Source organism: Saccoglossus kowalevskii, chromosome 5 (assembly GCF_978046115.1).
Source record: "Saccoglossus kowalevskii chromosome 5, keSacKowa6.1, whole genome shotgun sequence".
Classification (NCBI taxonomy): Eukaryota; Metazoa; Hemichordata; class Enteropneusta; family Harrimaniidae; genus Saccoglossus; species Saccoglossus kowalevskii.
The window spans coordinates 6,108,114-6,252,292 of record NC_140645.1 but is presented as its reverse complement, the minus strand read 5'-3'; the positions used below and the strand labels follow the sequence as shown (position 1 = coordinate 6,252,292).

At 38.5% G+C, this 144,179-nt stretch overlaps 3 protein-coding genes across 4 annotated transcripts; 2 read left to right on the top strand and 1 right to left on the bottom strand.

Annotated features, from left to right (window-relative positions):
* The first annotated feature begins 43,246 nt into the window (after positions 1-43,246).
* On the top strand, positions 43,247-53,344 carry LOC146745460 (uncharacterized). Its single transcript, XM_085499083.1, has 2 exons — positions 43,247-43,372; positions 50,900-53,344. Exon 2 carries the CDS (start codon positions 50,924-50,926, stop codon positions 51,740-51,742), a length of 819 nt encoding a protein of 272 aa, XP_085355209.1. The 5' UTR covers positions 43,247-43,372; positions 50,900-50,923; the 3' UTR covers positions 51,743-53,344.
* Positions 53,345-57,842: 4,498 nt separating this feature from the next.
* On the bottom strand, positions 57,843-101,862 carry LOC102808208 (upstream stimulatory factor 2-like). Of its 2 annotated transcripts, none has more exons than XM_085499080.1 (8): positions 101,703-101,862; positions 84,408-84,454; positions 84,163-84,263; positions 79,426-79,569; positions 71,225-71,372; positions 70,365-70,452; positions 68,151-68,316; positions 57,843-58,674 (listed from the first exon to the last, which is right to left on the bottom strand). In XM_085499080.1, the coding sequence occupies exons 1-8, from the start codon at positions 101,732-101,734 to the stop codon at positions 58,453-58,455; spliced, it is 948 nt and encodes a 315-aa protein (XP_085355206.1). In that variant the 5' UTR covers positions 101,735-101,862; the 3' UTR covers positions 57,843-58,452. The 2 variants fall into 2 exon arrangements, with proteins under 2 accessions (XP_085355206.1, XP_085355207.1); XM_085499081.1 differs by having other exon boundaries at positions 71,315-71,372.
* Positions 101,863-102,371: 509 nt separating this feature from the next.
* Positions 102,372-139,829, top strand: LOC100374434 (signal recognition particle receptor subunit alpha-like). Its single transcript, XM_085499079.1, has 14 exons — positions 102,372-102,577; positions 103,976-104,059; positions 111,050-111,250; positions 114,683-114,788; positions 114,938-115,067; positions 117,719-117,884; positions 118,008-118,117; positions 118,257-118,372; positions 134,898-134,984; positions 135,235-135,407; positions 136,196-136,409; positions 136,619-136,704; positions 137,390-137,566; positions 138,315-139,829. The coding sequence occupies exons 1-14, from the start codon at positions 102,461-102,463 to the stop codon at positions 138,441-138,443; spliced, it is 1,896 nt and encodes a 631-aa protein (XP_085355205.1). The 5' UTR covers positions 102,372-102,460; the 3' UTR covers positions 138,444-139,829.
* The last annotated feature ends 4,350 nt before the right edge of the window (positions 139,830-144,179 follow it).

The window sequence follows — 144,179 nt, the reverse complement described above, 5'->3', positions numbered from 1 at the left end:
CAGTACTTTGCCACGACTTTTCAGCACTTTGCCACAACTTGTCAGTACTTTGCCACACTTTTCAGTACTTTGCCACGACTTTGCCACAACTTTCCACTACTTTGTAACACTTTTCAGTACTTTGCCACGACTTTGCCACAACTTTTCTGTACTTTGCCACACTTTTCGGCACTTTGCCACAACTTTTCTGTACTTTGCCACACTTTTCAGTACTTTGCCACGACTTTTCAGCCTTTTGCCACTACTTTTCAGCATTTGCCACACTTTTCAGCACTTTGCCACAACTTTTCAGTTCTTTACCACACTTTTCAGTACTTTGCCACGACTTTGCCACAACTTTTCAGTACTTTGCCACGACTTTTCAGCACTTTGCCACAACTTTTCAGTACTTTGCCACACTTTTCAGTACTTTGCCACGACTTTGCCACAACTTTCCAGTACTTTGCCACACTTTTCAGTACTTTGCCACGACTTTGCCACAACTTTCCAGTACTTTGCCACACTTTTCAGTACTTTGCCACTACTTTTCAGCACCTTGCCACACTTTTCAGTACTTTGCCACGACTTTTCAGCACTTTGCCACAACTTTTCAGTACCTTGCCACACTTTTCAGTACTTTGCCACAACTTTTCAGTACTTTGCCACACTTTTCAGTACTTTGCCACAACTTTTCAGTACTTTGCCACACTTTTCATTACTTTGCCACAACGTTTCAGCACTTTGCCACAACTTTCCAGTACTTTGCCACACTTTTCAGTACTTTGCCACGACTTTTAGCACTTTGCCACAACTTTTCAGTACTTTGCCACACTTTTCAGTACTTTGCCACGACTTTGCCACAACTTTCCAGTACTTTGCCACACTTTTCAGTACTTTGCCACGACTTTGCCACAACTTTTCTGTACTTTGCCACACTTTTCGGCACTTTGCCACTACTTTTCAGCACTTTGCCACAACTTTTCAGTACTTTGCCACACTTTTCAGTACTTTGCCACGACTTTTCAGCACTTTGCCACTACTTTTCAGCATTTGCCACAACTTTTCAGTACTTTGCCACTCTTTTCAGTACTTTGCCACGACTATGCCACACTTTTTAATACTTTGCCACTGCTTTTCAGTACTTTGCCACTACTTTTCAGCACTTTGCCACAACTTTTCAGTACTTTGCCACGACTTTTCAGCCTTTTGCCACTACTTTTCAAAATTTGCCACACTTTTCAGCACTTTGCCACAACTTTTCAGTACTTTGCCACGACTTTGCCACAACTTTTCAGTACTTTGCCACGACTTTTCAGCACTTTGCCACAACTTTTCAGTACTTTGCCACACTTTTCAGTACTTTGCCACGACTTTGCCACAACTTTCCAGTACTTTGCCACACTTTTCAGTACTTTGCCACGACTTTGCCACAACTTTCCAGTACTTTGCCACACTTTTCAGTACTTTGCCACTACATTTCAGCACCTTGCCACACTTTTCAGTACTTTGCCACGACTTTTCAGCACTTTGCCACAACTTTTCAGTACCTTGCCACACTTTTCAGTACTTTGCCACAACTTTTCAGTACTTTGCCACACTTTTCAGTACTTTGCCACGACTTTGAAACAACTTTTCAGTACTTTGCCACACTTTTCAGCACTTTGCCACAACGTTTCAGCACTTTGCCACAACTTTCCAGTACTTTGCCACACTTTTCAGTACTTTGCCACGACTTTTAGCACTTTGCCACAACTTTTCAGTACTTTGCCACACTTTTCAGTACTTTGCCACGACTTTGCCTCAACTTTCCAGTACTTTGCCACACTTTTCAGTACTTTGCCACGACTTTGCCACAACTTTTCTGTACTTTGCCACACTTTTCGGCACTTTGCCACTGCTTTTCAGTAGTTTGCCACTACTTTTCAGCACTTTGCCACAACTTTTCAGTACTTTGCCACACTTTTCAGTACTTTGCCACGACTTTTCAGCACTTTGCCACTACTTTTCAACATTTGCCACACTTTTCAGCACTTTGCCACAACTTTTCAGTACTTTGCCACTCTTTTCAGTACTTTGCCACGACTATGCCACACTTTATAGTACTTTGCCACTGCTTTTCAGTACTTTGCCAAAGCCGGACTTGTCAACCAATCACGTCGCCCGCCCCTTACTTTTGGAACACTGTCCCATTATCATTTCATTCTGGACTCTGACGTCTTCCGTCTAACACCTCGTTTGGACTCTGATCATTTTACGTAAGAACCTTTAATTTTTATCCACCAATTTCTACCCAAATTTTGTCCCCATATTTCAATCGCTTACGCTTTATCATGCTCCGCCGCTACACCCGACGCCAACCACACACCATGACTCCACACGTACCGACGTCCCCTTCGAGTTCTAACGCCTCGAACTCGTCTATTTCCCCACCTAATAGCCCCCTTGCCTCGCCCGGCCGTTGTTCATCGCCCAACCTTTCGATCGATTCGACTGACATGGCCACTCTCCAAATTCTAAACGACTTACAATTATCCCCCTTACTAAATCAACCTCCCTCGCCCGTCCTCTCTTGTCCACCATCCAAATTACTCACCCGTCCCAAACCTAATTTTACCGCTCCTCCAAATCTGGTCGCGCCACATTTCTCCCCAACTTTCGATCACGGCTACCCAAAACGTAACACTCCCTCGCCCAAACCCTCTACTTCGGCCTCCTACTTTGAACATAACAGCGCTCCCCGCGCCACCATAAATACTCCCTCCTCGCCCCAACCTTCTACTTCGGCCGCCTATTTCGATTCCCACAGCGTTGCCCGCGCTACCTCACCCCTACCATCCACCTCGGCTTTTCGTTTCGACCCTAAACACGTAGACCTCCTCCACATTTTCCATATGGTTTCCCAACCTAACTTTTCCCCGCCTGAATACCTAATTTCCGACCCCAAAGCCAAATTCGATGCGACCTCACTCCGTTCCCATCTCCAACGTTTTTGGATCGCTAAAATTCAATCCGACCGCCTCGAATCCGCGATCCAAATGGAGGACTTTCCCTCTAATTTTTACCCCAACACCCCGCTCTAGTTTCACGACCAAGAGCCCGCCTTCATACAGGAATGGCAAAACCATTCTCTGTCTTTCGCCCACGAGCTTAGAGAGATCTCATTCGCTTTTGCCAAAAAAATAGAAAAACAACGTTTCTCTGACGCCATTCTTTGCATCAGGCAGTTTTTCGATATCAACCCTGACCTCACACATTTCGGCGTCATCATCAAAATCGCCCATGAGGCTTACTCCCACGTCTCTAAGCTCGACTCCGACGGTATACTCGACCCGACAAACCCCCTCTGCCCGTCCGATTGGTATCCCACCACCGAACCAAGGCAGAGTTACACAAACTCGACTCACACACACAAACGACAGTCAATAATCGACGGGGCTCACCCACCCAGCCCAACCATTCGATCCGCCCCAACCAAAACGACAAACACTTAGAATTAAAACGTATTGTGTCCGTAACACCCTACCGCCACCACCTCCTGAGATACTTAGCGCAATATCTCACCGCTAGAGGGCACAATACCGCAACCGTATTTCGACCACCATTTTTTTTACCTAGCTCGACATCATGACTTCCATTCCCTCATCGCCCCCTCCATTTTCGTGACTCCACCTTGCGACTCCCCTACCTCGGTCCCCTTATTTTCGATTTTTACACCCTCCCCGGCGATAGTTTTGTACGCGCCCCGTTTGGCAACCACTAAAACACTACCCCCACTTCCAAATCTCATGACCGTCCCCACTTAGGCACCACTTTCGATCTTGGACATCAACACAAAACCGCCAAACCTTTACTTCCACCAAGGAAACAACCGACCCCATTGATGTCCATACCTACCTCCCAACCTAAAAATCTCCCTTGTCGCTCAAAATTCCGACCCCCACAAAGTTTAAACAGTGCCACTCTAAATTATCCCATCGCCACCAACCGTATAGGAGATAGTAGAAAAACTGTCTTTTTCAAGACACCAAAAACCGCCTCTCCGGAGGCACCCTGTCAAACTGTCTTTTTCAAGACAAACCAAAACAACACCAAGCAACACGCACAACGCATTCACCATATACACCCACCCCCCTACTAAAAAGAGAAGAGAGAAATCTCGACTCTTTTTCCCCCGAGGTCCTGATGAGTTGCGGAAACGAAACCGGTCGGCCTCACCTTTCATACTGACCTAAAAAGCCCCCGGTCGTTTGATTGTAACCCCACACTTTTTGAGTATTTTTCTAGGTTTTAACTCAAATCGTGCCGCCCTAAAAACCGACATCGCACACACAATTGAAAACTTAATACGGTGTTTTCTCCTAACCTGTGGTTAGTAATTTTTGCCGTATAAATAATCAAACAAATAAATTGTCCCCAACCACATATATTCTCGGACTTTTTCGACTCACACAATCAAATTGTCCCCTCGTTTATCTCTACCTTTTTGAATTTCGAACTCTAAACTACAACCAAAACCAGCGCTGCCCGCGCTAAAAAACTCCCGCTAAAATCACCTCCCACCCTCTAACTTACCCCTCACCTTTTCGACTCACGCTAAATAAATTGTCCCCCCTCTTATTTCGAACCGTCTCCAATTTTCGAACCTACACCGCAACCAAAACCAGCGCTCCCCGCGCTAATAAACTCCCGCTAAATTACCGTTGTTACAACTCCGACGTTCGCTCAGTAATTACCCCCTCTATTTTTATCCAAACATTTTTTTAATTTCGATCCTAAAACCTAAATCAGCGCTCCCCGCGCTAATAAACTCCCGTTTATATTACATCCCACCCTCACTAAATTCACGTAGTTACACCATTCGACTCACGCAAATTGTCCCTCTATTTTAGATCCTACCTTTTTTATTTTCCGAACTCCAACTACAACCAAAACTAGCGCTCCCCGCGCTAACAAAACTCCCGCCAAACTTTTCTCTCTCCAGTCCCCCTACCAATCCCGGTACTTATACCTTTCGACTCCAATCAATTATTGTCTCCCAAAGTGGCTCGCTCCGTTCGTCCTACGCCACTTTATCATTTCTTTTTTGGACGGTTCGCGCCCGCTCTCGAACCAGTCTCTCGTTTACCCCACACTTTCGATCTCTAAATTTACCGCTTTTTCGACCGTTTTTTCCTCTGACTTCAATTTTGCCAACCCCCTTTCGATCACGCAACGTCCGTTCAACAAGATCCTCGCGGTTTTCTCAGTTTATTTACTCCCGCCAAATTTCTAGACCTGCGTTCAAAAACACCGCCGCTCAACAGCTGTCCCGCCCTCATAAAAACGATCCTCTATTTGCCGTTTAGTTTAGTTTTTGTTCTATCTCCCCTTACGGTTGACACCTCGCTGGGTATTTACACTTCCCATCCTCGCCGCCCCTTTGAACATCCGCTACCAATCACACTGTACAAATAGTTATCGCCTAGGTGTCTACTCCCCAGTAACACCACCGACGCCCTCTACGCCGCGGTATATGATAAGCGTCCCAAATTGTAAAAGGGACTGACTAACCGTCTCGCACCTCGCTATAGCCAGTCCCTGTTATTTACGTTGATCTACATCACAATTTCCGCTTACGAAAACTCTTAACAGACTTTTCCAGGAGAACTCCCGTTATAGTCAACGCGCCCTCCCCCTAAAACCTAATAGTTCCATTAGTTCGATCAAGTGACCACTCGCATTTATTCCAGCCCGATAAATCGCGAGCCACTTTTCCTAGGCTCTCCCCCTACGCTGCGTGTATAGGCGAGTTCTCTACTTTAAATTATAAATGTCCTAACCGTCCCCCTCTGAGTACTCCCGCCTGGCATTCAGTAACATTCTCTTTTGGCTGTGTATTTGAATCCGCAGTGTAGTTAACCCCTCCCCCAACGGGTTGGTTGACATTTGTGCTCTTAACAAAGCCGGACTTGTCAACCAATCACGTCGCCCGCCCCTTACTTTTGGAACACTGTCCCATTATCATTTCATTCTGGACTCTGACGTCTTCCGTCTAACACCTCGTTTGGACTCTGATCATTTTACGTAAGAACCTTTAATTTTTATCCACCAATTTCTACCCAAATTTTGTCCCCATATTTCAATCGCTTACGCTTTATCATGCTCCGCCGCTACACCCGACGCCAACCACACACCATGACTCCACACGTACCGACGTCCCCTTCGAGTTCTAACGCCTCGAACTCGTCGATTTCCCCACCTAATAGCCCCCTTGCCTCGCCCGGCCGTTGTTCATCGCCCAACCTTTCGATCGATTCGACTGACATGGCCACTCTCCAAATTCTAAACGACTTACAATTATCCCCCTTACTAAATCAACCTCCCTCGCCCGTCCTCTCTTGTCCACCATCCAAATTACTCACCCGTCCCAAACCTAATTTTACCGCTCCTCCAAATCTGGTCGCGCCACATTTCTCCCCAACTTTCGATCACGGCTACCCAAAACGTAACACTCCCTCGCCCAAACCCTCTACTTCGGCCTCCTACTTTGAACATAACAGCGCTCCCCGCGCCACCATAAATACTCCCTCCTCGCCCCAACCTTCTACTTCGGCCGCCTATTTCGATTCCCACAGCGTTGCCCGCGCTACCTCACCCCTACCATCCACCTCGGCTTTTCGTTTCGACCCTAAACACGTAGACCTCCTCCACATTTTCCATATGGTTTCCCAACCTAACTTTTCCCCGCCTGAATACCTAATTTCCGACCCCAAAGCCAAATTCGATGCGACCTCACTCCGTTCCCATCTCCAACGTTTTTGGATCGCTAAAATTCAATCCGACCGCCTCGAATCCGCGATCCAAATGGAGGACTTTCCCTCTAATTTTTACCCCAACACCCCGCTCTAGTTTCACGACCAAGAGCCCGCCTTCATACAGGAATGGCAAAACCATTCTCTGTCTTTCGCCCACGAGCTTAGAGAGATCTCATTCGCTTTTGCCAAAAAAATAGAAAAACAACGTTTCTCTGACGCCATTCTTTGCATCAGGCAGTTTTTCGATATCAACCCTGACCTCACACATTTCGGCGTCATCATCAAAATCGCCCATGAGGCTTACTCCCACGTCTCTAAGCTCGACTCCGACGGTATACTCGACCCGACAAACCCCCTCTGCCCGTCCGATTGGTATCCCACCACCGAACCAAGGCAGAGTTACACAAACTCGACTCACACACACAAACGACAGTCAATAATCGACGGGGCTCACCCACCCAGCCCAACCATTCGATCCGCCCCAACCAAAACGACAAACACTTAGAATTAAAACGTATTGTGTCCGTAACACCCTACCGCCACCACCTCCTGAGATACTTAGCGCAATATCTCACCGCTAGAGGGCACAATACCGCAACCGTATTTCGACCACCATTTTTTTACCTAGCTCGACATCATGACTTCCATTCCCTCATCGCCCCCTCCATTTTCGTGACTCCACCTTGCGACTCCCCTACCTCGGTCCCCTTATTTTCGATTTTTACACCCTCCCCGGCGATAGTTTTGTACGCGCCCCGTTTGGCAACCACTAAAACACTACCCCCACTTCCAAATCTCATGACCGTCCCCACTTAGGCACCACTTTCGATCTTGGACATCAACACAAAACCGCCAAACCTTTACTTCCACCAAGGAAACAACCGACCCCATTGATGTCCATACCTACCTCCCAACCTAAAATTCTCCCTTGTCGCTCAAAATTCCGACCCCCACAAAGTTTAAACAGTGCCACTCTAAATTATTCCATCGCCACCAACCGTATAGGAGATAGTAGAAAAACTGTCTTTTTCAAGACACCAAAAACCGCCTCTCCGGAGGCACCCTGTCAAACTGTCTTTTTCAAGACAAACCAAAACAACACCAAGCAACACGCACAACGCATTCACCATATACACCCTCCCCCCTACTAAAAAGAGAAGAGAGAAATCTCAACTCTTTTTCCCCCGAGGTCCTGATGAGTTGCGGAAACGAAACCGGTCGGCCTCACCTTTCATACTGACCTAAAAAGCCCCCGGTCGTTTGATTGTAACCCCACACTTTTTGAGTATTTTTCTAGGTTTTAACTCAAATCGTGCCGCCCTAAAAACCGACATCGCACACACAATTGAAAACTTAATACGGTGTTTTCTCCTAACCTGTGGTTAGTAATTTTTGCCGTATAAATAATCAAACAAATAAATTGTCCCCAACCACATATATTCTCGGACTTTTTCGACTCACACAATCAAATTGTCCCCTCGTTTAGCTCTACCTTTTTGAATTTCGAACTCTAAACTACAACCAAAACCAGCGCTGCCCGCGCTAAAAAACTCCCGCTAAAATCACCTCCCACCCTCTAACTTACCCCTCACCTTTTCGACTCACGCTAAATAAATTGTCCCCCCTCTTATTTCGAACCGTCTCCAATTTTCGAACCTACACCGCAACCAAAACCAGCGCTCCCCGCGCTAATAAACTCCCGCTAAATTACCGTTGTTACAACTCCGACGTTCGCTCAGTAATTACCCCCTCTATTTTTATCCAAACATTTTTTTAATTTCGATCCTAAAACCTAAATCAGCGCTCCCCGCGCTAATAAACTCCCGTTTATATTACATCCCACCCTCACTAAATTCACGTAGTTACACCATTCGACTCACGCAAATTGTCCCTCTATTTTAGATCCTACCTTTTTTATTTTCCGAACTCCAACTACAACCAAAACTAGCGCTCCCCGCGCCAACAAAACTCCCGCCAAACTTTTCTCTCTCCAGTCCCCCTACCAATCCCGGTACTTATACCTTTCGACTCCAATCAATTATTGTCCCCCAAAGTGGCTCGCTCCGTTCGTCCTACGCCACTTTATCATTTCTTTTTTGGACGGTTCGCGCCCGCTCTCGAACCAGTCTCTCGTTTACCCCACACTTTCGATCTCTAAATTTACCGCTTTTTCGACCGTTTTTTCCTCTGACTTCAATTTTGCCAACCCCCTTTCGATCACGCAACGTCCGTTCAACAAGATCCTCGCGGTTTTCTCAGTTTATTTACTCCCGCCAAATTTCTAGACCTGCGTTCAAAAACACCGCCGCTCAACAGCTGTCCCGCCCTCATAAAAACGATCCTCTATTTGCCGTTTAGTTTAGTTTTTGTTCTATCTCCCCTTACGGTTGACACCTCGCTGGGTATTTACACTTCCCATCCTCGCCGCCCCTTTGAACATCCGCTACCAATCACACTGTACAAATAGTTATCGCCTAGGTGTCTACTCCCCAGTAACACCACCGACGCCCTCTACGCCGCGGTATATGATAAGCGTCCCAAATTGTAACAGGGACTGACTAACCGTCTCGCACCTCGCTATAGCCAGTCCCTGTTATTTACGTTGATCTACATCACAATTTCCGCTTACGAAAACTCTTAACAGACTTTTCCAGGAGAACTCCCGTTATAGTCAACGCGCCCTCCCCCTAAAACCTAATAGTTCCATTAGTTCGATCAAGTGACCACTCGCATTTATTCCAGCCCGATAAATCGCGAGCCACTTTTCCTAGGCCCTCCCCCTACGCTGCGTGTATAGGCGAGTTCTCTACTTTAAATTATAAATGCCCTAACCCTAACCCTAACCCTAACCCTAACCCTAACCCTAAACCCTAACCCTAACCCTAACCCTGTTTATTTTCTCCTCCCCGCACTTCATTCTGCCACTCCAAAATACTGACCCTACATTCCATCCTACTGGATCAATACGCACCCAAACCTTGCAGTATCTTAGAAATGCACTTCCCCTATGCATCCATCCAGCCTTCACCAACTTCACTCAACTTCTTAATAATTCCCATCCACCCCTTCAACACATTAACAGCTACGCCCTCTCCACAGCCCTCAACATTTAGAGATCGAGTTCTCTCTATCCTTTCCTAATATCTCTCCCCTACCCTACCCAAACCATTCCTTCCCCACCACCATCAACAGCATCCACACTCCTTACACAAATTCCTCTACCCAACCTACTCACCATGAGAATAAATACCTCTAAAACCATAGTCGTTGAATTTCAACTCTCTAATGACCCTTAATCTCCACTACAATCGCACTCCAGCCCTAACCCTAACCATCCCCTAACCCTAATCTGACTTTCCCTCTCCACACTTTACATAACTGCCGCATCCCCGCCCTCACACCATCATTTTAACATGAACAATATATACGTCACGGCCCGAAAAAAAGAAGATCCACCTCAAGTTTGGGATTTCTCTCATCTTTTAAATAAATACCTAACCCTAACCCTAACCCTAACCCTAACCCCACTCCCTCCTTCACTATCTCACCCATTATTATGATTCCGGACACCACTAAACGCAAAGCCCTTGAACGCTCCCTTATCCTTAAACTCAACACAACCTACCCATCAGGCATTAACTACCACCCAATACACAATCATAACCCCACCCCCTCAAAAAATATAGAAAAATACTTTGAACAACCTCTTTCGCCCCCATCCTCCCTAGATTTGGACAAATTTTTAGAAGATTTTTTGGATGACTCCCCCATGGATATATCCCCAATTAACTCTCCCTCACAACCCTCCCCCCAGACCCCTGCATCCCCTCCACCCTCCACCCCCTCAAATATATGCAAATCACCTAACAAAAAACTAACAAAAAACATTTCCCCTCACTCCTTCCACCACCATCGTCAGAACACAATAGCACTATCCCAGCTCTCCCAATCCCCGACTTAAGATCGATTTTTACCAGTCCTTCGCCCAGTCTAATTAATTCATTACCCCATCACAAACTCTTCCCCACCCCACCACCTTCCAATAGAAGATCTGCAACAAAAGAGCATCACAAGAAAACATTGAAGAAGCCAACAGCACCAAAAATGAGCAGTAAACCAAGTGGAATTCCCTCCCTGTTGGATATAAACATTTCAAAACCCAAGAAATTTTAATAAAAAATTTCAACTTTTATTTTAATATATATATTTATTATATATTTCTAGTATATATATTACATTAAGTGTTATCAACCACTTTTATTTAACCCCTTACCGTTTTTATGTAATGATGGGTATATCATAATATAAGTGGGTCAGATCGCAGCTTATGGTCAGAAGAATCACAGCATAGTGTGGAAAGATCATAGCATAGGGTAGGGATAACACAACAAAAGTGGGGCAGATCACAGCATATTGTCTGATAATCACTGAATAGTGTGGGAAGATCATAACATAGGGAAGGTATATCATTATATAGGTGGGGCAGATCACAGCAAATGGTCTGAAGATCACAACATAGTGTGGGAAGATCATAGCATATGGAGGTGATATCATTACATAGGTGGGGCAGATCAGAGCTTGTGGTCTTAAGATCACTGCATAGTGTGGTAGATCATAGCATAGGATGGGGATATCATTACGTAAGTGAGCATATCAAATCATGTCATCTGAGGATCACTACATGGTGTGAGAAGGTCATAGCATATGGTGGGGAAGATCACAGCATAGTATGTGAAGATCATAGCATAGGATGGGGATATCATTACCTAAGTGGGCATATCAAATCATGTCGTCTGAGGATCACTAAATGGTGTGAGAAGGTCATAGCATATGGTGGGGAAGATCACAGCATAGTGTGGGAAGATCATAACATAGGGAAGGTATATCATTATATAGGTGGGGCAGATCACAGCAAATGATCTGAAGATCACAGCATAGTGTTGGAAGATCATAGCATATGGAGTTGATATCATTACATAGGTGGGGCAGATCAGAGCTTGTGGTCTTAAGATCACTGCATAGTGTGGGCAGATCACAGCATATGGTCTGAAAATCACTGCATAGTGTGGAAGATCATAGCATATGGAGGGGATATCATTACATAGGTGAGGCAGATCACATCATGTGGTCTTAAGATCACTGCATAGTGTGGTAGATCATAGCATAGGGTAAAGATATCATTAGATAGGCGGGGCAGATCACAGCATAGTGTGGGAAGATCATAGCATAGGATGGGGATATCATTACGTAAGTGAGCATATCAAATCATGTTGTCTGAGGATCACTACATGGTGTGAGAAGGTCATAGCATATGTTGGGGAAGATCACAGCATAGTGTGGGAAGATCATTGCATAGGTAATATCATTACATAGGTGGGGCAGATCACAGCATATGATCGGAGGATCACAGCATTGTGTAGGAAGATCATAGCATAGGATGAAGATATCATTGCATACGTGAGTCATATCACAGCATATGGTCTGAAGATCACTGCATAGTGTGGGAAGATCATAGCATATGGTCGGGATATCACTACGGCAGATCACAGCTCATGGGCATAAGATCACATCATAGTGTTCGAAGATCATAGCATAAGGGAATATCTTTACATAGGTGGGGCAGATCACAGCATATGGTCTGAAAATCACTGCATAGTGTGGAAGATCATAGCATATGGAGGGGATATCATTACATAGGTGAGGCAGATCACAGCATGTGGTCTTAAGATCACTGCATAGTGTGGTAGTTCATAGCATAGGGTGGGGAAATCTTAGCATAGGGTGGAGATATCATTACATAGGTGGGGCAGATCACAGCATATGGTCGGAGGATCACAGCATAGTGTGGGAATATCACAGCATATGGTGAGGATATCATTAGATAGGCGCGGTAGGTCACAGCATAGTGTGGGAAGATCATAGCATAGGGTGGGGATAACACAACATAAGTGGGGCAGATCACAGCATATGGTCTGAAGATCACAGCATAGTGTGAGAAGATCATAGCATGTGGAGGTGATATCATTACATATGTGGGGCAGATCAGAGCTTGTGGTCTTAAGATCACTGCATTGTGTGGTAGATCATAGCATAGGGTAAGGATATCATTAGATAGGCTGGGGAGATCACAGCATAGTGTAGGAAGATCATAGCATAGGATGGGGATATCATTACATAAGTGGGCATATCAAATCATGTCGTCTGAGGATCACTACATGGTGTGAGAAGGTCATAGCATATGGTGGGGGAAGATCACAGCATAGTGTGGGAAGATCATAGCATAGGGAATATCATTACATAGGTGGGGCAGATCACAGCATATGATCGGAGGATCACAGCATTGTGTAGGAAGATCATAGCATAGGGTGAGGATATCATTGCATACGTGGCTCAGATAACAGCATATGGTCTGAAGATCACTGCATAGTGTGGGCAGATCACAGCATATGGTCTGAAAATCACTGCATAGTGTGGAAGATCATAGCATATGGAGGGGATATCATTACATAGGTGAGGCAGATCACAGCATGTGGTCTTAAGATCACTGCATAGTGTGGTAGTTCTTAGCATAGGGTGGGGAAATCTTAGCATAGGGTGGAGATATCATAACATATGTGGGACAGATAACAGCATTTGATCAGAAATTCACTGCATAGTGTGGGAAGATCATAGCATATTGTTGGCATATCATTACATAGGTGGGGCAGATCACAGCATATGATCGGAGGATCACAGCATTGTGTAGGAAGATCATAGCATAGGGTGAGGATATCATTGCATACGTGGGTCAGATAACAGCATATGGTCTGAAGATCACTGCATAGTGTGGGCAGATCACAGCATATGGTCTGAAAATCACTGCATAGTGTGGAAGATCATAGCATATGGAGGGGATATCATTACATAGGTGAGGCAGATCACAGCATGTGGTCTTAAGATCACTGCATAGTGTGGTAGTTCATAGCATAGGGTGGGGAAATCTTAGCATAGGGTGGAGATATCATAACATATGTGGGACAGATAACAGCATTTGATCAGAAATTCACTGCATAGTGTGGGAAGATCATAGCATATTGTTGGCATATCATTACATAGGTGGGGCAGATCACAGCATATGGTCGGAGGATCACAGCATAGTGTGGGAATATCACAGCATATGGTGAGGATATCATTAGATAGGCGCGGTAGGTCACAGCATAGTGTGGGAAGATCATAGCATAGGGTGGGGATAACACAACATAAGTGGGGCAGATCACAGCATAGTGTGAGAAGATCATAGCATGTGGAGGTGATATCATTACATAGGTGGGGCAGATCAGAGCTTGTGGTCTTAAGATCACTGCATAGTGTGGTAGATCATAGCATAGGGTAAGGATATCATTAGATAGGCGGGGAGATCACAGCATAGTGTGGGAAGATCATAGCATAGGATGGGAATATCATTACGTAAGTGGGCATATCAAATCATGTCGTCTGAGGATCACTACATGGTGTGAGAAGGTCATAGCATATTGTGGGGGAAGATCACAGCATAGTGTGGGAAGATCATAGCATAGGGAATATCATTACATAGGTGGGGCAGATCACAGCATATGATCGGAGGATCACAGCATTGTGTAGGAAGATCATAGCATAGGGTGAGGATATCATTGCATACGTGGCTCAGATAACAGCATATGGTCTGAAGATCACTGCATAGTGTGGGAAGATCATAGCATCGGGTCGGGATATCATTGCGGCAGATCACAGCATATGGACATAAGATCACATCATAGTGTTAGAAGATCGTAGCATAAGGGGATATTATTACATAGATGGGGCAGAAGACAGCATATGGTCTGAAAATCACTGCATAGTGTGGAAGATCTTAGCATATGGAGGGGATATCATTACATAGGTGAGGCAGATCACAGCATGTGGTCTGAAGATCACAGCATAGTGTGAGAAGATCATAGCATGTGGAGGTAATATCATTACATAGGTGGGGCAGATCACAGCATATGATCGGAGGATCACAGCATTGTGCAGGAAGATCATAGCATAGGGTGAGGATATCATTGCATACGTGGCTCAGATAACAGCATATGGTCTGAAGATCACTGCATAGTGTGGGCAGATCACAGCATATGGTCTGAAGATCACAGCATAATGTGAGAAGATCATAGCATGTGGAGGTGATATCATTACATAGGTGGGGCAGATCAGAGCTTGTGGTCTTAAGATCACTGCATAATGTGGTAGATCATAGCATAGGGTACGGATATCATTAGATAGGCGGGGGAGATCACAGCATAGTCTGGGAAGATCATAGCATAGGGTGGGGATATCATTACGTAAGTGGGCATATCAAATCATGTCGTCTGAGGATCACTACATGGTGTGAGAAGGTCATAGCATATTGTGGGGGAAGATCACAGCATAGTGTGGGAAGATCATAGCATAGGGAATATCATTACATAGGTGGGGCAGATCACAGCATATGATCGGAGGATCACAGCATTGTGTAGGAAGATCATAGCATAGGGTGAGGATATCATTGCATACGTGGCTCAGATAACAGCATATGGTCTAAAGATAACTGCATAGTGTGGGAAGATCATAGCATAAGGGAATATCTTTACATAGGTGGGACAGATCACAGCATATGGTCTGAAAATCACAGCATAGTGTGGAAGATCATAGCATATGGAGGGGATATCATTATATAGGTGGGGCAGATCACAGCATATGGTCTGAAAATCACAGCATAGTGTGGAAGATCATAGCATATGGAGGGGATATCATTACATAGGTGAGGCAGATCACAGCATGTGGTCTTAAGATCACTGCATAGTGTGGTAGATCATAGAATAGGGTGGGAAAATCTTAGCATAGGGTGGAGATATCATAACATATGTGGGACAGATAACAGCATTTGATCAGAAATTCACTGCATTGTGTGGGAAGATCATAGCATATTGTTGGCATATCATTACATAGGTGGGGCAGATCACAGCATATGGTCTGAAAATCACTGCATAGTGTTATAAGATCATAGCATACTAAGTTACTAAAATGCAACTATTTTCTACTATGAATGATTGACATCACAGTAGGAAAAATGCCGGAACGTTGATTTATATCTTTTCCATGTGTGCGTTGAAACAACAAAAATAATTTCAACAGGTTGTTTAGTCAGGGAGTCTCCCATGAAAGTACTAACCACGTCCGATTGTGCTTTACTTTAAACATTTGTCGAGCACCTAACCCCACAGCTGCATGGATTAATTGAATTATGCCGAAATTGCGGCTATTTCATGTTTTTGGATATTTGAAATCGATATCGCTTGCACAAGTATCTTCTAGATTGACCTATGACCTCTACATTCTTGGAGTAACACTACAGTAATTTAACAGCAGTTTACGAAATATTTATTCACATTTTCGAATGTTCAACTACGGGACTTGTTAATATGATATCACAGACAACAATCCCGAATGAAACTCCGAACTTTGCAATCACTTTTCACAACTTTGTAAGCAGTTTGTTGTCGATTTTTCGGTTGACTGTTGTGATAATCTGCTTGGATATGAGGCATTATCGGCTAAATGTTAAACTACTGGACTTGTTAATATGATATCACAGCCAACAATCCCGAATGAAACTACCAACTTTGCAACTTAGATATGAAGCATTATTGGAACAAATTAATTAATGTTTTCAAAATTTAACTGCGGGGTTGTCATGATAATGACTTGGGCGAAATATACAAGCAACTCCGCCAACATTTCCTTCGTTTTTTCAAACTTTGCACGCTGTTTTCTAACATTTTACAGTCACCTCATGTGAACATATAAAGGCTGCTTTCAACTGGCTTTTATTAAATTTTACGACTTTACAACTGCGAAGTGTTATATGCCAACAACTTAGGTCAGATAACAAATGCATCTACCAACTTTGCAATAACTTTGCACAAGTTTACAATCACTTTGAACAACTTTGCACGGTGCGTTAACACCATAAAACCCACTACGTGCTGACAGAATCAACAACTTGTTCGTGAAAATTAGAACGAAATTGGAAGCTTCCCATTAATTAAAAAAGTTACAAAAATGCCACGATTTTCTACTATAAATGATTTACATCACAGTAAGAAATGCCGGAACGTTGCTTTATATCTTTTCCATAAGTGTGTTGTAACAACAAAAATTCAACAGGTCGTTTAATCAGGGAGTCTCCCATGCAAGTACTAACCAGGCCCGAATGTGCTTTACTATAAACATTTGTCGAGCACCTAACCCCACAGCTGCATGTATTACTTGAAATTATGCCTCAATTTGCGGCTATTTCATGTTTTTCGATGTTTGAAATCGATATCACTTGCAAAAGTATCTTCTAGATTGACTTATGACTTCTACATACTTGGAATAACACTACGGTAATTTAACAGCATTTTACGAAACATTTATTCCCATTTTCGAATGTTAAACTACTGGACTTGTTAATATGATATCACAGCCAACAATCCCGAATGAAACTACCAACTTTGCAATTTAGATATTAAGCATTATCGGAACAAATTAATTAATGTTTTCAAAATTTAACTGCGGGGTTGTCATGATAATGACTTGGGCGAAATATACAAGCAACTCTGCCAACATTTCCTTCGTTTTTTCAAACTTTGCACGCTGTTTTCTAACATTTTACAGTCACCTCATGTGAACATATAAAGGCTGCTTTCAACTGGCTGTTATTAAATTTCACGACTTTACAACTGCGCGTTTTTATATGCCAACAACTTAGGTCATATATACAAATGCATCTACCAACTTTGCAATAACTTTGCACAACTTTGTAATCACTTTGAACAACTTTACATAGTTCGTTAATGGTGTACAACTCACTGCGTTCCGACAGCATCAACAACTTGTTCGTGAAAATTAGTAGGAATTTGAAAACTCTCCATTCATTAAAAAAGTTACAAAAATGCCACGATTTTCTATTGAAAATGTTGACATCACAGTAGAAAAATGCAGGAACGTTGCCTTAATTCAACAGCTCGTTTACTCAGGGAGTCTCCCATGCATGTACTAACCACGACCGACTGTGCTTTACTTTAAACAATTATCGGTCACCTAACACTACAGCTGAATGGATTATTTGAAATTAAGTCGAATTAATGATTATTTCATGTTTTTGGATGTTTTAAAATCGATATCGCTTGCAGAGGTACTTTCTAAAATTGACCTATGTCCTCTATATACTTGGAGTAACACTACGGTAATTTAACATTACTTTACGAAATATTAATTCACTTTTTTGAACTTTTAACAATGGGACTTGTTAATATGATATCACAGGTAACAATCGCGATTGAAACTACAAATTTTGCAATCGCTTTTCACAACTTTGTAAGCAATTTGTTTTCAATTTTCGGTTGAGTGTTGTGATAATCTGCTTATATATGAGGCATTTTCAGAACATTTACTTAATATTTTCTAAATTTAACTGCGGGTTTTCATGATAATTACATAGGTTAAATACACAAAATACCCCGCCAATTTTTTTTTTTCGTTTTTCCGGCTTTGCATGCTGTTTTCTAACATTTTACAGTTAGCTAACATGAACATCTATTGGCTGCTTTCAACTGGCTTTTATTAAATTTGTCGACTTTACACCTGCGCGTTTCTAAATGCCAACAACTTAGGTCATATATACAAATACATCTACCAACTTTGCAATAACTTTAAACAAATTTGCACGGTGCGCTAACAGCTGAACACCACTACGTGCCGATACCATCAACAACATGTTCTTGAAAATTGTTGAATTCAAACTTGTATAGTATCTGTAAGTATCTGTAATTTCTGTGGCCTTATTTCGGTTTATTCGAAAATAACACCTCTCTATTTGCACAGTGGTCACGTGAATACACGGTTCAATTTTTTTTTGGAATATTTATTTCATATTATTTGAAAAATAAGATATCTAAAAATATGTAACTTGTTGGGATTTAAAGAATATGTTACTTCAGAAATGTGCTATGCAATTGCTATAGCAATAACCTCTACTACATTCTTAATGCAATGGATATTTACGAGATATACTAGATTATGTAAACAAAATATAGTCTCAAATACAACTGTTATGCACACTATGGAAGTATTTATAAGCTTGATTTTCTTAGAAAATAGTTGATCTCTATTTTTCCACATCAAAATATTATCACATTTGCACTTTGCCACAACTTTTCAGTACTTTGCCACACTTTTCAGTACTTTGCCACGACTTTGCCACAACTTTCCAGTACTTTGCCACACTTTTCAGTACTTTGCCACGACTTTGCCACAACTTTTCTGTACTTTGCCACACTTTTCGGCACTTTGCCACTGCTTTTCAGTAGTTTGCCACTACTTTTCAGCACTTTGCCACAACTTTTCAGTACTTTGCCACACTTTTCAGTACTTTGCCACGACTTTTCAGCACTTTGCAACTACTTTTCAGCATTTGCCACACTTTTCAGCACTTTGCCACAACTTTTCAGTACTTTGCCACTCTTTTCAGTACTTTGCCACGACTATGCCACACTTTTTAATACTTTGCCACTGCTTTTAAGTACTTTGCCACTACTTTTCAGCACTTTGCCACAACTTTTCAGTACTTTGCCACGACTTTTCAGCCTTTTGCCACTACTTTTCAAAATTTGCCACACTTTTCAGCACTTTGCCACAACTTTTCAGTACTTTGCCACGACTTTGCCACAACTTTTCAGTACTTTGCCACGACTTTTCAGCACTTTGCCACAACTTTTCAGTACTTTGCCACACTTTTCAGTACTTTGCCACGACTTTGCCGCAACTTTCCAGTACTTTGCCACACTTTTCAGTACTTTGCCACGACTTTGCCACAACTTTCCAGTACTTTGCCACACTTTTCAGTACTTTGCCACTACATTTCAGCACCTTGCCACACTTTTCAGTACTTTGCCACGACTTTTCAGCACTTTGCCACAACTTTTCAGTACTTTGCCACACTTTTCAGTACTTTGCCACAACTTTTCAGTACTTTGCCACACTTTTCAGTACTTTGCCACGACTTTGAAACAACTTTTCAGTACTTTGCCACACTTTTCAGCACTTTGCCACAACGTTTCAGCACTTTGCCACAACCTTCCAGTACTTTGCCACACTTTTCAGTACTTTGCCACGACTTTTAGTACTTTGCCACAACTTTTCAGTACTTTGCCACACTTTTCAGTACTTTGCCACGACTTTGCCTCAACTTTCCAGTACTTTGCCACACTTTTCAGTACTTTGCCACGACTTTGCCACAACTTTTCTGTACTTTGCCACACTTTTCGGCACTTTGCCACTGCTTTTCAGTAGTTTGCCACTACTTTTCAGCACTTTGCCACAACTTTTCAGTACTTTGCCACACTTTTCAGTACTTTGCCACAACTTTTCAGCACTTTGCCACTACTTTTCAACATTTGCCACACTTTTCAGCACTTTGCCACAACTTTTCAGTACTTTGCCACTCTTTTCAGTACTTTGCCACGACTATGCCACACTTTTAGTACTTTGCCACTGCTTTTCAGTACTTTGCCACTACTTTTCAGCACTTTGCCACAACTTTTCAGTACTTTGCCACGACTTTTCAGCACTTTGCCACAACTTTTCAATACTTTGCCACACTTTTCAGTACTTTGCCACGACTTTTCAGCCTTTTGCCACTACTTTTCAGCATTTGCCACACTTTTCAGCACTTTGCCACAACTTTTCAGTTTTTTGCCACACTTTTCAGTACTTTGCCACGACTTTGCCACAACTTTTCAGTACTTTGCCACTGCTTTTCAGTAGTTTGCCACTACTTTTCAGCACTTTGCCACAACTTTTCAGTACTTTGCCACACTTTTCAGTACTTTGCCACGACTTTTCAGCCTTTTGCCACTACTTTTCAAAATTTGCCACACTTTTCAGCACTTTGCCACAACTTTTCAGTACTTTGCCACGACTTTGCCACAACTTTTCAGTACTTTGCCACGACTTTTCAGCACTTTGCCACAACTTTTCAGTACTTTGCCACACTTTTCAGTACTTTGCCACGACTTTGCCACAACTTTCCAGTACTTTGCCACACTTTTCAGTACTTTGCCACGACTTTGCCACAACTTTCCAGTACTTTGCCACACTTTTCAGTACTTTGCCACTACATTTCAGCACCTTGCCACACTTTTCAGTACTTTGCCACGACTTTTCAGCACTTTGCCACAACTTTTCAGTACCTTGCCACACTTTTCAGTACTTTGCCACAACTTTTCAGTACTTTGCCACACTTTTCAGTACTTTGCCACGACTTTGAAACAACTTTTCAGTACTTTGCCACACTTTTCAGCACTTTGCCACAACGTTTCAGCACTTTGCCACAACTTTCCAGTACTTTGCCACACTTTTCAGTACTTTGCCACGACTTTTAGCACTTTGCCACAACTTTTCAGTACTTTGCCACACTTTTCAGTACTTTGCCACGACTTTGCCTCAACTTTCCAGTACTTTGCCACACTTTTCAGTACTTTGCCACAACTTTGCCACAACTTTTCTGTACTTTGCCACACTTTTCGGCACTTTGCCACTGCTTTTCAGTAGTTTGCCACTACTTTTCAGCACTTTGCCACAACTTTTCAGTACTTTGCCACACTTTTCAGTACTTTGCCACGACTTTTCAGCACTTTGCCACTAATTTTCAACATTTGCCACACTTTTCAGCACTTTGCCACAACTTTTCAGTACTTTGCCACTCTTTTCAGTACTTTGCCACGTCTATGCCACACTTTTTAGTACTTTGCCACTGCTTTTCAGTACTTTGCCACTACTTTTCAGCACTTTGCCACAACTTTTCAGTACTTTGCCACGACTTTTCAGCACTTTGCCACAACTTTTCAATACTTTGCCACACTTTTCCGTACTTTGCCACGACTTTTCAGCCTTTTGCCACTACTCTTCAGCATTTGCCACACTTTTCAGCACTTTGCCACAACTTTTCAGTTTTTTGCCACACTTTTCAGTACTTTGCCACGACTTTGCCACAACTTTTCAGTACTTTGCCACGACTTTTCAGCACTTTGCCACAACTTTTCAGTACTTTGCCACACTTTTCAGTACTTTGCCAAGACTTTGCCACAACTGTTCAGTACTTTGCCACACTTTTCAGTACTTTGCCACTGCTTTTCAGTACTTTGACACTAATTTTCAGCACTTTGCCACAACTTTACTACTGCCACTACTTTTCAGCACTTTGCCACAACTTTCCAGTATTTGCCACAACTTTTCAGTACTTTGCCACACTTTTCAGTACTTTGCCACGACTTTTCAGTACTTTGCCACACTTTTCAGCACTTTGCCACAACTTTTCAGTACTTTGCTATTACTTTTCAGTACTTTGCCACACTTTTCATTACTTTGCCACTGCTTTTAAGTACTTTGCCACTACTTTTCAGCACTTTGCCACAACTTTTCAGTACTTTGCCACGACTTTTCAGCACTTTGCCACAAATTTTCAGTACTCTGCCACACTTTTCAGTACTTTGCCACGACTTTGCCACGACTTTTCAGTACTTTGCAACTGCTCTTCAGTACTTTGCCACTACTTTTAAGCACTTTGCCACAACTTTTCAGTACTTTGCCACAATTTTCAGCACTTTGCCACTACTTTTCAGCACTTTGCCACAACTTTCCAGTACTTTGCCACACTTTTCAGTACTTTGCCATGACTTTTCAGCACTTTGCCACAACTTTTCAGTACTTTGCCACACTTTTCAGTACTTTGCCACGACTTTGCCACAACTTTTCAGTACTTTGCCACGACTTTTCAGCACTTTGCCACAACTTTTCAGTACTTTGCCACACTTTTCAGTACTTTGCCACGACTTTGCCACAACTTTTCAGTACTTTGCCACACTTTTCAGCACTTTGCCACAACGTTTCATCACTTTGCCACAACTTTCCAGTACTTTGCCACACTTTTCAGTACTTTGCCACGAATTTTCAGTACTTTGCCACAACTTTTCAGTAATTTGTCACACTTTTCAGTACTTTGCCACGACTTTGCCACAACTTTTCAGTACTTTGCCACGACTTTTCAGCACTTTGCCACAACTTGTCAGTACTTTGCCACACTTTTCAGTACTTTGCCACGACTTTGCCACAACTTTCCACTACTTTGTAACACTTTTCAGTACTTTGCCACGACTTTGCCACAACTTTTCTGTACTTTGCCACACTTTTCGGCACTTTGCCACAACTTTTCAGTACTTTGCCACAATTTTCAGCACTTTGCCACTACTTTTCAGCACTTTGCCACAACTTTCCAGTACTTTGCCACACTTTTCAGTACTTTGCCATGACTTTTCAGCACTTTGCCACAACTTTTCAGTACTTTGCCACACTTTTCAGTACTTTGCCACGACTTTGCCACAACTTTTCAGTACTTTGCCACGACTTTTCAGCACTTTGCCACAACGTTTCAGTACTTTGCCACACTTTTCAGTACTTTGCCACGACTTTGCCACAACTTTTCAGTACTTTGCCACACTTTTCAGCACTTTGCCACAACGTTTCATCACTTTGCCACAACTTTCCAGTACTTTGCCACACTTTTCAGTACTTTGCCACGAATTTTCAGTACTTTGCCACAACTTTTCAGTAATTTGTCACACTTTTCAGTACTTTGCCACGACTTTGCCACAACTTTTCAGTACTTTGCCACGACTTTTCAGCACTTTGCCACAACTTGTCAGTACTTTGCCACACTTTTCAGTACTTTGCCACGACTTTGCCACAACTTTCCACTACTTTGTAACACTTTTCAGTACTTTGCCACGACTTTGCCACAACTTTTCTGTACTTTGCCACACTTTTCGGCACTTTGCCACAACTTTTCAGTACTTTGCCACACTTTTCAGTACTTTGCCACGACTTTTCAGCCTTTTGCCACTACTTTTCAGCATTTGCCACACTTTTCAGCACTTTGCCACAACTTTTCAGTTCTTTACCACACTTTTCAGTACTTTGCCACGACTTTGCCACAACTTTTCAGTACTTTGCCACGACTTTTCAGCACTTTGCCACAACTTTTCAGTACTTTGCCACACTTTTCAGTACTTTGCCACGACTTTGCCACTACTTTCCAGTACTTTGCCACACTTTTCAGTACTTTGCCACGACTTTGCCACAACTTTCCAGTACTTTGCCACACTTTTCAGTACTTTGCCACTACTTTTCAGCACCTTGCCACACTTTTCAGTACTTTGCCACGACTTTTCAGCACTTTGCCACAACTTTTCAGTACCTTGCCACACTTTTCAGTACTTTGCCACAACTTTTCAGTACTTTGCCACACTTTTCAGTACTTTGCCACAACTTTTCAGTACTTTGCCACACTTTTCATTACTTTGCCACAACGTTTCAGCACTTTGCCACAACTTTCCAGTACTTTGCCACACTTTTCAGTACTTTGCCACGACTTTTAGCACTTTGCCACAACTTTTCAGTACTTTGCCACACTTTTCAGTACTTTGCCACGACTTTGCCACAACTTTCCAGTACTTTGCCACACTTTTCAGTACTTTGCCACGACTTTGCCACAACTTTTCTGTACTTTGCCACACTTTTCGGCACTTTGCCACTACTTTTCAGCACTTTGCCACAACTTTTCAGTACTTTGCCACACTTTTCAGTACTTTGCCACGACTTTTCAGCACTTTGCCACTACTTTTCAGCATTTGCCACAACTTTTCAGTACTTTGCCACTCTTTTCAGTACTTTGCCACGACTATGCCACACTTTTTAATACTTTGCCACTGCTTTTCAGTACTTTGCCACTACTTTTCAGCACTTTGCCACAACTTTTCAGTACTTTGCCACGACTTTTCAGCCTTTTGCCACTACTTTTCAAAATTTGCCACACTTTTCAGCACTTTGCCACAACTTTTCAGTACTTTGCCACGACTTTGCCACAACTTTTCAGTACTTTGCCACGACTTTTCAGCACTTTGCCACAACTTTTCAGTACTTTGCCACACTTTTCAGTACTTTGCCACGACTTTGCCACAACTTTCCAGTACTTTGCCACACTTTTCAGTACTTTGCCACGACTTTGCCACAACTTTCCAGTACTTTGCCACACTTTTCAGTACTTTGCCACTACATTTCAGCACCTTGCCACACTTTTCAGTACTTTGCCACGACTTTTCAGCACTTTGCCACAACTTTTCAGTACCTTGCCACACTTTTCAGTACTTTGCCACAACTTTTCAGTACTTTGCCACACTTTTCAGTACTTTGCCACGACTTTGAAACAACTTTTCAGTACTTTGCCACACTTTTCAGCACTTTGCCACAACGTTTCAGCACTTTGCCACAACTTTCCAGTACTTTGCCACACTTTTCAGTACTTTGCCACGACTTTTAGCACTTTGCCACAACTTTTCAGTACTTTGCCACACTTTTCAGTACTTTGCCACGACTTTGCCTCAACTTTCCAGTACTTTGCCACACTTTTCAGTACTTTGCCACGACTTTGCCACAACTTTTCTGTACTTTGCCACACTTTTCGGCACTTTGCCACTGCTTTTCAGTAGTTTGCCACTACTTTTCAGCACTTTGCCACAACTTTTCAGTACTTTGCCACACTTTTCAGTACTTTGCCACGACTTTTCAGCACTTTGCCACTACTTTTCAACATTTGCCACACTTTTCAGCACTTTGCCACAACTTTTCAGTACTTTGCCACTCTTTTCAGTACTTTGCCACGACTATGCCACACTTTATAGTACTTTGCCACTGCTTTTCAGTACTTTGCCAAAGCCGGACTTGTCAACCAATCACGTCGCCCGCCCCTTACTTTTGGAACACTGTCCCATTATCATTTCATTCTGGACTCTGACGTCTTCCGTCTAACACCTCGTTTGGACTCTGATCATTTTACGTAAGAACCTTTAATTTTTATCCACCAATTTCTACCCAAATTTTGTCCCCATATTTCAATCGCTTACGCTTTATCATGCTCCGCCGCTACACCCGACGCCAACCACACACCATGACTCCACACGTACCGACGTCCCCTTCGAGTTCTAACGCCTCGAACTCGTCTATTTCCCCACCTAATAGCCCCCTTGCCTCGCCCGGCCGTTGTTCATCGCCCAACCTTTCGATCGATTCGACTGACATGGCCACTCTCCAAATTCTAAACGACTTACAATTATCCCCCTTACTAAATCAACCTCCCTCGCCCGTCCTCTCTTGTCCACCATCCAAATTACTCACCCGTCCCAAACCTAATTTTACCGCTCCTCCAAATCTGGTCGCGCCACATTTCTCCCCAACTTTCGATCACGGCTACCCAAAACGTAACACTCCCTCGCCCAAACCCTCTACTTCGGCCTCCTACTTTGAACATAACAGCGCTCCCCGCGCCACCATAAATACTCCCTCCTCGCCCCAACCTTCTACTTCGGCCGCCTATTTCGATTCCCACAGCGTTGCCCGCGCTACCTCACCCCTACCATCCACCTCGGCTTTTCGTTTCGACCCTAAACACGTAGACCTCCTCCACATTTTCCATATGGTTTCCCAACCTAACTTTTCCCCGCCTGAATACCTAATTTCCGACCCCAAAGCCAAATTCGATGCGACCTCACTCCGTTCCCATCTCCAACGTTTTTGGATCGCTAAAATTCAATCCGACCGCCTCGAATCCGCGATCCAAATGGAGGACTTTCCCTCTAATTTTTACCCCAACACCCCGCTCTAGTTTCACGACCAAGAGCCCGCCTTCATACAGGAATGGCAAAACCATTCTCTGTCTTTCGCCCACGAGCTTAGAGAGATCTCATTCGCTTTTGCCAAAAAAATAGAAAAACAACGTTTCTCTGACGCCATTCTTTGCATCAGGCAGTTTTTCGATATCAACCCTGACCTCACACATTTCGGCGTCATCATCAAAATCGCCCATGAGGCTTACTCCCACGTCTCTAAGCTCGACTCCGACGGTATACTCGACCCGACAAACCCCCTCTGCCCGTCCGATTGGTATCCCACCACCGAACCAAGGCAGAGTTACACAAACTCGACTCACACACACAAACGACAGTCAATAATCGACGGGGCTCACCCACCCAGCCCAACCATTCGATCCGCCCCAACCAAAACGACAAACACTTAGAATTAAAACGTATTGTGTCCGTAACACCCTACCGCCACCACCTCCTGAGATACTTAGCGCAATATCTCACCGCTAGAGGGCACAATACCGCAACCGTATTTCGACCACCATTTTTTTTACCTAGCTCGACATCATGACTTCCATTCCCTCATCGCCCCCTCCATTTTCGTGACTCCACCTTGCGACTCCCCTACCTCGGTCCCCTTATTTTCGATTTTTACACCCTCCCCGGCGATAGTTTTGTACGCGCCCCGTTTGGCAACCACTAAAACACTACCCCCACTTCCAAATCTCATGACCGTCCCCACTTAGGCACCACTTTCGATCTTGGACATCAACACAAAACCGCCAAACCTTTACTTCCACCAAGGAAACAACCGACCCCATTGATGTCCATACCTACCTCCCAACCTAAAAATCTCCCTTGTCGCTCAAAATTCCGACCCCCACAAAGTTTAAACAGTGCCACTCTAAATTATCCCATCGCCACCAACCGTATAGGAGATAGTAGAAAAACTGTCTTTTTCAAGACACCAAAAACCGCCTCTCCGGAGGCACCCTGTCAAACTGTCTTTTTCAAGACAAACCAAAACAACACCAAGCAACACGCACAACGCATTCACCATATACACCCACCCCCCTACTAAAAAGAGAAGAGAGAAATCTCGACTCTTTTTCCCCCGAGGTCCTGATGAGTTGCGGAAACGAAACCGGTCGGCCTCACCTTTCATACTGACCTAAAAAGCCCCCGGTCGTTTGATTGTAACCCCACACTTTTTGAGTATTTTTCTAGGTTTTAACTCAAATCGTGCCGCCCTAAAAACCGACATCGCACACACAATTGAAAACTTAATACGGTGTTTTCTCCTAACCTGTGGTTAGTAATTTTTGCCGTATAAATAATCAAACAAATAAATTGTCCCCAACCACATATATTCTCGGACTTTTTCGACTCACACAATCAAATTGTCCCCTCGTTTATCTCTACCTTTTTGAATTTCGAACTCTAAACTACAACCAAAACCAGCGCTGCCCGCGCTAAAAAACTCCCGCTAAAATCACCTCCCACCCTCTAACTTACCCCTCACCTTTTCGACTCACGCTAAATAAATTGTCCCCCCTCTTATTTCGAACCGTCTCCAATTTTCGAACCTACACCGCAACCAAAACCAGCGCTCCCCGCGCTAATAAACTCCCGCTAAATTACCGTTGTTACAACTCCGACGTTCGCTCAGTAATTACCCCCTCTATTTTTATCCAAACATTTTTTTAATTTCGATCCTAAAACCTAAATCAGCGCTCCCCGCGCTAATAAACTCCCGTTTATATTACATCCCACCCTCACTAAATTCACGTAGTTACACCATTCGACTCACGCAAATTGTCCCTCTATTTTAGATCCTACCTTTTTTATTTTCCGAACTCCAACTACAACCAAAACTAGCGCTCCCCGCGCTAACAAAACTCCCGCCAAACTTTTCTCTCTCCAGTCCCCCTACCAATCCCGGTACTTATACCTTTCGACTCCAATCAATTATTGTCTCCCAAAGTGGCTCGCTCCGTTCGTCCTACGCCACTTTATCATTTCTTTTTTGGACGGTTCGCGCCCGCTCTCGAACCAGTCTCTCGTTTACCCCACACTTTCGATCTCTAAATTTACCGCTTTTTCGACCGTTTTTTCCTCTGACTTCAATTTTGCCAACCCCCTTTCGATCACGCAACGTCCGTTCAACAAGATCCTCGCGGTTTTCTCAGTTTATTTACTCCCGCCAAATTTCTAGACCTGCGTTCAAAAACACCGCCGCTCAACAGCTGTCCCGCCCTCATAAAAACGATCCTCTATTTGCCGTTTAGTTTAGTTTTTGTTCTATCTCCCCTTACGGTTGACACCTCGCTGGGTATTTACACTTCCCATCCTCGCCGCCCCTTTGAACATCCGCTACCAATCACACTGTACAAATAGTTATCGCCTAGGTGTCTACTCCCCAGTAACACCACCGACGCCCTCTACGCCGCGGTATATGATAAGCGTCCCAAATTGTAAAAGGGACTGACTAACCGTCTCGCACCTCGCTATAGCCAGTCCCTGTTATTTACGTTGATCTACATCACAATTTCCGCTTACGAAAACTCTTAACAGACTTTTCCAGGAGAACTCCCGTTATAGTCAACGCGCCCTCCCCCTAAAACCTAATAGTTCCATTAGTTCGATCAAGTGACCACTCGCATTTATTCCAGCCCGATAAATCGCGAGCCACTTTTCCTAGGCTCTCCCCCTACGCTGCGTGTATAGGCGAGTTCTCTACTTTAAATTATAAATGTCCTAACCGTCCCCCTCTGAGTACTCCCGCCTGGCATTCAGTAACATTCTCTTTTGGCTGTGTATTTGAATCCGCAGTGTAGTTAACCCCTCCCCCAACGGGTTGGTTGACATTTGTGCTCTTAACAAAGCCGGACTTGTCAACCAATCACGTCGCCCGCCCCTTACTTTTGGAACACTGTCCCATTATCATTTCATTCTGGACTCTGACGTCTTCCGTCTAACACCTCGTTTGGACTCTGATCATTTTACGTAAGAACCTTTAATTTTTATCCACCAATTTCTACCCAAATTTTGTCCCCATATTTCAATCGCTTACGCTTTATCATGCTCCGCCGCTACACCCGACGCCAACCACACACCATGACTCCACACGTACCGACGTCCCCTTCGAGTTCTAACGCCTCGAACTCGTCGATTTCCCCACCTAATAGCCCCCTTGCCTCGCCCGGCCGTTGTTCATCGCCCAACCTTTCGATCGATTCGACTGACATGGCCACTCTCCAAATTCTAAACGACTTACAATTATCCCCCTTACTAAATCAACCTCCCTCGCCCGTCCTCTCTTGTCCACCATCCAAATTACTCACCCGTCCCAAACCTAATTTTACCGCTCCTCCAAATCTGGTCGCGCCACATTTCTCCCCAACTTTCGATCACGGCTACCCAAAACGTAACACTCCCTCGCCCAAACCCTCTACTTCGGCCTCCTACTTTGAACATAACAGCGCTCCCCGCGCCACCATAAATACTCCCTCCTCGCCCCAACCTTCTACTTCGGCCGCCTATTTCGATTCCCACAGCGTTGCCCGCGCTACCTCACCCCTACCATCCACCTCGGCTTTTCGTTTCGACCCTAAACACGTAGACCTCCTCCACATTTTCCATATGGTTTCCCAACCTAACTTTTCCCCGCCTGAATACCTAATTTCCGACCCCAAAGCCAAATTCGATGCGACCTCACTCCGTTCCCATCTCCAACGTTTTTGGATCGCTAAAATTCAATCCGACCGCCTCGAATCCGCGATCCAAATGGAGGACTTTCCCTCTAATTTTTACCCCAACACCCCGCTCTAGTTTCACGACCAAGAGCCCGCCTTCATACAGGAATGGCAAAACCATTCTCTGTCTTTCGCCCACGAGCTTAGAGAGATCTCATTCGCTTTTGCCAAAAAAATAGAAAAACAACGTTTCTCTGACGCCATTCTTTGCATCAGGCAGTTTTTCGATATCAACCCTGACCTCACACATTTCGGCGTCATCATCAAAATCGCCCATGAGGCTTACTCCCACGTCTCTAAGCTCGACTCCGACGGTATACTCGACCCGACAAACCCCCTCTGCCCGTCCGATTGGTATCCCACCACCGAACCAAGGCAGAGTTACACAAACTCGACTCACACACACAAACGACAGTCAATAATCGACGGGGCTCACCCACCCAGCCCAACCATTCGATCCGCCCCAACCAAAACGACAAACACTTAGAATTAAAACGTATTGTGTCCGTAACACCCTACCGCCACCACCTCCTGAGATACTTAGCGCAATATCTCACCGCTAGAGGGCACAATACCGCAACCGTATTTCGACCACCATTTTTTTACCTAGCTCGACATCATGACTTCCATTCCCTCATCGCCCCCTCCATTTTCGTGACTCCACCTTGCGACTCCCCTACCTCGGTCCCCTTATTTTCGATTTTTACACCCTCCCCGGCGATAGTTTTGTACGCGCCCCGTTTGGCAACCACTAAAACACTACCCCCACTTCCAAATCTCATGACCGTCCCCACTTAGGCACCACTTTCGATCTTGGACATCAACACAAAACCGCCAAACCTTTACTTCCACCAAGGAAACAACCGACCCCATTGATGTCCATACCTACCTCCCAACCTAAAATTCTCCCTTGTCGCTCAAAATTCCGACCCCCACAAAGTTTAAACAGTGCCACTCTAAATTATTCCATCGCCACCAACCGTATAGGAGATAGTAGAAAAACTGTCTTTTTCAAGACACCAAAAACCGCCTCTCCGGAGGCACCCTGTCAAACTGTCTTTTTCAAGACAAACCAAAACAACACCAAGCAACACGCACAACGCATTCACCATATACACCCTCCCCCCTACTAAAAAGAGAAGAGAGAAATCTCAACTCTTTTTCCCCCGAGGTCCTGATGAGTTGCGGAAACGAAACCGGTCGGCCTCACCTTTCATACTGACCTAAAAAGCCCCCGGTCGTTTGATTGTAACCCCACACTTTTTGAGTATTTTTCTAGGTTTTAACTCAAATCGTGCCGCCCTAAAAACCGACATCGCACACACAATTGAAAACTTAATACGGTGTTTTCTCCTAACCTGTGGTTAGTAATTTTTGCCGTATAAATAATCAAACAAATAAATTGTCCCCAACCACATATATTCTCGGACTTTTTCGACTCACACAATCAAATTGTCCCCTCGTTTAGCTCTACCTTTTTGAATTTCGAACTCTAAACTACAACCAAAACCAGCGCTGCCCGCGCTAAAAAACTCCCGCTAAAATCACCTCCCACCCTCTAACTTACCCCTCACCTTTTCGACTCACGCTAAATAAATTGTCCCCCCTCTTATTTCGAACCGTCTCCAATTTTCGAACCTACACCGCAACCAAAACCAGCGCTCCCCGCGCTAATAAACTCCCGCTAAATTACCGTTGTTACAACTCCGACGTTCGCTCAGTAATTACCCCCTCTATTTTTATCCAAACATTTTTTTAATTTCGATCCTAAAACCTAAATCAGCGCTCCCCGCGCTAATAAACTCCCGTTTATATTACATCCCACCCTCACTAAATTCACGTAGTTACACCATTCGACTCACGCAAATTGTCCCTCTATTTTAGATCCTACCTTTTTTATTTTCCGAACTCCAACTACAACCAAAACTAGCGCTCCCCGCGCCAACAAAACTCCCGCCAAACTTTTCTCTCTCCAGTCCCCCTACCAATCCCGGTACTTATACCTTTCGACTCCAATCAATTATTGTCCCCCAAAGTGGCTCGCTCCGTTCGTCCTACGCCACTTTATCATTTCTTTTTTGGACGGTTCGCGCCCGCTCTCGAACCAGTCTCTCGTTTACCCCACACTTTCGATCTCTAAATTTACCGCTTTTTCGACCGTTTTTTCCTCTGACTTCAATTTTGCCAACCCCCTTTCGATCACGCAACGTCCGTTCAACAAGATCCTCGCGGTTTTCTCAGTTTATTTACTCCCGCCAAATTTCTAGACCTGCGTTCAAAAACACCGCCGCTCAACAGCTGTCCCGCCCTCATAAAAACGATCCTCTATTTGCCGTTTAGTTTAGTTTTTGTTCTATCTCCCCTTACGGTTGACACCTCGCTGGGTATTTACACTTCCCATCCTCGCCGCCCCTTTGAACATCCGCTACCAATCACACTGTACAAATAGTTATCGCCTAGGTGTCTACTCCCCAGTAACACCACCGACGCCCTCTACGCCGCGGTATATGATAAGCGTCCCAAATTGTAACAGGGACTGACTAACCGTCTCGCACCTCGCTATAGCCAGTCCCTGTTATTTACGTTGATCTACATCACAATTTCCGCTTACGAAAACTCTTAACAGACTTTTCCAGGAGAACTCCCGTTATAGTCAACGCGCCCTCCCCCTAAAACCTAATAGTTCCATTAGTTCGATCAAGTGACCACTCGCATTTATTCCAGCCCGATAAATCGCGAGCCACTTTTCCTAGGCCCTCCCCCTACGCTGCGTGTATAGGCGAGTTCTCTACTTTAAATTATAAATGCCCTAACCCTAACCCTAACCCTAACCCTAACCCTAACCCTAAACCCTAACCCTAACCCTAACCCTGTTTATTTTCTCCTCCCCGCACTTCATTCTGCCACTCCAAAATACTGACCCTACATTCCATCCTACTGGATCAATACGCACCCAAACCTTGCAGTATCTTAGAAATGCACTTCCCCTATGCATCCATCCAGCCTTCACCAACTTCACTCAACTTCTTAATAATTCCCATCCACCCCTTCAACACATTAACAGCTACGCCCTCTCCACAGCCCTCAACATTTAGAGATCGAGTTCTCTCTATCCTTTCCTAATATCTCTCCCCTACCCTACCCAAACCATTCCTTCCCCACCACCATCAACAGCATCCACACTCCTTACACAAATTCCTCTACCCAACCTACTCACCATGAGAATAAATACCTCTAAAACCATAGTCGTTGAATTTCAACTCTCTAATGACCCTTAATCTCCACTACAATCGCACTCCAGCCCTAACCCTAACCATCCCCTAACCCTAATCTGACTTTCCCTCTCCACACTTTACATAACTGCCGCATCCCCGCCCTCACACCATCATTTTAACATGAACAATATATACGTCACGGCCCGAAAAAAAGAAGATCCACCTCAAGTTTGGGATTTCTCTCATCTTTTAAATAAATACCTAACCCTAACCCTAACCCTAACCCTAACCCCACTCCCTCCTTCACTATCTCACCCATTATTATGATTCCGGACACCACTAAACGCAAAGCCCTTGAACGCTCCCTTATCCTTAAACTCAACACAACCTACCCATCAGGCATTAACTACCACCCAATACACAATCATAACCCCACCCCCTCAAAAAATATAGAAAAATACTTTGAACAACCTCTTTCGCCCCCATCCTCCCTAGATTTGGACAAATTTTTAGAAGATTTTTTGGATGACTCCCCCATGGATATATCCCCAATTAACTCTCCCTCACAACCCTCCCCCCAGACCCCTGCATCCCCTCCACCCTCCACCCCCTCAAATATATGCAAATCACCTAACAAAAAACTAACAAAAAACATTTCCCCTCACTCCTTCCACCACCATCGTCAGAACACAATAGCACTATCCCAGCTCTCCCAATCCCCGACTTAAGATCGATTTTTACCAGTCCTTCGCCCAGTCTAATTAATTCATTACCCCATCACAAACTCTTCCCCACCCCACCACCTTCCAATAGAAGATCTGCAACAAAAGAGCATCACAAGAAAACATTGAAGAAGCCAACAGCACCAAAAATGAGCAGTAAACCAAGTGGAATTCCCTCCCTGTTGGATATAAACATTTCAAAACCCAAGAAATTTTAATAAAAAATTTCAACTTTTATTTTAATATATATATTTATTATATATTTCTAGTATATATATTACATTAAGTGTTATCAACCACTTTTATTTAACCCCTTACCGTTTTTATGTAATGATGGGTATATCATAATATAAGTGGGTCAGATCGCAGCTTATGGTCAGAAGAATCACAGCATAGTGTGGAAAGATCATAGCATAGGGTAGGGATAACACAACAAAAGTGGGGCAGATCACAGCATATTGTCTGATAATCACTGAATAGTGTGGGAAGATCATAACATAGGGAAGGTATATCATTATATAGGTGGGGCAGATCACAGCAAATGGTCTGAAGATCACAACATAGTGTGGGAAGATCATAGCATATGGAGGTGATATCATTACATAGGTGGGGCAGATCAGAGCTTGTGGTCTTAAGATCACTGCATAGTGTGGTAGATCATAGCATAGGATGGGGATATCATTACGTAAGTGAGCATATCAAATCATGTCATCTGAGGATCACTACATGGTGTGAGAAGGTCATAGCATATGGTGGGGAAGATCACAGCATAGTATGTGAAGATCATAACATAGGGAAGGTATATCATTATATAGGTGGGGCAGATCACAGCAAATGGTCTGAAGATCACAACATAGTGTGGGAAGATCATAGCATATGGAGGTGATATCATTACATAGGTGGGGCAGATCAGAGCTTGTGGTCTTAAGATCACTGCATAGTGTGGTAGATCATAGCATAGGATGGGGATATCATTACGTAAGTGAGCATATCAAATCATGTCATCTGAGGATCACTAAATGGTGTGAGAAGGTCATAGCATATGGTGGGGAAGATCACAGCATAGTGTGGGAAGATCATAACATAGGGAAGGTATATCATTATATAGGTGGGGCAGATCACAGCAAATGATCTGAAGATCACAGCATAGTGTTGGAAGATCATAGCATATGGAGTTGATATCATTACATAGGTGGGGCAGATCAGAGCTTGTGGTCTTAAGATCACTGCATAGTGTGGGCAGATCACAGCATATGGTCTGAAAATCACTGCATAGTGTGGAAGATCATAGCATATGGAGGGGATATCATTACATAGGTGAGGCAGATCACATCATGTGGTCTTAAGATCACTGCATAGTGTGGTAGATCATAGCATAGGGTAAAGATATCATTAGATAGGCGGGGCAGATCACAGCATAGTGTGGGAAGATCATAGCATAGGATGGGGATATCATTACGTAAGTGAGCATATCAAATCATGTCGTCTGAGGATCACTACATGGTGTGAGAAGGTCATAGCATATGTTGGGGAAGATCACAGCATAGTGTGGGAAGATCATTGCATAGGTAATATCATTACATAGGTGGGGCAGATCACAGCATATGATCGGAGGATCACAGCATTGTGTAGGAAGATCATAGCATAGGATGAAGATATCATTGCATACGTGAGTCATATCACAGCATATGGTCTGAAGATCACTGCATAGTGTGGGAAGATCATAGCATATGGTCGGGATATCACTACGGCAGATCACAGCTCATGGGCATAAGATCACATCATAGTGTTCGAAGATCATAGCATAAGGGAATATCTTTACATAGGTGGGGCAGATCACAGCATATGGTCTGAAAATCACTGCATAGTGTGGAAGATCATAGCATATGGAGGGGATATCATTACATAGGTGAGGCAGATCACAGCATGTGGTCTTAAGATCACTGCATAGTGTGGTAGTTCATAGCATAGGGTGGGGAAATCTTAGCATAGGGTGGAGATATCATAACATATGTGGGACAGATAACATCATTTGATCAGAAAATCACTGCATAGTGTGGGAAAATCATAGCATATTGTTGGCATATCATTACATAGGTGGGGCAGATCACAGCATATGGTCGGAGGATCACAGCATAGTGTGGGAATATCACAGCATATGGTGAGGATATCATTAGATAGGCGCGGTAGGTCACAGCATAGTGTGGGAAGATCATAGCATAGGGTGGGGATAACACAACATAAGTGGGGCAGATCACAGCATATGGTCTGAAGATCACAGCATAGTGTGAGAAGATCATAGCATGTGGAGGTGATATCATTACATAGGTGGGGCAGATCAGAGCTTGTGGTCTTAAGATCACTGCATTGTGTGGTAGATCATAGCATAGGGTAAGGATATCATTAGATAGGCTGGGGAGATCACAGCATAGTGTAGGAAGATCATAGCATAGGATGGGGATATCATTACATAAGTGGGCATATCAAATCATGTCGTCTGAGGATCACTACATGGTGTGAGAAGGTCATAGCATATGGTGGGGGAAGATCACAGCATAGTGTGGGAAGATCATAGCATAGGGAATATCATTACATAGGTGGGGCAGATCACAGCATATGATCGGAGGATCACAGCATTGTGTAGGAAGATCATAGCATAGGGTGAGGATATCATTGCATACGTGGCTCAGATAACAGCATATGGTCTGAAGATCACTGCATAGTGTGGGCAGATCACAGCATATGGTCTGAAAATCACTGCATAGTGTGGAAGATCATAGCATATGGAGGGGATATCATTACATAGGTGAGGCAGATCACAGCATGTGGTCTTAAGATCACTGCATAGTGTGGTAGTTCTTAGCATAGGGTGGGGAAATCTTAGCATAGGGTGGAGATATCATAACATATGTGGGACAGATAACAGCATTTGATCAGAAATTCACTGCATAGTGTGGGAAGATCATAGCATATTGTTGGCATATCATTACATAGGTGGGGCAGATCACAGCATATGATCGGAGGATCACAGCATTGTGTAGGAAGATCATAGCATAGGGTGAGGATATCATTGCATACGTGGGTCAGATAACAGCATATGGTCTGAAGATCACTGCATAGTGTGGGCAGATCACAGCATATGGTCTGAAAATCACTGCATAGTGTGGAAGATCATAGCATATGGAGGGGATATCATTACATAGGTGAGGCAGATCACAGCATGTGGTCTTAAGATCACTGCATAGTGTGGTAGTTCATAGCATAGGGTGGGGAAATCTTAGCATAGGGTGGAGATATCATAACATATGTGGGACAGATAACAGCATTTGATCAGAAATTCACTGCATAGTGTGGGAAGATCATAGCATATTGTTGGCATATCATTACATAGGTGGGGCAGATCACAGCATATGGTCGGAGGATCACAGCATAGTGTGGGAATATCACAGCATATGGTGAGGATATCATTAGATAGGCGCGGTAGGTCACAGCATAGTGTGGGAAGATCATAGCATAGGGTGGGGATAACACAACATAAGTGGGGCAGATCACAGCATAGTGTGAGAAGATCATAGCATGTGGAGGTGATATCATTACATAGGTGGGGCAGATCAGAGCTTGTGGTCTTAAGATCACTGCATAGTGTGGTAGATCATAGCATAGGGTAAGGATATCATTAGATAGGCGGGGAGATCACAGCATAGTGTGGGAAGATCATAGCATAGGATGGGAATATCATTACGTAAGTGGGCATATCAAATCATGTCGTCTGAGGATCACTACATGGTGTGAGAAGGTCATAGCATATTGTGGGGGAAGATCACAGCATAGTGTGGGAAGATCATAGCATAGGGAATATCATTACATAGGTGGGGCAGATCACAGCATATGATCGGAGGATCACAGCATTGTGTAGGAAGATCATAGCATAGGGTGAGGATATCATTGCATACGTGGCTCAGATAACAGCATATGGTCTGAAGATCACTGCATAGTGTGGGAAGATCATAGCATCGGGTCGGGATATCATTGCGGCAGATCACAGCATATGGACATAAGATCACATCATAGTGTTAGAAGATCGTAGCATAAGGGGATATTATTACATAGATGGGGCAGAAGACAGCATATGGTCTGAAAATCACTGCATAGTGTGGAAGATCTTAGCATATGGAGGGGATATCATTACATAGGTGAGGCAGATCACAGCATGTGGTCTGAAGATCACAGCATAGTGTGAGAAGATCATAGCATGTGGAGGTAATATCATTACATAGGTGGGGCAGATCACAGCATATGATCGGAGGATCACAGCATTGTGCAGGAAGATCATAGCATAGGGTGAGGATATCATTGCATACGTGGCTCAGATAACAGCATATGGTCTGAAGATCACTGCATAGTGTGGGCAGATCACAGCATATGGTCTGAAGATCACAGCATAATGTGAGAAGATCATAGCATGTGGAGGTGATATCATTACATAGGTGGGGCAGATCAGAGCTTGTGGTCTTAAGATCACTGCATAATGTGGTAGATCATAGCATAGGGTACGGATATCATTAGATAGGCGGGGGAGATCACAGCATAGTCTGGGAAGATCATAGCATAGGGTGGGGATATCATTACGTAAGTGGGCATATCAAATCATGTCGTCTGAGGATCACTACATGGTGTGAGAAGGTCATAGCATATTGTGGGGGAAGATCACAGCATAGTGTGGGAAGATCATAGCATAGGGAATATCATTACATAGGTGGGGCAGATCACAGCATATGATCGGAGGATCACAGCATTGTGTAGGAAGATCATAGCATAGGGTGAGGATATCATTGCATACGTGGCTCAGATAACAGCATATGGTCTAAAGATAACTGCATAGTGTGGGAAGATCATAGCATAAGGGAATATCTTTACATAGGTGGGACAGATCACAGCATATGGTCTGAAAATCACAGCATAGTGTGGAAGATCATAGCATATGGAGGGGATATCATTATATAGGTGGGGCAGATCACAGCATATGGTCTGAAAATCACAGCATAGTGTGGAAGATCATAGCATATGGAGGGGATATCATTACATAGGTGAGGCAGATCACAGCATGTGGTCTTAAGATCACTGCATAGTGTGGTAGATCATAGAATAGGGTGGGAAAATCTTAGCATAGGGTGGAGATATCATAACATATGTGGGACAGATAACAGCATTTGATCAGAAATTCACTGCATTGTGTGGGAAGATCATAGCATATTGTTGGCATATCATTACATAGGTGGGGCAGATCACAGCATATGGTCTGAAAATCACTGCATAGTGTTATAAGATCATAGCATACTAAGTTACTAAAATGCAACTATTTTCTACTATGAATGATTGACATCACAGTAGGAAAAATGCCGGAACGTTGATTTATATCTTTTCCATGTGTGCGTTGAAACAACAAAAATAATTTCAACAGGTTGTTTAGTCAGGGAGTCTCCCATGAAAGTACTAACCACGTCCGATTGTGCTTTACTTTAAACATTTGTCGAGCACCTAACCCCACAGCTGCATGGATTAATTGAATTATGCCGAAATTGCGGCTATTTCATGTTTTTGGATATTTGAAATCGATATCGCTTGCACAAGTATCTTCTAGATTGACCTATGACCTCTACATTCTTGGAGTAACACTACAGTAATTTAACAGCAGTTTACGAAATATTTATTCACATTTTCGAATGTTCAACTACGGGACTTGTTAATATGATATCACAGACAACAATCCCGAATGAAACTCCGAACTTTGCAATCACTTTTCACAACTTTGTAAGCAGTTTGTTGTCGATTTTTCGGTTGACTGTTGTGATAATCTGCTTGGATATGAGGCATTATCGGCTAAATGTTAAACTACTGGACTTGTTAATATGATATCACAGCCAACAATCCCGAATGAAACTACCAACTTTGCAACTTAGATATGAAGCATTATCGGAACAAATTAATTAATGTTTTCAAAATTTAACTGCGGGGTTGTCATGATAATGACTTGGGCGAAATATACAAGCAACTCCGCCAACATTTCCTTCGTTTTTTCAAACTTTGCACGCTGTTTTCTAACATTTTACAGTCACCTCATGTGAACATATAAAGGCTGCTTTCAACTGGCTTTTATTAAATTTTACGACTTTACAACTGCGAAGTGTTATATGCCAACAACTTAGGTCAGATAACAAATGCATCTACCAACTTTGCAATAACTTTGCACAAGTTTACAATCACTTTGAACAACTTTGCACGGTGCGTTAACACCATAAAACCCACTACGTGCTGACAGAATCAACAACTTGTTCGTGAAAATTAGAACGAAATTGGAAGCTTCCCATTAATTAAAAAAGTTACAAAAATGCCACGATTTTCTACTATAAATGATTTACATCACAGTAAGAAATGCCGGAACGTTGCTTTATATCTTTTCCATAAGTGTGTTGTAACAACAAAAATTCAACAGGTCGTTTAATCAGGGAGTCTCCCATGCAAGTACTAACCAGGCCCGAATGTGCTTTACTATAAACATTTGTCGAGCACCTAACCCCACAGCTGCATGTATTACTTGAAATTATGCCTCAATTTGCGGCTATTTCATGTTTTTCGATGTTTGAAATCGATATCACTTGCAAAAGTATCTTCTAGATTGACTTATGACTTCTACATACTTGGAATAACACTACGGTAATTTAACAGCATTTTACGAAACATTTATTCCCATTTTCGAATGTTAAACTACTGGACTTGTTAATATGATATCACAGCCAACAATCCCGAATGAAACTACCAACTTTGCAATTTAGATATTAAGCATTATCGGAACAAATTAATTAATGTTTTCAAAATTTAACTGCGGGGTTGTCATGATAATGACTTGGGCGAAATATACAAGCAACTCTGCCAACATTTCCTTCGTTTTTTCAAACTTTGCACGCTGTTTTCTAACATTTTACAGTCACCTCATGTGAACATATAAAGGCTGCTTTCAACTGGCTGTTATTAAATTTCACGACTTTACAACTGCGCGTTTTTATATGCCAACAACTTAGGTCATATATACAAATGCATCTACCAACTTTGCAATAACTTTGCACAACTTTGTAATCACTTTGAACAACTTTACATAGTTCGTTAATGGTGTACAACTCACTGCGTTCCGACAGCATCAACAACTTGTTCGTGAAAATTAGTAGGAATTTGAAAACTCTCCATTCATTAAAAAAGTTACAAAAATGCCACGATTTTCTATTGAAAATGTTGACATCACAGTAGAAAAATGCAGGAACGTTGCCTTAATTCAACAGCTCGTTTACTCAGGGAGTCTCCCATGCATGTACTAACCACGACCGACTGTGCTTTACTTTAAACAATTATCGGTCACCTAACACTACAGCTGAATGGATTATTTGAAATTAAGTCGAATTAATGATTATTTCATGTTTTTGGATGTTTTAAAATCGATATCGCTTGCAGAGGTACCTTCTAAAATTGACCTATGTCCTCTATATACTTGGAGTAACACTACGGTAATTTAACATTACTTTACGAAATATTAATTCACTTTTTTGAACTTTTAACAATGGGACTTGTTAATATGATATCACAGGTAACAATCGCGATTGAAACTACAAATTTTGCAATCGCTTTTCACAACTTTGTAAGCAATTTGTTTTCGATTTTCGGTTGAGTGTTGTGATAATCTGCTTATATATGAGGCATTTTCAGAACATTTACTTAATATTTTCTAAATTTAACTGCGGGTTTTCATGATAATTACATAGGTTAAATACACAAAATACCCCGCCAATTTTTTTTTTTCGTTTTTCCGGCTTTGCATGCTGTTTTCTAACATTTTACAGTTAGCTAACATGAACATCTATTGGCTGCTTTCAACTGGCTTTTATTAAATTTGTCGACTTTACACCTGCGCGTTTCTAAATGCCAACAACTTAGGTCATATATACAAATACATCTACCAACTTTGCAATAACTTTAAACAAATTTGCACGGTGCGCTAACAGCTGAACACCACTACGTGCCGATACCATCAACAACATGTTCTTGAAAATTGTTGAATTCAAACTTGTATAGTATCTGTAAGTATCTGTAATTTCTGTGGCCTTATTTCGGTTTATTCGAAAATAACACCTCTCTATTTGCACAGTGGTCACGTGAATACACGGTTCAATTTTTTTTTGGAATATTTATTTCATATTATTTGAAAAATAAGATATCTAAAAATATGTAACTTGTTGGGATTTAAAGAATATGTTACTTCAGAAATGTGCTATGCAATTGCTATAGCAATAACCTCTACTACATTCTTAATGCAATGGATATTTACGAGATATACTAGATTATGTAAACAAAATATAGTCTCAAATACAACTGTTATGCACACTATGGAAGTATTTATAAGCTTGATTTTCTTAGAAAATAGTTGATCTCTATTTTTCCACATCAAAATATTATCACATTTGCACCAATTGCTATATATCAACATTGGCGTGAATTATGCCGTTTTAACGAGAGTGTGAATTGTGTGTGAATAGTTCGTGAATCGTACACGCATCGAACTGTACGCTGTCATCACACTCGGGTGTTTGAAATGTCGACTGATTTGTGAGTTGGTACAATATAATGACATTTGATAATTGACAAGCGTTCTCCAATTACGTTAGCTGTTTTGTAACCCTTCTTCCAGAAATTTACCCAAACACTAACATTGTCGTCTATAAAGTTCTAATTAGTGGTTTGAGTTCAATCTCCCAGGCAGAGTTCTATTCCACGAATATATACTTTCGGTGATCTAACCGCAAGGAACTCTGGGAAGGAGAATGGTTTGAGTCCTGTCATGTATGTTGGCTGGTTCCCGCCTCAAGTGTCATGGCGTACCAAGCCACTCGCAAAGGACGCCGGGAACCAGCGAATCATGTATTGTTCCTCATAGAAAAACAAACATGTTAGGTTCTCGCCGATAGAGGGCGATAACAACATGGCGTCTTCTCCGGCAATGTATAGGCGGTAGCCCTCAGATCATGAAGATTAATGTATATCTGCAAATTATATTTCGTTTGAACACCTGTGTGGAAATCGAACCAATACTAACAAGTGAGTAGGCTTTTTGTTGTCACTACATCATTTCGCTGAACATAGACTCCGAACGAACATCCAACCCAACCACGATCCAGTACAGTACTAGTATTGCTCACTGTTTTGCAGAGCAGAGGTGCATTACTTGGGGTTTGCAACGACTCGGCTGAAGCGAGCAGACACTCCCAGCAGACAGTGGAAGCTAGCAGATACACTGTAATTAGTGACTTAATTAGTGTCTGCTAGCAAATAGATAGGGCAGTTCTACCACAATTATGATTAAAATTTTCTGCCAATTATTAAAAGTCACCTATCACAAATTGTAGTCAATACATGTATGTTTCATACCACATAAGTGGATAAGGTGCACACTCAATAATTTCAATATAATATTGGGAATAGTGTTTATATACACGCACATAGAAATGCACTTTCAGGGGGAGTGAGTACATGTGTTAGAATTTCTCTGTTCAAATGAATATTAGCCATTTACATTAATATATTGATGTCAAACTATGATTATGTGATGCAAAATGATGTGATAAACCTTGATTCAAAGCATTATTATGCCTGATTGTGGCTCCAAGTGTGTCTGCTAGCTTCCACTGTCTGCTGGGTGTGTCTGCTAGCTTCCACTGTCTGCTGGGTGTGTCTGCTAGCTTCCACTGTCTGCTGGGTGTGTCTGCTAGCTTCAGCCGAGTTTTGCAACGCGCATAGTACTGTATGGTGACATCCTACCAAGATCCCATTCAAGTCTCATCTCATAGATAGCGAGACTGATGCTACGACCTTCTGACATGACATACAATGTATATCAATGTTCAAGGTTTACAATAAAACATGTCTCACCACTATCATAGTATACCAGGGGTACAGAATGTACAGAAATAATAGTAATCCGTCATATGGTGATCAGCTACATGTATGTTGATCCACCTGGGCATGCGCATTCGCATTTTTCTGAGTTGGAATGCTTATGCGAGAACGAGATTGTAACGGGATCTTAGTATCATGTCAGCGTAGTAGCAAACCCCACGTAATGTACCTCTGGTTAAAGTAATTTATGAATCAAACAGTCACGACTTAACAACCGTGCATAACCATTCAAGAAATGTCATACTAAATGTGAATTACAAATTGTAGTGATAATTAATTAATAATCATAATATCATGTAATTATAATAAGAATTAATTTATTAGGTTTATCTGGCCACAGGGAGCCCAGGAACTGCAATAAACTTTACACCCACCCCTTCCGTGCCTAGAAATAGGCAAGGGAAGTTGGCCATATATACCCTGTACTGAGTCAAACTTATTTGTCATCCTAATTCCACATGGGGCATGCAACCCTGGCTGCCATATACAGACTTTTTGGTTTTTTTGTATGGAATTTATTTTCACTGATTTTTGACAAGTTGTATGTAGAATATAGGAAAAAAGATATATTTGCTAGATTTTATTTTCAATGAACCATTCCTTTAATAGCAAAAATAGTGAAAATTAATTTCAAGCGAAAATAAAGTATTTTACAGTAGGTGCCAACAATCCACACCAGGTTCCCATTTACTCTTGTTTAGAGAGTAGCAAGGATACACCATTATGGCGTAGCCAAGGCTTTAACTGACAACTCTGTGGTTGACAGCTCAATGTGATAACCATTGCTCTATGGTGCCTCCCTCTATAACATTAAGGCCTAAATCAGCAATGTGTGACAGAGTTTATGTAGTTTTAAATAGATGTTTCAAAATTAACAGTGGTTCCTAAAGGGAGATGGTCATCTTGCAGAACATGTTCAAATTCCAAGTAAACAAATAATGTATTTTACATGTTATTTGCTTGGAATTTATTTTCACTGAAGGAATGATTCAGTGAAAATAAAATCCAGCGAATACACTTTTTTCCTACATTCAACTTGCAAAAATCAGTGAAAATAAATTCCATACAAAAAAACCAAAAAGTCTTTTCAGCGAAAATTATTCCAACTAAAATAAAGTATTTCACAGTACATTGCTTTGGGTCCCATATCAAACAGGATGAGGTGCAATGACCACTGCCCTTTAAGACATATCAAACAGGATGAGGTGCAATGACCACTGCCCTCTAATACATATCAAACAGGACAAGGTGCAATGACCACTGCCCTTTAAGACATATCAAACAGGATGAGGTGCAATGACCACTGCCCTCTAAGACATATCAAACAGGATGAGGTGCAACGACCACTGCCCTTTAAGACATATCAAACAGGACAAGGTGCAATGACCACTGCCCTTTAAGACATATCAAACAGGATGAGGTGCAATGACCACTGCCCTCTAAGACATATCAAACAGGACAAGGTGCAACGACCACTGCCCTCTAAGACATATCAAACAGGACAAGGTGCAATGACCACTGCCCTTTAAGACATATCAAACAGGATGAGGTGCAATGACCACTGCCCTCTAAGACATATCAAACAGGACAAGGTGCAACGACCACTGCCCTTTAAGACATATCAAACAGGACGAGGTGCAATGACCACTGCCCTCTAAGACATATCAAACAGGAAAGGTGCAACGACCACTGCCCTCTAAGACATATCAAACAGGACAAGGTGCAATGACCACTGCCCTTTAAGACATATCAAACAGGACAAGGTGCAACGACCACTGCCCTTTAAGACATATCAAACAGGACGAGGTGCAATGACCACTGCCCTCTAAGACATATCAAACAGGACAAGGTGCAACGACCACTGCCCTCTAAGACATATCAAACAGGACAAGGTGCAATGACCACTGCCCTTTAAGACATATCAAACAGGATGAGGTGCAATGACCACTGCCCTCTAAGACATATCAAACAGGACAAGGTGCAACGACCACTGCCCTTTAAGACATATCAAACAGGATGAGGTGCAACGTCCACTGCTCTTTAAGACATATCAAACAGGACGGGGTGCAACGACCACTGCCCTTTAAGACATATCAAACAGGATGAGGTGCAACGTCCACTGCTCTTTAAGACTTATCAAACAGGATGAGGTGCAACGTCCACTGCTCTTTAAGATATACTGAACAGGACGAGGTGCAACGACCACTGCCCTCTAAGACATATCAAACAGGATGAGGTGCAACGACCACTGCCCTCTAAGACATATCAAACAGGATGAGGTGCAACGTCCACTGCTCTTTAAGACATATCAAACAGGACGGGGTGCAACGACCACTGCCCTTTAAGACATATCAAACAGGATGAGGTGCAACGTCCACTGCTCTTTAAGACTTATCAAACAGGATGAGGTGCAACGTCCACTGCTCTTTAAGACATATCAAACAGGATGAGGTGCAACGTCCACTGCTCTTTAAGACATATCAAACAGGATGAGGTGCAACGACCACTGCCCTCTAAGACATATCAAACAGGATGAGGTGCAACGTCCACTGCTCTTTAAGACATATCAAACAGGATGAGGTGCAACGTCCACTGCTCTTTAAGACATATCAAACAGGAGGAGGTGCAATTACCACTGCCCTTTAAGATATACTGAACAGGACGAGGTGCAACGACCACTGCCCTCTAAGACATATTGAAGAGGAGGAGGTGCAATGACCACTGTTCTTTAAGACATATCAAACAGGACGAGGTGCAATGACCACTGCCCTCTAAGACATTGAAGAGGAGGAGGTGCAATGACCACTGCCCTTTAAGATATACTGAACAGGACGAGGTGCAACGACCACTGCCCTCTAAGACATATTGAAGAGGAGGAGGTGCAATGACCACTGCCCTTTAAGACATATCAAACAGGACGAGGTGCAACGACCACTGCCCTCTAAGACATATTGAACAGGACGAGGTGAAACGACCACTGCTCTTTAAGACATATTGAGCAGGACGAGGTACAATGACCACTGCCCTTTATGACATCGAACAGGACGAGGTGCAATGACCACTGCCCTTTAAAGGGGAACTAAATAGACCCTAATTTGGTATTTGTATTTATCAAGTTATGAATATTGATTATAAATTTGAAAAATAAAAAATAAAAAAATGATTATCTTCAGAATTATGATGATTTAAATATGAGAAACCATAAACCTGCAAAGGACTTCCGTTTGCGCCATCTTGCCATAAAAAACACCCTCATGAGGTATAAACAGGAAAGGTAACAACACATGATGATGAAATAGTATCTGATTAAATATAAACAACTTAGGGAGCCATAGTTGGCTGGACTGGTGAATTGACTTTTAGTGTTTTGACTTTTACGTTAATGTTATTTACAAGCGTAACAAACATTATGGATGTGCGATTGATCGAGACAGGCATTTTGTTTTGTTTTTTGTCTGTCTAATAAATGCTGTTTCCAGTACTGCACTGTGCGGCGTGCAAATTATTCAAAGTCTGAATGCTGGAGTATGCAATCTTGAGTTTGTAGGTGGAAACATTTTCGTCCATGTATTCACGGGTCTGCACTGGCAAATCATGAGACAATTGTCACAGGAACACCAAGCAGATTGTTCACAGACTTCCGTGTAATTTGAAATAAAACTATCATTCGAACAAGGGGCATCGTCGACGACATACTCTCATCACTTACACTGGACTGATCGGAATCTTCACAGTATACCGTACTCCCCTAATCATAGGCATGAACACGTAAGGGAAAAGTAAGGGATGAGCTTGTACTCGAGGACCAACTCAGAAAAGATGATTTTGTTTTGGGGATAAACACTGTAACCATCTTACCAACAACGAAAAATTATCCAAAAAAATTATTTGTTCATCTAGCCGGGCTCGGGAAAATAATATTTTTGGAAAAAAAATGCGTCATTGATTTCCAAGACACTTACAATGAAGAAACAAACGTGTTCATAAAAAACACACACATTTTATTACAATACGATTTATTGAATTTATGGTGAAATAATGGGTAGGGTCTGTGGGGAAACAGCCGAAGGCATTTATCATTATCTTCGTTTTGGTATGTTTTCGATCGTACGCAAACTCTCAACGCGAAGCAATTTTCCACCATGCGGTTTTTTAGCACGATTTGACCTGAAACAACTTCTTTTGACCTAACAGGTCATGTCTTTCATTAACTAATCAAAATGATGTCTCGTAATGATGAAATTTTTCGATTATTGACGATTCCCTAAAAACTGGCGATTCGCAATTTCCCAAAAGTAAACGACGGTTAATAGTAACCGTGGGTAAACTTAGTGTAGAGGAAGAATTTAAACGCCGTTCACGTTCACCAACAAGTCACATCGTTCAAACCATAGGCCTTTCATGATAGTCTCAACGTAAACCATGCCCAATAACCAGGTACACGACTTAACGATCACATTTTTGGCTTTTCTACTATTATATGGATTACTCCAGTATTGCAACATCGGGGTTCATCCTGGGTAAATGACAGAATAGAAAGGATGCGAACCATGTTGTGTACGTTCGCCATGCACTTTGAAATTAATGCGAGTTGTCTCATAAAAGCACGAACCAAACTACCATGCCAATCACGATTATTATGAATTGAAACACACTTTTTACACACATATTTTAAAGAGTATCGTCGACACCTAGTAAAAACACTCAGGGCTTATAATCGTGAATGCCCTCAACTCGATAAATACCTAGTAAAAATAGAGGAATGGGCTTCATACTCGGGAGGGGCTTACGATCGGGGAAGTAAGGTACTTTAACGCAATTGGGCTTCCACTCTCAGAATACTGTGGTTCAAACGCATAATGCTCTAACCCAAGTTCTAAAAAGCACATTGTGCATATTAAAGTTGAGTTTATACTAGTAGTACACAGTGCTTGGCAGGATGAACGGCTATGTACAATGGCGTATACGAATGCGATCAGATACTAAAACGTCATTGCTTTGAAAAGTACCCGGATGTTAAATATGTTCGTTCGTTATTTATTCCCCTCCATGAATGGCCTCCATGGTGTTTAATTGCAAGCACTTCAAATGCCTATCCAAGCTACAGTTGTAATCAAAACAAAATTAAACCACTGCAATATTATTTCGAATACAGTTTAGTATATACACAACTATAAATTAAGGCCGCATTTAGGTTCACTTTAAGACATATTGAACAGGACAAGGTGCAATGACCACTGCTCTTTAAGACATATAGAAAAGGACGAGGTGCAATGACCACTGCCCTCTAAGACATAGCTAGCCTTAGGCAAGACTTTTTTTATTCCTTGTTTTTCGAGTTTTTATAAGGCAATTTTTTTAAGGAGGGCGAAAAAAAAAAAATTAATTCTTTTTTTCATTAGATATGTGTAATTCTCAAAGAATTGTAAGTGAGATCATTGATCAGAGAGAAGAAATGAAATAACATTTTATTCCATGTATAACCTTGTTTCTCATCTGCGCGAGACTTCGGTACTTTGATCATGCTACTCCCACAAAAATGCAACTTCGATTTGTTATGCGGTGGGCAGTAAAAAATGAAGATCAAAATAATATTTTTTTAGCAATTTTTTGTGCTTACAAGTCGGCGAGCGTGAGAAATTACGCTAAAATAAAATTGTATTTTTATTTCATTTTCGGCTCCTGTTCATGAAACAAGGGATAATAAAAGTCTGGCCTTAGCTAGCCTTCATTTTCTATTCAGTATTCTCTAAACCTACACTCTCATTCTGGTAGAAGGCTATCCCTGGCTAACTGCTTAAGACTGCTTTTTAACTGTTCTGAAGGCATTCTGAATGCCTTTCAAATGAAAAATAAGCCTTCTTTTTTGATAAAGGCATGCTTATTTACAAAGTCTTTAATGCAGTGACAATTTTGAAGCATGTACGTATTGCGTTCTATGATGCTATATGCTAGAACTATGACATGCATGGAATGGGATTGCTTTCACACATTCACAAATCACAAAAAGAGTTTGCTTCTCACAAGATCTTCATTGCATATCACATTTTGATGCAATACATTACACCTTAAAGTAATTATATCCAAAACAAACACCTTAGATTATAAAAAGTATTCAGCTCAAAGTTGTATTGATGGCAAAATTGTGTGAAAACATTTACAATTTTTGAATAACTTCAAAATTCAAGTTCTAAAGTTACGTTGTTCAGGAGTTATACTGATCAAAACCTGACACACTACATCATTTATCGATTAAGTTATTGTTTGTCTTCATTACAATAAATCCCATCATGTTTTGCTGTTCGAAATTTGCTTCAAGAGTGCACTAAAAATAACTAACCTAAGAATACATAATGACAAAGACAAAGTATACCTTTGTTCCACTATTATCAAAATAATTCAGTTATGAATTTTAATTATGCAAATAAACATACAGCATAGATGTTGATTACCATTATGTGCCATAATTCCACATTTCCTACTTCTCTAGGGTCTATGGTTGTATCATAGAATCTATAGGACAGGAAATACAGGTAAACTCATAGAGTAGGCCGATATATTTAGAAAGTAGAAAGCCAAAATACAACACTTTTCTAGATTCAAACTGGACTTGTCTGCACTCCCTCGTATTCACCTGCCATAATGTTTTGTTCTTGTATTTTTTTTCAGATCATTGTGAACATATAACTGAAAATGGAATTGAGTAACGATGTGTACGGATGTGAACAATGTACTAAAAGTTTCAAGCTTAAAGGTGACATAACAAGACACATGAAAACTCATGCTGGTCAGAAACCATTTAAATGTGAACTTTGTGAGAAATGTTTTGTGAGTAAGAGTGCAGTGCTAAGTCATACAAGAACACATACGGGTGAGAAACCATATCAATGTGAAAGATGCAAGATTTGTTTTTCTCAGAAAGGTCACTTGTCAAGTCACATGAGAACTCACACTGGTGAAAAACCCTATAGATGTCATAATTGTGAAAAATGTTTTGGTGAAAAGTACCGTCTGAGAAATCACATGCGGACACATACTGGTGAAAAACCTTATGAATGTGAACACTGTGATAAAAGTTTTGCAAGAAAAAGCAACCTCAGTGATCACCTGCATACCCATACTAGGGAAAGGCCATGGTACCAATGTGAAGAATGTGGTAAAGGTTTCACTGTAAAAAGACTTTTAAAAGAACACATAAAGACACATATTGGTGAGAGTCCATTTCTTTGTGAACAATGTGGAAAAATCTTCAGCCGACATTATCACCTGAGAAATCACATAAAGACACACACTGGTGAGAAATTGTATCCATGTGATCAATGCAATAAAAGTTTTACACAAGATGTGTACTTAAAAAGTCACATGAAAGCACATACTGGGGAGAAATCAAACTATTGTGTCGGCAGTCCAAGTACCAATGAGTCATCACAGTTACTTGGCTTTATTAGAGAAAATCCTTGGAATCATTGCGAACTATGCCATTGTGAACAATGCAATGAGCAATTTTCCTAATGTCTGTGTCAAATGTTATTAGTGCACTTGGCAGAAAAAAAATGTCAACCAGGCAACGAGCAAATTTCCTGATGACTGTGTCAAATTTTTACAATGTACCTGGCAGAAAAAAGATGTCAACCATGCAATGAGCAGTTTTCCTAATGACTGTGTCAAATTTTGACAATGTACCTGGCAGAAAAAAGATGTCAACCATGCAATGAGCAGTTTTCCTAATGACTGTGTCAAATTTTGACAATGTACCTGGCAGAAAAAAGATGTCAACCATGCAATGAGCAGTTTTCCTAATGACTGTGTCAAATTTTGACAATGTACCTGGCAGAAAAAAGATGTCAACAATGCAATGAGCAGTTTTCCTAATGACTGTGTCAAATTTTGACAATGTACCTGGCAGAAAAAAGATGTCAACCATGCAATGAGCAGTTTTCCTAATGACTGTGTCAAATTTTGACAATGTACCTGGCAGAAAAAAGATGTCAACCATGCAATGAGCAGTTTTCCTAATGACTATGTCAAGTTTTGACAATGTACCTGGCAGAAAAAAGATGTCAACCATGCAATGAGCAGTTTTCCTAATGACTGTGTCAAATTTTGACAATGTACCTGGCAGAAAAAAGATGTCAACCATGCAATGAGCAGTTTTCCTAATGTCTGTGTCAAATTTTGACAATGTACCTGGCAGAAAAAAGATGTCAACCATGCAATGAGCGATTTTTTTGATGACTGTGTCAAATGTTAACAGTGCACCTGGCAGAGGAAAAGATGTCAACAATGCAATGAGCGATTTTCCTAATGTCTCTGTCAATGTACCTGGCAGAGACAATACACCATATTGGCAATGATACCTGAGTTGAACACATTAGATGCATTGAATATACCAGAAGATTAGATCATAGAACAAAGAGAGATAACTGTGTATACTTTCTTAATGTAATACTATGGAGGACAGACAATGAGATTACTTCACAGAGAGATGAGGACACTTTGGAGTAGCATATTTTGCTGATACTTGCATGTTTTAATAATAAAATTTATACAAGATGAAAAAAATTGTTCAACTACTTATGTTTGCTTGCCCATAGTCTGCTTCTTAAGTCCCAATATTAGAGAGGGAACCATATTTTAGTACTAAACAGGTCCTATTGATACACAGAATTTGTTGACAGTTCCAATTCATTTTCTCATCAGAAATTGTGAATCAGACAATTCTAATTCTTGGTTTGTATATGAATGTCTTAGATGTGAATGAATTCAAGAAAAACATTTCTGGTCAATTGATTTTCTAAAATCAATGTCAATTACCAACTATTGTTTGTATTCTAAAATTGTTATTTGTTATTATTATGGTGACAAAACACCTAAAAACAAGTCTTCAAGTCAATGACACCCCCCCCCCCCCGCCACACACACATAAACTTTCAATATCTGCACTTTTAAGTATGGTCAAAAGGTGTTATTTTTAGTATTTTACCAACAAAAAACTACAAATTTGTGTCAAGTTGCATTCAAAACATTTAGTTTTCAATACAGTGGTGTACAACAAACAGATGCATGCCAATTTTTTTGGATCTGTACAAATAAAGTATGATTTCTGGGTTGAAATGTTTCATTTTCACCTTATTATTTTTTATTGAAACTGACATGTTTTGACCTAAAACGACTCATCAATACCCTTTATTAGTCCCTGTTCGGATGAAGTCCGAAAACGGGGACTTATAATTCGGTCTCCGTTCGTCCGTGTGTCTGTGCGTCCGTCCGGAGTCATATCTCAGAATCCCTTGGACCGATTCCGTTCATTCTTTGCATGTGCCTAGTACTTTATGTGGGACATATGCACATGCAGTGGTTTAGCGATTTGATTCAAAATGGCCGACTGGCAGCCATCTTGTTTTTTGAAAATGTTGTATTTTGGACATGCTTTGTCAGTTTTCATTCAAACTTGGTACATAGATTATACATGTTAGGATACATGTCCATGATGATTTATTTCACAATTGGATCAAAGATGGCCGACTGGCAGCCATCTTGTTTTTTGAAAATGTAATATTTTGGACATGCTTTGTCAGTTTTCATTCAAATATAGTACATAGATCATACATGTTAGGATACATGTCCCGACCGTCCGTGAGTTCCCGAGTCTGTCCGTCCGTCCGTGTGTCAGTCTGTCCGTGCGTCAGTCTGTCCGTCATATTTTAGAATCCTGTGGACCGATTCCGTTCATTCTTTGCATGTGCCTAGTACCTTATGTGAGACATATGCACATGCAGTAGTTTAGCGATTCGATTCAAAATGGCCGACTGGCAGCCATCTTGTTTTTTGAAAATGTTGTATTTTGGACATGCTTTGTCAGTTGTCATTCAAACTTGGTACATAGATTATACATGTTAGGATACATGTCCATGACGATTTATTTCACAATTGGATCAAAGATGGTCGACTGGCAGGCATCTTGTTTTTGTTTTTTTATTCGGTATCTTGGACGTGCTCTGTCAGTTTTCATTCAAATTTGGCACATACGTGTACTTTATACATGTTAGGATGCATGTCCATGACAATTTGTTTCAAAATCTGGTCAAGGATGGCCGATTGACAGCCATCTGACCTTACTACTATATTTCCACAATTTATGTACCATTTTCATTCGTATTTGGCACATCATACATATCAGTGTGTTTCATAATCAGATCAAAGATGGCCGAATAACGGCTGTTTTTATTTTGACCATATTACTATGACACGAAACACGTGTTTGATGTAAATAAACAATCTGTTGTATACGCCACTTGGAACTCAAGTTTCAAGGACACACTCGCGACAACCTCTCCGCTTTAATATGACGAGCACAAAGAGAACTTAACGGGGACTGTGTCATTTTCAATGACTTGTATATCAATATACAATAAAACTAAATAAAAAAATAGTCAATAAAACTAAATAAGAGACATGTGAACATAGAACACTTTTCTGGTGTATTGGAAACTGAAATTGATTGGCTGCTGAGTTGGAATGACAATTTTTGGTTTCAAATACCCCAGGATAGTGTTCTATGTTCTTAGTGTAATTAGGTGTTCATATTTAAGGGATTTTTCCACACAATAACGACGAATTCGGCTGAATTGTTTTTTGTCCAGATTTGTAGTAATCTGAAAAACATGTTTCACAACTTGTCTCTTATTTAGTTTTATATTCCATTCAAGAAGGCGGGCCCCATACAGTAAATATCGTATTTATTTTATTATCGCGTGTGCGCCAGCTGACTGTGAGCTCCACTATTTGTGATGCATACACGGATAGCAATCAGATTCATCAAAAATTATTTTTACCCAAAATGACAATGAAAGTTATATAATAGGCTATCTACGTTAGAAAAGAAGTTGTCAGGTTAGAGTTTGAAGGCAGACTGTAGAATATGCGTTGTATGAAGCCTTTGACGTGTTATGTGTACTGTAATAAATGCAACAGTTACGAACCTGCAAGTTTGAATAGCAGGACATTACTTAGAAGTTCCATAGCTTTAGTTTTGATTGAGTTTTCAGCATTTTAGGGCATCTTCAAGGCAACAAATCTCGTGCAACATTCTATTTTAGGATTATATATATGGACCATTAAAAAATCAATATTCGATGTGTAGTATTTTTCATTAAGATTAGATTAGACGACCACACCACACTCCCAAGTGGTTTCCGGGATAGTCATTAGTGCCCTCCCGTTTTTATTCATACAATTGTGCTATAACATAAGTCCCTGTTTCCAGACTGCGTCCTAACGAGTAAATAAGTAATACCGGTAATCATATTTTGATAGAGATTGGACCTTCAATTTCTGGAATGTTCTCCATTGTCCAATTCCTTACAAGAACAAATACTCGGCTAAGGCTCAATTTGATCTTTCATTTCAAAAAGAAATTAGAAGCTTGTACGATTATGATAAATGCATACAATAGGGTAGAGGTGTAAGCGAGAATATGTAATCTTCATTTATGGTGGAGATTTGTGCTCCAGAAATGTCTCCTAGTTGTAATGTATTGATTAATTCCATTAAAACTTTATATACAGTTAATAAACAATACATACATGTATACCGGTATGTTGATAGACACAATTTCACAATCAAAGTCTGGTTAAAAATGTTGGTAATGCAAAATACATTTATATATTATGAGGTCATTGTGGAGTTGGAGGTTGATGTGACGGCGTACTGTCTATTATTCATCTTTTCCTCCCAATGATACATCATGGGAATACCAAAATCCAAAAAGTTTAAAAGAGAAAACTGGTGGCAGCCATGTTTGTTTTTATTATTAGAGAACGCTTGCGCGCATAATCATTCCACATTTGGAATAGGGTAGGATAAAAATACCGCAAATTTATGTCATGTAGTAACGGTGACAGATGTATAATAATGATAGATATATTGATATACAAGTCATTGAAAATGACACAGTCCCTGTTAAGTTCTCTTTGTGCTCGTCATATTAAAGCGGAGAGGTTGTCGCGAGCATGTCCTTGAAACTTGAGTTCCAAGTGGCGTATACAACAGATTGTTTATTTACATCAAAACCGTGTTCCGTGTAGTACCGGTAGTAATATGGCCAAATATAAAAACAGCCGTTATTTGGCCATCTTTGATCTGATTATGAAACACACTGATATGTATGATGTATGTGCCAAATACGAATAAAAATGGTACATAAATTGTGGAAATATAGTAGTAAGGCCAAAAAGTCAGATGGCTGTCAATCGGCCATCTTTGACCAGATTTTGAAACAAATTGTCATGGACATGCATCCTAACATGTATAAAGTACATGTATGTGCCAAATTTGAATGAAAACTGACAGAGCACGTCCAAGATACCGCATAAAAAAACAAAAACAAGATGCCTGCCAGTCGACCATCTTTGATCCAATTGCGAAATAAATCGTCGAGGACATGTATCCTAACATGTATAATCTATGTACCAAGTTTGAATGACAACTGACAAACCATGTCCAAAATACAACATTTTCAAAAAACAAGATGGCTGCCAGTCGGCCATTTTGAATTGAATCGCTAAACTACTGCATGTGCATATGTCCCAAATAGGGTACTAGGCACATGCAAAGAATGAACGGAATCGGTCCAAGGGATTCTGAGATACGACTCCGGACGGACGCACAGACGGAGACTGAATTATAGGTCCCCGTTTTCGGACTTCGTTCGAACGGGGACTAATTAGAGAATTTAAGTTAACACAAAATTTGAGAGAGCTCCACCCAAGGTACCTATATAAAGTATCAAAGTAATTAGGCTACCCATATAAGTCACAAATGGCCCTTTTCACTAATAATATTCACTAAATTAGACAATCAAAGTTATTGTCACAAAATAACAAATCTAAGATGTTGACTGACTAATGGCGAAGGCCAATCAGTAATAGCTCAACTTTGTCAATAACCGAGACAAAAAAAAACAAAAACAAATAAATTTGACATATTTTATTACAATTTACACCACACAGGTGTATGTATGGCCAGGTCCTCCATACTTCACTACATGATAACATACAAGAGAAAACGCTTTAATTTATCATAACAACAAAAAGAAAAGTAAAACACAAATAATCCCCATATTTATCAAAACTATTTACATAATTGCAAGGGAAAAATACCCAGCAATATAAACAATGGCATACTGTCACAAGGTTGCCATGAAAATTTACAATTGTGTTACTGCTGTATCAATCAGCTCCCTGTATGATTACCTCAAACCACTGATAGCGACCAAATAATTCCATTAGAGCACAGCTTTATAAATCCATTATATTTCAGTCAACGAGGTACACCAAATGATGCCATTTTCTAAAGTTATTTCATCGCCAGCTGATTCATTTACAAACCATTCATAATAGCTATGTGTGCAGGTTTTCAGCAAGTGATTCTATAATACTTCATGTTATAGTGATTAGGCTGGTTGAATAAATATGTAAAAAAGCAAATTCTGTCAGTGTATGGGTTTATGAAAATATTTCTCATGGCATAAACACAAAAAATGATCTCAACTTTTTTTTTTTTCAACAGTGACAGCTAGTTGAAGCAATTCATGTAATATAAATACAGAGTATTTTTCACTTTTGTCAGAATTTATTTTAAATTTACATCATATTATGTCACAAAATGTTTTCATAATGTTTTATGGAAACTGCTGTTCTAATCTCAAAAGGTTTTTCCTGAAAGGGCCTGCAAATTGCAGATGTAACAGTAATAAACAAAATTTTAACATTAAGTAATGTGACAAAATCATGTACACATGCCACTTCCTGTAACACAGACCATAATTGCATTGAGTTGAGTTTGCAATGTGACTAGAGCTGATCCAGTACAGCAACTTGTATTTAATAAATATATCATATTGGTCAACTGAATATTACTTGCTCTCTTCAAAGATTCATTGCTACTTCACCAAAAATACAGTGTGTCTTATCGTCTCATTTAAGCTTAACATCACATATGCCAGGAGATTAGCAAACAGAAACACAGACTAAAACAAAACATGGAAAACCATATTTGTTTGTCGTATATCAACACTGACAAACTAGATTTTAAAAAAAAAGTTATAAAAACCAATAAAGAGATCATGGCAGGTAAATTTGGTCCAGGGATTAGGGCATGCCAGCTATGTACATGGGATTGTGGCTAGATTCAATCCAAGTCTTTTACATAGGGTTTGCCATTCAGCTTGTATTACTTGATGTAACTACAGCTTCTATTCCATGTTGCTGTAACTGAGCTCTTAAAAGTGCATTTTCCTGTTTGTATTCTTCAACTTGTTGTCGTAGTAACTCAGCATCTACAGATAATCGTTCTGTTTCCTTGAGACTCTCTGCCATCCTATTATTGGCTGTACGTAATTCATGAATGTAGTCACAAGTTTTGGCAAGTATCCCACCCTTACTCTGAAACAAAACAACAAAATACAAGTCTTAGCTTCAACTCAAAATACTTGTGTCAAAATGTTACAATAGTCAAAATAAACCCTTTGATGTGGTGGAAGTATAACATTGAATTGCTGAATCAAATCAACTCAATAAACACATAACACTAACACGAGATGAATTCTGAATTCAAGAACACAGTGACTTATGTTGAGTCATATCACACAGTATCAGATTGTCTGCCAGTGATTAGGGTTGAGTCATGTCACACAGTATCAGATTGTCTGCCATTGACTTGGGTTGAGTCATGTCACACAGTATCAGATTGTCTGCCATTGACTTGGGTTGAGTCATGTCACACAGTATCAGATTGTCTGCCACTGACTTGGGTTGAGTCATGTCACACAGTATCAGACTGTCTGCCAGTGATTAGGGTTGAATCATGTCACACAGTATCAGATTGTCTGCCATTGACTTGGGTTGAGTCATGTCACCCAGTATCAGATTGTCTGTCAGTGATTAGGGTTGAGTCATGTCACACAGTATCAGATTGTCTGCCATTGACTTGGGTTGAGTCATGTCACACAGTATCAGATTGTCTGCCAGTGATTAGGGTTGAGTCATGTCACACAGTATCAGATTGTCTGCCATTGACTTGGGTTGAGTCATGTCACCCAGTATCAGATTGTCTGCCAGTGATTAGGGTTGAGTCATGTCACACAGTATCAGATTGTCTGCCATTGACTTGGGTTGAGTCATGTCACCCAGTATCAGATTGTCTGTCAGTGATTAGGGTTGAGTCATGTCACACAGTATCAGATTGTCTGCCATTGACTTGGGTTGAGTCATGTCACACAGTATCAGATTGTCTGCCAGTGATTAGGGTTGAGTCATGTCACACAGTATCAGATTGTCTGCCATTGACTTGGGTTGAGTCATGTCACACAGTATCAGATTGTCTGCCAGTGATTAGGGTTGAGTCATGTCACACAGTATCAGATTGTCTGCCAGTGATTGGGTTGAGTCATGTCACACAGTATCAGATTGTCTGTCAGTGATTAGGGTTGAGTCATGTCACACAGTATCAGATTGTCTGTCAGTGATTAGGGTTGAATCATGTCACACAGTATCAGATTGTCTGCCATTGACTTGGGTTGAGTCATGTCACACAGTATCAGATTGTCTGCCAGTGATTAGGGTTGAGTCATGTCACACAGTATCAAATTGTCTGTCAGTGATTAGGGTTGAATCATGTCACACAGTATCAGATTGTCTGTCAGTGATTAGGGTTGAATCATGTCACACAGTATCAGATTGTCTGCCATTGACTTGGGTTGAGTCATGTCACACAGTATCAGATTGTCTGCCATTGACTTGGGTTGAGTCATGTCACACAGTATCAGATTGTCTGTCAGTGATTAGGGTTGAGTCATGTCACCCAGTATCAGATTGTCTGTCAGTGATTAGGGTTGAATCATGTCACACAGTATCAGATTGTCTGCCATTGACTTGGGTTGAGTCATGTCACACAGTATCAGATTGTCTGCCAGTGATTAGGGTTGAGTCATGTCACACAGTATCAGATTGTCTGCCATTGACTTGGGTTGAGTCATGTCACCCAGTATCAGATTGTCTGCCAGTGATTAGGGTTGAGTCATGTCACCCAGTATCAGATTGTCTGCCAGTGATTGGGGTTGAGTAATGTCACCCAGTATCATATTGTCTGCCATTGACTTGGGTTGAGTCATGTCACACAGTATCAGATTGTCTGCCAGTGATTAGGGTTGAGTCATGTCACCCAGTATCAGATTGTCTGCCAGTGATTGGGGTTGAGTCATGTCACCCAGTATCAGATTGTCTGCCAGTGATTAGGGTTGAGTCATGTCACCCAGTATCAGATTGTCTGCCAGTGATTGGGGTTGAGTAATGTCACCCAGTATCATATTGTCTGCCATTGACTTGGGTTGAGTCATGTCACACAGTATCAGATTGTCTGCCAGTGATTGGGGTTGAGTCATATCACAAAGTATCAGATTGTCTGCCATTGACTTGGGTTGAGTCATGTCACACAGTATCAGATTGTCTGCCAGTGATTAGGGTTGAGTCATGTCACCCAGTATCAGATTGTCTGCCAGTGATTGGGGTTGAGTCATGTCACGCAGTATCAGATTGTCTGCCATTGACTTGGGTTGAGTCATGTCACCCAGTATCAGATTGTCTGCCAGTGATTAGGATTGAGTCATATCACACAGTATAAGATTGTCTGCCATTGACTTGGGTTGAGTCATGTCACCCAGTATCAGATTGTCTGCCAGTGATTGGGGTTGAGTAATGTCACCCAGTATCATATTGTCTGCCAGTGATTGGGGTTGAGTCATGTCACCCAGTATCAGATTGTCTGCCAGTGATTGGGGTTGAGTAATGTCACCCAGTATCATATTGTCTGCCATTGACTTGGGTTGAGTCATGTCACACAGTATCAGATTGTCTGCCAGTGATTGGGGTTGAGTCATATCACAAAGTATCAGATTGTCTGCCATTGACTTGGGTTGAGTCATGTCACACAGTATCAGATTGTCTGCCAGTGATTAGGGTTGAGTCATGTCACCCAGTATCAGATTGTCTGCCATTGACTCGGGTTGACTCATGTCACCCACAATCAGATTGTCTGCCATTGACTTGGGTTGAGTCATGTCACACAGTATCAGACTGTCTGCCAGTGATTAGGGTTGAGTCATGTCACATAGTATCAGATTGTCTTCCAGTGATTGGCGTTGAGTCATATCACACAGTATCAGATTGTCTGCCATTGACTTGGGTTGAGTCATGTCACACAGTATCAGACTGTCTGCCAGTGATTAGGGTTGAGTCATGTCACACAGTATCAGATTGTCTGCCAGTGATTAGGGTTGAGTCATGTCACACAGTATCAGATTGTCTGCCATTGACTTGGGTTGAGTCATGTCACACAGTATCAGACTGTCTGCCAGTGATTAGGGTTGAGTCATGTCACACAGTATCAGATTGTCTGCCAGTGATTAGGGTTGAGTCATATCACACAGTATCAGATTGTCTGCCAGTGATTAGGGTTGAGTCATGCCACGCAGTATCAGATTGTCTGCAAGTGATTAGGGTTGAGTCATATCACACAGTATCAGATTGCCTGCCAGTGATTAGGGTTGAGTCATGTCACACAGTATCAGATTGTCTGCCAGTGATTGGGTTGAGTCATGTCACACAGTATCAGATTGTCTGCCAGTGATTAGGGTTGAGTCATGTCACGCAGTATCAGATTGTCTGCAAGTGATTAGGGTTGAGTCATATCACACAGTATCAGATTGTCTGCCAGTGATTAGGGTTGAGTCATGTCACGCAGTATCAGTCTGTCTGCCATTGACTTGGGTTGAGTCATGTCACCCAGTCTCAGATTGTCTGCCAGTGATTGGGTTGAGTCATATCACACAGTATCAGATTGTCTGCCAGTGATTAGGGTTGAGTCATGTCACGCAGTATCAGATTGTCTGCCAGTGATTAGGGTTGAGTCATGTCACACAGTATCAGATTGTCTGCCATTGACTTGGGTTGAGTCATGTCACACAGTATCAGACTGTCTGCCAGTGATTAGGGTTGAATCATGTCATGCAGTATCAGATTGTCTGCCATTGACTTGGGCTGAGTCATGTCACACAGTATCAGACTGTCTGCCAGTGATTAGGGTTAAGTCATGTCACATAGTATCAGATTGTCTTCCAGTGATTGGCGTTGAGTCATATCACACAGTATCAGATTGTCTGCCATTGACTTGGGTTGACTCATGTCACCCACAATCAGATTGTCTACCATTGACTTGGGTTGAGTCATGTCACACAGTATCAGATTGTCTGCCATTGACTTGGGTTGAGTCATGTCACACAGTATCAGACTGCCAGTGATTAGGGTTGAGTCATGTCACACAGTATCAGATTGTCTGCCAGTGATTAGGGTTGAGTCATGTCACACAGTATCAGACTGTCTGCCAGTGATTAGGGTTGAGTCATGTCACACAGTATCAGATTGTCTGCCATTGACTTGGGTTGAGTCATGTCACGCAGTATCAGATTGTCTGCAAGTGATTAGGGTTGAGTCATGTCACACAGTATCAGATTGTCTGCCATTGACTTGGGTTGAGTCATGTCACACAGTATCGGATTGTCTGCAAGTGATTAGGGTTGAGTCATGTCACACAGTATCAGATTGTCTGCCATTGACTTGGGTTGAGTCATGTCACACAGTATCAGACTGCCAGTGATTAGGGTTGAGTCATGTCACACAGTATCAGATTGTCTGCCAGTGATTAGGGTTGAGTCATGTCACACAGTATCAGACTGTCTGCCAGTGATTAGGGTTGAATCATGTCACACAGTATCAGATTGTCTGCCATTGACTTGGGTTGAGTCATGTCACACAGTATCAGATTGTCTGCCACTGACTTGGGTTGAGTCATGTCACACAGTATCAGATTGTCTGCCACTGACTTGGGTTGAGTCATGTCACACAGTATCAGATTATCTGCCATTGACTTCGGTTGGGTTGGGTTGAGTCACAGTATCAGATTGTCAGCCATTGACAAATTTACCATACTCGTCCGACTCATTTGGGGGCATTTCTAGCTTTGTGGTTATGTTCAACTAAGTGTAAAATGTCCCAAATGTCTTTGGACTTTTGTGAATATTGATAATGAAATTACAGTGTGAATACTGAATGCAGGTTCTGACAATGGCCCTATCGACTGTGAACGGTGTTCATAATTCATTTCTTCATTCAAATCTCAAAAATTCCCAAGTTCACTTTTGCATTGCATTACAAAAATACCTGATTGGTTAATGCAGGTCATTTCATGCAGAAAATAAAAATGATCAAAGAAAGCTTAGAAAGAACTCCCATGTGCTGAGAGTATTGGAGACACATTAAATATAATTCGAAATTACTTAGCTGAAAACTAATTATGCAAATCAGAAAATTAATATGACCAGATTTGAGTGTAAAACTAATGAGGTCTGCGCAATGTAACAGAAAATCTATGTCTCCAAGTTTAATTGAAATGTGATTAGAACCAAAAAATTATGAATTATTATGCTTATTAGGGAATTAATATGAACAGATTTTTACCCCAAACTAATTAGGTTTGTACATTGTCCTAGAGCATCTTTATACTAAGTTTCATTGAAATGGAATAATTAGTACCGTGAAAACTCCAAAATTTCGACCCCTCTAAAAATTCGATCGCCTATTTATTTGCCGGGTTTCGGTGTTTTATTTACCTCCAAATTTTCGATTCCACTAAAAATTGCCGACTCATTCTTATTCGAAAATTGCGACCAGTTTTAGTTTTCCCACAAACGAAAAAAAAACCGATGTGAGCGTTCAAACGGGACCTTCCTCGAAGGCATGAATCCGGGTTTCTGATTGACTGAGAGATTTTTATTTTATTGGTAACGAAAATATATTCTAAATAAACGAAGTTTGAAATAAAAACGAACACAAAAATCTCGGCATGCTGCGTTTCTGAATTGTTGATTATTACTGTACTCAGTAGTGATTATAATAATGTACACAAAATAAATTTGTTGAATGGTTATGAAATACAAATAAAAGTCAACTTAGTTTCATCGTAAGCGAATGATTCCGGTCTCGTATAAACGTTTGATGCTGTAGGATATCCGCCATGTTCTCTTAGGTCAAATAGGTCAAATCGCTAATTAACCAATCAAAAAGCTGGATGATGCCAACGTGTTCAAATTACCATAGCTTATTTAAATATGTTAATGTTATTGAACGCAATGCGGAAGAGATTGGTGTTGTAGTACGATGTTTTGGCTTGGATTTTGATGCGAAAACGGCATGATTTTTTTTAAATAAAAAAATTAGTTGTTTTTAAAAAATAAACTGGTCATCTGAAGAATAATTTAACATTGTTCACAATGATAACAGCTCATTCTCGAAAGGAAGCTTACCCGCTCACGCTAGTCACGATAAAAATCATACACGTGTACTCTTGAATAGACCATGGAACTAGGTTTATAGTTCCATGAATAGACAAACGTCAATGACTACGGTAAAACTTAGACTCTATTTTAGCCGGCAGGATTGATTGAAATGTCCGAAAAATGACGCCAAAATACACCTTAAAAGTCCCATTTTATTTTCTTAAATCCCATTTTATTTTTTAATCCAAGGGCGAATTTACGGCAGAATTTGGTCCCTCAAATAAGGGACACGTGAGCTTTGATTCTAACCGGATACATTGCACTGGGTCGGGGAGATAGTTTGCTAAACTTCCATGCATCTTTTGTCCAATGCAGTGTTCTCCCCAGACTCTAAGCCAAGCATCGCGGCTAATTAACATAACAATACATCTTATTTGCATAATTTTGTTTGCATAATAATTAGTTTGTTAAATTTGTAAAATCTGTATGAAGAAATTAATAAATCAATAATGACATTTTTTTTCTATAACGGCATTTCAAAACTAAAGTCAGCGATTTTTCATTGATCTATCTATTACTTGTGTAACGCTACGATCACCGTAACATTGTCAGCTGACGGCATTGCGTTGAACGGGTATTCACCGCTGCTGTTGCGATCATCGGTCCCTGACTTTTTTGTTTAAAAATACACAAACTTAGAATGTTTGCTTAATTAAAACGATTTATTGATGATTAACTTATAAATTACGTCAAAATCGCCAACGAAATGTTGTTTTTAAACATCGCGGAAAAACATGCACTCTGCGCCGCCATCTTTGCTACCTCAATCAAAATCTCCGTTGTAACCCAGCATGCATCGGTTGTGATGTCACTACATGCGTTACGTCGCCTTAGGGTGGCGTTCCTCGGTAATGACGCATGAGGTATTTCTAGAGGTCAGGGTTCGTTTTTTCCTGGTCCGTCTCGTCTGCAGTTGAATAATTTTTACTTCGATTTATTTACAGTTTTTTTTCCGATGCGACTTAATTTCACTTGTTTTTTTAATTCTTGGTAATTAGTGTCACTGGCGATGAAGTAGTAAAAACGCAATTAATCGCAGTGCAGCAACTCGGGATAAACCATCCCGACGCAATGGGCAAATTATTACTACCCTAGTATTTTGGGTTTGCCAGCTCCGCACCCTTGATAGACTTGGTAACTTCTTGTAGACTTCCGTTTTTATCACTGTTTTTGTAAGGCTAACTATGTACAAAGGCGGGATTACCTTTCGATCAATACATGTCATTGTTTTAAAGATGTGCTAGACGAGGCTGACACTTGTAAACAATACAACGTGAATAAGCATCGCGGGCAGGATTTCAAGGATCGCGGGCGAAACAAAAGCGACGCGGCTGTTTGTCTAAGCGACGCGGGCCCGCAGTGCTTGAAAGGCCTGGGGAGAACACTGCAATGGGTACCTGTACTTCGAACATTCGCAAGTTTTTCTAGGTAGTGCGAGACAGCTTTGTCTTTTGACCTATTAGTTTTGTGCTGACCTCTTCTCCGCGTCTTGATGTTTTGTTTTGCTTGTCATAATACTCTCTGATTGATGACTTTGTTTAGATTTTGAGTTACAACTCGGCCACGACCTTTGCTTTTACCGTGAAACATGAGGAAGTTTACGTCAATTGACGGACATTGCATTTTTTTAAAAACTAATGAAGCACACTGTCTATCATCCCCATTTTTTCATTTGCTGATTTCTATTCTGAAAAATTCGACCGTCCGAAAATGCACCTTAATTTTGACTCTAAAAACACGTCACATATCTAACACCAATTATTTAAAACCGGTCGAAATTTTGGAGTTTTTACGGTACTTTAGATATCAGTGTGAAAGCTTAAAATTGGTTAATTATGCAAATTAGGTAATTAATATGTACCGATTTTAACCCGCAATTATTCAGGTCTGTCTATTGTCCTACAGCATCCATGTACATTCATTGATATGTGATGTATAGTACCTGAGATATCAGTGTGAAAGTTGGTTAATTATGCAAATTAGGTGATTAATATGCACAAATATTTACCGGAAACTAATTGGGTCTGCATAATTCTAGATTCATTGAAATGTGATGATTAGTACTTTAGATATCAGTAGAAAAGCTGAAAATTAATTATGCAAATTAGGTAATTAATATGCACAATTATTTACCCTAAAACTAATCAGGTCTCTGCATAGTCCTAAAGGATCTATGTACCAAGTTTCATTGAAATGCGATGATTAGTACTTGAGATACCCGTGGGAAAGCTGAAAATTAACTAATTATGCAAATTAGGTGATTAATATGCACAAATATTTATCGAAAACAATCAATCTCTGCATAGTCCTTGAGTATGTAAGTACCAAGTTTCATTGAAATGTAATGCTAACTACTTATATCAAATGCTGAAAATTAATTAATTATGCAAATTAGGTAATTAATATGTACTGATATTACCATAAAAACTATCAGGTCTGTGCAGTGTCGTATGACATCTATGTACCAAGTTTCATTGAAATGTGATGATTAGTACTTGAGATATCAGTGGAAAAACCGAAAATTGACTAATCATTATGCAAATTAGGTAATTAGTGTCCACGGATTATTACCAAAAACTAATCAAAACCTAGCATTAGTTCAGAGCATCTATGTACCAAGCTTCATCAAAATCCAATGAGTGGTTGTTTAGATATCAGTGGAACAGTCATGGAACCACTAAAAAATAGCTAATTATCATGCAAATTAGGTAATTAATATGCACGGATTTTTACCAAAAATTAATCAAATCTGCGCATATGTTCAGAGCATCTATGTACCAAGTTTCATCAAAATCCAATGAGTGGTTCTTTAGATATCAGTGGAACAGTCATAGAACAGCTAAAAATTAGCTAATTATCATGCAAATTAGGTAATTAACGAGCATGGATTTTTACCAAAACCTAATCAAATCTGCGCATTGGCCCAGAGCATCTATGCACCAAGTTTCATCAAAAACCGATGTATGGTTCTTGAGATAGCAGTGGAACAGTCGGACACACATACACACACACACACACACACACATACACACATACACACATACACACATACACACACACATACAGACACACTAACTGCAAAGACTCCCATTTTGTGCTTCGCACATGGGAGTCAAAAATTGCTTTGCATCAAATTTGTGTATGATCAAATACATTTGACCGTTTTCCCCAGGGATCCTAAAATTGTTCACATCGTAAATTCAGATAGTAAATAAATAAAATTATAATATCTGCAAATTTTTGTGATTATTCATGTTTCTTCCTTGTAAGAGTGTTGTGGAGATCAATGGCGACGCAACTCATTTCACAATTTTCCTCGAAATAGATAAATATCCCCCCCCCCCCTCCCTAATTTGGCACATGATGAACTAAAATTGTCATTTGAACATTTTTTTAAAGGGACGGATTTTTGGAGCTGAGTACCCTTAGTGCTGGGTCGAACGAGTATGGTAATAATGTAATTATAATTACCCCACCCACTTGTCCCTGCTTAGAGTGGTCTTGTCCACACTCTGGGACAAGTTTTGATAGCTTCACAATCCAGTTATTTATTTTATCTCTTCGTCTCCTTTCAACTTCATTATGTGTGGCTCGTCTTCTTTCATCTCTAGCTGTTCTAGTGCCATCTATTTTACCACTGAAAATAAGACATACACGTTACATTCTAAAGCAGCTAAACCAATATTTGTTTATAAATAAATAAACGCTGCTCGGACTGATAAATATGATATATAGAAGATAATATTTGGTAATTGTAGTCCTAAATAACTATTAAAAATAGCTAGACATTTCGAGCAATGGCTCTTTATCGATAGCATAGAAGAAAATGTTAAAACGCACAGGTAGAACATAGGAACATAAGAACGCGCATGAACCATAAATTAGAATCACAAAAAATTCCACAATAGAACAAATAACGCGCCTTAGGTAGTGAGCTCAACAAATGAGTTGAACTGTTTGTTGATTCCATGGGGTTCTTTAGTTCCAAGGCGGAATATAGTTTTCTCCTCGACATGCCTGAGCTGATTTTCGTTGCCATTGACAACACATACACCAGAAATAGACATATCTGTAATATTATGTCCACTAGAATTAAGGTAGCGAGAAGGGTTTTCTGACGTTTTTAAATAAAACATTCTCTGTCTGTGGTCTCGTTCAGAACAGTAATTTAGGTTATATATATCAAAAGACCAAGTATAGAGGTGCAAGTTCGCACAAACTGGACAGTCATTGTTTACATAATTATCACGCGACATCAAAAATGACGAATCTTGTAAAAATGACTAAGTCCGTGATTGCGAGAGCACACTGCGGAATTTCCTGGTGAAATTTACGTCATACATTGTTTGTAATCAAGTCCATTGAAATGCGTCTCCAATAATCAAAAGACTTATTATTCCGATTTCTATGCAGGTTTGTTTTTTTGTCCCCAAGTTATTTCATACTTAGCACCTTTAACAGACTATTATTCTGTGACAAAGCATTTTCTTTAAAAACCCAGACATATTTCGCACCATCATTATCTTTTGAACGATAACTGCGAGTTTGAATGTCCTAGTCCGAACGCACTTGATTTGGCGGCGGTCCCAATGAGTCGTACTCTATCAAAACTTCAACTCAAGAAAAACTCGAAAAACAGTTTTGGTTAATAAAACAATGTAGATTTGCTGCATTATTATAAATATACACTAAAAATGGCCAAACATATTAACCACTGATATCATAGAACTCATAAAGTAACTGTGAGTAAGGTATGGAGTCCTTCATTCTAGTAGGATGTGATGATTCATACTGTAAATAACAATGTGAATCAGTAGGTTTTGTGTAAAAATGTAGAAAATGTAGAAATCTGATCACCATCTACGTTAGTAGAAATATCGAGAAATGGTAGTGTTATTTCTGATATCTCATGTGTGTATTGTATGGCGGGATTAAAGTTGTTAACAAATATTAACCAAAATTAAATGGATTAAGTTGTTGTTGTTTAATGGTTTAAGTTGTTTATTAAATGGTTTAGTTGTTAACCAATATTTAATGGTTTAAGGATGTAGTAAAATTTCATGGGCAATTAACCGCAATGCAGCAAATCGGGATAGATCATCCTGACATACACTGCTTTATCACATTATTGTTTTATCAAATTATTACTACCCAAGTATTTGTTTTGGATTTTGAGGCTCCACACCCTTGAATAAGTTGGTAACTTCTTGTAGACTTCAGTTTTTATCACTATTTTTGTATGGCTAACAAAGGCGGGATTACCTTTCAATCAATACATGTTATTGTTTTAAAGTTGTGCAAGACTGGACTGACACTTGTAAACAATACAAAAATCATCACAGGCAAGTGTCCAAGCATAACTGTACCATGATGCTTCAGAGGCCTGGGGATAACACTGCATGTGACGTCATGAAATGAACAAATCTGAAAGAGGACCATCCCATGTAAGTGTGGTGTGAATGGCAAGGCAATTAAGCTGATGGTTTTGGAGAAGAATTCATTTGAATGAAAAAAGTTGACGAACGATATATGACAGATGGACGACGACAGGTGTGATCAATCCATGAACTCTGCTTGGTCATCTCTGATGACAGCACAGCTAATAACAAACTAATCTTCAATAGTGAAATTATTTCTGTTATTTATGAATTATACATATATGGTTAATATAGAAAAGATACTTACGGACTGTACTGGTGTGTTCTAGGAGCAATGCTTCGCTGGGCTCCACTTGACAGCACATCTTGTGGTGACATCATTACATAGAACTGACCTGAAAATGACAAGCAAACAATGCAATATGAAATGCCAACTATTGCAATATGGAATGCCAACTATTGCAATATGGAATGCCAACTATTGCAATATGGAATGCCAACTATTGCAACATGGAATGCCAACTATTGCAATATGGAATGCCAACTATTGCAATATGGAATGCCAACTAATGCAATATGAAATGCCAACTATTGCAATATGGAATGCCAACTATTGCAATATGGAATGCCAACTATTGCAATATGGAATGCCAACTATTGCAATATGGAATGCCAACTATTGCAATATGGAATGCCAACTACTGCAATATGGAATGCCAACTATTGCAATATGGAATGCCAACTATTGCAATATGGAATGCCAACTATTGCAAAATGGAATGCCAACTATTGCAATATGGAATGCCAACTATTGCAATATGGAATGCTAACTATTGCAATATGGAATGCCAACTATTGCAATATGGAATGCCAACTTTTGCAGTATGGAATGCCAACTATTGCAATATGGAATGCCAACTATTGCAATATGAAATGCCGACTATGTGAAATGAAAATGTACCGGAAGTGTTAACTGACAACAGAAAAATCAGAAATATAACCATGGTTACAACCAAGTAAAGCCTTGGATATAGCATATACTATACCATAGTTGATGTATTTCAGTATTGTGGGGTATGGCGACATAAAAGGGTTCCCTCAGACCTGTGCGCTAGATACACTCTGACTGCAGCCAGCTCACTTCAACTACATTTAAGAACTATTTACCTCCGGCAGCTTGTGTGAGGGAGCCCTCTGACTGTGCGGTGGTTGAAGCGTCAGATGCCGGTGCAGGGAAATAGGTAAATCGCGTCTCACCTGCCTGATTGTCATTGCTTGGACTGTTACCATTGCTGTATGGACTTGGTATTACTGCCTGTAGAATAAATTACAACTATACCATAAAATTTATCATCATAGTACACAGCATTGTACACATCAAATAGTGAAAGTGTAATGTCAACAATATATGAACAATTGTGCTGAATTACAAATTAGACATCTCAATAAACTGTCCAGCACTATGTAGACACAATGTTTTCAGACGTACATGAGGTGGCTTTGATAAAACATGCTTTATTATATATATTTCATTTTACATCGTGAAACTACAACAGAGCTTGGTTGTTCGCAGTGAAACACCCGCCTTGAAGTCTATACAACTTCAACTAGCCATTTATTACCTTGAAATCAAAAAAATAAAAATTCCAAGAGCATCGGGGAGTATATTAATAACCATTTTTAGCAATCGCTAGATTTATTTTATCCGAATACATGGAATGCACGAGATTTTCGACATTTATTGGCAACTTCCGCTCTGAAAATGGTTGAAAATGTGGGTGTGGTTCTCTCGCAAAATCCTGTTGATAATTTTATACGGACAAATATGGTTCTGTGACCCAGGTCGTGCTCCGATCAGGTGACTTTCAGCAAATCAATGATGTTGTAACAAAGCATATTTGATGCTAATTGAAGGGTCGTCGTACCATCCAATCTCCGTCTTCGATTCACATAGTTTTTTTTTTTTTTCTGCGACAGGCTTATTATTAGGCAAATTATTCACTGAAAAACATCGGCATATTTTGACTAACAGAGGGGATTTGACCTCAGCTCAGAAAGAAGAAAAACTAAGCTGAGTCCACGGCGAATCAGTTTTCTTTGTTAGTTGTGAAATAAGGTGACCCAGAGTGAAATAAAATATTACATTTACTGACAAGCACCCAAAACACGTAACAAGAGGTCCTAGTTAAGTAATTAGTTGCGTTGAGGATTGGTTGTCATGCAGCTATTAGATTTGAAAAACCACCATTTCGACTACTCATGTGTGATCAGTGTTTTGGCGAGCGGTCAATGTTTTCAATGAGCAAGCGAGCGAAAAAAAGAGCAATTAAAATGCTGTCGGTTTCCGGTCGGAAATCAAGCAATAAGCTGTGGGTGTAAAAGCGGAAGGCTGGGTGAAATGAGTACCGCAATTACGTAAACTTTGTCGTATTGATATGCAAATCGGATCTTTCATCAAGTGTCAATTAGGATTACTTTCATGCGAGTGTTGTGCTTATGTTGGTGGTGTTTATAAACATTCACACGTGGCAATGTTTTGAAATAGAAAAAACGTTGAAATAAGCGTTTTTGTTTAGAATAAAAGCACAGTCATAGATACTGTCATACCATAAATAATTTAAAATAAAAAAAAATATTGAAAAAAAACACATTAAACGTATGCTAACCCTTTAAGATGGGTTTGATGAAACATGGCAGATTTTAAGGTGGGTTTGATGAAACATGGCAGAATTAAGGTGGGTTTGATGAAACATGGCAGATTTAAGGTGGGTTTGATGAAACATGGCAGATTTAAGGTGGGTTTGATGAAACATGGCAGATTTAAGGTGGTTTGATGAAACATGGCAGATTTAAGGTGGGTTTGATGAAACATGGCAGAATTAAGGTGAGTTTGATGAAACATGGCAGAATTAAGGTGGGTTTGATGAAACATGGCAGATTTAAGGTGGGTTTGATGAAACATGGCAGATTTAAGGTGGGTTTGATGAAACATGGCAGATTTAAGGGGGGTTTGATGAAACATGGCAGATTTAAGGTGGGTTTGATGAAACATGGCAGATTTAAGGTGGGTTTGATGAAACATGGCAGATTTAAGGTGGGTTTTATGAAACATGGCAGATTTAAGGTGGGTTTGATGAAACATGGCAGATTTAAGGTGGGTTTTATGAAACATGGCAGATTTAAGGTGGGTTTTATGAAACATGGCAGATTTAAGGTGGGTTTGATGAAACATGGCAGATTTAAGGTGGGTTTGATGAAACATGGCAGATTTAAGGTGGGTTTGATGAAACATGGCAGATTTAAGGTGGGTTTGATGAAACATGGCAGATTTAAGGTGGGTTTGATCAAACATGGCAGATTTAAGGTGGGTTTGGGGAAACATGGTAGATTTAAGGTGAGTATGATGAAACATGGCAGGTTTAAGGTGGGTTTGATGAAACATGGCAGGTTTAAGGTGGGTTTGATGAAACATGGCAGGTTTAAAGTGGGTTTAAGGAAATATGGTGGGTTTAGGGTGGGTTTAATGGAACACACTGGGTTTAAGGTTGGTTTGATGAAACATGGCAGGTTTAAGGAGGGTTTGATGAAACATGCTGGGTTTAAAGTGGGTTCGATGAAAGATGCTGTGTTTAAAGTGGGTTTGATGAAAAATAGCAGATTTAAGATGGGTTTGAGGAAACATGGCAGATTTAAGGTGGGTTTGAGAAAACATGACAGGTTTAAGGTTGGTTTGATGAAACATGGCAGGTTTAAAGTGGGTTTGAGGAAATGTGGGTTCAATGAAACATGCTGGGTTTAAGGTGGGTTCAATGAAACATGCTGGGTGTAAGGTGGGTTGATGAAACATGCTGAGTTTAAGGTGGGTTGATGAAACATGCTGGGTTTAAGGTGGATTCAATGAAACATGGCTGGTTTAAGGTGGGTTCAATGAAACATGGCTGGTTTAAGGTGGGTTCAATGAAACATGCTGGGTTTGAAGAAACAGTGCGATTTATATATAAATGATCGATCGAAGTTGTCAGAGATATAGTTTCAATTCATTTAAATAAAATGGCTGCCAGTTGGTCATTTTTGATTCTGCTCTGAAAAACAAAAAATAATATGCATCATGGTCCCATGATGTTTGTACTGAGTTTGCACAAAATACATCTATACACAGCCTAGATTGTTTTGAATTGGCAGACACACTCGATTTTGATGATTGAAATGAACACGCACCAAGGTCAAAACACAAGTCCTCATTTTCTTGACTTTGTCCGAACAGGAGGAACTAATGAAAGAACTGGTTCCACTACAAACACGAGTAGGTAGGGTTATCAGAAACATTTATTTTGTCCTTGCCCTCAACATAAAAACAATCTACCCAAGGTACATGCAATCATAAATTTGAATAGTTCGGTTAATGACAGCAGAACCATCATAAAATGTCAGAGCTTTGCAACAATGTATAATTCATTCATTTATTTAATTAGATTTAGATTGTACAGTCATGAATATTGATAAGATCATTATTATTCAAAATATTAAAGGTTGGTGGTCATCACACCACGTTATGTTCAATATGGGACTCATAGCGATGTGCCCACTGGATGTGAAACGCATGGTTTATCTGAAATTTAAACACGCACTGCACGACGACCGCCATGCTTTAAATATTACACACAAATAAAACAACTGTCATCAAAAACAATAATATTTTCTTTTCGAATCCGAAACTGTCTGGAAATCATTCCTAGGTCAATTTGATGAACCTATTAAATGTGTCGTTGGGGCCAAACGGGTGACCTATGTTAATCATCTCACCGTTGTGTGAATTATTTATTTTTGACAACAAAAAAACGAATCTGACGACGTTCGTGCTTGACAAAATTATTGTAAAGTAAAAACAATTCACCAGTGCATACTAATGGGGGTTACCATTTTTTGACTGCCTGCTACGACAAACTCTGTTTTACACACGACGTTTTAAATAAATTAGAGGTGAGGATACATTGTTTGAAATCGTTGGTCCTTTTTTTGTTTATCTTATCCGCTCCTGTTTGTTTCACAAATTAGTCGTTTGCATATCAATATGTCCGATGCAAGGTCACGCTATCACTTTGGAAACAGTTCATTTTGGGGTTTTCATCTGCCAATTTTACTAAACTAGAGCTCGTCTTTTTTCAAATTTGTTTGCAATTTCTTCTTATTTTTTGATTACCCTACAAGTGTTACAAGTGTTTTTCAAATTATTAGCGTCTTTTAACAAAAATAGTGTATGTTTAGTGTCATTGGATTAACGCTAAATCACAGTCCCTCCCTTGTTGACGGACTGTGACTAACCACAGCTCTAACATAAATACAGTACAGTTCTCGCGGAAGCTTTGGCTTTTGTGGCATCATTGTCGCCTACGCATGGCTTCATTGTCGCCTCAGCATCGCATCATTGTGGCATCAGCTTCGCTTCATTGAAAATTGAAGCTGTGTTCGCCTCGCTATTTTGTGGCATCATCGTGGCCTCAGCTTCGCAGTCTCATGGCATCAACATGGCATCAGCTTCAACTTACTGTGACATGAGTATGACCTCATTATTTGCACGCAGAAGGGCAGTAGACAAAAAACATGTACAGAAGTTCGATATGTAATCGATTTGAAATTCAAGGCGAATAAAATAATATGATCAAGAGTAAAATGACATTTTAAAAAGATATCTTGTTTAATTATTTTAGTGTTGCGAGTATTGGGCACCAAAAACTTTGCGAAGTACATTACAATCGGCAAGGTGACGAGTTTCATATTGACTAGAAGGAAAATCGTGATAAATTCAAATCACACGATGCAATCGTCGTTCTGATACAACACAATTTGCTGTTCTTGTTATAAAATTTACCTTTTTTCGCTCATTTTATTTGCTGCTAGAAGAGCAGATTCAGATTCATCATTTCGGTGGTATTTTTCTGTGTTTCGTTTAGTTTTAGCCGAGTCCGACCCCATGCCTGGACTACTAAAACATGCAATACACACGTACGCCGCCTGGTGCGTCGGCGTCGTCGCCAGTCATCTTGATACAAAGTTTCAAAACAAGTGCATACATTTCCAACATATGATTGGATGGTTGTGGTGGCGTCGGTCTGGTAAAATTTGACAACCAATTCTCAAAATTAAGTCACGATCAGTGATCTGAGCTCGATCTATACGTACTTTAAAAGTATTCAAGTTCTCACAAACATATTTTCGAATGAAAACGAGCCACATGCCCTGTAAAAAATCGAATAGCGCTTGACATGCAGGAATAATTTATTGGGCTTCAGAAAAAAAACGTGTCCTTTTAGTGTGGCCGTAAATATTTGGTGACCAGTCGATGAACAATTTGAAAATCATGATTCACACGGAAGTCTTTCGATACTGAAAATCATCGACCCCAGTCTGGTTTACCTTATTTCCCAACTTGCAAAACTGATTTGTATCCCAGCCCTGTTTTTTTTTTTTTTTCTTTTTTTGAACTGAGGTAAAATCCCATCCGTTTGTCAAAATATACCGATGTTTTTCAGTGAATAATTGCGAAGCCTGTCACAGCACAAGAAAAACTTTGTGAATCGACGATGGAGATTGGATGGTACGACGACCCTTCAATTTGCGTTAAATATGTTTTGTTACAACATCATTGATTGGCTGAGAGTCACCTGATCGGAGCACGACCTGGGTCACAGAACCATATTTGTCCGTATTATCAACAGGACTTTGCGAGAAAACCACACCCACATTTTCAACCATTTTAGCACGGAAGTTGCCAACAAATGTCGAAAACTCGTGAATTTTATGAATTCGAATAAAATAAAGCTAGCGATTCGTAAGACTGGTTAATAATATATCCCCCGATGCTGTTCGTTTTTTTTTATTTCAAGGTGAGAAATGGATACTAGTAGTTGAAGTTCAATCGATTTCAAGGCGACTATTTAACCGCGACAACTCTACGCTCTGTTGTAGTTTCGCGAGGTAAAACAAAAATACAATAAATAGTACTTGTTTAATTATTTGGTTGTACAGCCCGCAAATTACGGGACATGATCCCCATGAATTGCGATAAATAAATGCTGATTGTGTTGAATGACGGACGTCGGGACCGTTTGGAGAAACAAATTACGGTCGGTAGACATTTCAAATAAATGAAATTATTAACGAAAGACGAGATTTATCTAGGTATTTACGATCATACGGTCATACCAAATATATTCAAAATTGACAAATATACAAAGGGGTGTAATAGTAGGTCATTTTTATTTTAGCCTTAGAAATATTTTCTTTCACTCAGTCCACGTCCATGCGTGGGAATTCTATTTAGCTTCATGGTCTTTCGGCTTGTCTTCTGCTTGGGGGGAAACAACAATAATTATACAAATCGTAAACTCAACACAATCATGAAAAGAAACCCAGTGTAGCAGTGCGTCACGTCGGAATGTTGTCTAAAATAAAATATTCAATCCCAGCCAAATCTAGGTCAAAGGGTCAGATTGCGTGCATATAATTATAGATAGTTAAAACAAAAAGTATTTAAACTTTTGACGGTTGTTCAACATCTATGCACGGTTACTAAACTAGTAACCGTGATCTACGAAAACCAGAACATTTTTAGTAGTCCGAATTTTTGCACGGTCGAAAATAAAACGGAAATTGACCGGTCAAAAGCGGAAGCGGTCAAGAGGTTTGGGGGAAATGAGTACAGTACTTCTTTGTTTGATGAAGCGATGCTGATGCCACATTGTCGCCATAATGAGGCCACAATGAAGCGAAGCGATAATCGCCTAACTTTTTAATGTCGCGACATTGAAGCGATGCTGAAGCCATAACAATGCCATAATGATGAGATGCTGAAGCGAAGCTGACGCTGAAGTGAAGCCAAAGCTTCCGCGAGAACTGTACTGTACCTCCATGGTTCAGGCAAACTATTATTATTTTCCAACATGTGACCTTTAGTTTGGATTCATTACGTTACTTTTTAAAACGCGGTGCATGGATACAACTGCCGAGACGCATCCACTGAACTAATAGGAAGCGTGAATCTTTTTTAGTTACCGTGCGTGAATAAACAGCGTCCTAGCACAGTAATAATTGTGTAATTTATTTATTTTTTCAGACTCTAAAATATATATACATGTACTAGTACGTTACTGGGGTGTTCTGTGTCCATTTAGATTGAAAGCTGAAAATAAGTATGCCAATTGTAGTAATACTACCATATAAATGCAAGAGTAACACACGCGCCATTATTTTCCATCTCCCGAGCGAACGACATAAACAATTGCGACCTTCTGATGTTACAATTAGTGCTAAGCAGGCGTCAAATAAAAAATCCCTTTTCGAGACACCATTTAATAATTCGACAGGGATTTTTAATTTGAAAACGTCTTGCATAATTTCTGTGACGTTAGGTGCCGACCAAGTGGTTTCATTGACCTCTGACTGAACTTTGAAGAAAACGTACATCGTGCCTACGTGATGCCACCACGTAATTTAAATGATCAATTTTACTTTGTCGTGGCATTTTACCTCTTTAAACGTCTCAAATGCCTTGAGTATAATTATCGTGAGTTATAGTTGGAATTTAGGCGAGTAAAAAGACTCAGACTCGGGATGCCATTGAGTTTTAATTTAGCAACTGCAACACTACTTGTACGCAAGACAAGACAAGCAGAACAGGACAGGGTACACAACAATTCAATCCCCGGTTAACTTTTTCAGTAACCGTTTCCAACTCACAAATCAACAAACACGCACAAATTTCAATGTTTAATTTACGACTGGCCATGCTATTTGCAACACATTGCACAATTTATCCGTTATTTAATCTACATTCATAAACAACAATGTAAGAGAACTGAAACTATGTTAAAAACATCGGTCGCGCCTGTGATCGCGCCGAGTACAATAAGGTGCGCCGTATCTGACTAATCGCGCCGAGCTCGACCTTGGGCTCGCTTCTTTGAGAGCGAGCCTTTCAACAGCCTCGCCACTGGTACGCCACTGGTACGCCATTGGCGAGACATGGCCTCACCATGGTCTCGCCACTGGCGAGAAAATTGAGACCTTGTGTGCACATTGTACTGTATAAGAAACTGCAGAAAAATTTTGGGTGAGAAAGTCTGGTGGTGAAAAGCTTACCATATACATAGTAATGTAAAATCAGTATTAGAAACCGTGGTTTCTATTGAAATGGTACAATGCAACAGATGGGATGCAGTTTCTCTTAGAGCATCTACAAAATGTACCAATATGGGAAATTTGGATTTTTTGTTTCTCCATTTTCTAAAAAAGACTAAATGAGGCTTCTATTAGATTTGACAGTAATCTTGACATGACATTAAACTAGTAATGTGAAATACTGGATTTACCTCATTAACTTGTGTCACTGTTTGCTGTCCCTGAGGAAAAGAAGTTGTGGTGACAACAGAATTCCCAGCATTCCCTTCTCCTTCTACCTGAACAACTCTGTATGTCACCTGACTTTGTCCATTACCGTCTGTATGAAAGCGATACTATATAAAAAAAAAAAAAAAAAATTCATATTTATGTTAATTAAACCATGTACATGTATAGGCCATCGAACTGTAACACCGTTTCCATTTTTGTCAACAAGTCATGTCATGACTAATTACATGTATCACGGTAACCAATGACAACTAAAATACTGCTTTCTGACTAGCTCCATATTGAATAAGGTAACACACTAGGCTGCCATGAAAATTTACAATCATCAAAACAGTCAGAGTTCACTATGGCCAGGGATATTTTTTAACAGTTCAGTAGTTGTTGTTTTTAATTTACCGAGAATCTCCTATTACATATTTTGCTACTATTCAGGGGTTGCATTAGTGTTTGATAATGTGGAGTCTCTGGGACCCACCCCTTATAAAATATGTGGGTCCCTTAAAAATATGTGGGGTCCCTGCCGCTACCGCACTATTACACAATAAACATAAATAGGCATTAATCACATTTATATTGTACTTTATTTACATGTTCATTCCAGCCTTTACATGTCAGCAATCTGCATTATTTACATGGTTTACTTCTATTTTTACTGTTATTAAAATGTAATGCTGCTTGCAAAAATTATAATCATTACTGGGTTTACCTTCAATTTCTTCATAAGCCAAGATAAACAAGTCATTGTCAATGACACGTCCCCGTTCCGTTCATATTTGAGTGACATATACATTCAAAGCAGATCATGACCGAAATGCACCTGCATATGTACAACACATTGTACTAAATCTGAACAAAATCCATCCATGCATGACTGAGATCTGGTTCCGGAATTGTGAAAATACGTGATTTTAATGCATTTTCGGTCTTAAAATGGCCATCATTCAGCTATTGTTAAGCGGATCATGAAACAAATGCACATATCTATTTGTGACATGATGCACCATGTGTGTGTGAAGTTTGAACTTGATCAATCCAGACATGTCTTGGATACGGATCCAGAACTGAATTCTTTAAGAAAATGGCCGCCAGTCGGCCATTTTGAACTTGATCCGGAAAAAAAAAATGACGTGCATCAAGGTCCTATTATGTTTAATGTAAGTACCAAATTTGAACGAAATCCGTCCATGCATAACTGAGATCCGGGTTCGGAATGGTGAAAATGTGCGATTTCAATGCATTTTCGGCCTTAAAGCGGCCGCCATTTGGCTATCGTTAATGGGATCATGAAACAAATGCACATACATATTTGTGACATGATGTACCTTGTGTGTGTGAAGTTTGAACTTGATCAATCCAGACATGTCTCGGATACGGATCCAGAACTGAATTCTTTAAAACAAAATGGCCGCCAGTCGGCCATTTCGAACTTGATCTGAAAAAAAAATGACGTGCATCAAGGTCCTATTATGTTTAATGTATGTACCAAATTTGAATGAAATCCGTCCATGCATAACTGAGATCTGGGTCCGGAATGGTGAAAATGTGCGATTTCAATGCATTTTCGGCCTTAAAGCGGCCGCCATTTGGCTATCGTTAATGGGATCATGAAACAAATGCACATACATATTTGTGACATGATGTACCTTGTGTGTGTGAAGTTTGAACTTGATCAATCCAGACATGTCTCGGATACGGATCCAGAACTGAATTCTTTAAAACAAAATGGCCGCCAGTCGGCCATTTCGAACTTGATCCGAAAAAAAAAATGACGTGCATCAAGGTCCTATTATGTTTAATGTATGTACCAAATTTGAATGAAATCCGTCCATGCATAACTGAGATCTGGGTCCGGAATGGTGAAAATGTGCGATTTCAATGCATTTTCGGCCTTAAAGCGGCCGCCATTTGGCTAACGTTAATGGGATCATGAAACAAATGCACATACATATTTGTGACATGATGTACCTTGTGTGTGTGAAGTTTGAACTTGATCAATTCAGACATGTCTCGGATACGGATCCAGAACTGAATTCTTTAAAACAAAATGGCCGCCAGTCGGCCATTTCGAACTTGATCCGAAAAAAAAAATGACGTGCATCAAGGTCCTATTATGTTTAATGTATGTACCAAATTTGAACGAAATCCATCCATGCATCACTGAGATCCGGGTCCGGAATGGTGAAAATGTGCGATTTTGATGCATTTTCGGCCTTAAAATGGCCGCTATTCGGCTATCGTTAATCGGATCATGAAAAAAATGCATGTGCATATGTCCCATATAATGTGTGATGTATGAGTGAAGTTTGAACATAATCGGTCCATGCATGTTCGAGATACAGGTGATCACGGACGGACGCAGAGACAGACGAACGGACGGACGGACGCACACAGGGCAAAACATAAGTCCCCGTTTTCGGACACCGTCCGAACGGGGACTAATGAGCTGGTGTCAGACTTAATTTAGACTTAATACGATTCTGACAAGAAAAGGCATTGCCACATGGAACCTGCCGGGGAGGCGATCTTGCAAATAACGAATCGATCCATGGCTTCTAGAAAAGTGATTTTTTTTCTCCCAAAGTCACTTGTGTTATATAATTAAATAGTTCATTGTTTCGATTAATATTGCCCCCAGAAAACAATACACCCAAAATTTGTACATACTAGTACTAGTACCAGATTCTGCAGTTAATTCGCCTCTGGGCAGTTTGGGTTTAAAAAAAAATAAAATGGGACCAAGAAATCGGCGATTTTTCGGCAGATTTTATTTAATATTTGTTATTTAAATTAGTCTTCAAATGCTTAGTTTACCTTTTGAAAACAACTATTTTTTTTATTTGAAAAAAAAAATCATGCAGTTTTCCCGTAAAAATTCAAGCCAAATGATCGTACTACAACATCGGCAAATCTCTTCTGCGTTGCGTTAAATAACATTAACATATTTAAATGAGATATGGTAATTTGAACACGTTGGCGTTATCCAGCATTTTTATTGGTTAATTGGAGATTTGACCTATTAGGTCAACCATCGAGCGCTAATTTGCGACCGGAATTATTTGATTACGATGAAACGAAGTTGAATTTTATTTGCATTTCATTACAATTCAACAAATTTGTTTTTTTTAAACGTTATTATAATCACTACTGAGTAATAATCAACAATTGTGAAACTCAGCATGACTGGATTGCGCAACCTTGATCATTTGTTGCTCGGCAGTTGTGATCGTTTTTACTTTGTTTAGAATATAATTTCATTACAAATTAAATTAGCAAAAATAAAGTTTATTTCACGTACCAGGTTCGTTAAAGTAATTTTTTGGAGAAAAATTACCCTGGGTGACATTGTAAGTTTTAGGCGGTTAAATTAGCAGGTCTCAGTATTGACTGTCTCGCCGTACTTCAGACGGGACTTCACACTTTCCATTGTGAAATGTAGATGCTAATAGGTGTTTTTGAAGACAATGGCACAGTATTGTACGTGAATTTAAAAGCTCTATGAACTTTGTATGCGGGACAATGGCATCGCAAACGCATACAATGCCTTTAGACCTATCATAATACGACCGAGACGTGTACTTACCGGATGCGTCCCAGGGACTCACCAGTTGAAAAATTCATTCGTCCCACAGAAAAACTATGCTTCCCGGACGCGTAATTCCGCGTTAACGCAATCCCTGACTCCCGGACGCGTAATTCCGCGTTAACGCAATCCCTGACTATTTTTGCACAAAAAACGGCCAATGTAGCAGTTTTGTTAAGGTTACGATAAAAAATATTATTATACATCTGTCACCGTAACACGGTAATTTTGCGACATTTTACGGGATATTTTCATCCTACCATATAAGGAAATGCGAATTCCAAATATGGAATGATTACGCGCGTAAGCGTCCTCTAATAATAAAAACAAACATGGCTGCCACAAGGGTTTCACCGGACTCCACACAAAGAAGTTCGGCATTTTCATGATGTATCCATGGAAGGAAAAGATGTATAATAAGGTTATTACGAGAATACCTCGAAGTATGCACAAAGTATCAACCTCCGCTGCGTGTCGGTCGATACTCCAGCTGTACTGCTGTACTGTTCGTGCATACTTTGAGGCATTTTCGCAATAACCTCATATTATACATGCACTAGTGAGAATAGGCCTAAAAATACCAAATTATGTCAAAAAATATTTTTTTCTTATTTCTTGTTTAATGATCAAAGCCATGACTCACATTTTCATTTTAAATTAAAATTAAACAAAAAATTAATAATTTTTGAAAAACACTATGCATGTAATATGCAAATAACACAATAATTATTATGCAAATTAGCCACTATGCTTGACCAAAATCCTAGTAGAATATTGAGTGATATTTGGTAATCTGAGAATTATTAAAAAACACCAAATCTAAAGGTTTTTTTTTTACATTTCACACTGCCAAATTTGAGGATTTTGTCAGAACTTTTTCTTTTAAGTATTTTTATTTATGTCCAACAGTCATAATCAAATTAGCAATACAATGTATGCGTATCATAAATAGTAGATTTTTAGCAAAAACAGAAACAAATTTGAATCTAGCTAATTTTATTTATTTATTTATTTAGCTAACTATTATGCAAATTAGAAAGCTAATATGCACACATTTCAACAGATTATTGTAAATTTAACTGGATCCAAGGTTCTTGAGATAAATAGTGACAATACTTGCCTGTATATTAGATGGATCAGCAAGATTGGAAGGTACTTGACCCGTTACACTTGCAATAGCAGCAGCTGTTTGTTCATCAGATGTTGCCACTTGATCACCACCTGATAAAATCAGAAAAGTCTCGGTCAGAGTCCATGTCATTTTCTAGAGGGTGCCCTCTATGATCTGTGACTGACACATACATTTGTACTTCAATGAAGAAAATCCAGAAAATGTTCCTACAATGATGTACGTTGCTGACTTACCTCCATCATTCTGTATTTGATCTTCTGTATCTTGGCCTTTGTCTTGACTAAATTAAACAAAAAAAAAATAAAATTTTTTATTTGGTATTTTGTAACTTTCAAATATAATAAACAGCATTACCATATTTGATATATTTATAAACTTTACAGAGACATTAAATGCAATTGTGTTGATGTCATTTAAAAAATACAGTATTTCATGTTATGTTAACATCTCAGAATTTGTTTCATGTAATAGTAAAAAAAGGATTCTAAATAAACCCCAAACAACATTTCTCGCAAACCCGCATTTCTCAAAAACTAACATCAATTTCAACTAACAGCACTTTCTTGATCAATAACTCAGACATTGCTGATCACAAGTTGTTTGCCAAAATTGACTCAAATCTGCTCACTTATAAACATACATATATCATGCAGTGTTCCACAGCAATCGATTCTCGGTCTAATTCTCTCTCTATATATATATATATATATTCTTATACATCAACAACATTGTAAACTCAACAACCGTATTCGACTGCGTTAGTACCCATGCCCGATCAAGCGCCCATCCCCCTACTTTTGCGCAAAACTGATACAATTCTGATTGGTTAATAGTAGACTTGACCTTTTAGGTCAAAGGCCGCTGTTGTAGGTCAAATCATGCATATTTTTTGTGACCATTTCTGTTTCTTCTTTGTAAAAGTCAATGACAACGCAACTAAATTCGTAATTTTAATCCCCCTTAAACTGTCACATGGTGAATTAAAATTGTAATTTGCACTCTTTTCCAAGGAGGGGGCTCAGGTAAAAAAATCATTTTCTGAGTTGAGGACCTTGGGCACTAATGCAGTCCAGTACAGTAATGCTTTTGATTTCCAATTTTTTCCAGATAATATTAAGCTTTTCAAATTCATTCAAAATACTAGTATTACAATTGAATTAGACATCAAGAATTCTAGAAAGTATGTAAGTGGCAAACAAACTGACAGTCAATATGGATAAGACCAATTATACATGTATGATGATTAAAACATCCCAAAAAGCCTTCCAGTCATGTGCGCCAAAACTATTCCAGCAGCTTTACGTGATTCATGCATCAGCAGGGGAATCTGCAGTTTGCTGTATTTATGCATTTTTATCTGGCAAGACTCAAGCCGTCTATGAAGAACTCTTAACCGCTATAGTGGACAAATGTGAAGAACTTGGATTTTCACCTGATCCATCAACCATCATTACAGACTTTGAACTATCGGCTATTAGAGCCACCACAAATATCTTAGGACCCCATGTCAACATGGATGTTCCTACCATATCATGCAGAGCACCTGGAGAAAAATACAGGAACTTGGGCTGGTAAATTTGTATAGAACTGATGACACTACTAGATTGTTCTGTGGCATGATTGACGCACTGGCATTCCTACCAGTAGAAGACGTAACCCAGGGTATGGAACACTTGAGGAATACTGTTCCAGATCATCTAGAAGAGCTCCTGAACTACTTTGATTCCAGCTATGTGTCAGGTCCCTTCAGAAGAATTCAACCTCCGCCTGTATATCGTGGTGGCGGTATCCCTCCTCTTAGATGTCGCAGGATTCCTCCACTGTTTCCGCCATCATTGTGGAATGTTCATCTAGCAACACTCAACAACGAAGACAGAACCAACAACCTGAGTGAAAGCTGGAATAATGCATTTGGTCAACTGCTTGGCTATAACCATCCATCTGTGTGGGCTACAGTTGATGCAATCAGAAAAGATGCAGCTCTTGTTTCAACTACTTTATACCAGATGTCCCGTGGAGTACCCCCAAGAAAACGCGTCAAAAGAGCGACAAAACAGCTACAAGAAAAACTTCACAACTTATGCAAAGATTTTTCTGAAGGAAAAAAAGACATTCAACAATTTCTTGAAGCCGTGGGACATTGTGTCAGGCGGAAATAATGGTGTGGGTTTAATTACAGTGTGTGGTAGTTAAATAATAATCTTGTAGTTGAATAATTTAATGTGTTTCACATTTTGTAAATATTTAATAAATAATGAAAAATAAAAAAAATACTGTGTAATAATGCTTGATGTTTACTTTTGCCTTTTCCTGTCCATTAATCCACCAATTTATATCAAAGATTTAAAACTAAATGAACAAGACTTATCTTATGTAAAGATCAAAGGCATCCCTCAACGATTTAGAATTAAACACTTAACAAAACAATAGGCATTCAAGATCAAAGGTTGCCTATAAACGCAAGTGATTGACACAAATTAACACTAGATGTTCACAACTAAGATCAAAGAATAACACAATGAGGCAATAATATACTATGTAGTAACATGTGTGACCATTTATGTCAATTCTGTGAATATAGTTATGAGAAACAAGTTAGTAAGTCTTCCGTATTCTGCAAAAGTATTTCCTAAAAGTGTTTTTTTCACTACAGGTTTTTTTTCCTAGGGTTTTTTTCCTACACTCGGTTCACCAGTAGAGGGCGTTTGTTTTACCTTAACAAGACAATAAACAGACTGACAACTCAGCGTTTTCTATTGAAAGTAATGCGTGCCACGTTTGCTTAGGTTATCATTTCTTATCATATCTAGTAAACATTGCAGAGCAACAAGATTATCATTAGATCTCACAAAATAACGCGAGATCTATATTCCAACTAACCATCGCGATACATAAACACAGGAAGTGACACAGACAACAGTAGTTGTTAGTGAACACACCATGGAGGTAATTCTTATTACCCCAATGACCACATCGACCTTCAAAAATGGCATTTACAAAGAAATCAAATTTGAGGACGATAGTTACGAACACCGTGTATATTGTGTACTATGAATGCAACAAAAATAATATACCACCAGTTTTTTCCCGCTACGCTGAGAGATATCATGTATATCAGGTCCCACCGCATCTCAAATTTCGGTCGAACCGAGTACGACTGAACATCAATTATCCACAGTTACAAGTAGTATGATGAGTCACAAAACCGGTTTATTTCACAACTGTACTTTCAATGGGCAAATTACAATCCAAATTGTACAAAAACCAAAATGAAAACGTAGAAAATCCGTTGTTTAAATGATCCAAACTGTACACGACCCTGTATTTCAAATCGCGTTGTGCGTCAGTAAAAGGTCAGAAAGGTCAACTTTTGTTATGCTAATTTGTGTGTTTTACGCTGCTCTTTTCACTGCGGATATGTTTCTTTTTCATGCGGAATAAAAATTAGTTTGTATTCAATTTGAACTGTGTTGCGCATGTAATTTCTGTATGCATTCAGCGTACAACTACATACTATTCTTATAAATATTCATGTTCAAGGGCTATAATCATGATCTTTTAGTAGATGAAAGTAAACTCTTTTTTTACTAGTTTTAGCGAATTGTCAATATAATGGTATAATATAATAGCAATAACCCCCCGTCGAAGTTGGGTATACCACTTGGTATTGAACAATTCACTCCATATATGAGCCAACAACTTTTCTTAATGTATTGGAGAGAACATTTATGTTTTTGGGCCTCAGTGAAACCTGGCTGCATTCTGAAACTAATTGCGATTTATATAATATTCCAGCTTATAACTTGATCACCAATCACAGATAACTTACGGGGTGGTGGTGTGGCACTGTACATTCATACCTCTTTGTCTTTCACCCATATTAACATTTTATTATGCACTGTGAATCGGTCTTTGTGGAAACTACCATTAACAACAAAACAGTTATCATAGGTGTTAATTACAGAAAACCCAATACTCCCGATTCAGAATTCCTAAACTGTTTAGAAGCATGTCTAGATCAGCTGTCTGCTAGTGGTAATGAATGCATTCTCCTTGGCGATGTGAACATTGACACCTCTTCAGATTCACCATCTGCCTCCCAATATCTAACATTAACAAGTACTTACAATTTTACCCAGGTAATTAACATCCCAACACACGTCACTGACAACACAAGCACGACCATCGATCACCTCCTTACTAACATTACAAATAATTTCTTCGATTGCGGTACTATTCAAACCTATATTACTGACCACTACCCCATATTTGGTGTCATTGAACGTCTTAATCACGTGTTTCAGACGGATAATCATGTTCAGAAATACGACTTTTCCCACTATAATAAAGACCGGTTTTTGACCGACTTAAGTGATGCATCTTGGCAGTCAGTTTATAATTGTACCGATCCTAATGTCGCGTACACATTATTTTATAATATTTACTACGGTATTTCATCTAAACATCTTCCAATTAAAACCATTCACGTTAAATCTAAATCTCCTCGAAAAACCTGGCTATCCCAAGGTCTCCTTAAATCGATCAAAACCAAACATAAATTATTTGGCAAATTGAAAAACAAACCAACTGATATTAATTTGTTAAATAAATATAAAACCTACAGAAACTTGTTAACTAAATTACTATCAAAGAAAGCTTAGAAAGAACTCCCATGTGCTGAGAGTATTGGAGACACATTAAATATAATTCGAAATTACTTAGCTGAAAACTAATTATGCAAATCAGAAAATTAATATGACCAGATTTGAGTGTAAAACTAATGAGGTCTGCGCAATGTAACAGAAAATCTATGTCTCCAAGTTTAATTGAAATGTGATTAGAACCAAAAAATTATGAATTATTATGCTTATTAGGGAATTAATATGAACAGATTTTTACCCCAAACTAATTAGGTTTGTACATTGTCCTAGAGCATCTTTGTACTAAGTTTCATTGAAATGGAATAATTAGTACCGTGAAAACTCCAAAATTTCGACCCCTCTAAAAATTTGGTCGCCTATTTATTTGCCGGGTTTCGGTGTTTTATTTACCTCCAAATTTTCGACTCCACTAAAAATTGCCGACTCATTCTTATTCGAAAATTGCGACCAGTTTTAGTTTTCCCCCAAACGAAAAAAAAAAACGATGTGAGCGTTCAAATGAGACCTTCCTCGAAGGCATGAATCCGGGTTTCTGATTGACTGAGAGATTTTTATTTTATTGGTAACGAAAATATATTCTAAATAAACGAAGTTTCAAATAAAAACGAACACAAAAATCTCGGCATGCTGCGTTTCTGAATTGTTGATTATTACTGTACTCAGTAGTGATTATAATAATGTACACAAAATAAATTTGTTGAATGGTTATGAAATACAAATAAAAGTCAACTTAGTTTCATCGTAAGCGAATGATTCCGGTCTCGTATAAACGTTTGATGCTGTAGGATATCCGCCATGTTCTCTTAGGTCAAATAGGTCAAATCGCTAATTAACCAATCAAAAAGCTGGATGATGCCAACGTGTTCAAATTACCATAGCTTACTTAAATATGTTAATGTTATTGAACGCAATGCGGAAGAGATTGATGTTGTAGTACGATATTTTGGCTTGGATTTTGATGCGAAAACGGCATGATTTTTTTTAAATAAAAAAATTAGTTGTCTTTAAAAAATAAACTGGTCATCTGAAGAATAATTTAACATTGTTCACAGTGATAACAGCTCATTCTCGAAAGGAAGCTTACCCGCTCACGCTAGTCACGATAAAAATCATACACGTGTACTCTTGAATAGACAGACGTCAATGACTACGGTAAAACTTACTCTATTTTAGCCGGCAGGATTGATTGAAATGTCCGAAAAATGACGCCAAAATACACCTTAAAAGACCTATTTTATTTTCTTAAATCCCATTTTATTTTTTAATCCAAGGGCGAATTTACGGCAGAATTTGGTCCCTCAAATAAGGGACACGTGAGCTTTGATTCTAACCGGATACATTGCACTGGGTCGGGGAGATAGTTTGCTAACCTTCCATGTATCTTTTGCCCAATGGGTACCTGTACTTCGAACATTCGCAAGTTTTCCTAGGTAGTGCGAGACAGCTTTGTCTTTTGACCTATTAGTTTTGTGCTGACCTCTTCTCTGCGTCTTGATGTTTTGTTTTGCTTGTCATAATACTCACTGATTGATGACTTTGTTTAGATTTTGAGTTACAACTCGGCCACGACCTTTGCTTTTACCGTGAAACATGAGGAAGTTTACGTCAATTGACGGACATTGCATTTTTTAAAAACTAATGAAGCACACTGTCTATCATCCCCATTTTTTCATTTGCTGATTTCTATTCTGAAAAATTCGACCGTCCGAAAATGCACCTTAATTTTGACTCTAAAAATACGTCACATTTCTAACACCAATTATTTAAAACCGGTCGAAATTTTGGAGTTTTTACGGTACTTTAGATATCAGTGTGAAAGCTTAAAATTGGTTAATTATGCAAATTAGGTAATTAATATGTACAGATTGTAACCCACAATTATTCTGGTCTGTCTATTGTCCTACAGCATCCAGTGTTCTCCACAATCCAAATTAGCTGGTGGGCGGCCTAATTAGCATAAATTTGCATATCAATTTGCATATCATTTACATACAGCATTCTCGCATTTATGACATGAACTGCAATACACACTAAGTTATTTACTATTCTCTTTTTAATTTAATTTTAATAATTGGAACATGTTACAATTTTTTGAAATACAAACAGATTGGTCACTATCAATATTTACGAAATGCAAAAAGTTTGAAATCGGTGATTTATGCGTTCGCAAATTATTCTGCGTTCATGAAATGCAATTCGAGTAACCAAGAGCAAGTACAAAACATAATTGAGTTATAATGTAGAAAATATACGAGATGATTTGCCCACGAAGCCAAAACAGACAATTTGTCAAAACAAAATCCATAACATTTTTATTTGTGGCATCAGTACTCACCCGTGCCGACGGACGGTAAGATGCATTTACGCATGTACGGCCACGATACGTTGCGTTTTCACACATTTTTATGGAATTCAAGAAAAAAATGCTAGCAATCGGCAAAATAAAAGAATCTGATATGTTCTCGAAAGATTAGACATAAAAAAATAGATAAATTGAAAAAAGTATGTGGAAAAGATAACTAAAATATTATTCAATTACAAATACTCGTGGTAAACTAATCCAGCAGCCATGTTTGATGTTTATTACCGCTTTCCGAATTCAGTACACGAACACCCAGAATGCGCTGTTCCCCTATGCAACTTAGATACTAAATCGTTACAGCGCCAACAGCGGTGGGTAGCAGACGGTCGTTGAATGGGGTAGGCCAAAAGGTCATCAGTTTGCCTTCTCCATGCTGTTTTCACAATGAAAATCGAGCGAACGTTGTAAATACGGCTAGAATTTAAATTTTTTTCGAGTTTACATGCAATCTGCTAATATATTTGTTTATTTTCTGTGCATATACATTTCGTTCGTATTTACTTCTTTCTTTCGTGATCGGAAGACGATTATTAAAAATACAGCTGTAAATTGAAACCACTGTAGTTGCGTATCGTGAGCAATAAGTGGCAACAATGTCGGGCGACAATGAATTCAAGCGATTGACACATTGCCATGAATACACTTGATAACTGCTTGCAGACTTCCAATGGACATTGTTTATGTTTGGACTGTTGAAACAATAGCAAAATAAAGGGTTGGGCAACTACTCTTTTGTTTAGGCTTGGGAAGAACAATGCAAGCTTTTTACAAATAATTTCAGCTGGATGTACGTTGGTGGGCGGGTGTTGAGAGTTACTGGGCGGCCGTAAAACTTGATGGGCGGGCCGCCCGCCTAAAACCCCTTGTGGAGAACACTGGCATCCATGTACATTCATTGATATGTGATGTATAGTACCTGAGATATCAGTGTGAAAGTTGGTTAATTATGCAAATTAGGTGATTAATATGCACAAATATTTACGGAAACTAATTGGGTCTGCATAATTCTAGATTCATTGAAATGTGATGATTAGTACTTTAGATATCAGTAGAAAAGCTGAAAATTAATTATGCAAATTAGGTAATTAATATGCACAATTATTTACCCTAAAACTAATCAGGTCTCTGCATAGTCCTAAAGGATCTATGTACCAAGTTTCATTGAAATGCGATGATTAGTACTTGAGATACCCATGGAAAAGCTGAAAATTAACTAATTATGCAAATTAGGTGATTAATATGCACAAATATTTATCGAAAACAATCAATCTCTGCATAGTAAGTACCAAGTTTCATTGAAATGTAATGTTAACTACTTATATCAAATGCTGAAAATTAATTAATTATGCAAATTAGGTAATTAATATGTACTGATATTACCATAAAAACTATCAGGTCTGTGCAGTGTCGTATGACATCTATGTACCAAGTTTCATTGAAATGTGATGATTAGTACTTGAGATATCAGTGGAAAAACCGAAAATTGACTAATCATTATGCAAATTAGGTAATTAGTATCCACGGATTATTACCAAAAACTAATCAAAACCTAGCATTAGTTCAGAGCATCTATGTACCAAGTTTCATCAAAATCCAATGAGTGGTTGTTTAGATATCAGTGGAACAGTCATAGAACAGCTAAAAATCAGCTAATTATCATGCAAATTAGGTAATTAACGAGCATGGATTTTTACCAAAACCTAATCAAATCTGCGCATTGGCCCAGAGCATCTATGCACCAAGTTTCATCAAAAACCGATGTATGGTTCTTGAGATAGCAGTGGAACAGTCGGACACACATACACACACACATACACACATACAGACACACTAACTGCAAAGACTCCCATTTTGTGCTTCGCACATGGGAGTCAAAAATTGGCCAAGAAACGGTATTATTCAAACAAATTTTCAGCATCCCGTGGCAATAGCAACAAAACATGGCAAGTGGTTAACAAAGTCCTTAATAAGTCTAATCGTTCAACTGTTCCACAGAAATTTATTTCAGGCAATTCTGGCAAAAGACTGACCACTAGTTCAGATATTGCAGATGAGTTCAATGAGCACTTTGTTAATATTGGTCCAAATCTTGCCACTCAAATTACTAGCTCTGGTGATTTCATTGATTACCTCACTGGCAATTTTCTAAACTCTTTCTTCTTTCATCCTGTAAGCGACATCGATGTTTTCAAAGAAATTATTTCCCTTGACCCGAAAAAATCTGTTGGACATGACAGCATTCACCCAAAACTAGCAAGAGACGCTGCGCACATATTATCAATTGTTCACTGAGCCAAGGCATTTTCCCAGACTCTCTCAAAACTGCTAAAATTACCCCAATTTATAAAAAAAGGACCTACTACAGATACCAACAATTACAGACCTAGATCTATCCTGCCTACATTTAGTAAAATTGTTGAATCAATTGTTAATAAACAGCTGATTAATTTCATAGAGAAAAAAAGTATACTTATCAAAACACAATTTGGTTTTCGTAAAAAACACAGCGCAACACTTGCCCTATCCGACCTGATCTCAGACATAGCCGAGAAACTGGACAAAGGTTATATTACTTTTGGAATTTTTATCGACCTGAAAAAAGCCTTTGATACTACAGATCACAATATTCTGTTCCACAAATTACAATATTATGGGATCAGAAGGCTCCCGCTACTCTGGTTTAAAAACTACCTTTCTGTTTGTTATCAATCAGTGAAAATTAACAATATTACATCTACATATAAACCAATAAAGTGTGGTGTTCCACAAGGATCGATTCTTGGCCCACTTTTATTCCTAATTTACATAAATGATATCAATAACTCAACTGATGCTTTTGACTTTCGCCTATTTGCAGACGATACTAACCTCTTTCAGTATATTAAAAGTAACACAATCAAACTTGCACATACTAACAACGATTTTCTAAGAGTCTGTGAATGGTGCAGTGCCAACAAACTTAGTCAATATAGAAAAAACCAAATGCATGACTATTAAAATGCCTCATAAACACCTGGGCATTGAGGGCAGCTTGGATATAAATGGGTTTGAGATAGAGGACGTTTGTTCAATCAATTATCTTGGCGTGTCCATTGACCAGCACCTCAACTGGAAACCTCACATTGAAAAAGTAAAAAAAATAATTAACCCCAAAGTTGGTATTATCTCCCAGATCAGACATTATGTGCCCAAATCAGTTTTACTTTTGTTATACAATTCCCTGATTCTCTCGCATATTAGTTATTGTTTAGAAGTATGGGGAAACGCCTATCATACACTATTAGAGCCTATCCTTCTTTTGCAAAAGAAAGTTGTACGGCTTATCTCATTTGCAGTTTACAATGCACATACTGCCCCTCTATTTAAAAAATTTAAGATATTTCTGTTCATTTATGATCTGAAAAGCAACCGTTATGCACATACTATCAATGACTATCTCTCCCCTCTACCTCATTTATATCCAACACGACTTGCTTCAGGTAACAACTACTATGTCCCCAGGATGAATCTTTCACTTTCCCAACATACTTTAAAATATACAGCCGTAAAACATTGGAATTCTCTACCTGAGCCAATCAAACAAATTACTAATAGAATAACTTTCAAAAGTTCCCTAAAACAACATATACTGAACAATGTACTTTAATATTTAAATACTAGCTTTATCATATGTATGATACAAATATTATTTGCAGCTAAACTTTATTTGTACTTGCCCACGATTGTTCCACTAATAATATGATGTGCAGAGTAGCGCATTAACAGCTCCATTTTTTTTTTCTTTATTTATATATATTTTTTTTTTATTATTATTTTACTTATTTATTTCTGGAGATTTTTGTTTTTTGTTTGTATCATACAAACAAAAAACAAAAATCTCATACTATGTGTATGTATGTGTGTGTGTGTGTACGTATACATGTATATACATACATGTATATACATACATGTATATACATACATATATATATATATATATATATATATATATATATAGCCTGCATAGAAATGTATATTGGTTAGGAATGGGCCACAGACTAGATTAGTTCGGATGAACTACCTCTGTGGTCCACACCAAGAAATTATTATTATTATTATTATTATTATTAATAATTATTAATATAAGATTTATTAACAGGGATTGCGTTAACCCCATATTTTGCTTCCCGGACTCCAATTATTGAAAAGAGACCCAGTTTTTCAGGCAAGCTGGGGTCCAATCTCTAATAAAGTTATCCAGAGTCAAATTTGAATTTCTTAATATTTTGTAAGTGGGACTCGTCTTGCCGAGACATTAGCGCAAACCCTGAGATTACTAGAATTGTTATTATTATTGGTGAAATAAATCATAATGTAATGTAACTCGCCTAAAGCTCATGCATATATGTCGTGAATTGTGCAATATCTCGTGATACAATGTATACCCGCCTTATTGTTATTGCTTAAATATATTATACATTCATCTTACAATATATAGACCACATTAGTTAGAATGAACTACTGTGGTCCACACACAAATATTATTATGTTACAGCTTATTATTATTGTATTTTCATCTGGTGGAATAAATTTATTTGATTATGAAAGCTTATACATGTAGCATGCAAACAGTAAGGAATAAATTTAAAGTACTGCTTACATAACGTATCAAAAACAAATTTTGTTGACATGCTTGGACATATTAAGATTATTTCTATATGTAAATAGGTCACAATTGTAGACAGAATCTTGTGGTAAGCAGGCTTTCAGTCAGCCACCTGTCTACTGTCATTTTAGACAGGTAAAATTTCTGCAAGGCTGTCCAATTTTTATTGAAAATTTCCCGTAAATTACAAAATATAACCAACAACAAATTTATTATCTCTGGGTATATATATTTCATTTTGTTAACATTGTTTCAGACAGGCATTTTCTGTCTACATGTATAACCCTGCTAGAAATCAACAATATATTCAAACAAAGTAAGTAAACAGTTGTTCTAATCTTACAACATCCAGAGCAATCTCTATGACAAAATTTCTGCAATTTTTTTCACTATAAAATACAACTTTTATTAAATATTGAATTAGCCCTTAATTTTATGAATGTACAACAAACTCCAACGATGAAGGAACACAATGAAAGCCAGGGGAAGAATTGCAGTCAACCTCAGTCGAAGCTGGTCATTCCTGAATAGATCTTTGTTCTGATCACTTCCAGTACACGCGCATAGCATGGACTGGCATTCTGAATGTATGACGACTATGTTGGCCAAATGTGGCTTCAGAAATAACAATATCAATATGCTAGAGTGTCAAGGAATTGGGAGGAACCATATATTAAATGTCATTAGAGTCTTGTGTGAAAGGGAATTGGAAATTTTCCCCGAACTGTTAGTCACAACGAACATCGTAGAGTTGGATTGTTTTACCAACAGAACCTTGAAATATCAATATGCTAGAGTGTCAAGGAATTTGGAGGAACCATACATTAAATGTCATTAGAGTCTTATGTGAAAGGGAATCGGAAATTTTCCCCGAACTGTTTGTCACAACGAACATCGTAGAGTTGGATTGTTTTACCGACGGAACTGACCATGTATCAAATGTCATGGTTTTACTGAAGAACTACTATAAATCAGCCACAAAACTATTGCTAAACCACGGTTCTACAAAACTAGCTCTGAAAAATATCTGCAACATCTACATTATGATGGTAACGATCAAAACAGTAGCATGTTTACATTGCCAAATTTAAAGTCTGATACGACCTACACGATGCCTGCCATAATTAGCAATTATTCGTACCAGAAAAAGTGAGTTATCAAACACAGATCTGTATATTTTTTACAATTGCAACATTTATTAAGCATTTAAAACAAGCAGCCTGTCGGCTGAGATAGCTCGGCTGTTAAGCATTTAAAATAAAACAGAACACGTTTTTGCCAGTATTAACAACAAGTGCACTAGCACTTGCAATTTGCACTTACAAAATAGAAAAAAAAGTCAGGAGAGACAACAGTGACATTCAATGTCTGGAACTGTCGCCTGGCACAAAAAACATTTAAAAAAAAAAAACTTTAAAGCGAACCTAAATGCGGCCTTAACTTAACTGTATTCGAAATAATATTGCAGTGGTTTAATTTTGTTTTAATTATAACTGTAGCTTGGATAGGCATTTGAAGTGCTTGCAATTAAACACCATGGAGGCCATTCATGGAGAGGAATAAATAACGAACGAGCATATTTAACATCCGGGTACTTTTCAAAGCTATGACATTTTAGTATCTGATCGCATTCGTATACGCCATTGTACATAGCCGTTCATGTTGCCAAGCATTGTGTACTACTAGTATAAACTCAACTTTTATAATATGCACAATGTGCTTTTTAAAACTTGGGTAGAGTCTTATGCGTTTGAACCACAGTATTCTGAGAGTGAAAGCCCAATTGCGTTAAAGTACCGTACTTCCCCGATCGTAAGCCCCTCCCGAGTATGAAGTTCATCCGTATATTTTTACTTGGTATTCACGATTATAAGCCCAGAGCGTTTTACTGGGCGTCGACGATATTCTTTAAAATATGCGTGTAAAAGATGTGTTTCATTTCATAATAATCGTGATTGGCATGGTAGTTTGGTTCATGCTTTTAGTTTTATGAGAAAACTCGCATTAATTTCAAAGTGCATGGCGAACGTACACAACGTGGTTCGCATCCTTTCTATTCTGTCATTTACTCAGGATGAACCCTGATGTTGAAATTCTATATTTCTTTGAGTAGTAGCTTTCGAAAAGGCAAAAATGTGATCCTTAAGCCATGTACCTGGTTATTGGGCATGGCTTATTTTGAGACTATCATGAAAGGCCTAGAGGTTTGAACGATGAGACATGTTGGCGACCGAGAAAGGTGTTTAAATTCTTCCTCCACACTCAGTTTACCCACGGTTACTATTAACCATCATTTATATTTCGGAAATTACGAATCGCCAGTTTTTAGGGAAAAATTCATCGTTTTTTTGTTGCAACCAGTGCTACAGATCGCATTTTAACACTGCAGTAATTCACTTCCGCATTGCGTTAAAAAATCATCGTCAATAATCGGAAAATTTAATCATTACGACACATCATTTTGATTGGTTAATGAAAGACATGACCTGTTATGTCAAAGGAAGTTGTTCCAGGTCAAATCGTGCTGAAAAACCTCATGGTAGAAAATTGCTTTGCGTCGAGAGTTTGCGTATGATCGAAAACATACCAAAACGAAGATAATGATAAATGCCTTCATCCACTGTTTCCTCACAGACCCTACCTATTATTACACCGTAAATTCAGACGGTATGTAAATCGTATTGTAATAAAATGTGTGTGTTTTTTTATGAACATGTTTGTTTCTTCATTGTAAGTGTCGTTCAAATCAATGACGCATTTTTTTCAAAAATAAGTATTATTTTCCTGAGCCCGGCGTGGTGAACGAATAATTTTTCGTTGTTTGCAAGATGGTTACAGTGTTTAACCCCAAAACAAAAATTTATTAGACAGTTAGACAAAAAACAAAACAAAATGCCTGTCTCGATCAATCGCACATCCATAACGTTTGTATGTTGATACGCTTGTAAATAACATTAACGTAAAAGTCAAAACAGCCTAGACTAGAAGTCAATTCACTAGTCCAGCCAACTATGGCTCCCTAAGTTGCTTATATTTAATCAGATACTATTTTGTCATCATGCTTTGTTACCTTACCTGTTTATACCTCATGAGGGCGTTTTTTATGGCAAGATGGCACAAGCAGAAGTCCTTCGCAGGTTTATGGTTTCTCATATTTAAATCATCATAACTCTGAAGATAATCATTTTTTTTAATTTTTTTTTTCAAATTTATAATCAATATACATAACTTGATAAATACAAACACCAAAATAGGCTCTATTTAGTTCTCCTTTAAATGCTGAAATTTGTGTGTTTTTTCTACATGATGAATTATTCAGGTATGTTAATGAGGTCGGAAAAGGACCAATTACGTCATGCGAAACCCCTCATGATGAAAGCTAAACTCTGTTAATTATTTCACACTAATCACCGCAACACCTAGTCAATAGACAGTAACTGTTCAGGTTTATTTATTTATTTCACAAAGTTTATAGACAAACATGCTACCTACCTACCCTACCAGCATCAGTTGAGTAGTAGCTAGTATTTTTTATAAAGCAAGTAAATACACTGCATGGTTCCGTCATTTACTAGTATTAGTTCAGTACACATAGGTTTTGCAACTCTGACAGCTTTTTAGAATAAAAGAAATAAAATATTCAATCACAGAATGAAGCCTACTGGTAGTAATTATAGGATGAACAATTTATCACATTTTCGCTATTCAAAAATTCTTTTCTAATTCAAAAACACAAACTTTTGGCAGGCTCAAAATGCACTGTTTTACTACTTACCGGTAGATGCCTTTGTGCTCTTTAAAATTTATTCAAATATTTCCTTTAAGGTTTCAAAGACATTTTTTAGAAATTTGGTGCCCTCATAATAATGAATGAGAATATATGCCACTATTAAAAACATTTTTATTAGAAATCAAAATGAAATTATTTTCAGAAAAGGATTAGAAACTAAAACATGCAATGAACATCCTTAAATAATTCATCCTTATTCACAAGATTTAGTTATCAATATCTGACACAAGATAAAAAAATATTTGACAAAACATGTATTGTACCACAATGATTTCCAGTCTCAGTTAATAAGAGAGATTGGATAATTATTTTTCTCACCAAATCAGATAAAGAATCCTTGTTGTAAACAATGAGCAAAATTTTTCTCTAGAAACAGATTAAGGGTTGATCATTTGAAATGGATGCGGAATCTTTTAACGAGCACATTTATCAAGAACTTTTTTATTGCACTAATTTTTTTAATACGGTGGTACATGTATAAGTATTTCAACACAACGTTTTGAAGAACTCATTATTTTTTATTTATAAATACTAAATAGTAAATAACTCTTCTGCCCACCCCATTCAGTTTAAAGTGGGATCCCTTATCTGTTTCAAGTGAAAATGTTGCTTACCATTCCTAACAATGATTTTTTTATCTGATATTCTGACTAACAATCTTCAAGTTTTGCTCACAATTTACCTAGGCTATTACAGCCCACTAACATGTCATGGAGGTCTTGATGACTTTGACCTCAGGCATGCGGTCAAGGACAATATTATTAGCAGTAGAGTTTAACAGAGTATAACCCCTATCATACTAAGGGTCATTACTTCTAAATAACTTTAGTATTTATTTTCTTATACTAGTATTCTTCAATATTATGAAACCCTAATTTTGGAGCCAACAGACAAAATTTAAGACAATTTTTAGTTTTTACGCCAAATTTTGGCCAAAATTTTTGGCCAAAATTTTACGCCAAATTTTGGTCTTTTTTTATCCTTATCTTCTGAAGAAAATGAGACTATTTTGTGAATTTGTGATAAAAAGAGGGAACTGGTGGTTAAATGGTTAAATAATACCCTCATTAGCAAATTAGCCATAGGATCCACCTTTCAGTGTTTCTTCTAGATAAAAAAAATTAAGTAGTGCCTTTTTGTGTTGTCTTCCATTGCTATCGTTAATTCAACAATCAAGTTACCACTTAGACTGAGTAAAAAACAATCTAATAATTCAACCACTCCAAAAATAATATTTTTCTAGTTCATTGAAGACCTAATTATAAGCAGCACAGATGCCATTCATATGGGAGAAAAGGAGAAACATTTATGGTTCCACAAATGAAGAATATTCCTTTTCAAATTGATAAGTCAAATTGATATTTCAAAATCATATTAATATCTGACAAAATAAAATATTAGGAATAATTTACAGTGAAGCAAAGGTCATTCAATATCTCAAAATCTAGGTTAATAATAATTTCTGTTCATATACATATAGAAAAAATAGTATACATGTATATATAAAAGAAAATATCATGAATATCCCATTAACCCAAGTTTAACGAAAATGATAGTCAATTTATTTTTTATTTTTATTAATGACAAAATGATTATTGGAAAATCTTGAACTAGAAACAATAGAAAAATTATGTTAACTGATAACATAAATTATAAAATTACAAACCGCACAATGCACCGCAATCTGCACAAGTAGCAGACGTCAAAACATATATTTTAAAAGTGAAATCAATCAAAATTTCGCACTATCCCCCGAATTGTTTTTATCAAATTTACAGCGCCTATCAAACATGACTGAAAAAGCAGCAATTCTCAACTTATCGCAAAAATGAAAATAGTCATACTATAAAAATGAAAAGATTGTTTGCAGAGCCTACTACTGACTTTCATTAATATTGATAACAATGCACATACATGTTGAGCATAAACCTTAAAAAGCAAGCGGAAAAGCTTGACCCAAAAAAACAGAAGCGACGCTCTCCATGACCGCGTCACAACACGATTAACCGTACATTTCATCTCGCGTTTCACAGAAAAACAATCCGTTTTTCTCAAATAAAAGGTGCATACCTGGGGTCGAGAGCCTGATCTAGCATATCCATGTGGTCGCAGAAGTTCTTTAAAAGTTTCAGGAAGCGAAGACAAGTTTGATCACGGGGCCAAACAAGATGGTCATGTGAGAGCAGAAATGAACATGTGACAAAAACCACAGCGAATTTTCAGCGAACGTAGCGCACTTTGATAAACCCGGGAATTGTTCATACGCCTACAAAAAAATCAATCTAGATATACTCTACCAAGTTCATATATTTATTCAAAATAACTTCATATAACAAAATCATTTGAAAGTCAGCTTGAAACAATTCATCTTTTAGGAGAAAATTCATTTTTTTCTACGAACTACATTTTTAGGACAGAAAGATGGCGAATGCATACAAGGAAAACAGTATTCATAGGCGGTTCTTTATGGCAAAATCACGTGATAATTATCTTTTGACGTCATTTTTCAGCTGGCTTTAACCAATCACATGACTGGAAATCCCTCTATCACGTGCACTCCGGTGATCAGGTGATTTTGCACAATTTTGAGATAAACTTTCGATTACCACATGTAATATCGTTGTTTTATTATTTACTTGATTATATTGACGCATTTTTGCTTCAAAACAACTAAGTTACTTCGAAATATCTGTGAATTCGTCGACATTGTCGTCAACAACTATTTCATGTCAAAGGTCACGGCGATAGTATCAAGGGTCACCGAACATGCGTATTTAGGGTTATTTTTAAAGCGATTGGGTCGATAGGAAAGTAAAATCACCAAAAAAATGTTGGATTTATTTACAATTTTTAGCAAAGGAGGGATAGTGTTGTGGTATTTTCAGGGAACATGTCAAGCACTTGCTCCCTCCGTCAATGCTTTAATCAAAAGTGTGATTTTGCAGGTAAGATTTGAGTATACAAATTTATAATTATCTATTTCGCAATGACTTCATTCCATATGGCACACACCATGTTATTATTATTTACGTATAGATGATCACATCCATCCCAAGGCATTTTTCTGTAAATATAAATACACTGTTCTAAAGTTAGTCGTGTGAAAGTCGGTGGAAGTGACTGTTCACTCATTGTGAAAGACACTAAAATGTGAAACTTGTTCCTAAATTTAAGTTCATTCGCTGTTGACCACAAACTCCGGTAGCTGCGGTTCTGTCACTCACTTGTGCGGAAGACAACTGATTTTTAATTTTCTGTTGTTTATCTGGCTTATTCTTGATCGTATTTTGCTGTAAATCGCAATATTTTGTCCACCGGCAATGTACACCGAATGAAAATGACCATCAGCAATCATATACTCTACTAGTATGTGAAACACAACTGATAACTCTGATATATTTATCTCTGGCTATTATTTCGTCTACATTTACCAGTATGTACTGTTGTTATCTTTAAAATTGGCCAAAGTAGTAAAATTACACTAATTGATAAATACATATTTCAATTCAATTTCTACTCGGGGTGAAACTTGTAGTCTCTGTTGTGCAAGCTATTACCACATTGTTGATATTTTTACTTTTTCAACAACATCCCTGTTATGACCGAATACACCATTCGCTAACTTTAATACAGTAAACATGGTGGTTGATTGCGTCAATGGATTTTTGTGCTGAAATTCAAAAACACTGTTATAACATGTAGCTCCAGCTTCAAGTATTATTGTAAACCATTTAATTCTTGCTGCAAAGAATTCTCTTGATGATTTTATGGAAATTGTGAAGACTGAATTTTGTAAAAGTCACTGAAATTCTTTGTAATAGGACCTGAGAGTCATGTTGTCTGCGACTTTCAAGATTTTTATGAAAATTTGTTATGAAAAATTAAAGCGGTTTACAGTAACTATATATTTTTTTAGTTTCTATATAACTATATATATCATTGACTGGAAACACAAGATTACCTATGGAAGTTGCAAGTGTTTGTATCATGGGAGAGTACAAAATATTGAATACTGTAAGATACTTTATTTTCGCTTGGAATTAATTTCAATATTTTCAATGAAGGAATGATTCAGTATAAATAAAATTCAGCGAATATACTAGTACCATTTTTCCTATATTTTACATTCAACTCATCAAATATCAGTGAAAATAATTTCCATACGAAACACCAAAATAAGTTTTCAGCAAAAATTAAGTATTTCACAGTAGTTGTTTGAAACTCTAAAAATGTGTCGAGAAATGTTTATCAAAAATAATGTTTTTTTTTACTATGTTGTAACTCATGGGAGAGTTCGCATATTACAATTTTGATAGAAATATATGTTTTTTTGTCTTGTATAGGAACGGGCTGGTAGCAATACATACACTCATGATGCAGTCACACTCAAATATAAATTAGATAACGAGTTTGAGTTGGTTTTTGTGGTAAGTATTGTTTTTTTGAGTTGTCTAGTATTAGTTTATCTTTGTTAGTTTTGATGAAGAGAGCGGTGGTAGAAAATAATTAACACATTGATGACTACCTGGTACAGTAGAATTGTCTTTGTGGGACACAATGCTTGTCTTTTTTAATTATATGGGTAATGCATGGATATTGTACACTTATGAAATTTTGTCAGCTTTGTCTCCTCAAATCCTTTATCTCTTATATTATTCTTTTGGCAGTACATACATGTACATGTATACCTTGTTTACATGAAAGCATTTTCTCAGAGCCCAATGGCTCAGGCCAGCAAAAATCATTGTGTCTCAAATGAAGTGCAAATCAAGTTCGGCATTGGTAAAATCTATTCTTGTTCAACCCAAATCGTATAAACAATCGACAGTTTTCTCTTGTTCAGCTAGGATAAAATACTGCCATGTTAGTTAATATTTGTAAAGCTTGATTGAATCCTATGTGATTACAGTGTATTTTGGATTAGGGTTTTTTATTGGGGACACAATTCCAGAAGCTGTACCTACACACGAATTAGTGACATCACAAAATACATGACTTTCAATCAGGGTTGTTTGCTTGGTATATACAATAAATATAAACATACTTAAGGCATTACAAATAAGGTAGAACAAATCCTGTGACAATATAATGATAATAACAGGTAATAAATCCTAGCTTAACAGTTGAACTGAACAATCATATATTCAGTGGGGTCACGCACTGCAACATGGCCATGTGGTTGAAACTAGGTCATGGGTGACAGTAGATGAAGACATCATCACAGTCCCTCTTTGACATCATTAAACACTCACAAAATCACAATAAAACGGGGAAGTAGTTGCATATTATGACGTGGCAAACATGGGAAATGAAAAACCACCTAATACAAATGCCAAAGGGTTGAATCCTACTAGATACATATTCACCTGAACCGAAGCAATCGTTTTGGCTTTCCTGTTTAACTGATTGAGACATTGAAGTAGTATTGAACACCACTCTAAAATCTAGACCCTCTGAAAAATATGTATCAAATATTTGTCCACACATTTGTTCTCTCAATTTAATACGTTTTATAGGTGGAAATTAATTGATCGAGAGTTGTTTACACCAAAATAACTATCCAATATTTGATAACACATTTGTTCTCTCAATTCAACAACTTGTGGTGGAAAATAATTAAACGAGAGTTGTTTACACCAAAATAAGTTTCAAATATTTGTCCACACATTTTTTTTCACAATTTAACAACTTGTAATGGTGAAAGTTAATTAATAAACGCGACCTCTTTACAACAAAATAAGTGTTAAATATTTGTAGACATTTATTCTCTCTATTGCTACGTTCACACGACAGCATTTTATCGGAGCCCTATGGCTTGAGCCAGCTTGAGCCAGCAAAAATGGCCGTGTGAACGCGTTCGGCTCGAGCCAAGTTCGGCTCCACTAAACCCTCGGGGTTGAACTCTGATAGGGTTGAGTCCCGACATGGCTCCGATCGTGTAAACGCATCAGGGCCCAACTATCGGAGCCGAAATCACGCCCTCAATCGTCGCCTTCAAGTAACCTATCATTTCAATTATGGCAGAGACAACATATTTAGTAATTTCACGCAATTTCCGGCTTAAAGAAGAGGTACGCACCCTGATATACACTTGGCAGAGCAAAGAATTACTGCCACTGCGATAGATTGATAGCTCGACGGGAAACGGGAAAAATGGCGTACGACATTATGCAACAAAAACTTGAAAGAACGACTGAACGGAAACTTTTTAAAGACACCAAAGAAAAAATCATAAGAACGATCTAGTAGGTTCAGATTCTTCCGCAGTCCCTCTATGATATATAGAGAGGATAGAGGCTCTATTACTAACAGTTGAATAATTACAAAATGGTAATTTTGCATGACAATAAATAATAGGTTGCAACACATTTCAGCTGCCGTGTTTCCTGTTTATTCGAGGTACTAGTACATGTACCCTCAGACTAGTAATACAATTGTATACCTAAATAATAACACTTGTGCATTGTCTTTTCTACCTCGATGCTCAGACCAGCGACTTTTTTTTTTCTCCCAGCCCATCGGCATCGTGCCATGTAAATAAACAACACAAACACAACACCAAAATCGATATCAGTACAGTTTTTTCATACTCATTATTCGAGGGCACTGTTCCGTTTGGTTCTCGTTCGACTCTCGACCGTATGGAGATAATCTCCTGTTAATCAGTGGGAGGAGCAGTAGTTCGGCTTCGATAGAATGCTGCTGTGTGAACATAACATATTTAATAACTTGTAATGGTTGAAGTTAATTAAACACGACTTTTGTACAGCAAAATAAGTCTCAATATTTGTCCATACATTTAGTCTCTCAATTTAACAACTTGTAATGGTGTAAAATAAATAAACAAGAGTTGTCTACACCAAAATAAGTCTCAAATATTTGTTCACACATTTATTCTCTCAATTTAACAACTTGTAATTGTGGGAATTAATCAAACGCGAGTTGTTTACACCAAAATAACTATCCAATATTTGATAACACATTTGTTCTCTCAATTCAACAACTTGTGGTGGAAAATAATTAAACAAGAGTTGTTTACACCAAAATAAGTTTCAAGTATTTGTCCACACATTTTTTTTCACAATTTAACAACTTGTAATGGTGGAAGTTAATTAAACGCAACTTGTTTACACCAAAATAAGTGTTAAATATTTGTAGAGACATTTATTCTCTCTATTTAATAACTTGTAATGGTTGAAGTTAATTAAACACTACTTTTGTACAGCAAAATAAGTCTCAATATTTGTCCATACATTTAGTCTCTCAATTTAACAACTTGTAATGGTGTAAAATAAACAAACAAGAGTTGTCTACACCAAAATAAGTCTCAATATTTGTCCATACATTCAGTCTCTCAATTTAACAACTTGTAATGGTGTAAAATAAATAAACGAGAGTTGTCTACACCAAAATAAGTCTAAAATATTTGTCTGCACATTTATTCTCTCAATTTAACAACTTGTAATTGTGGGAATTAATCAAACGCGAGTTGTTTACACCAAAATAAGTATTAAATATTTGTTCTCTCAATTTAACAACTTTAATGGTAGAAATTAATTAAATGTGAGTTGTTTACACCAAAATAAGTATCAAATATTTGTCCACACATTTGTTCTCCCAATTTAACAACTTTAATTAAAGAAATTAATTAAATGTGAGTTGTTTACACCAAAATAAGTATCAAATATTTGTCCACACATTTGTTCTCTCAATTTAACAACTTTAATTAAAGAAATTAATTAAATGTTAGTTGTTTACACCAAAATAAGTATCAAATATTTGTTGAGACAATGTAAGATATCGCAGGTTCAAATCCTCAGGTTTGCAATTTTTAAATGGTACATGTATTGCTAACAGTTTTCCAATAAATGGAATGTTCACAAAATATTAATAATAGAAAAGTACAAGTCAAGGGCTTTTCAAACATATATAGATTGTATGGTTTCTTGTAAATTTTATTCCGATTATAGATGTTTACATTTTTCATGCCAAAAAACTATCCCGCTACCTTAAACCCTATCACTTCTATGAAGACCCTCATGGTACAGTGGACAAGACAGTGCTCTGGAAACTCAAAGATTGCAAGTTCAAATCACAGACTGGACACTCCTACAAAAGATATGAAAGATGTTAAAGACATATACAGCTTATAGATTCAGTATATCAAGTACTCAAGTCAGCTCAATAACAGAACACAAGAATACATGGAACACATGGAAACCAGTCAAAGCTGTTGAAGTACTACCAGAGTGAACAGCTGCAAGTCACATGCACACCAACAGACATAGGATCATTGCTGTTCTCTAAATGGTTTCTTCTTTTGTATTGACCCCCTAAGGATTGCTAATTCCTCCTTTCTAACTCTTGCCCCCAAAATAAAATATCGCTCTTTTAAGAATTACAAATTAATGAATATTCATGAGCAAAGAAACTGCCACGTCATGAATAAATTAGCATTAAAAAAAAAAAATTGCATAAAGTGCAGGTATGTCCTTTGGAATGATGCCATTATTTGTAGTACATGTACATGTGTATTTTAATTGCACTTCAATTTAAAAAAAAATAACGAAAACAGACAATGTTTTGAAGAATCTAAAAAGCCAAATTTTGTTATCAGTTAGAAGTTTTCAGCGATGATACACATGTATCAAATTTTCCTCATGTAATTTTGCCAGTACACTGAGAATCTTATAACTAACTAATATTCATTAGCATATTCAAAGTAATATCTGTGCCAGTAAAGTTTATACATGTATAATACTGTAGAAGGAAAGTTTCAACTAGGTATAATTTCAACAGATTTGATGTTGCAGAGTTGTTCACTAGTTTTTAACTTCACTGGTTTGTGAAGAAAACAAAGCATTCTAGTGTTTGCATATTCATTTGGTTTCATGTAGTGAAGTCAATCTATTCAAAATTTGTCTGCATTTTTTTTGACTCCCATGTGCAAAGCACATAATGGGAGTCTTTGCAGTTAGTGTGTCTGTGTGTATGTGTGTATGTGTGTCCGACTGTTCCACTGCTATCTCAAGAACCATACATCGGTTTTTGATGAAACTTGGTGCATAGATGCTCTGGGCCAATGCGCAGATTTGATTAGGTTTTGGTAAAAATCCATGCTCGTTAATTACCTAATTTGCATGATAATTAGCTGATTTTTAGCTGTTCTATGACTGTTCCACTGATATCTAAAGAACCACTCATTGGATTTTGATGAAACTTTGTACATACATGCTCTGAACTAATGCTAGGTTTTGATTAGTTTTTGGTAATAATCCGTGGATACTAATTACCAAATTTGCATAATGATTAGTCAATTTTCGGTTTTTCCACTGATATCTCAAGTACTAATCATCACATTTCAATGAAACTTGGTACATAGATGTCATATGACACTGCACAGACCTGATAGTTTTTATGGTGATATCAGTACATATTAATTACCTAATTTGCATAATTAATTAATTTTCAGCATTTGATATAACTAGTGAGCATTACATTTCAATGAAACTTGGTACTTACATACTCAAGGACTATGCAGAGATTGATTGTTTCTGATAAATATTTGTGCATATTATTCACCTAATTTGCATAATGATTAGTCAATTTTCGTTTTTTCCACTGATATCTCAAGTACTAATCATCACATTTCAATGAAACTTGGTACATAGATGTCATATGACACTGCACAGACCTGATAGTTTTTATGGTAATATCAGTACATATTAATTACCTAATTTGCATAATTAATTAATTTTCAGCATTTGATATAAGTACTAATCATCACATTTCAATGAAACTTGGTACATACATGTAGATGTCATATGACACTGTACAGACCTGATAGTTTTTATGGTAATATCAGTACATATTAATTACCTAATTTGAATAATTAATTAATTTTCAGCATTTGATATACATGTAAGTAGTGAGCATTACATTTCAATGAAACTTGGTACTTACATACTCAAGGACTATGCAGAGATTGATTGTTTCCGATAAATATTTGTGCATATTAATCACCTAATTTGCATAATTAGTTAATTTTCAGCTTTTCCACGGGTATCTCATGTACTAATCTTCGCATTTCAATGAATCTAGAATTATGCAGACCCAATTAGTTTCCGGTAAATATTTGTGCATATTAATCACCTAATTTGCAAAATTAACCAACTTTCACACTGATATCTCAGGTACTAAACATCACATATCAATGAATGTACATGGATGCTGTAGGACAATAGACAGACCTGGATAATTGTGGGTTAAAATCTGTACATATTAATTACCTAATTTGCATAATTAACCAATTTTAAGCTTTCACACTGATATCTAAAGTACTAATTATTCCATTTCAATGAAACTTAGTACAAAGATGCTCTAGGACAATGTACAAACCTAATTAGTTTGGGGTAAAAATCTGTTCATATTAATTCCCTAATTAGCATAATAATTCATAATTTTTTGGTTCTAATCACATTTCAATTAAACTTGGAAACATAGATTTTCTGTTACATTGCGCAGACCTCATTAGTTTTACACTCAAATCTGGTCATATTAATTTTCTGATTTGCATAATTAGTTTTCAGCTAAGTAATTTCGAATTATATTTAATGTGTCTCCAATACTCTCAGCACATGGGAGTTCTTTCTAAGCTTTCTTTGATCTTATATTGGAGCCAACTGACAAAATTTTAGTAAATTTTCAGTTTTTACTATTTTTGTCCCAGTTCTGAAGGAAAGTGTAAAAATAAACTGGACTATTTTGTGAATTTGTAATGAAAAGAGGGAACTGGTGGTGAAAAGGTTGAGCGAAAATCAAACCTTTGAGTGAATATTTATGTTTCATACAGTACCATGTCCCATGAATCACTGAGATCATGAATGCCATGGTATGGATGTTTTTATGTCCTTCAAATAATTCCTTCACAATTTCAGTCTTGATCATTTTTAGAAATGAGTGACATGTGATATGTATGTAACTATAATTGACACCAAATGCTAGGTATTTGTTTTGTATTATAATTAGTTGCATTGTTTTTAAGACTCAGTCCAGATCCTTAGCCTGGGCTAACAAAGTGTGCAAGCAAATGTTTAGCTTGGGCAAAGTGGCATTGTATTCAAAGTACATTTGGAAGATTTACTACTATATTCATAACTATTTTTTCTGTATGACATAGAGCTAACATTTGTGCCTTCCTGGTTACTGTACTGAGTAATCATAGTTAAAACATTTGTATATTCTTAACAAATTTGGGCATTCCTTAGCCCATGCCAACCACTGTTTCCTACTGTGCATGAATGCAATTGCGCTTAGTAAATGTGCAAAATTACAAGATTTAGCTTAAATCTTAGCCCGTACTTGGTGCAGCCTGAACACAACCATTATAAGCTACATCTGCTACTGTTTTTTTCTAGGTTGCGTACCAAAAGATATTAACGTTGTCATATATTGACAAGTTTATTGATGACGTTCATCAGGAATTCAGAGATAAATATAAGGATGACTTGAAACAAGGTAATCTAAGTGGATGTTTTGATCAGTTTACAACAACATTCAAGGATATGTTGAAGATGGCTGAATCATCCAGCAAAGTAGAAGCTAGAAAACCAGTGCAGGTCAGTAATCATGGAGGTTCTAACTTTCATGTAGCAAGCAGAACAGTAGTTTGGGGAAAATCTGATCTGACTTCTGTCAAATGACTGATTCAAATGATGAAACAACATGATTTAAATGTGTTGGCTTCTAGTGAAACAAATGATCTGATTTTCTTGACGTTTACACTAGTTAAATATTTAATGCTATTATTCATAAGATCCAGATAAAAATATTTTGTCACAAAACTGCTTTTCTACTACTACTATAGGTCAAACCTTGGTCCCTATGGTAAAAAGTTCTCACTATATCTCAAAATGTTATTTGTTTACTTACATGTAGTGTAAAATCATACGTAATTCTATATTTTGATGGGGGCTTTATGTTTGTCAGAAATTAAAATTGTAATCTCTATATAATATGTAATTTTGTTAAACACTATTTAGGCAGGAATTACTTTATCATTTAAAATACAGTTTTTCGTCAAATATTTAAAAGGAAAATTCATTTCATAATCTGTGCTTCAATTATTAGATTGTTGTAATTTTTGGTTGATAACAATAATTCACCAATTTCAATTTGTGAGCAAGACTTTAAAAGAGTTTAAAAGTTTGTAGTGGCTTAATTGAGATCATTGATTGCTTCCAATAGAATGTACATGTACTGTAGCTCATTGGGCCATTCCAGTTTATATCTGCACCCCCCTGTTGATGAGCTTGTGTATTTACTTCATACAGGGTATAATTTCTATGGGTGTATAAGTCATACAAAGTTTTATTTCCAAATCACCATTCACCATACAGTGATGGAAATCCAAAACTATAGTTCCTACTTATGGTGTAACTGTTGATGAGTTCCTTTGTGCCACCATACAGAGTAGGATTTCCAAATATAACTCTCGTATGCTAATTTACTAAGTTCAAAATTTTATATTTGATAATGGAAATCCAAACTAGTCCTGATTCACGGTGTTGATAAGCTCATTCGTGCCGCCATCCTTATCTCTAATTTCAGTAATTATTTCATACTGGCCCAATTTTTTTACCATATACAGTACAGTCAGAATTCCAAGTTTTTTTAGTCATACAGTCTTGGAAATCCAACCTCATCAACCGGTATGTGGCGAGATAAACTAGGCCATATTTTATTTAGTAGCCATAACTGCCTGGATTTCCAGGATTTTTGGTGTGTGAGTGTCTTGATGAGTGTAGATGGTAATTTGTTCATCAGAAGTCGATCTGCCAAAAATTGTGCAAATTAGCCCCCCAAAACTCTAAGATTTCTTCTATGCTACTACGGTATGACACTAAGTGGTCTACAGTGCTGATATTGATAGTGCATATGCCTTGGGTTGTCCTCTATCAGTTTTGTTAATTTGGTAGGAAAATTTTCAATTTCCTGATTTTGGCGAATATTTTAAAATGGTCATTTTTGGTCAAAAATTCTATTTTCGACTTCTTCGTCTTGGTGTGTATGTACCTTGTGTTGACATCTACTAGATTTGTTCATCCCATGGCCATATCTTTAATTCTCTAATTTTGGCAAATATTTTTGTCATTATTGGTTACAAATGGAATTTCAACCAACTAATAACTATTTCCAATGTCAACTGTTTCTCATTCTCACATAGCACATGGGAGTTCTAAGTTTTCTTTGATTGGTCTATTGTGATTGTAATGAAAACATAACCACTCAACATATTTAAATGTGTATAGACATGATTGATTTTGGTGGAAAATTATGCAAATTGCCTAATTTACATACCAACATTTAGGCTATTTTGGTGATATCTTGAGAACCATTTAATATGTTTTAATAAATTTATCTAATTTGCATATCAGCTAGTGAAATTCAAGCTATTCGGGTGCTTTTTCAAGAACCATTCAACATATTTCAACAAAACTTGGTATATACATGTACATGTATTACGAATTCAGATAATTGCAAGTATCATGTTATGTTATTCCCTCAACATGCTGAAGTTCTTTTAAGCTCTCTTTGATTCTAATTTTTAGCTCCGCTGTTGACTTTGTCGAGCGGAGCATATCATATGAGTGATTGTCTGCCGTCGTCGTCCGTGTCAATGTTATACTTTTTGGACTTCTTCTTGAAAACTACTAGCCCGAATGCTTTGATGGGTTAGGTTTGTTCATTTCGTGATAATATTTTCAATTCTCTAATTTTGGTGAATATTTTTGTCATTTTTGGTAAAAAGTGATATTTTTGACTTCTTGTTAAAAAACACAAGTCCAATTGCTTTTATATTACATATATAGGTACTACATGTAAACCTCTCTCAGATTTCTTCATTTTGTAATGATATCTTTATTTCTCTAATTTTGGTAAATATTTTTGTCATTTTTGGTAAAAAGTGATATTTTTGACTTTTTGTTAAAAACTGCAAATCCAATTGCTTTAATAATACATATATAAGTACTACATGTGGACCGCTCTCAGATTTGTCCATTTTGTAATGATATCTTCAATTCTCTAATTTTTGTGAATATTTTTGTCATTTTTGATAAAAAGTGACATTTTCAACTTCTTGTTAAAAACAGCAAGTCCCATTACTTTGATATTACATATATATAGGTACTACATGTGAACTTCTCTCAGATTTGTGCATTTCAAAATGATATCTTTAATTCTCTAATTTTGGTGAATATTTTTGTCATTTTTGATAAAAATGATATTTTCAACTTCTTGTTGGAAACAGCAAGTCCCATTGCTTTGATACTATACATATTGTTCATTTTCCAATGATATCTTCTGTTCTTTAATTGTATTGAATATTTCTGTTATTTTTGTAAAGTAATCCACTTTTAGCATTATGTTTTATTATCTCACTCACTGCCTTTTGAGGTATTTGTCATATACAGCACTAATCTTTTGTACATTGTACAATAGCTGTTGAGCAACAGTCCATTGGCCTATTTTTCATGGACGAGGACAGTTTTTCGAGAAAAAAAAATCTGAGGTGAATTTAAAAATACATATGATGTTGTAAGGAGAAGGTCCACCCCAACCTTTTCTCATTATTTTCACGGCTTTCGTCCACTGACATCACACCAACTTGTTAACCAAAATTATTTCTTGAGTAAAAAGTGAATTAAGTTTTGAATCATTGAAGCGTGGTCTCTATGGTTGGAATTGTTTTTTGAAGATAAACTTTGTAATCTCATTTAAAAGCTGTTACAAATATTGTATGACATCTATTTTAATGTTACCTTTCCCATATCAATCATGGGTGAAGGGAAAGTATTTAGGCTCTCCATTGCTGGCACATGCTGAGTGTTAGGCACACTACTCTCAGCAGAGAACAGTAAAACCTGTATGTCTGAACACTGCACATTCTTGCTGCTGATACATGTACTTTAGGCACACTATTCTCTACATGCTCTGTGATCTAAGATGAGATGTGACTTTCAGCTTACTATGTATTATCATTTCATTAGATGAGAAGTTTTGAACAATCCCAGAAATCAAAGAAGACGGTGTCATCCATGATTATCGATCCAAAGAAAGAAGAAAAAGGAAAAGAAAATAAAAATAAGCAAAATGGTAAGTATTTAGGTATGAACTCATTAGAGATATAATATGCAGTATTTGATTGTTAATGGTGAAGATAATAAAATCTATATTGACCACTAGGTGGCTCTGTTTGTGCAAGTCATTAATAATCCCCACGTACATGTATCGCTGCTTTTCAGCTGTCAAAGCAAAATCCCAATCTTCTCCAGTAATTAACGGGAATGATGCTGGTGTTAAAGAAGATGAGATCCTGAAAAACAGAGCTAAATTATTTAATAAGATGAAACCAAAAGAGAAGAAAAAAACTATGTAAGTATTCAACCAATTATTTATTTCTTTTAGGGCAGTTATAGTCAAATTCAAGTTTTGTACTACTGAGCAAGTTACTGCACATATATGCAATGCATTGTGGGATATAAGTTCCTATTGTATTTAAGGGAAGAGTAGGAAATCAAACGGGCGGTGCACCGCAGTCATTAACGCGGTGGTGGTGGGTGCTCGCCGGTCGACCGCATTTTATGCAAATTTATGCATAGATTCCATGACCCCGGGTTACCGCGGTCGTGTGCGGTGGGCTCACACAGCAATTCACACTTATTGTCAAGACCATTAATAAACACAAAGAACTGGGAAATTAAAAGGATCACAAAGTTCTAATGAAAAATTAAACCAATTTGGCTGAGCCAAAAGCTAGGAAACTAGTCTATAATAGTTCACATTATTTTATTTGCCTGAGCTTTGGAATAAAATCACAAAACGATCCAGAAAGACGTAGAGATCAACATAATATAAAATAAGATCGCATTATTTTGTGAATACCGGTATATATCATGCATGGTCTCAGAAAATGTTTAGAAAGATTAATGTTTCGCGTAGACCAAATATAATCACGCATAAGTATAAATTCAAAGTGTTTTAATACATTGGTGAGAGGTCGCATTTACGTGAACAAGAACATGCACTAAGAAGAAAAAGCAAGCCAAAGTCGAAACGGGGTGTATCATGGACTTGGTACAACATGCGTTGCGACAATTGAGTGATCGTCGACATCATTTTGGGGCACAATTGAACTTCAAGTACGTTGCGAAACTTGCTACGCGGCGATGCTGACATCAAGTGTGTGTTGACCGAAGTTTGACCCCCAAGTCACGCACTGAACTGGCGCGTTACCTTAGCAACCCTTTTCTTTCTTGGTCCGCGCTTCGATCTCGTAAATTTGTTATCATATCCGGCGGTACTGTAATAACACAACTTGTATCCAACTCTGTATTGGCTTTGAATATTTCAACATCGTTTACTTAGTGTGCTGCTTTTCTAATAACGCAAATATGTTTACTGTATTGGACGGGCTCTAAATATTTCAATTTTGCAATGTATTACTTTTATAATAATTACGCAAACTAAGTTATTTTTATTATTGTTGGGACACTAACCCGAGCTATTGGGTCTGTGAATATTTCAATATTACCGACTTGATAATGCGTTGCATTCGTAATTATTACGCAAATATAAACATGGGCGCATTTACTAGTAAATCATTGAAAAAGATAGTCAGGTCCCGGAGTCAGGTGTCTAACGAAAGTCGAGAAAATATTTTAAATACTTGTGACTCATCGGTGAATTATTTTATTTGAAATAAAGTGAATATGTAATATTAACCATACAATAACATACAATATCATGCGTAATGTTAAATTTTTCTATAATAAACTCGCAGCGCACTTCGATCGCATTATTCACGCACATTTCGACTGAACTTTAATAACCACGTGTTTGAATTACGTGCGGCAATGGGCAATGACCTCAATGAGTTCACGCACTGACATTTAAATTCGGGCCACCCAGTTTGACGCAAAACGATATAGTTACTTAACATTTGTTCAAAAAATCGGTAAACTCTCGCGAAGAGTTAACTGAAAGGCAACGTCGTTTTTGACCAAAAAAAACAACAACACGTCAATACAAGATTATGTGTGCAAGGTTAGATTTATAGAACGTACATGACCGCTTAACTCTGTTTTTTTTAATAATCATGTCGCACGTGAAACACAGGAGACATTTTAGTTCGTCCATTTCTTGTTTACCAATCTTGAACTTTTTGTCTGGAATGCGATACAGGCAAAGAATAAACATTAATGATACCCGCCGTTGTCAAATCAACAAGAGGCTCGAATCAGGAAGGCTCGGCTATTAACTTCGTAAATAACATTCTTTTCATGTGGTAGACTTTATTCAAGTGTAACAAACGTAAGTGAAATGTATGGACGAGTCATAATACTCGTACCTTCGAAAGTTACGACTTTTACTCTTGGAATTGGTGATAAATACATGCATAAAATATTGTTTCACGCAACAACAATTCGTATACAGCATTGGACTTATGGATTTTTATATTAATAAAATACGTGGGCCGATAATATTACTATATGCTTAGTATTTCCATGCCAGCAATGCTCGTAACCTGCTCGATTTAAAAACAGCTATTTGAAACAAAGACTCATGGAATCACAAAGGAAACTGTTAAGTACGTATTTCACACCTTTCCTACGACCGCGGTTGCCACCGGTATCGGTGGCCACCGCGGTAGAGACCCCTAATTATAAGCAGTCCGCGGCTCTCCCCGGTGTACCGCGGAGAGCCGCGGTGATTACCGCAGTGAACCGCCCGTTTGATTTCCTATTCTTCCCTAAGTGAAAACTATTATCATACTGTAAACTCACTAAATTGAATGTAAATTCTTTGAAATGTTTTAAAGCATAGAACAGAATAGTGGTAGTGACTCCCCTTGCATATAGTTTAGAATAAAACACAATAGTGATGATCATTGATTATAAAATAATAAGATTAGAAACCAATTACAGAAGTGTGTGAATAATTACAACAACATTTGTGTTTGAAATTGTGATGCAACAACTTTCAAATTGAGTTACAACCTTCTCTAATACATATCTGTCCTACAGTAAAGCAACACCAGAACCTGACAAGAAGAAGGGTAAACAAGCTCGCATATGGAATAATTCAGGTGGAACTAAGGATTCTAAAACATTGGATTTTAGTGATTCTAAACAAGCTGATGTAGCTGCCATGCAAATGAATGGAACAAATGAGGCAGATATAAAAGATGTGGTAATTTACATTTTTTTTACATGGTACACTAACTTGAGCATATCAATATCGACATTATATTTTCATTTCACCTTAGAATTACATTTGTGTCAAGTCTTAGACTGTATGCTGTTTTTTTTACAGATTGGTTATGTTGGTACAATGAAAGGTGAATTGGAAAATATTGAGACTGAATCAGAAGGCGAATCTGAAGATGAAGAGATCAATGATAAATCTAAAACTGAACCAAAAAGGTACAATGTGTGCTGTGTGTTGGAATTGTAGTGCACAGCTACATGTGTATTTTTCTGTATGGCTGTATATACCCTAATTTTTTTGTTTTTAGGCTGTAACCCAATATTCTGACATTCAAGATTTTTTCATTTATTGCAGTAAATCCCAGTATGGTTTTGGTATGTTCAATGTATTTAAAGGATTAGTTGGATCTAAAACTCTTACTAAGGAAGACATTGAACCAGTTCTGACTAAAATGAGAGACCATCTCATTTGTGAGTAATATAAAGTCTTATCTATTAATATTATTATTATTATTATTATTATTATTATTATTATCATTATTATTATTGAATCTTATCTGAACTTTTCCCCTACCAGACCTTCTTCACCACTTTCTCGCCCAAATTTGTCTGCACTTTTTTCTTATTTTCTTTTATTTCTGGAATTTTGAAATCAATGTAATTTAGTTTTTACTCAAAAAATGAGCCTATTCTGTCCCAATCTTCTGAAGGGAAGTGCAGACTATAAACAGGACTATTTTGTGAATTTTTGATGAAAAGAGGGAACTACCCGTATGTGTTGTTCATCTTTGCTCATTTTGCTTGATGTCTTATTCCATCATTTATAACATATGGGCTCTATCAGTATTGCATGCGATTGCATAAATTAGAGATTTTTCTATGGTCAACGGTTCTATGATTTAGTATATAGCCAATGCATGTTTTTATTTATATCCACTTCTATTGGAGATGCCCTTCTAATAAAGCAAATACGATAACTTTTTGATGGATGCTAATTCTTATGTACCATAGCAAAGAACAGTAGTTACCCTAAGTTCCATGCTGTACATGTACATTGTATGTCCCACTGCAAAGCACAGTAGCTAAGCACATTGCAAAGCACTGTAGCTTCCCTAAGCTATGTGCTGCATGTCCAATGCCAAAGAAAAGTACCTTCCCTAATCTTCATGCTGTATGTCCCACTGCAAAGCACAGTAGCTCCCCTAAGCTATGTGCTGCATGTCCAATGCCAAAGAAAAGTACCTTCCCTAATCTTCATGCCGTATGTCCCACTGCAAAGCACAGTAGCTCCCCTAAGCTATGTGCTGCATGTCCAATGCCAAAGAAAAGTACCTTCCCTAATCTTCATGCTGTATGTCCCATTGCAAAGCACAGGAGCTCTTCTAAGCTATGTGCTGCATGTCCAATGCCAAAGAAAAGTACCTTCCCTAATCTTCATGCTGTATGTCCCACTGCAAAGCACAGTGGCTCTTCTAAGCTATGTGCTGCATGTCCAATGCCAATGAAAAGTACCTTCCCTAATCTTCATGCTGTATGTCCCATTGCAAAGCACAGTAGCTCCCCTAAGCTATGTGCTGCATGTCCAATGCCAAAGAAAAGTACCTTCCCTAATCTTCATGCTGTATGTTCCATTGCAAAGCACAGTACCGTTAAAGTCCTAATATAAACCGCATACGTAATAGTAACCGCACCCCCAATTCCGGCATTGGGGTTAAAGAGTTCTTAACAAAAATTGAAAACTTGAAAAGTACCTATTACTAACCGCACCCCCAATTCAACAAGACCGGGACTGACTTCATTGTTTCAACCAGCTGTTCCAAAACAGCATTGTTCCTAATCCTATTCTTTGTTTCGACAACATGCCTAAAAATATTCACACCTATTTATTGTTCAGCGGTGATAGGATGTCAGATCACAGGCGGTCAGACAGGCAATGAAACTGCTTTTGTTCTGGCGGCGACCTCTGTCAATACTCTTTCTGAATACGTCTGTGTTTCGTAAGTTTTAGACAATGAGCTTTTATCACCGTAAAAGTGTTAAACTGAGCATTGAAGAATAATTTATCTTTCGAAAACAAATAATTTCTTGATTTAAAAATAAAATTATGCCGTTTTCCCATGGAAATCAAAGGCAAAAGATCGCACTACATTATCGGTAAATCTCTTCCGTGTTGCGTTCACCATGAGGTCGCTGAACTGTCATTAACATATTTAAATGAGCTATGTAATTTAGACACGTGGGCACCATCCTGCGTTTTGATTGGTTAATTAGCGACTTGACCTATCCGGTCAATAATACGTCACGTGAGCATTCAGAAGCATGGCGGATATCGTATCGGCTGTTTACATGTGACTGAAATCATTCGCTTACGGGGAAACTAAGTTGAATTTTACTTGCATTTTATAACAATTCAACGAATTTATTTTTCGTGCGTTATTGTAATCACTACTAAATAATAATCACTAATATCAACACTTCGAAAACAAGTAAGTTATTCACTTGTAACCCGCAGCATGGCCGGATCGAGCTACCGTTATGAGATCATTTGCTACTAAGCAGTGCATTCGTGTTTTTATTTGAAACTTCTGTTAGAATATACTTTTCGTTACCAAGAAAATTTAAAAAAATAAATGCATATTACATTAAAAATACTGAGTACTTTTTGTATCATGTAGAATTTTTTTTTGATTGACTGTAATTTTTCAATATTTCGTAACGCCTATTTTAGAACCAAAATAAGGCCTTTCACTCTTCCCCGACGCCTATTCAAGAGATTGTACGGTGTATTGTTTGTTTTGTGCATGTGTTGTGGACAGAAAAAATGACCACGCCCATTTAGTGATTGCAATATGTACGTAATAGAAACCGCACCCCGAACTTGAGCTATTGATCCCAATTTTTAAATTGATACATTGTAATATAAACCGCGGTTTATAATAGGACTTTAACGGTAGCTCCCCTAAGCTATGTGCTGCATGTCCAATGCCAAAGAAAAGTACCTTCCCTAATCTTCATGCTGTATGTTCCATTGCAAAGCACTGTAGCTCCCCTAAGCTATGTGCTGCATGTCCAATGCCAAAGAAAAGTACCTTCCCTAATCTTCATGCTGTATGTCCCACTGCAAAGCACAGTAGCTCCCCTAAGCTATGTGCTGCATGTCCAATGCCAAAGAAAAGTACCTTCCCTAATCTTCATGCTGTATGTCCCACTGCAAAGCACAGTAGCTCCCCTAAGCTATGTGCTGCATGTCCAATGCCAAAGAAAAGTACCTTCCCTAATCTTCATGCTGTATGTTCCATTGCAAAGCACAGTAGCTCCCCTAAGCTATGTGCTGCATGTCCAATGCCAAAGAAAAGTACCTTCCCTAAGCTTCATGCTGTATGTCCCACTGCAAAGCACAGTAGCTCCCCTAAGCTATGTGCTGCATGTCCAATACCAAAGAAAAGTACCTTCCCTAATCTTCATGCTGTATGTCCCATTGCAAAGCACAGTAGCTCCCCTAAGCTATGTGCTGCATGTCCAATGCCAAAGAAAAGTACCTTCCCTAATCTTCATGCTGTATGTCCCATTGCAAAGCACAGTAGCTCCCCTAAGCTATGTGCTGCATGTCCAATGCCAAAGAAAAGTACCTTCCCTAATCTTCATGCTGTATGTTCCATTGCAAAGCACAGTAGCTCCCCTCAGCTATGTGCTGCATGTCCAATGCCAAAGAAAAGTACCTTCCCTAATCTTCATGCTGTATGTTCCATTGCAAAGCACTGTAGCTCCCCTAAGCTATGTGCTGCATGTCCAATGCCAAAGAAAAGTACCTTCCCTAATCTTCATGCTGTATGTCCCACTGCAAAGCACAGTAGCTCCCCTAAGCTGTGTGCTGCATGTCCAATGCCAAAGAAAAGTACCTTCCCTAATCTTCATGCTGTATGTCCCACTGCAAAGCACTGTAGCTCCCCTAAGCTATGTGCTGCATGTTCAATGCCAAAGAAAAGTACCTTCCATAATCTTCATGCTGTATGTCCCACTGCAAAGCACAGTAGCTCCCCTAAGCTATGTGCTGCATGTCCAATGCCAAAGAAAAGTACCTTCCCTAATCTTCATGCTGTATGTCCTACTGCAAAGCACAGTAGCTCCCCTAAGCTATGTGCTGCATGTCCAATGCCAAAGAAAAGTACCTTCCCTAATCTTCATGCTGTATGTTCCATTGCAAAGCACAGTAGCTCCCCTAAGCTATGTGCTGCATGTCCAATGCCAAAGAAAAGTACCTTCCCTAAGCTTCATGCTGTATGTCCCACTGCAAAGCACAGTAGCTCCCCTAAGCTATGTGCTGCATGTCCAATACCAAAGAAAAGTACCTTCCCTAATCTCCATGCTGTATGTCCCATTGCAAAGCACAGTAGCTCCCCTAAGCTATGTGCTGCATGTCCAATGCCAAAGAAAAGCACTTTCCCTAATCTTCATGCTGTATGTTCCATTGCAAAGCACAGTAGCTCCCCTAAGCTATGTGCTGCATGTCCAATGCCAAAGAAAAGTACCTTCCCTAATCTTCATGCTGTATGTTCCATTGCAAAGCACTGTAGCTCCCCTAAGCTATGTGCTGCATGTCCAATGCCAAAGAAAAGTACCTTCCCTAATCTTCATGCTGTATGTCCCACTGCAAAGCACAGTAGCTCCCCTAAGCTATGTGCTGCATGTCCAATGCCAAAGAAAAGTACCTTCCCTAATCTTCATGCCGTATGTCCCACTGCAAAGCACTGTAGCTCTTCTAAGCTATGTGCTGCATGTCCAATGCCAAAGAAAAGTACCTTCCCTAATCTTCATGCCGTATGTCCCACTGCAAAGCACTGTAGCTCTTCTAAGCTATGTGCTGCATGTCCAATGCCAAAGAAAAGTACCTTCCCTAATCTTCATGCTGTATGTCCCACTGCAAAGCACAGTAGCTCCCCTAAGCTATGTGCTGCATGTCCAATGCCAAAGAAAAGTACCTCCCCTAATCTTCATGCTGTATGTCCCACTGCAAAGCACAGTAGCTCCCCTAAGCTATGTGCTGCATGTCCAATGCCAAAGAAAAGTACCTTCCCTAATCTTCATGCTGTATGTCCCACTGCAAAGCACTGTAGCTCCCCTAAGCTATGTGCTGCATGTCCAATGCCAAAGAAAAGTACCTTCCCAAATCTTCACGCTGTATGTTCCATTGCAAAGCACTGTAGCTCCCCTAAGCTATGTGCTGCATGTCCAATGCCAAAGAAAAGTACCTTCTCTAATCTTCATGCTGTATGTCCCACTGCAAAGCACTGTAGCTCCCCTAAGCTATATGCTGCATGTCCAATGCCAAAGAAAAGTACCTTCCCTAATCTTCATGCTGTATGTCCCACTGCAAAGCACTGTAGCTCTTCTAAGCTATGTGCTGCATGTCCAATGCCAAAGAAAAGTACCTTCCCTAATCTTCATGCTGTATGTCCCACTGCAAAGCACAGTAGCTCTTCTAAGCTATGTGCTGCATGTCCAATGCCAAAGAAAAGTGCCTCCCCTAATCTTCATGCTGTATGTCGCACTGCAAAGCACAGTAGCTCCCTTAAGCTATGTGCTGCATGTCCAATGCCAAAGAAAAGTACCTTCCCTAATCTTCATGCCGTATGTCCAACTGCAAAGCACAGTAGCTCCCCTAAGCTATGTGCTGCATGTCCAATGCCAAAGAAAAGTACCTTCCCTAATCTTCATGCTGTATGTCCCATTGCAAAGCACAGGAGCTCTTCTAAGCTATGTGCTGCATGTCCAATGCCAAAGAAAAGTACCTTCCCTAATCTTCATGCTGTATGTCCCACTGCAAAGCACAGTGGCTCTTCTAAGCTATGTGCTGCATGTCCAATGTCAAAGAAAAGTACCTTCCCTAATCTTCATGCTGTATGTCCCATTGCAAAGCACAGTAGCTCCCCTAAGCTATGTGCTGCATGTCCAATGCCAAAGAAAAGTACCTTCCCTAATCTTCATGCTGTATGTCCCACTGCAAAGCACAGTAGCTCCCCTAATCTATGTGCTGCATGTCCAATGCCAAAGAAAAGTACCTTCCCTAATCTTCATGCTGTATGTCCCACTGCAAAGCACAGTAGCTCCCCTAAGCTATGTGCTGCATGTCCAATGCCAAAGAAAAGTACCTTCCCTAATCTTCATGCCGTATGTCCCACTGCAAAGCACAGTAGCTCCCCTAAGCTATGTGCTGCATGTCCAATGCCAAAGAAAAGTACCTTCCCTAATCTTCATGCTGTATGTCCCATTGCAAAGCACAGGAGCTCTTCTAAGCTATGTGCTGCATGTCCAATGCCAAAGAAAAGTACCTTCCCTAATCTTCATGCTGTATGTCCCACTGCAAAGCACAGTGGCTCTTCTAAGCTATGTGCTGCATGTCCAATGCCAAAGAAAAGTACCTTCCCTAATCTTCATGCTGTATGTCCCACTGCAAAGCACAGTAGCTCTTCTAAGCTATGTGCTGCATGTCCAATGCCAAAGAAAAGTACCTTCCCTAATCTTCATGCTGTATGTCCCACTGCAAAGCACAGTAGCTCTTCTAAGCTATGTGCTGCATGTCCAATGCCAAAGAAAAGTACCTTCCCTAATCTTCATGCTGAATGTCCCACTGCAAAGCACAGTAGCTCTTCTAAGCTATGTGCTGCATGTCCAATGCCAAAGAAAAGTACCTTCCCTAATCTTCATGCTGTATGTCCCACTGCAAAGCACAGTAGCTCTTCTAAGCTATGTGCTGCATGTCCAATGCCAAAGAAAAGTACCTTCCCTAATCTTCATGCTGTATGTCCCACTGCAAAGCACTGTAGCTCCCCTAAAAAAGGGGTGATCGCTGCATTTTTTAGTACAAATGTCTCACTTGGCACAGATGTTCCTTGGGACAATTGAAAAATGTTCATCCAAAGAGACACTCTGTATCTATTCAAATAAGGCATAATTTCCATAATTTATGCAAATTAATTAGAAAATTCCCAAAATAATATTAAAAAATATATATTCATCTAAAACAAATGTCTATGTTGGTATATACTTTCCATGGAGCAAGTAGAAAAGTATTATGCAAAATAAATCAAGTATTTGTGCAAATAACCACCCTACTTGAATAAATTATGCTAATTAGTACATGAAACGTTTTTGGTAAGCACGTTCTTTGGATCCACAGAACAATATTCATTCAAAGAAACACATGTCTCTATGTAAATAACACCTAATTAGCATATTATGCATATTAAAAACTAAATATACCAAATTCCCCAATAAGCAAAAGTACCAAATTTTAAATAACAAATTTTCCAGATATGAAGTGGTTATAAAGTTTGACCAAAAATAAACTATACATAAGCTATTCATAAATATTCATAAATGGTATGAATAATGCATAAATTATGCAAATTAGAACAATTCAAATTGGATAATCTCAAAATATTAAAATCAATATTGATTTTATCGAGAAATGAGTGATTAAGGGCTCTTTAATGCAAAACACCATTTCTTCTTTCAAACTACATTTTAATTAGCATAAATTATGCAAATTAGTTCTGATAACTAGTGAAGCCTCACAATGGGGACTCACAAGGTTTCATAATTTATATTAATATTTAATCGAATATTATAGGGGAAAGTATGGTACAATTTATATTAATATAATTGTACCATACCTTCCCCGTTACTAAACCCAAGCTTTGCAAACATCTCTATGTTCAGTCACGGAATATCTTTTATTTATTTAAACTGCAATTCTACATTGTATTGCATTGTAATTGAGTTTAAATTCCAATTAAAACGCAACCCTATATAGGAACGCTTTTTAACGCTAATTCAATGTGTGGCGTTACAACAACGGTAGGACCTGTATGTATGTATGTATGTGTGTGTGTGTGTGTGTGTACACATCAAGGATTTATGGAAGTTTTCATAACTGTTGATTACTTTCTCCCATAAGCGCGAGTTAGGATAGATTCTAGTGAAAAACAATTATTCCTGATTCTTGAAGTTGTACAGGCCCTCGAGTTTGAAATACAAAATCAAGATACATGATATCATTATACATATTTATTGTTTATTCTATAACAAAATTGGAATGCGTGTATCACAATGTCATAGGAAACCTTAGGTGGAACACTTATGAATGTCTGTTTCACAGAGAGGACCATTTTTGGCGCATTTGCTTCTGCCTTATACTTAAGTAAGTTCTTTGTACTCGTGCAGGACTGGCTATTCACAAAACATGTACAGCTGGGTCAACTTTCTTGAAATGATTGGTATTGTAGTGTAAACTGGTACAGGGGCGGCTTCTTCAGTCTCTTGCTTCCAGCCCCAATTGGTTGGAGGTTCTGGATGGAAATTCTTCTTTAGAGAATTTCCCCATACATGACCACTCTAGAAAAATAATATTAGAGAATGCAAAAGTATGATCTGATATCTGGTATACTCAACAATCCACCTGAGTGTGATCCAGAAATTAATCTCAATTAGTTTAATAAATAGATAGGTAGATAATGCAAGAGTGCAGCATCCACTGTCATTATATCCTCGTCCTTCACACCGTAGAGCTGATTGTGGAAGACGGGATTGTGCTGCTCAATCATCTCAACTGTTGGGTTGGAAGAAGACAGTAATTGGAGCAGGAGGATGAAATCTGGTAGAGACTGCCATGCTGACCAAGAATACCTCTTACCTATTTTACCTCATTCATTGTCAGTTGCAAGTGATCATTTACATTTTGCAGCCACCCAAAGCACATGCTCTAAAGATTATGATGTACAAAGAACTGGAAAATGCGAGATTTCATCCATAAGCAGAGAGACATCTTCCATTGTTGTGTAAGACATTGGGAGTGGTTTCACGGTCGTTTGACCCATTTGTGCAGCATTTAAGACCATCTTCTGCTCTGTATGTACCTGATATGTTGAGAAGTGCTGCATGTTGCTGATGCCCGTCCCTTGCAAGACAGACTGAGAGATGCAGTTGTAGATGATGGATTGTAATCAATGCTCAACCCCTCCAGTCGTGAAGACTCTTTTGATGGCTTGACAAGGTAGAACAAGACCTTCATGTTCCCAATGGGTAATGCATGTGCTCAGCTGATATGACACACACACATGCGCTGCCCTGCAAGTGTATCCACAAGACTCTCCTTACCTGTTTCCATGTGCGCCTTCATGGCTAGCATGATGGTTAATAGATTTTCCTGTTCACGTGGATGGCGTGGCACACTCTGTGGATTCGATGACATTTTGCCTACAGAGTTATACACGATCATTTGAGCCAATGACGATACCATCTTCTCTGAATAAGCAGGAGGTGTGCCAACAGCAATACCAGGACCATCTAACAACATATGCAAAAAAGATCTCAACAAAGGCACAACAGAATCCGCTTCCGGGTTTATGTTGAAAGAACCAGAACGGCTGCCTTTTTCCAACATATCTCAGCGTAGGTTCTTCACTGCCTGTGCCAATATTTTCATGTCTGTTCTCATGTCCTTCATCTCCTGAAGCGCTTGACTGAGGTCCTCATCAAATACCAAACCCAGCTACCAGATGACTTTTGAATCGCCAAGATATCAGAAATACGACTGGTAATATCATTTCGTAGTCATGTTGTATGGCATTGACTCTGAGGGTAACCATGAAATGCAGGGCGCTTATCATATAGTGCTTTCAAATGAGCCATGTTGAAAACCTAGCCAGTTGTGCAATGATCTTTGATGTACTTTATGAGTTCCTGAAAAGCTTGGACCTTCATTACTTTGGCTGTATAGGAATGACTAGATGATTGGTCCACTGCATTTACCTTTCTGTACAGGCTAGTAAGGCCCATCAGGTGATAAACTGCATCCAAAGCAATCATGTCACCTATTGACAGTTAACCCTTTTCCGGTCAGGGGAGTTTCACGCTATCAGGTTAAGTCGTTGAAAAACGGTCATGATTCAATGCACTCCAGTAGCCAGCATCTGTGCATGCTATCCTGCCATACATTTTTGCAAAAATAGGCCATAGTTAACAGACTGTATCGACCACAGTTTTCACATTTTTTGCAATCTGTTTGCATACACACTTCATTACCACCATGGACAACAATTTCTCGTATAAAAAAAAATCACCGTTTTATTTCAATACACATTTTTTACTGTCGTTAAGTAACGATGTTTTGCCCTTTGTACAGTCTCAATAAACACGTGTTAAACATTGAAATAAATATTGCTTAATTGAAAACACATTACAAGCAAGTACAAGGTCACTACATGAATGCAAGTTCGAAGTAAGAAGAAAAAAACGCGCGAGTATGGGGATATTTGGGACATGTACGGGGGAAAACGTGTTTGACGTACTCGACCCGTTAGCGTACATTTCAAATTGCAACGTATATTCAACTACTTGAACTACATGTGTAACATATTACAACGTACTTTCCGTGACTTAACTGATGTTATATTCAAGCTCTAACGTATATTAACCGACTTGACCGTATGAGTAAGTCCACACTTACAACGTATATTTAACGACTCAAACTGAGACTGAAACGAACGAGAACGTAACTGCAACAACTTGATCGGGGTTACCTTCACACGGCAACGTATATTCACCGACATGACCACATTAACCAACTAAATATTTCAACGTATATTTAACGACTTGAAATAAAACGAACTAGCGAGAACGTAACTGCAGGGACTTGGCGTGTATATATACTCACGCAGAAACGTATTTCCACCGACTAGACCAGATGAACTATCCTGACATTAAAACGTATAAATACCGACTGAGCATGAAACTAAATTAACGATAACGTATTTTCACCAACTCAAACTATTGTACAGTTCGTGACGCTGTAATAAGTCCCAAATTTATTTGTTGTACGCCTTTCTTAGTTGTCCACCCCGGCGGGCTGCTCCCATGCGTCTGCCTGATGTTGAGGGCTGCTCTTCTGTACTTCGTGTTTGTGTTCCCACGGTGCGTTTTCCCCTCAGTGCCATGTTGTGATGAAAAGCAGCGAAACATTCGCCCGCGTGAAGGTGAACTTTACAAATTGGGCATCCTTTTGATGTTTCTGATAATCGGCCACTCGCAGTTTTTCTCCCGTCCTTGCTGCACTGCTTACACGATTTTTGACGCCCGGATAGTCTGCATATTTCGTGCGAATCCATGTTTTCACTACGAATAAATGACGTGTTACTTGGAAGAGAGCCAACTTCTCTTATGGATTTTTGAATTCTACTCGAGTGTCCACCAATCAGTTGTTTACCTGTGCGGATATTGAAGAATTTGTGCGTTACTTTAGTCGTGCGATTCAATGCCTTGAAACATTCATAAGCATTGACCAATGCAACATCTATGAGGTAACAGGCCATGTAGATCCACCAACGATTGTTTTTTCTGCCCGTGTGATAGTATTTTCGCCTTTGTTTAGAACGATCCACGCCACCCATGTGATGTCTGTAACATTGTAACGATACAGGCACGTGTCTCTCGTCATCTACTGCTTCTGGCGACGTAGCCAGTGGGGGATAGACTGTATTTAAAATCAATATTTGCGCGCTGTCATCCTGGTATGCAGTAATATTGATAGTGTCGTCCGGTCTAGTTGCTGCTGTCATTTCACCAATTTTCAATTTCAGCTTCTTGCTTTTCCCTTCAGGAATTAATTGCGGCGGCATGGTTTTCCGATTTCGTCTGCTAAAACTACCGACCATGTACACTTTCTTGTCTTGTAATTCAAGGGCTGTGTTAACTGACGTAAAAAGCGAATCACAGAAAAGAATATGGTTTTTTTCTGTGAAGGGCTATAGCAACCGGTGTGTTGTCTTCTTGATTGTCCCAGTTTCTTTCTTTCTCCCCTCAATTGTAGTTTTATATTTCACCCCCAAATATGGTTCAAAGTTTGCAATGTAAGACGTTGTCGAGTCGCACACCTGCCATATTTTGAAGCCATCACGGTCGGGTTTGTGGGGCAATCTCTGCTTAAACTTGGACCGTCCCTTAACCCTAATCATAACCTCATCAATCGAAATTTCCTGTCCCATCTGGTAGTATCGCAGATAATTTTCGAGTACGGGTTTCAGCCACGGGTTGATTTTATACAACGGGTCGGCCTCTGATCGTTGACGACGACGTTCAATGTCAGGATCCCGCCGTGGGTCATTTACTGGATCAGCTAAATGAAAATAACGCATTAGCATTTGAAATCTGGCCCGAGTCATTACTGATGCAATTCCCATGTTCTGCAGAACGGGGTCACTCGACCAATAATCGTCGATTGCTGATTTGTGATTAACATCCATACATATCATCACACCAAAGAATGCTTGCATTTCAATGAAATTTGTATTACGCCAGTGGGCATTTAATTTTTTTGCAATGCATTTTTGATGATATTTGGCGTATTTATTAGTCTCGGTAGAAGCCAGTTCTATCAGTTCTGGTGGGATTAATTTGTAGAAATATTCCACCTCACGAGCATATGAAGGCAGTTCGAAAGTTGGTCCAGGTTCGGGTTCAAAAACTGGAATAGTAAATATATCGCCGTCTTCCTCCGTGGCCATTCTCCATTCACCAGTGCCGGAGGCAACATAATCAAATGTAGCACCAATTTCTGTGTCGGATTCAATTTCAATGTCGCTATCGAGTACAGGTGGGTAACGTTGCTCTAAAAAATCGTCATTCTCAGCACGATCTTCATCGATTTCTGAATCTGTATCGTCGTCAGTTGCAACTATGAAATCATCTGGTATTTTGTGTCGTAGCTCACCCGTTTTTTCGTCCAATACAAGTTCATCATCACGCGTGTCCATTGGCGATGCGTGTGCATACACAACACAATTTTAATAATTGATTTTTCGGGGAAACTCGCAAGTGTTGATTGTTCTGTACCGCATACATTTTCTTGTACCATTTCTTTGGTGACATCGACGTTTTGTTGCGTACTCGCTGGGTCGATATGTTCAGGCCCCTGCTTTTCTGCGTTGGCAGTTGTGGCGGATGTCGACGGTTCCGAATCGCAAACACTGTCTTGCAAAAATTGTATCACATCTTCGACGGCACGTTGTATTTCAGCGTGACCAACTTCCGTTTCTTCGGCATCTGCTTTGTCGGCAGCTGGCGATTCAACCACTTTACGGTTCGTCTTCGATTTACGTTTGCCTCCTGGTTTGCCCCTGCAGTCCTTCAAACGGTTTTCTTTTGTAATCGCATGTTCATTGACAGAGGAGACAGTCTCCGACTTGCGTTTGTTCTTATTCTTTTTACGCCTTTTCTTGAGTGGACTATTATCACTGGTGTCCGTGGTACGCTCGGCTGGTAACTCACCGACGTCAAATATTTCCTTTGCTTTGGATTTCTTTCTTTTTCCATGCTTTGCTGGTGAAAAATCTGTCGTGTCAATGTCAAACTTATCACTCCCCGTGCCACTGCACGATTGACGCGTTTTCTTCAGTTTCCTTCTTGCCTTCATAAAACACTTTCTATCTGTATAGGACGGCATATTAACGTATGTGTCGGAAAGGAGGCACACAGCGAGTCTGGGCTTTATCTCACTTTCTTCGGCCATATTTATACTGAACGACCAGATGTCCACAAGACTGCATCTCCCCACAATTTGAATATTTATTGTTATGTAAGTAAATATGTTATTTTTTCGAACACAGATTGGTTACAATTTGCATACACATAAAATTGCATATGCTAGCTCAGACGCTGAAATCACGTGGACTTTAATATTTCCCACCAGCTGTCCCGGTCATTTTACGTTGGTGATTGCCGACATTCCAAGCTCAGCTGTTGGAATCCGTTATGCTATTCATTCTAAGTGCCGGGACTATTTGCCAAGCTGCTCAAAATACGTTACTACCGTTATAACCGTGAATCGTGTCGTTCAAATACGGTTGTAATGCTGCAGTTTGCAATGTGGTCAAGGCGTTTTTTTTACGTCGTCGCAAACGTTGCGTTGTGACGGTAAAATAGTGAAATGAGCAGACAAGAGTATAGAATTACATTCTTTATTACTTGGTTAATTTATTTGACTTGGCGTAATCGAAAACAAATTCTCTCCCTCCATAATTTCGCAAGTGTAAAATATCAGGTTCCGTACAACGTATTATAAACGCTTGACCGTCTGAGCAACCTAAATAACAGGCCGTTTTTCAACGACTTAACCAGTTAGCTAGCTGGAGTGGGAAATTCTAGCATACCCATAATGACGGTGGTTTTTCACCGACTTGACCGGAAAAGGGTTAAGCTTGGAGATGCGCATTACGAGTCCTCCTTGCCGCATCATGGACTTTTTCATTAAGATCAAGTGTCAATGCCTTTCTTAAGTCAGTCACATTCTCGGCTTTCTCACAGAAGAAACATTTGGTATTGAGATAATCTTTTTTCACGTTTGATGGTCATGGCACATTTTCCCGTCAAGAATTCAGCCACCTAGTCTTAATTGGGTTTGACATTGTACGCTAACTTCTGCTTTTCTTTTGGCCCAATCCACCTTCTGTTGATTATACTGCGCTCCTGCAATTTTTGTGCCATACTACTTTATTTGTCGTCATTAGTGTCCACACCATCATCATTGCCAGCTAACAAATCCTCTACTACTACAAAGCAAGGCAACTCACCATACTCACTGAGATCACAATACAAAGTATACAAGTTTCAATATTTATGTAGTTGTGTATTAATTCCTCTAGAAATTATTTATCAATGTTTGAGATAGTATATTTGAAGACTTATTGAAATAAAGATAGTTTTCTCTTTAAAACAGAGCTCATCATCTTAGTGATTGTCCATGTCAATGTTTTACTTTTTCGACTTCTTGAAAACTACAAGCCTAAATGATTTGATACTTGGCGTATATGTACCTTGGGTGGGCCTCTCTTAGATTTGTTCATTTCATGCTGATTTCTTCAATTCTCTAATTTTGATGAATATTTTTTGTAATTTTTGGTAAAAAGTGATATTTTCGACTTCTTTAAAAAAAAACGCAAGTCTGATTGCTTTTATATTACATAAATACGAGGGGCGTTCAATAAGTAATGCCCCTGACCCATTTTCCATAGCAAGAGAATAATGACACTTGGCACAGTTATTAGTTTTTCTCTACATAGGAACCACCCAGAGCTATGCATTTTTCCCATCATTTGATGCAGCTCTGGACACCCCAGGTTGGTCCTACAACCACGTCGTAACTCAAAAACAACTTCATGGCTGGGAAGAGATGAAAGTTCAGAGGGTGCAAAGTCATGAGAGTAAGGGGATGGGGAGGATTTCATAGCCACATGCCCGCGCTTCTGATCTGGCGACATGCGACTTATGAACTGGAGCATTGTTCTGCAGGAGGAGGATGCCTTTGCTGATCTTGCCCTGCCTCTTAATTTCAATAGCTTCTCTTAATTTCATCAAAAGTGAAGCGTAATAGGCTCCTGTAATTGTGGTACCCTTTGCCAGGAAATCTGTCAATGCTGGTCCAAGAAGCCTGTGAGCATGACCTTGCCAGCGGAGGACTGCACCCTTGCCTTCTTTGTAGGTGGTGAGTCCAAGTGCTTCCACTGCATTGACTGGGCTTTGGTTTCTGGATCATAGTGATGGACCAAAGTTTTATTCTGTGTAATCAGTCTTTTGAAAAAATTTGACTCATCTTCTTGGCACATCTCCAAATTCATCCTCGAGCACTTCTTGCTTCTGGAAAGGTGTGAGCAATCTAGGAATCCATCTAGCAGACACCTTATGCATAATGCAAATGGTCATGAATGATAGTTTCCACAGACCCTGTACTAATCTTGACCTCTTGGGCTATTTGGTGAACAGTAATGTGTCGATCTTTCATAATGGCTGCCTTAACTTGACGGACAGATGCCTCATCAATGGCAGAAGAGGGACAACCAGGTCTGGCAGCTGTTTCCACAGACTTCCGGTCATGTTTGAATTCACAGTGCCAGCGTTTTACAAGGTCATATGATGGGGCATCACCACCATAAGTTTCTTTCATTTCATCAAAAGTCTTCTTTGGTGTGCGTCTTTTCAAATACAAAAAACGAACCACTGGCCCCATATTACACACCTGACTCAGTTCAAACACCTGTAAATCATAAACTACAATTAGTTCAGAGCTGTTTTTTGCAACATAGAGATGTAAATCATTAACATGCAAAATTTAGATCAGACAACTGGAAGTGAGTCAGGGATATTACTTATTGAACGCTCCTCGTATCTCAGCCGACAGGCTGCTTGTTCATTCTCACGTTCACATAGCAATTTGCATAATTTAGGCATAGCTTGTACATTATATGCAACTTGGGGGTTATTAAATACTGAGTAAAATTTAGTTCAGATATCCCCCTACTGCCTAATTGGACATCATTCAAAGTAAGACCATTTTTTTGTGTCTTTGTTTTTTTTTCATTGGTGAATTTTGTATTTTGAGGTTCTAATATGCATAATATGCTAATTAGGTATTATTTACATAGAGACAGTGTGTCTCTTTGGATGAATTTTTTCCTTTCGATCCAAAGAACATGTGTGCCAAGTAGGAAGTTTGTACCACAAAAAGCAGAGCATAAAAACCTCGAAAATTAATAGTTTGCATGTACTAATTGCCAGAATTTATGCAAATTAGCTGGGTTATTTGCATAAAAACAAGATTTATTTTGCATGATATTTTTCTGCTTGGTCCATAAATATTTTATATCAAGCTAGACATTTGTTTGACATGAATAAATATTTTTTAATTATGCAAATTAGGCCTTATTTGCATAGATACAGAGTGTCTCTTTGGATGAAAAATTTTCAATTGCCCCAAGGAACATGTGTGCCAACTAGAACATTTGTACTAAAAAATGCAGCGTTTACCCCCTTAGCAAGGCTACTATGTTAATTGGTAAAGGAAAAGTGTACTGTAACATGCCTATTTTGATACAGTATATAGGTATTCATCTTTCTAAGTTTTATTACTATCAGTATAAATCTTTATATAATTATATCTTGTCAACAGGTAAGAATGTAGCTTCTGATATAGCTGATAAGCTGTGTGAATCAGTTGCAACTAAATTGGAAGGAAAAGTACTTGGAACTTTTGACCGTAAGTATGAACTTTTTATTTTGTTGTTCTGTAACCATGATATATATTTGCCTATTGTAGTACTTAGTGAAACTACTGCCACTGAATTTGTTGACCAATTCATGATTCTATTCAGAATACCCTCATCAACAAATGTCATTTGAAAAATTCATCAGGTTTTCCCTGAAATTTGGAACTTAATCAGACAGATGATGTGTGTTGTTTGGTAAACAGATAGTTTGACTGTTCAATCTTTGTTCATATGTTTCAGGTGTGACTTCTGCTGTGAAGCAAAGTCTGAATGAATCTTTGATACAGATTCTGTCTCCCAAGAGACGTATTGATATCTTACGTGATGTCTTAGATGCCAAGAACCACAGTCGTCCTTATGTCATTACATTCTGTGGTGTTAACGGAGTGGGAAAGTCCACTAACCTTGCTAAGGTAAGGTGATCTTCTACATAATAAGTTTTCTTGTGAATCTCCCAAAGAATACTTGCATTAATGGCGAGATCAAAAATAGTTTGGCTTATTAGTCCTCATTCAGATACAGTCTGAAAAGGGGACTACTAACTTTGTCTATCTGTATTGTACGTTAGTAACATTTTCTCAGACATTTTGCAGCAGATATCAATCAAGCTTAGCATGTGTTTGAGCCGCTCTGCTTGCTTTTCTAAATCATTTACTACGTTCACGTTACAGGATCTCGGCACGTGCCGAAATTGTTAATCCTTTGTGTTTGCAGAGGGATTACAGCAGTTGTCTTCACGTTATTTGGGACTCACTTAGGACCAACATGGCTTCTGTAAAAGTCCTGCCTTCATTCATCGATCTGTTATTTGGCCCAGACATGGAAAACAGTACTATACAATGATAATAATAATTGCTATATTGAAATTATATCCATTTGTTGTTATGGTATTTATTACGAGTCATCGCAAACATGAAGGGCAAAAAAGATTCAAAAAACAATTATTTGTTCACGTCAGTGTAGCTTCGCAAGAAAATAGCGGTTGCAGCAGACATAAATATGCGTGGCTGACGATGGTTTGTATTCATTTCATTCATTACTACAGCATCCGGCCATATACTAGTATATCTGCATTTCCTGTCATCATCATTTCGTACTAGTATGAATCAGCATATGTCTCCTCAGTAAATAATTCTGCTCATCAAATAAATGATTCACAGCTAGTATTGATGTCAACGGTTTACTGCTCATCTCCTTACAGATATGTTTTTGGTTAATTGAGAATGGATTCCGTGTCTTGGTGGCTGCATGTGATACTTTCCGTGCTGGTGCTGTGGAGCAGCTACGTACACACACACGTAAATTGAATGCATTGCATCCACCACAGTCGCATAGTGGTGCACAGATGGTGCAGTTATATGAAAAAGGTTATGGTAAAGATGCAGCTGGTATTGCTATGGAAGCTATCAATTATGGTAAGAATCTGCATCTTAACTATGTCTTCTTTATCATCTGGCTTTTATGTGTGTACAAATAAATCAAATTTGTCAAATGCTGTGTTAAAAATGTAATTTACATATCATGGATTTTTAGTTCCTTTGTTCCAATGAACCTTTGATAGTGTGCCTGATTAGCATTACAGTGAAATGTGATAACAAGTGATAAACTCATTGTTTAATTGCAGCTCGTGACTGTCATATTGATGTGGTTTTGGTGGATACGGCTGGTCGTATGCAAGATAATGAACCACTCATGAGAGCGCTGTCTAAGGTAATTAAAACACATTCACTTACATTAATACTGTAAATGCATTAATTATTCACTGGCTTTTAATTTACTGTAGTTTATTTTCACTTGGAATTAATTTGGCACTATTTTCGCTGAAGGAATGATTCAGTGAAAATAAAGTTCAGCATATACCTTTTTTCACCATATAACTTGTCAAAAATCAGTTAAAAAATTAATTCTAGCTAAAATAAAGTTTTTTACAGTACCTATTTTGGCTGATCAGTAAAATTCGCTAAATTAAATCTGTGTGAACATGTAAAATAACAATAAAATCCATTTCTTTGACATATTTGTGAAAACATCAAAATAGTATAATTAAATGTCAGTGAAAAATTAATGGTTTTACAGTAGCTGAGTTTTGGGCTCTGGTTGCTTGAAAATCCTGCGTATGACAATCTCATTAGTTGGGGTTGAGATTACTATGCTTGTGGTTATCAGTAATACCCAAGGTACCAGTAGATTTTAGCATTTTATTTTGCTATATCAACTTCAGTTTTGTAACTAACATATTGAATTGGTAATATATTGCAGCTTATGAAATGTTTGTATAATATAAAAAATACATTCCTACACACATACTGTATGCAGGGCTTGGACTTTGATGCAAATAAAACAATGCCAATTTTTTTTTTTTACACACTGTTACTCATTATGTTGTTTCTTTCAGCTCATTAAAATCAATCAGCCTGATTTAGTTCTGTTTGTTGGTGAAGCTCTGGTTGGTAATGAAGCTGTAGATCAGCTAGTTAAATTCAACCAGGCCTTGGCTGACCACTCACAAATGGAGAATCCTCGCCTCATTGATGGTATACTGTTGACCAAATTTGATACAATTGATGATAAGGTAAGCCTCCAAATACTTGCAGAGTACATAGCATTTATTAGGAATTCAACTATCATGTAAATAAACTGGTGATGGCTTGTGATAGATGCACTACTTGTCTTGTGGTTTCACAAAACAAGTTTTATTATTACCAGTATAAATCCACAACTGTGAGCTATGGAGTTTTAGAATACAATTATTTCCGTTATCAGCATCCAATAACTATGCAAATTAGGATGTGGAATTGAATAATTAAGTAAATTAGGATGTAGAATTGAATAATTAAGTAAATTAGGATGTGGAATTGAATAATTAAGTAAATTAGGATGTGGAATTGAATAATTAAGTAAATTAGGATGTGGAATTGAATAATTAAGTAAATTAGGATGTAGAATCCAATAATTACGTAAATTTATCTGTAGATATTGGTTAAAGTGCAAAAATACATCTACAGTCTTTATAGATTGTATAAAGCATAAGAGAGCTGTTTTGGTCTTCCTTCAGGTCTGATCGAGTAAAAAAAATTCTCAGAATTTGCATCAGTGTGCATGTTTGAAAGATTTGATTATGTAAATATTGAATATATCACCGACAGTGCCTGATGGCAAATTATGAAAATGAAATAATAGTTTAGCTAAACTTTTCCCAACTGCTATAAAGAAAGATATATGATGTACACATGTACTCTGATTTAATTCTGTCATTTTGGTTAATAACCTCATCTTATGACATGAATAAACAGTTGTACTTTGACTATGTTTTGTTACAGGTTGGTGCTGCCATATCAATGACATACACTACTGGTCAGCCTATAGTATTTGTAGGAACAGGTCAAACCTATCGTGACCTCAAGAATCTGAATGTCAAAGCAATCATCACTGCTTTACTTAAATCTTAATTTGATCTCTTTGTAAACAGCAGTCCAGACTCTGAAGTATTGTTAGCAAACAGATAAAAGTAGTAAATTGTACTTTACATTTTAAAGGAGAAACATTTAACTGTATTTAATTTTATCATAATTTATGCTGCATGGATATTGACTGGATTTAATTTAAATGTATTTATGAGTCAATTAAGTGAAAAGAAAATTAATTACCAAATAATTATAATCTTTTTTCAGTAGTTTATCTTCTGAAATGAGTATTGTGAGTATTCACTCTAATTACATGAACTTCAAAGGAAACAAGTCACTCCAATACATTAATGTTGGTAATTACAATGTGTTTTATATTTAATATTTTTCATAATAAAAAGATAATAAAATTAAGTACACAACATTTTTGATGAATGGGAATATGTGTTAACATTAATCTGTTTTCTTGTGTTGCTTTAATACTATGACTATACGCTGTCATTCTCACAAATACATACACCATATGCTTCACAATTGTTATAAATTTGACCTAGTTTATTTAAACAATAATATTGTTATAAATCGCTACCATGATAATTAAACAAATTTGAGAGATTTTTGTTAGAATGAATATACTATAAAATGGAGGTTTGCACTATTATATGATAATGTGTAAATTCTTGTCATCATGGGAACATCTAAATTCTGATAGTGGTGATATATTTTGAATACCATATATGCAGTATTGGAAGCACATCTCCACATATACATGTGTAAGCTTACAAATTACATTTATTGATGGATTATGTATTTATATTTTGTCTCTACTAAAAACCCTCAGAATATTTGTATAGTAATTAAGTTATGAAATTAGATTACAGACACACTTGTGTCATTTACTTGAGTGTTCCAACAATAAGCAGCAACAAAGGTTCAGAATTTGACATTCATAGAAATTTTGTTATACTCTCACCATTGTACCTTATTTGAAGATATAAAATTCTATAGGAGTTCATGCTAAAGTTTTATTTAAAATAAATAGTATTCGTCAATTTTTTCAATAATTTGGGGACAAGCAAAAATTCTATTTTACAACTGTACATGATTTTTTTACCATATGAATCCAACAGAATTTTGAGATGTAGTAGTTTGGTGACCATATTTTTGTTATCAGTGTTTCGTTAAAGCCAAATAAAAAAAATTAGGGAATCTGTTGATAAGCTTCAATAGTAACTAACTACTTTAGAACACAATATTTCAAACGCCAACAATTGCAATGTTTTACAGTATACTACAATGGTGTATCATTTGCTGCTATTTTAGTCTATCAGATAACTACCGGTAATGTGGATCCTAACTGTTTTCACTGGACTGCTGTTCTCAATATCCTACATGCAACAACAGCAAAATAAAAGTCTTTACAAATATAAACGTGTTTATGTATTGATTATTGCTATGTCTGAGTTGTTCCATGGTTGTGGTATGCTGGGTTTACCATTCAGTCTGTCATGTATAATCAGATTGTTTTACATGCCACCAGTAAATGGATTCTGGTGTAGCAATAACTAAAACAGTTTATGGCAGATTTATTTGTTGATGTTGGTTGGCATTGGGACATGATTTATGCAATGCTGGAATAAAATAAGGTGACAACAGGAAAAACAAGTCATTGTCAATGACACGTCCCCGTTCCGTTCATATTTGAGTGACATATACATTCAAAGCAGATCATGACCGAAATGCACCTGCATATGTACAACACATTGTGCTAAATCTGAACAAAATCCATCCATGCATGACTGAGATCCGGTTCTGGAATTGTGAAAATACGTGATTTTGATGCATTTTCGGCCTTAAAATGGCCATCATTTCGCTATTGTTAAGCAGATCATGAAACAAAGGCACATATCTATTTGTGACATGATGTACCATGTGTGTGTGAAGTTTGAACTTGATCAATCCAGACATGTCTTGGATACGGATCCAGAACTGAATTCTTTAACAAAATGGCCGCCAGTCGGCCATTTCGAACTTGATCCGAAAAAAAAAAAGACGTGCATCAAGGTCCTATTATGTTTAATGTATGTATCAAATTTGAACAAAATCCATCCATGCATAACTGAGATACGGGTCCGGAATGGTGAAAATGTGCGATTTCAATGCATTTTCGGCCTTAAAGCGGCCGCCATTTGGCTATCGTTAATGAGATCATGATACAAATGCACATACATATTTGTGACATGATGTACCTTGTGTGTGTGAAGTTTGAACTCGATCAATCCAAGCATGTCTCGGATACGGATCCAGAACTGAATTCTTTAAAACAAAATGGCCGCCAGTCGGCTATTTCGAACTTGATCCGAAAAAAAAAATGACGTGCATCAAGGTCCTATTATGTTTAATGTATGTACCAAGTTTGAATGAAATCCGTCCATGCATAACTGAGATCCGGGTCCGGAATGGTGAAAATGTGCGATTTCAATGCAGTTTCGGCCTTAAAGCGGCCGCCATTTGGCTATCGTTAATGAGATCATGAAACAAATACACATACATATTTGTGACATGATGTACCTTGTGTGTGTGAAGTTTGAACTTGATCAATCCAGACATGTCTCGGATACGGATCCAGAACTGAATTCTTTAAAACAAAATGGCCGCCAGTCGGCTATTTCGAACTTGATCCGAAAAAAAAAATGACGTGCATCAAGGTCCTATTATGTTTAATGTATGTACCAAATTTGAATGAAATCCGTCCATGCATAACTGAGATCCGGGTCCGGAATGGTGAAAATGTGCGATTTCAATGCATTTTCGGCCTTAAAGCGGCCGCCATTTGGCTATCGTTAATGAGATCATGAAACAAATGCACATACATATTTGTGACATGATGTACCTTGTGTGTGTGAAGTTTGAACTCGATCAATCCAAGCATGTCTCAGATACGGATCCAGAACTGAATTCTTTAAAACAAAATGGCCGCCAGTCGGCCATTTCGAACCCGATCCAAAAAAAAAAATGACGTGCATCAAGGTCCTATTATGTTTAATGTATGTACCAAATTTGAACAAAATCCGTCCATGCATAACTGAGATCCGGGTCCGGAATGGTGAAAATGTGCGATTTTGATGCATTTTCGGCCTTAAAATGGCCGCTATTCGGCTATCGTTAATCGGATCATGAAAAAAATGCATGTGCATATGTCCCATATAATGTGTGATATATGAGTGAAGTTTGAACTCAATCGGTCCATGCATGTTCGAGATACAGGTGATCACGGACGCACGGAAGCACGGACGGACGGACGCACACAGGGCAAAACATAAGTCCCCGTTTTCGGACTGCGTCCGAACGGGGACTAAAAAAATTGTAAAAATATATGATTCAGACTTTCTCTAAAAGTCGCTCAGTTACTATAACAATCTATATATCGTCTAAAAGTTTAAATATAGACAAATATGCAAGTGCATATGCTGTACTAATGTTTTGTATATTAGAAAACATGATGGCCAATTTCACAGGTCAAAAAAATCTAAAGGTGGTTTTACGATTTGTGAGGGTCCCGGCTCCACATTTATTTAGTTTTTGCTTTGCCCTTCAATGACATGTTCAGGGCAAGGTATATCTGGAAAAATGTCTGTGTTCTTTGCTGATTCTTTGTGAGCTTATCTATGCAAAAAAGTTACATTATTTGCTTGAAGGTTCGATATCTGTGCCTGCAAGGTTTGTTTCATCATTCAGACTAGACCCATAATTGTATAAGTTAGAGTGGTAGTCGTGACCTGATTTTGCATAAGTGTAAATAATTAGCTGTGGCAATATAAACAATAGAATGGCATAAAGCAGTTCTCATAGTTTCTATTCATGTAAGGGTGTGTACTAAAATGAGTGGAATCACAACAATTACAGTAATTATAATTTATTATAAAAACAATGGAATATTTACAATTCATTGCTTATTAATATATCCAATAGTTGTACATAACATTGTGTTAAACACATGCAACATTTAGTACAAAATTAAATAAAATATAAAACAATTCCAAATAAATGCAATGTATAAAAAATATGCTGTGGTCTACATCTACATTATTTACAACTTTAAATTCAGAAAAAGTGTGTTATTTTAAGTAAGTATATGCCAGCAAATTATGCACTGATATCAAGTAGTATAATTCAGTATAAATAGTAATCAGAAATGTACAACAGTGAGTCACTGTGACAATATATTGAATCTAATGACAAGAAATCATATCCTTCTGTACCTGTTGACAAAATGTTTTGAAGAACTCAATATTTCATTTGTAAACATAAAGACGCTGCAAAGGATGACAATGCTTCAGGAGATGTACATTCTTTTACAACAGCATACAGTTATAAATGTCCCCAGTGCAGCTATCAATTACTGCAAATTTGTGAGTATACACAGTTGTCAGGCAGTTTTAAAACAGTTTCTGAAAAAAACATGACTCTAGTATTAATTTATCTCACAAACTTGTGTCCTTGAAACTGCTTTCATTTTAAATAATAAATTTACATTTTCGGCAAAAATTCAAAAATGTTTAATATACATTTCTGGTTGTACATTTCCAGACAACATGTAAAAAACAATTTTAATAAAATATTGTTTGAAATTAAGATTTCATTTACATTCCAGAAAGATTAATATTCAAATACATGTAATTGAAAAAATTAATTTCTAAAAAAAATGTTTGTGAAAGATAGTTATTTAAGCTAACAAAATTGTTTAAAAAATGAGTGCAGTAAAAGATGTTTAATAAACGCTTTTGTTTCAAATGTTTAAACTGAAAACAAATTTTAACTGTTCAAAAAAAACTGTTGTGTAGTAGACACTACCAAAAAGTAGCAGCATGTTTAAATCATTACGTGCTTTGCTTCATCTTTGTAGAGATTTGCTTTTTTACATGTTACCATGACTACCATTATAGTGTTTATGGAATGGAAGCAATGGTTAGCAGTGCACGATGTTAGTTAGCACAGATAGTACCCACAAAGCAATGCCTCTCAAAGAAAACCAAAATTTATAAACTGAAGAAAGCTACTGGGATAGATATATAGAACAATGTAGTAGATAATTGTAGTCCTTGATAAGTATTCAATATAACCAATGGTATTTCTGAATAGAGTGAGAGATTGTAGAAAATGCAACCAACTCACAGTCACTTGGGGGCTGAAAATCAATAAATACTAATTTTCAAAAAAAAATCATCCGCTATACATATATAAATAAACAAGTTGTGAAACACGGCACCTAGTAAATCGACACCCTGTCGGTTTCAAATGTTGATTTCTTACCTTAAAATGCGAAACAAAAAGTGCAGAGGGGGTCAGGTGTTATGTTAATAACCATTGTTCATAATCGCTAACTAGGTTTTATTCAAAACTGCACAAATCGCGCGTTTTCTGTTGATATCCGACAATTTCATGATCGAAAATGGCCAGCAGCCAGAATCAAGGGGGATTCGCACAGAGTTCTGGGTAAATCAAGTGCGCATACTCATTTTCAGCCAATCAGGCGTGCCGTAAAAGCGAGCATTTCCTTCATTTACCCACTCTGTGCGAATCCCCCTTGATTCTGGCTGCTGGCCATTTTCGTTCATGAAATCGTCGGATATCATCAGAAAACGCGGGATTTGTGCAGTTTTGAATAAAACCAAGTTAGCAATTATGAACAATGGTTATTAACGTAACACCTGACCCCCTCTAAAATTTTTGTTTCGCATTTTAAGGTAAGAAATCGACATTTGAAACCGACAGGGTGTC

Excerpts from the sequence above, each read along its gene's own strand:
- LOC100374434 (XM_085499079.1), top strand. The coding sequence starts at position 102,461 with ATGTTGGATTTATTTACAATTTTTAGCAAAGGAGGGATAGTGTTGTGG. Across the intron at positions 114,789-114,937 it reads AAATAAAAATAAGCAAAATG|CTGTCAAAGCAAAATCCCAA; the intron begins GTAAGTATTTAG and ends GCTGCTTTTCAG. Across the intron at positions 118,373-134,897 it reads AATGAGAGACCATCTCATTT|GTAAGAATGTAGCTTCTGAT; the intron begins GTGAGTAATATA and ends TCTTGTCAACAG.
- LOC102808208 (XM_085499080.1), bottom strand. The coding sequence starts at position 101,734 with ATGGATATGCTAGATCAGGCTCTCGACCCCAG. Across the intron at positions 84,264-84,407 it reads TCAAATACAGAATGATGGAG|GTGGTGATCAAGTGGCAACA; the intron begins GTAAGTCAGCAA and ends TGATTTTATCAG. Across the intron at positions 58,675-68,150 it reads AGCAGGGACAAGTGGGTGGG|AGTAAGGGTGGGATACTTGC; the intron begins GTAATTATAATT and ends GTTTTGTTTCAG.
- LOC146745460 (XM_085499083.1), top strand. The coding sequence starts at position 50,924 with ATGGAATTGAGTAACGATGTGTACGGATGTGAACAATGTACTAAAAGT.